A 121,896-nucleotide genomic window follows, 5' to 3' on the forward strand; every position below is an offset into this window, starting at 1 on the left:
CTGAAATTTGGCTGGGGAAGTATCACGGTCTGAAGATCTCTTTCTGGTCAGTTCTGTTTTCCATGGCCCACACTCATATTTCCTTCTATAGGTGTCAGAGCTGTGTTGTGGTTTGTAGATTTTTCTTGTCTGATCCAGCTTCTGCCCTTTTTACTTTTTACAAGTGTCTCTTTCCCCAAATAAATCTCTTGCACTCATATCTCTACCTTCTGCATCCTCAGGGTTCTGACTGACATAATTTGTACTATCCATGTTTTCTTCATTTCCAGAAAAAAAAATTATTGTTTGCTCTTTCTGTCTCCTAACACCATAATAGAAAACTCAATTTTTCCTTATTCTTCAAAACCTCAGTATTCCTTGATCCCTTCATTTCAAGGAGCAAGAGGTCAGGATTCACTTGCTTTCTCTGTATCTCAAGTTGCATAAAGTGTAGCCCAACTTCTTGCCTTGGGTTTTGATGTGAAATAATTGGTAATAGAGCTTTGGTGAGGTACCACATTGAAAAAAGGTGGTTGCTCAAGAAGCAGGTGTCTTCAATCAGTAAAGATAGCCCAGCTGGACTATTATCCACTCTGAGAGCACAGAATTTCACAATTAGAGAGACCTAAGAAAATTTTTTTGGTAGCAGTTTTTACTTTCTTTGGGGCTCAGAGCCCATAACAAAAGAGATGGACTCTCTTGAGTCAAGCTGCAATTCAGTCATGTTCAGAGCACTATTTGGATCCCAGATTAGACATGCTACCTTCTAGCTGAGCCAATCTCTTGTTCTCAAGAGGAGATGACACAGAGGCCTAGCAGGATGTGCTAACTGGTGCCAGGTCTTCCAACTCCAGGTTCAGTACACAGGAGTAGCATAGGGAGGGTGCCAGCCTGATCTAGTTGGCCAAGCAGGGTTTTTAAAAAAGGAAAAAGATATCATTGGTGGGTACAGATATCATTGCTGGACTCCCTTTGTTTACTTGTTACCCCAAGGATGAGGTTTATACTCTCTCCCCCACTTTAACATGAACCTAACCAGCTGTGGAACCTTGAGAATATCACACATCCTCTCTCGTTTCAGTAACCTCATTTTTAAAATCCGTAGGGGATTGAGCAGGTGCCCAGTGATAAGCTATCCTTTTCAGTTGGTCCCCTAGATCTGCACGTTCCACAGATCTGCAGGTTCAACCAACTGTGGGAAGGAAATATTTTATTAAATTGTGCATAAACACGTACAGCCTTTTTCTTCTTGTCATTGCCTAAACAATACAATGTATCAACTACTGACACAGCACTTACAATGTACTAGGTATTATAAGCCATCTAGAGGTGATTTAAAGAATACGAAAATGTGCACTTTGGTGCTGTGCAAATACTACTCCATTTTACTGGAGACAGTCGAACAGGTGCAGATGTTCATATCTGGATTCATTCCCCTGTGAGCACTGAGGGACAGTGGCACCAAGCGTGCTGTGAAGCACTTCGTTCATTAGCTCCATTTTATGGATGAAGAAACTGGGCCAAAAAGCATTCAGAATCTCGCCCAACGGGGTGCAAATCATAGCTTCCACTAGAATGGAGCACTGGTTAACTGCACCGCACTTGCTCTGAAACTCTGTCTCTTCATCTTTACAGAAAATTCCAGCTTTACTATTCTATTATTCTGTGATTCAAGCTTGATACTTCAGTGGGAATTGAGTGCCCTGTGTGTTCCTGGAAGACCTATAATTGCCCACTGAACTGCACTCTTTCTGGTCTTGGCCCAGTGTGGTATAATGATACTTGTCCCTGTTTAACAGGGAAGAGTATGAGGATTAGTGAGGTGATGATTGGTAAGTGTTTTGAATCTGTTTAATAAAAGTCTGGTCCTGTGGGCTTCCATAAGGGAACAGGATGATTTTTAATAGGAGTGAAAAACTGATGAGCACTCAATAGCAAGAAACATTTTGTTTTTAGATGGCAGTCTCTTAAACCAGGAGCTGTCATTTTGTTTAATGATTTCCAACCTGAATAAGCAGTGTAACAAGTGAGACTCAAAATCATTCAACCAAAAGGCAAACATTTTTGTAACCAGGAGATAGGGAAGCTTTACAGCCTTTAAACAATATAATCTGAGAGAACCCCCTGCCATCTTTCCAACCAACAGTATGAAATACGTGGGTTTTAATCATTAGACTGTGATAGTTGGAACAGCTAGCTGATAGGAAGCTTAAATCTAGTTTATTCCTGGGGGGGGAGAATAAGCTTAGAACCATGTGGTGTTTATTTTATTTATATGTTTTTTAATCAACTGCAAGGGATTAGGGATTCAAACACTATAAACATCACAGTCAAGTAACACACTCTCTTAAAAATAGTGTGCTAAACCCACTGGAGGATGCAGACAGGACCCATCGAGGAGAAGGCGAGTGCAGGGGCCTGGCTCCCAGCAGTCCTACCAGTCCTTGCTCCAAGGAACCCACAACACATGCTTTGGGCTCAATCCCTGGGGCGTTCATGGTTTCACATGCTTTGAAACTGCACGCCCCAGTTTCCATTGGATCTCTCCTGGTTTCCCTCCCAATGGCTTTGGACTGTTTCTCAGAACCTTATCCTTCATTTTTCATGACTTATTGTTAAAGTCTGCCTCTCCTACCTTACCATCAGCTCCATGTAATAGACTTAGTCCCTAACGGCAGAGTCAAAGCATTCAAGAAATATCTGTGGATTTGTGTAGTATTGTGAGAGATGTGGAAGAACCGGTGAGAATAAAAACGATTTTAACAACATTTAAAATTTTCTTTCTGATCTCTTCCTAAAAATGTAAGTCATGCAGTTAGAAACCTGTCTGGGGAGTTAGCAGGGGCTCTGAACACATCCCCAGCCCTCTTTGTTAACACTGCCCTCTTTGGCTTGGAGGAATCCTTTGATACAACTGGTAAGTATGTAAAGTTTGTTTTCCCAAGTTCATAGGAATCCAGTATAGTGACAAAACAGTGGGTTTTACAGTCAGAAAGGTCACAGTTCAAATTCAAGTTTTACTGTATGCCATGTAGTTTTAAAATATCGTGGCACATGGCCTATAATCCCAATACTCTGAGAGGCTGAGGCAGGAGAATCACAAGTTGGAGGCCAACCTAGGCAACTTAACAAAACTCTGTCTCAAAATAAATAAATAAAAAACCAAGAAGGACTAGGGCGGCTGGGCAGGGTGGCGCATGCCTGTAATCCCAACACTTGTGTGCTTGAGGCAAAGGATTGCTATGAGTTTGAGGCCAGCCTGAACCACATGGCAAGACTCTGTCTCAAAAACAAAACAATACAAAACAAAACACTAAACACAAAACCCAAAACGTACTAGGGATGTAGCTCAGCAGGAAGGTTCTGGGTTCAATTTCCATTACCACAAACACAAAGATGTGCGCAGTTCAGGCCTCTCACTTCACGAGCATGATTGAGGACCAGTTCAACTCCTGCCTCTCTGGACCCACCTTTCATTTGCATTTAGGCCATGCTTCTCACGGGCTGCTCCCAGCAAGCATTGAGCACAGTCAGGGATCAGGAGACTGGAACAGACTATTCCTAAGAGATGTGGGATTCTTCTAGTAGGCCACTTTGGCTATATGATGCCTGGCTAAGACTTCCCTAGAGCTGGCCTGCAACTTGAGGCTCTTCCTTCGCAATCCTGCTTCCTTCCCTTTCTTCCCTATTAGAATCAGAGTGGCATTTAACATCACATGATGTCATCATTTGGAGGTGGGCCCTGTGTTCTCTCACTTTGTCCCTCTGAGCACTTTAGGGGACATGTCTCCCGTACATCTATTGCACATCTTAGAGTCATTTTCTATGTTTCTGAGACACTACCCTTGACACTCACAATTTAAATGAGAAGAGGCAATTTGTAGAAGTTTCAGTCCTTCGTCGTCTGGCTCTGAGGCAGGGTGACATGGTACAGGGGCCTGCCAGAGCAGAAACAGCTCATGGTATGGCCTCAGGGAAGCAGAGACAGAAGGAAGGAACCTGGCAGAGAGAGAATCTCAGGCCACGTCCCCAGGGACCCACCTCTTCTGACCAGACCACACCTCTTAAGAGCAAGTCAGCTCCAAGCAGCCATGATCCAATCATTTTCCAAAAGCCTCACCTTCCAGCACAGGAGGCCTCGGGTAGACATCTGGATCTAACACCTTCTTGTCCTCTGCTTCAGGTAGGACCTGATGCATGAACACAGCTGGTCACCCAACCACTGTGTGACTCTGTGTGACTCAGTTTCCTCCATGTGAAATGGAGCTAAAGTAGCCTACCTTTAGGACTCAGTGAGGATCAGTGTAAATCACTTCAGAAAAGTGTCTGGTCTTCTGTTGTCCACAGATCACTGTTATTTTCCAGCTTTATTTTTTTAACCTCCACATTGCCCACTTCTATCCTTCCCAGTGACACTCTTTTTGGAAATATCTTGTAGCTCTTCTCTCGAGCCCCAAGGTATCAGGTAGCTTGTGACACCCCCCCCCCTCCGCACACACTTGCATTTAGTACACTAATGACAGAGGCCTCTGAGCAATAACATAATGTATTGTAATGATGGAACCAGCTAAGGGAATCAGGAAATCGTAGCCTCTCTTGTCATCCTTCTAACTCCCTTTCTGCTCCTTTCCCTCTAGTGATGGGAGGAATACCCTTCAGTTATACCACAATATTACCTGAATAATTTAAAATTCTTTGAACAACTTTTTTTCAGATCTGAATAAACATTGGTATTTTTGTTCTTTGTTTGATTATTCTATGAAGATTTTATTATTAGAAGACTCAGTCCTTATTGCTGGCTGCTTGCCTAATGGTTGCTGGGTCGCTACCCACTCCTTTCACTTCTTCTTGGTATGGATTATATCCCCTGCATTTCCTTGTTAAATGTCAGCACCCACTTTTCCCTGGAGTGCCTGCTCCATGGTGCACTGTTTGCATGGGTCAAAGCAACCACCTCTCAGAGCGTGTCCTGCACAAACTTGGCATGCTTGGTGAGGCAGCAGCAGACGGGAACCAGCTCCTCATGTTCTTGGTCACCTTGTAGCATTGCCATGGCCACAGTGGTGGAGGGGCAGATGGTCATTGTTTTGACTTAACTATGGTGGGCAAAAGGATCTAGAAGGAGAGAGCCAATACTTGTTGTAGTGTCAAAAAGGAGATACCTAACATTTTCTGGTTGTTGATTATTCTTTGCTCATCAATATTATTTTCAAATAGTGGTTCCTTTGTGGGATTCTTCAAAGTCACTTTGCTGAGACTTGCTTTCATTAAAACTGAATATTAGAATCTGTAAGCACACTTTAGGCAGAAGAAGAAAGCAAATGCCCCTTAGCTGAGGAGCTCCTGTTTTGAAGGTAACTTGACTATTGTTCTTTTTTGTTTTTGAGACAGGGTCTCTCTATATAGTCCAGACTGGTTTCGAACTCATTGTGTCGCCCAGGCTGGCCTCAGACTCACGGCAATCCTCCTGCCTCAGCCTCCCAAGTGCACCACCGTGCCCGGCCTTGAGTATTGCTCTTGTCTTGTGCCTGTCTGTCCTACAAATGGAGGAGGGGCAACAGCAATCCATATGTCATACCAGTTGAGATTCTTTAGATCAAATTAAATACAATAGAACTTACCATCTTTTCTTTCCCCACTCCAGTGGGTCATCTTGACCAACTCTGCGGGTATGCTCCCCCTACTTTGGAGGCCTTTTCCTGCATCCCACCCCATTCATTTACCTACCTTTCAAGAGTGTCCTTGCCCTGCACCCAACCACTCATACCTGCCCAACTTCCCAAGGATACTCTGCTGCATTTAGCCCAGTCTCCCCTCCTCTAGCTCTTGCTGCTTTGTTCTCAGTCCTGGCCTGTATCCTCTTGCCCTGTTTTCATCCTTTTTTTTTTTTTGGTGCTTTTTTTTTTTTTTTTGAGACAAGGTCTTCCTATTAGCTTAGGTTGGTCTTGAAACTGCTATATAACCCAGATTGGCCTGAAACTCATCATCTTCCTGCCTCCACCTCCCAAATGCTGGGATTACAAGCATGCACCACCACATCTGGCTTTTGTCTGTGTTTTATTCATCTTTCCTTTCTCAAGGGCCTCCTTCAAGCTGTTTCAACCCAGAAGGTTCTCACCCTGCTCCAAACCCTTGAACACATCTAGGCTTCACCACACATTTTTAAAAAGTCACTGACTAGTTATTTGTCTCTATAGCTGAGCTCTCATAGCTGCCCACAGGCCAGGGCTACTAGAGCACATAAAGGACAGAAAGCTAATTGGAAACGACATGGGTTTTATTAGGTGACATCAGGACTTATGTCTGAAAAACAGCCCGTGGGCCTAGGGAACATCCTGGACTCAGCACAGGCAGTGCTTTTTGCTCTCCCCCTACCTGCCCCCTCTGGTGACAGGCGAGGGTGAGGAAACACTAATTGGTCTACAGCACAAAGGCAGTAAGGAAGTCAGGGAGAAATGACTCTGCTTCTAGCTGAGAGGACAGAACTGTGCCAGGCTCGGGCTGGGTAGCTCATGTGCTTCGTACATTTCAGTTTCTTTTCTGACTTTCTAGGCTGAGCTGACACATTCATAATAAGAACTTTTTTTAAAAAACCCATGGTTATTTTGTTTAATTACATCTCCCAGAGCATGGAAGTAACCCACTTAAAAAGTTTATTAAGATATTTTTCACATAGCATATTCTTCACATATTTAGATAGTGATTTTTAGAATAGTCCCAGAATTGTCACCCTGACCCTGTGATGGTCAGTTTCATATGTTAACATGTTTAGGCTATAGTCCCCTTTTATTCAATTAAACACTAGTCTGTCTGTTGCTGTGAAGGTATTGCATAGATGTGCTGGGAAAAAAAGTCCATATCTGGGTGACTTTACACATGGGAGATTACCCTGAATCCTCTGGGAGAGCTTGATTCAATCAGGTGAAAGAATTTGAGAGCAGACCTGGTATTTTCCAGAAGAAGAAATTCTTTAGACTGCAGCTTTAGCTCATGTCTGGGAGTTCTAGCCTGTGCTTTCTGACGGCCTGCCCTGTGGATGTCATGTTTCCCTCACCCGCCCCACAATTGCATAAGACAGTTCTTGGAAATAAATCTCTTTATAGCTTCTGTTGCCCATATTTATTTTCCTGAGCCCTGACTTTTAAAAAATGCTTTTAAAAAATAGAAAAGCAGGTGCAGAGATGCAAGCCTGTAATTGCAGCTATTTGGGAGGTGGAGGCAGGAGAGTAGCATGGTGGAGGCCAGCCTGGGCAGCTTAGCAAGGCCCTATCTCAAAAACTTCTAAAAATGTTAAGGCTGGGGATCATAGAGCAGCCCCTGGGATCAATCTCAGGAGCACCATGTCCCTATCTCTATCTGTATAGCTAATCTATATCTATCTTATCTGTCACAAAGTTCCATTTTCTGCAGGAACCTGATTTTGTTTCTTATGATCTCTTGCAATCTTCTCTTCCTTTGCTATGTAGTCTTAGGGTATTTTTACTTCCTTCTTTCTTCCAAAGACTGTCCTGGATTTAATTCTGACTGTAGGCAGGTGCAATCAAAGACATTTTCACCACCACTAAAACAATTTATTGGGAGTATATCTGCAATTTTTTCCTATTGTAACTTCCACCAGGAAGGAAATTGCACAGGTATGGGGATCTTTGTTTTGCTTACCATATCAAGAGCCCCAAACTGTACCTGACACATAGTAGTAAATGATATTAAGAGGTGGAACCTTTAAGAGATTATTAGAACCTGAGAGCTCTGCCCTCATGAATGAATTAATGCCATTGTCTCAGAAGTGGGTTATAAAGGGCAGATTAGACCTCCCTTTTTATTTCTTACCCTTTTGCCTTCTGCCATGTGATGACACAAAAAGAGGATGCTCACCACATGCTATTTTGGACTTAGTCTCCAGAACTGTGAGAAATAAATTTTTGTTCATTATGAATTACCCAGTCTATGGTATTCTTTTACAGTAGCACAAAACAGAGTTAAACAGTATTCAGTAAATATCTACTTAATGAGTGGATGCCCACACTGATGCCATAAACTACTTGAAAGGGCAAGTTACATCCACCATAATAGCCTAATGTTAAAACATAGAAGATTTTACTGGTAGATTACAAAAATGGCTATAAATCCGTCTTTTCTCCTAAACGTTGGAATCTACTGCTCCATTCCTTAAATTTGTGCATGATTATGTGAGTAGCTTTGGATGACAGGACATGAGTCAGTGTGACACTAGCAGAGACTTAAAAATGCTGGACTATGGAAGCTTAGGTTTGGACCTCAAAAACCACTATGTGGACAAGCCTGAGGTAGCCTACTAGGGGGTGAAAATCAACATAGAAGACACGAAGGCATCCCGCCCAACACTACCTACATGTAAATGAAGCCATCCTAGATCATGCAACCACCTCCATCCTGCAACATGAACACAGACATGTGGGCCAGCCCAGACTAGATCTGCTCAGTCAATCCATCAAATCATTAACAACAAGAAGTTTTCAATTTCAAGACATGAAATTGAGATCATTTGTTACATAGCAATGTATGACAGATACAATATTCAATAAATCCCCAAGCTTGAATGAAGAAAGATGTGCTATCTCAGTCCTCAGTTATTGTGAGTCTGCTATACGCCAGGGGCTCTTAATTCCAAGAGTATGGAGATGGGAAGATGTGGTTCTGCAAGCTGCCTTAGACATGATATCATAAGCATAAGCAGCAGCAACAACAACAACAAAAAACCAGATAAACTGCATCTCATCAAAATTATCCACGTTAAGCCTGGGGTAAAGTTCAGTGGGAGAGTATTTGCCTACCTTGCACGACACCCTAGTTCAATCCTCAGTACCACAAACAAACAAACAAACAAAACTTTTGTGCTTCACAGAGTACCATCAAGAATATGAAAAATGGTGGTATAGGGGCTGAGTGTCTAGCTTAGCAGCACAGTGCCTGCCAAGAGCGCAGTCATGAGTTCAATTCTTAGTAGCAAAAAAAAAAGAGTAAAAGATGGCAGTGCACACTTATAATCCTAGCGCCACCCTAGGGTGGGGCAGGAGGATCATAAATTTAAGCCCAGCCTGGGCAATTTATCAATTTATTGTGACACTGTCTCAAAAACAAAAAAAAATATGAAAAAAAGCTAGGGATAGTGTAGTTCCCAGTACCACACACACACACACACACACACACACACAGATAAGCACGTGTGTAAAGAATACAAAAGACAACTCTCAGAATGGGAGAAATTATGTATAAATCACATAAAAGATTTATATCCAGAATATACATATATAGAGATATATAGATATATAACTATATTCTTATGATTCAGCAATAAAAAATAAATAACCCAACTACAAAATGGGCATAGGATCTGCATAAATATATCTCCAAAGAAGACATAGAAATGACCAATAAACACATAAAAATGCCTGGTGTCATTAGTTATCAAGACAGTGCAAATCAAGACAGCAAGAGGGCTCAAGTGCTGTAGTTAGCAGTGTTGTATACTGGGAATTTGACAAATGAATACATTTTAGGTTCTCTTACCACATATATACAATAAATGTAACTATGATATAGTGGATATGTTAATTCAGTGGACCGCAATAATCATTTAACTAAGGGCTGGGGATTTAGCTCAGCGGCTTAACTGCCTATCTGGCAAGCGTGAAGTCATGACTTCAATCCCTGGTACCAAAAAAATCATTTAACTATGTATATGTATATGTATATGTATATGTATATGTATATGTATATGTATATCAAAACATGCACACCATAACTATAGGCCATAAACATTACCATGTATAAAAAAAAGAAAACCCACAATGAGCTATTACTCTGCACCTTCTAAGATAGCTATAATAAAAAGACAGTAACAAGTATTGGTGAGGATATGAGGAAACTAGAACCCTCATACACTGCACGGGTGTAGATGTAAAATGATGTAACTGCTTTGGAAAACAATCTGGCCGTTCCTCAAAAGACTGAATATTGCTACTATATGATCCAGCAATTCCATTCCTAGATGCAAGTGAACACCAAAGAGAAATGCATACACACATACACATAAAAACTTGTACATGAATGTTTATACAGATTTATAATGGCCAAAATGAAAATAACTCAAATGTTTTTCAACTGAAAAATGTATAAGCAAAATGTAGAATATACACAAAGTGGGTTATTTGGCACTAAAAAGGAATAAAGTACTGATACATGCACGTTGCAGATGACTTTGAACACATTATGCTAGGAGAAGGACTCCAAACACACACAAAACAAATATTATATGTTTCCATTTGGAGGAAATGTGCAGAATAGGCAACTGTGTACATCAGGAAGTAGATTAGTGGTTGCCAGGGCCTGAAGGGTTGGATTATTGGGAATGACTACTAATAGGCACAGGGTTTTACTTTGGAATGATGAAAATGTTCTAAAGTTGGAGTGTGGTATTGGTTGTACAACTCTGTGAGTATACTATAAACATTGAACTTTAAGTGGGTAAATTATATGGTATGTAAATTGTATCTCAATAAAGCTGTTTTTAACGAAGTTCGGTCTCTTGGTCAAGGACAAACAATGATTAGTAAAATAGCTGAGGCCCCATCTGCATACTCTTTTCCTGTGTATTTCACTTTCTATCTCAAATATACCTAATGTATTTATTTTGAAAAACTATGCATAGGAAAATATATATGAAGATGCAATATAGAAAACATATAGCAATGTTTCATAGTCTACTTTTTTTTTGTTGGTCCTTTTGAGACAGGATCTCCCCATGTAGTTCAGGCTGACCTTGAACTCACTTTGTATCCCAGGCTAGTCTTGAACTTGTAATGATCCTCCTGTCTCAGCCTCCCGAGTTCTAGGATTATAGGCATGCACCACCATGCCTGGCCATAATCTGTTTTTTAAATTTTAACATAGATTGCGAACAATATTCCATGCATGGTACACTCTTTAGCAACACAACATTTTAACAGCTACCTTGTAGCTGGCCTCATGCTCCTAACAGAGGCTGGTGAGGAGACATACCTAAGCATTCATGAACAAGGGTCAGGTGCTCTCAACTGTTGGATCCCAAATTTTGCAACACACAGAAATCTCTGGAGACATGGAGATGTAATGATGCCTGGGGCCAACCTCCAGAGATTCTGCTTGAACTGGCCAGGCATGTGGCATGGACATGATTCCCACATGCAGTCAAGGCTGAGAACCATTGCTTTCAACTCAGATTCCCTTTGGTTTGTGTGAGTATGCTATTCAGTGTCAACTGAGGTGAGGATTAAGTGCCATGTCTCATTGACTCCATAATTTGGGAAACTCATGCCAACTCTCCACCCCTCGGCCTTCCTTGAAGGACTTGTGCAACACTATTGTGACAACATCTCATTCTTACCATAGATTGAGCAGACAATCGCCAGGTGGTTGTGGATTGGTTAGCCTGAATGGGAATTAAGATGTCACTCCTTAGGTATATTTGATGTACTTTCCTTCCTCTACGGCAGAGGATATGTCTTGACAAAATCGTTTGCTTATCAGAAGAAATGACAGTTTGAGATATGTGAATTAAGTAAGAGGGATTTGAAAAGCCATCATGTCTGACCTATCTGCATTGCTCACTGGTTATTTCCTGCAGAGGACACAAGCCTCTGGAAGGACACTTGTAGGCAGGGAAGGCTCTCCTGGATAGGAGCCCAGACAACATACTTGAAAGCTGACTAAAGAAAGTGTCTTTTATAAGGTACCTTCAAGAAGGAAAATGAAATACCCTGTTTATGAGCCCAAGTTAACAGACTGACCAGAAATGGGACACTTAAAGTAGAAAAGGAGGAGAACAGAGTTTGAACAAAGCAAGAAGAGAGAGGAGTCTGGGGTGTCCAAAACACTTTCAGGATGTCCCAGGTGTGAGGCTAACATACGACAGAGAGAACGACCTGTTAGCAAGAAAAACAGAACCTCTAAGGCACAGAGACACAGGATAAGGTAATAAAGAATGAAGGCAGAGGCACTGTAAGAAATGCCTCCTGATTCCCAGGAAAATGTCACGCTCTCCCAGTGTCACTCTCCTAGACATTCAAATGAGAATGCTAAGGCATGGGCTGAAGCTCCCAGGAGTGGAGCCTGGCCAGGAGGCCTGCTCCAACAGAGCTTGGCGCTGGCAACACAGTTCCCCACATGATTTCAAAGCAGTGGTGGGTTCTGTCTTATATTTATACAACCAACAGAAAGAACCTATTTTAGAGAAAACAGGCAAAGAAGGGAGCTGAGGGTAGCAATTTGTAGCCTGCTCTGTAATTTACTCTGGTTTTCTCTGCTGACAGAGAAAATAGCCCCCGTGTTAACAGACAGCGAGGACAAGAGAAGGAAAGATCAAGCAGTTTGGGCCCTGGTCCCAGAATTCTCAATGTTTTAGGTGGGGAGGAAAAACTTTAGACATTTTTTCCCCATTTTAACATCATAAGAAGAAACTGGTTATTTGTGAAGAAGACAGATGCACAGGTTAAGACATAAGCGAATGAATGGATAGATGGCCGGTTGGATGGATAGATGGATGGATAAGTGAACAGTACAATAACAGGGTGAGAAGAATTTATAGCATTGCTAAGAGCATGGATATTGAAGCCAGGCTATTATCTGGGATTGAGTTGCAGATTCCACTGACTAGTAAGGACCTTGGGCAGGTTATCCAACCTACCTATGTTTCAGTGCCTTCATCTGTAAAATGGGTTAATAGAAATAGGTATGTCTCATGAGATATGCCTCATGGAGCCTGGCAAAAAGTAAGCCAACAAAATTTAGCGTTTTATTTTATTGTGGTATGATTGTTAGTATGACCTCCCAGGGTATTAGACGGGAATAGATTAGAATTTTCTACTCTAACCTGAGATTATTGGAGATAATCACCTCCCAGGCCAGCTGAGGTAGTGCCCTGGGATGAATCTTAACTGAAGAATTGAACTTGTGAAGCGAGGAGAAAGACACTATTGCCCTACTAGGTAGAGGAGAGAGGCCCATGAGTAGGGTCCACATAAGGGATGTTTTAAAGTGATTTGCATTTTTAAATCACAGTTTAGTCCATATTTGAAAAACTAGACAATATATTTGAAATCACATTGGTTACATACTTGAAACACGTGGAAGCCACAGTTTTTTTCAGTGCACAGAAAATGAGCAAAGTACAAGGATATTCAAGACCATGATGTCTCCATGTCTCCCCAGGGTTCTAGAGACCACAGTTTGAAAATTGTATCTGTTTTTCTATTGCTATAATAAAATACCTGAGGTTGGACATGTTATAAAGAAAAAGTAGTTACTTAACTCACAGTTTTGGCAGTCTAAGACCTTCCACTCAGCTCTAGTGAGCACTCCCTTAGCTACATCAGTGGATGACAGATATAAGTGGTGGCATATGCATGTAATTCTGACATGAGGGAGGAGGAGCATGAGTTTGGGGCCAGGCTGAGCTGCATAGTAAGACACTGTCTCAAAATAAAACAAACAAGCAAACAAATGAACAAACAATATTATTGCAATAATAAAAAACAACATATAGAATCATGGTGGGAGCACATGTAACAGGGAGTGATCATATGGTAAGTGAAAGCCAGAGACAGATTCAGGGACCAGAGTTGTTCCTTTGTAGCAAACTAATTCTCCATCAGATGAGCATTAATTATTTACAAGAACAGCACATGCAATGACTTAACCACCTGTGCCAGGCTCCACCTCTTTATTTCAGTTTTTAAGATTTATTTTTATTAGTATGTTTGCACGGCCAAAAGCTTATACATTCCTGGTGTGGAGTTGGTACATGTACATAACATGTTAGTTCCTTTTTTATCTTAACCCTCCCTTCCTTTCTCCCTCTATCTCTTGATCCCCTTTCCATTTGAGAAACATTTATCCCCTTACTTCCTATTATCTTTTATTTTTCTCTTTATTTATACTTTGGGTTTCTCATATAAGAGAAACCATGTGATATTTAAGCTTGGGTGTCTGATGTATTTCACTTAACATTGTGGTCTCAAGGTGTATCCATTTTCCTACAAATGAGTCAAGTTTATCCTTCTTTTTGGAAGTGCTCACTGTGTGTAAATACCACATTTTCTTTATCCACTCATCTGTCAATGGACATATGGACGGCTTCCAAGATTCAGCTATTGTGAATTGTACTGTGATAAACAGAGGTATCCACATCTTAAAGGTTCCATTACCTCAACGCCACTACTTTGGGAACCAGACTTCCAACACATTAAATTTTGGGGGCAAGTCCCATCCAAACCACAGCAAAATCATTGCTGATTCCTGCCGTCTCCTGGACCTAGACTGGGCTTCCCTTCAACAGCAGTGCCTAGATGGAAATTACTGAATGTGTGAAGGTTGGAACAAATAAAAATGCTTATTCAGCATCCATCTCAACTTCTTTTCGGCATGCCTTTACATGGGCACACTGAAAATAGAAAAACTATATTTTAACCTGTTTATTTAAGTGGGGAAAGAGGCACAGTGGGAAGCGTCTCTTTCCTAGGTGCAGGTTACATCAGGATCATGGTGACTCTGAAGCCAGTGGTTCCGGCGGTGGCTCTCTGACCTTGGATTACATCTCAGGGCAGTAATGCTGGAAAGCTGAGGGGGTACCTCGCCGCTTTGCTCACAGGACTCCTTCCTGAGGATGCAGTTTGCTGTCAGAAAAGCTGTGCTAGCACATGTGTGATGTCTGCTGTATTCTGGACCCAGATCCTTCAGGCTTTCATTTGACAACTCTATTCAGTGCAGGGGCTGACCCCACTTTCCCTGTCTCCTTTCCCCCTGCCTGAGGGCTTTCATTAGAGTCATCTGAATCACTAAACTGAATCACAGAACCGGTTACCTTCTTGCCAAAGGCTCTGGACTTCTTATACAAATTCAGCAGAATCTCCATGCTCCTATAAATCTGAAAACTTCTCTGCCTTTAAGTTTTTTGTTTATTTAACTGAAAGGAAACATATCTGTCCAGGCGTCTTGCCAAAAGTGGTGCCATTTGGGGGACTCTATAGGGGAGGGGAGAATGGTGGAGGTTTAGGCATGCTGGTTTTAACAGGCCAAATGATTCAAGTAAACTAACTAAAATGCAGAAGCAGCGATTTCCAGGTAATTTATAAAAAAGCAAGTTGAGGCAGGAATTAGGAGATGCCACCCAAAGTAGAAAGAACACGTCTTTGGGATCCTGATCAAATGCTTAGAGAAGAGAGACACAGACTGCACTGAAGCACTGACCTAGACGGTCAGATTGGGTAGGGTAAAGGAGGAGGAGTTTGCTCCAGTCCTACACAGAGTCCCCAGGTGCAGTGTGTGGGCTGTGTCCTGCACAGAAACCTGTAAAAGGCACCCCGTAGGAGCCGAAATCCAGCCCATATCCTCCTTGCACGCTGGAGGCCCCAGCGCTGGGCTACATGCTCCTGGAGGCAGCAGTGCCTTTTAAAATCCTTACTAAGGCCTTGTAAGAACAGCCTTAGTAACTGGACAAAAAGGAGAGAGTCTCAGTGAGCTTGTGTCAGAGCCTTCTGACAGCCAGAAGGGTGTGCCCTCCTCACCCTCCAAGCCATGAAGGATGCAGATGAGTGTGCCGCTGCTGGCCTAGCCCTCTTGCAGCTCTGCATGAGACAGCAGTTTGACCTTTTATTACAAAACCACACAGAACAGGCAAGATGGTATTGGTTCTGTTACTGTTTCCTCTGCAGAGTATTCCCATGCCATAAACTGCACCTAACAACCATGCTATCATTCTTTGGACTTTGAAAATTGCTTAGGGAAGAATAATTCCTCTCAAGACAGGATGTGGAGAGAGAAGAGGTGGAGAAAAGGAAAAGGAGACTAAGTCCTCTAGGAACACAAACCACCCGTTTCCCATCCGGAGCAACTAACTGCAGTCGGTCTTCTGTTCCTTGTCCAGAGAATGTGATCAGCAAATATAAAGTGGGAATGTGGCTGTTTACAGAAGTGCTTTGAAGGTACCAGGCCCTGGTGTTGTAATAGCAGCCTGGGCCTTGTTTACTACTGTCCTGGGCCACATCCACTAAGAGCAGATAACAGGTCAGACCAGAAAAAGCCTGTGGGCACTGAGCCCTCGTCTTGCTGTTAGCCAAGCACAGCCTTCAGGAAGAGGGGTGCAGAGAAGAAGCCTATATTGGCAATGGCCTGGGCACAGTCCCTGTGGGTCCAAGGGTAATAACAAAGAGCTCGTGCTCAAGGGAAGCCAGTAGGTAGGAAGTCGGCTTTAAGGAATTTCAGTCATACGTGTAAATCATCAAAACCACTTAAAGAAAGCACGAAAGCACGCTAAAACACCAAGCGCAAGCCTGTCCCCTCATCTGTAATAGATGCTTCAGTGCCCTGCTCACAGCCCTCTGAAGGTACCATTTTCATGCGTACTGGCCCAACCTCCAACAGCCAGCAGCTGCTACTCTTGGCCTTGAGACCCCCTAGACACCAGAGCACCCCTCAGATAATTCACATGTACATTCTCCCTTGTCACCCAGAGTTTCCCAGCACAATTAAGCTGGGCCTGCGCACACTGCTAACTTGACTGCCGACACACTCTTACGGGGCTTCCTTACCTTCTCTTCTTTGTCTGATTCTCCTACGGCCCTATGGGTATTTCCTACAATCTCCCAAATAAACTACTTGCCCTGGAATCCTTTTATTCCTTTTTCTTCTTTCTTTCTTTTTCTTTCTTTCTTTCTTTCTCTTTCTCTTTCTCTTTCTTTCTTTCTTTCTCTTTCTCTTTCTTTCTTTCTTTCTGTCTGTCTGTCTGGCTGGCTGGCTGTCTGTCTTTTTGAGACAGGGTCTCACTATGCAGTTCAGGTTGGCCTTGAACTGCTTTCATAGCCCAGGTTGGCCTCAAACTCACAGCAGTCCCCTGCCTCAGCCTCCTGAGTGCTGGGAACCCTGAAATCCTTATGTCAGCACCTACTTCTTGGGTAACATAGACTAAGTCATCTTCCAAACTTCAACCATTGAATTAAAATTTTCTGTCTTCCCTCAACAGGTTTAACTTTCTTTTATATTTTGAAAGTTAACACATACTCTAGGAGGCTGAGGCATAGATCACAAGTTTGAGCCCAGCGTAGGCAAGTACCAAGACCCTGTCTCAAAATTTAAAAATAAAATCAGATTAGGGCTGGGAGTGTAGCTCAGTGTGAAGGCCCAGGGTACGATTCCCAGTACTATGCAAACAAAAAGTCAACACAAAGTTGGCTGGTTCTTCCATTCAAATAATGAACTTGTTACAAAACATTATCCAGGTTTTAAAAACTCTAATTTTGAGGCATTTGTAGGAAAATGGATTCACCTTCAGATCCATAATGTTAACTGATATAAATCAGACACACAAGCTTAATTATTGCATAATTTCTCTTACATCAGAAACCTATGGTAGAAGTACATTAAAGAGCAAAATAAAAGATGGATGATGGAAAACATGGAGATAGGAAGCTAATAGGAAGGGGACCAAGGGATGGAGGAAGGCAGGAGAAAGAAAAAGAATTAAGATGTATTAGATATACACACCAGTTTCCCATGATGAATGTGATCATTATGTACTGCAAACATGCATTTATTAATAAAAATTAAAAATTTAAAAAACAAAAAACCCTTTTATGATTCTAACAAACTGTCCTAATTCTTTGGTAAGCTAGAATTCATTGTATTAGATGTTTGTTCTGGCATTTGAATCATAACCAGATCTTGGCAGGCTTTCGCTTAATCAGTGTATTTTCTGACAAGTTCCATCAGAAGGGCCCAGCTTAGATTAGGGAAATTTAGAATTTGAACTTGTTTGTGCATCCTTTTATAAAAAACATGCACATAGGAATTTTTGTGTACTATTTTCTTAAGATGAAATATACTCACCTTAATATTTTATTGTTAAATCTCATTTGAATGAGATGTCACAAATAACAGCCTCTATGCTATTTTCTACAAGTGTCATTTAGCCTATTACCAAGGGCCTAATACAAAGCTATCTGACGTATAACACTGATGGAGTACAGCCTACAGGGAATTTGTTTTGCTTCTGGATAGCACCTCAGGACTTGGAATAATATTTCTTTTTCTGTCATTAATTTGTTGAGGGATGCTAGATAAATTCCTCTCACTCTTTAGTTATTCCAGCATATTGAACAGTAAATTAATATTTGAAGTTCTGTGAAGTAAAGAAAGAAGGGGACTATATTCCTTTCTTAGAAATAAAATATTAATTTATTTTCAGTATAAAAACAATGAACAATTTAGAAAAATTCAGAAAAGTAGAAGGGAAGAAAAATTTAGCACTTCAATTTATTTTCTTTCAGTAATCTTAATAGGTACAAGGTTTGTTTTCATTATTATTATGACCTAAGCACATTTTATTGTATCTCTTGCTGGACATCATTATCTTAATAGCAATATAAAATGATAATTAGTGGACACACCATAATTTATTTAGGTCCCTATGCTCAAATACTTTCCAGTACCTTTTATTATTCTAACAGCACCTAAAAGATTGGATTTGTGTTCTAGTATGTTTCTCTCATTTTTCCCAACAATTGTTTATCCTTATGCATGATGTATAAATCCCACATTTTGTACATAATGGGTTTGTATCCCTTTTCCATATACTGTATACTGAGTGCTTGCCCTGTGCGGAGTACCTTGAGGGAGTTAAAGATGAATAAGACACAGCGGCTCCGAAGGAAGCTTGGAATCTTTTTTTTTTTTTTTTTGAAATAGGGTCTTGCTACACAGTTCAGGTTGGCTTTGACTTCGCTTTGTAGCCGAGGCTGGCCCTGAACTTGCTACAATCCTCCTGCCTCAGCCTCCTGAGTTCTGGGATTACAGGCATGCACCACCACACGTGGCACAGAAGCTCAGAATCTGAAAGAGGATTGCAGGTCTGTAATCTGTAACCCACAAAAAACAGCAACCCAGTAAGAGAGCTATGAGGGGTGCTATGAAGGCACAGAGGAGCAGGGTTCTAACTGTAGCTAGAGAGGAGTTTTGGAAATATGAAAATGAACTTTTCAGACATATAGCACAGACAGAGGGAATAAAGCAAGGTGATGTGACAGCAGCAGGAAAAAGACCACAGGAGAAAGCAATATGACAAAGAAGGCTTCTCTGGAGAAATGCTGTTTGAGCAGAGACTTGACTGACAAGGAGTTTCCAGCCATTCAAGGACATAATGAAAAAGGGCTCAGGCAGAGGAACAGCAGGCACCATGGAGACTGGACAGATCTCAGCTTCTTGGAGGAAGGGTATGATGGGATAACATGAGTGGACAGGAGAGTAATGGAGTTCACACCAGGTACAGGGAAGAAAGTAAAGGGGCCAAATGAAAGGATTTCAGGGCAGGTTGGGGCATGCCACCAATGTGTAAAGCTGCGTGACTACTTAGCAGCAATAGCAGTGGAGAAGGCAGATGGTGGGATATTGCAGAGCAAGTGTTCCAAAAAGACGATGGGGCAAAGGAGCCCTAAGAACATCAGCATGTGATGGTGTGCTCTCATTTCCCTAGAGTATGTAACCAGGAGTGAAAATCCTAGCTCATGTACTACCTATCTGCTTAACATTTTCAAGAGCTGACAATCTTCCGAACAGCAACACCTTCACATTCCTCTCAGGTAGCACGTGAGAGTTCCAATTTCTCCGCATTCTGGCTGGTACTTGTTGTTTGTCTGTCTTTTGATTATAGTCATTCTAGTGGATGAGAAGTGGTAGCTCACTGTGGGTTTTTGGTGTTTGTTTTGTATTTTGAGACAGGGTCTTGCTGCATAGTTCAGTCTGGCCTTGAACTCACTATGTAGCTCAAGCTGGCTTTGATTTCCTGGCAATTCTCCTACCTCAGCCTTCAGAGTGCTGGGGTTACAAACAAGTCCCACTATGCCCATATTTCACAGTGGTTTTGATATGGATTTCTTTGATGGCTAATGGTGCTGAGCATTTTTTCATGTGCTTAGTGGTCATTTGTTTATCTTCTTTTAAGACGTGCATTCATATTCTTTGCTTATCTTAATTGGGTTATTTATCTTTTTATTATTGACTTGTAGGAGTTCTTTATAGATTCTGAATACAAGTCCTTTATCAGATAAATGATCTGCAATATTTTCTCTCAATCTGTGGGTTACCTTCATTTTCTTGATGGTGTCCTTTGAGACCCTGTTTCAAAATAAAAAATAAAAGCCTGAGATTGTAGTTGGTGCAAAGGTCATGGGTTCAATCATCAGTACTGGGGATGAGGATGAGAAGGAAAAGAAAAAAGCTCTTGGAACTTTGCCCCACAGTCTAGTCTGCATAAGAAGAGTAGAAGGTGAAATGTTTGGAAAGAGATGAGTGTGACAAACAGAATAAACCCCAGCATCAAAGGGTCTTAATTTACAGGGTACATGTAACAGAAACAGTACAGGCTGATACTATACAACAGCAAAGGGCTGGAAAGAGTGAAACACTGGCGTTTAAGAAAGCAGGGTCTCCAGCTATTCCACTTCTGGGCATATTCTTAGAAGAACTGAAAGCATCATACTGCAGTAATATATGTGCACCTATGTTTATAGCAGCACAATTTGTAATCGCCAGATCTTGGAAACAACCTAAGTGTCCATCAACTGAGGAATGGATCAAAAAGATGTGGTATTTTTATACAATGGAGTACTACTCAGCTATAAAGAAGGATCACATTGAGATATTTATAAGTAAATGGACACAACTTGAGACCATGCTCATAAGTAAAATAAATCAAACTCACATGTGTAAATACCATATTGTCTCCCTAGTGTAAGAAACTGAAAGAGTAAATAAGATACAAAATCTTCAATAAATATTATGAAAGGATAAGAAACTGCTCAAAGAGGAAAAAGTAACTCAGACAGGAAAAGGAGAAAAGAAGGAAGAGAAATGAAATAAGATATAAATTTGTATATATACACTTATATTACTAAGATGATCGTACTAATTCTATTAACTTTTGGAACAAAACAGATAACATCGGTAGGATTAGATCAACTTTGCATGACTATATCTGATAATTTGAATAAACTTATGATGATAACTATGCAAAATAACAAAAATTGTTATGTTCCTACCACTTTGTTTTGAAAGCCTACATTGTTATTGTTTTGGGCTCTTAGATGTAGTTATTTATTTGTTGTTTTGTTTTTCCCTCTAATACTGAAAGTACATGTATAGGCTTATATATACCTAGAACTTCACCTAAAGTATTTACAAGAATTGATTTTAGTATGTGTGATGGTATGAAGAACTACACTGAAGAAAATGAGACACCATGGTAGCCACTGATCATTTCCTATCATTTTGATTCAAAATCCAATAATGCTTTTATTCTTAGTTTTGATTGGTTTTAGTCTGTTTTCAATTATTTGATTCCAATATATATAAGGATATGGACAGCTACTTTGCAGAAAACAAGAGACATTATAGTAGCCATTATTGATTTCCTAGTGGCTGGTCTTGAAAGCCCTTAAGGCTTTCATTCTTGTGTTTTGATTGCTTTTATATTATTCTTTGTGTATTAAATTACTGGGCTTGAAGGTAGAGACAGCTATTTTGAAGAAAACAAGAGACATTATGGCAGCCACTGTTGATTTCCTGCTGTCTTTTTCTGAAATCTTGTGTTATTTGCATTGTTTTACTCTACTTTGTTCTGTTTTGTTTTGTTTTGGCTTCCTTTGTTTTATTTTATTTTCTTAAAAAAAGAAAGCAGGGTTTAAGTTGCTAAATTGCCCAGGCTGGGCTCCAACTTTTGATCCTCCTGCCTCAGCTTCCCAGAGTGTTGGGATTACAGGTGTGGGCCACAGTGTCCTGTTTCCAACAGCTTTGAGTGATGCTGATGTTCATCGTGGAGGTGAAATGAAGGTGATGATTAAAGAGGAAACAAGAGATTGGTGGTATAAGATAGAGTGTTAAGACTTATCAAGTTAAAAACTTTTCTGGTTCAAGGGACACCATCAAGAAAATGAAAAGACAATCTATGGATTGGGAGAAAATATTTCAGATCATTTATCTGACAAGGGACTTGTATTAAAGAATGTATTAAAAACTCTACAAGTCAATGATGAAAAGATAAATAATTCAATTAAGATAGGCAAAGAACCTGAACACACATCTTAAAAGAAGATAAACAAATGACTGATAAACACATGAAAAGACGCTCAGCATCATTAGCCATCAAAGAAATCTGTAGCAAAACAACAATGAAAGACTGGGGATTTAGCTCAGTAGTATAAGTGCCTGCTTGGCAAGCATGAGGTCATGAGTTCGATCCCCAGTACCAAAACAAACAAAAAACCACACACACACACACACACACACACACACACACACACACACACAGAGAGAGAGAGAGAGAGAGAGAGAGAGAGAGAGAGAGAGAGAGAGAGAAATCTGGGCATAGCGGGACTTGTCTGTATCCCCAGCCCTCTAGAGGCCGAGGTAGGAGAATTGCCAGGAAATCAAAGCCTGCTTGGACTGCATAGTGAGTTCAAGGCCAGACTGAACTATGTAGCAAAACCCTGTCTCAAAAAACAAGACAAAACAAACAAAACAAACCCCATAAACAACAAAACAAAACAAAAAACCCATAGTGAGATACCACTTCTCATACTCTAGAATCGCTACAATCAAAAGACAGACAAACAACAAGTACCAGCCAGAATGTGGAGAAATTGGAACTCTCATGTGCTACCTGAGAGGAATGTGAAGGTGTTGCTGTTTGAAAGATTGTCAGCTCTTGAAAATGTTAAGCAGATAGGTAGTATATGAGCCAGGATTTTCACTCCTGGTTATACACCCTAGGGAAATGAGAGCACACCATCACACACTGATGTTCGTAGCAGCATTACTCAGTAGTCAAAGATGGAAAAAGCTCAGATGATGAATGGATAAGCAAAACGTGGTTGCCACAACTTAGTTGAAAATATGCTAATGAATGAAGACCATCACAAAAGGTGACATGTGATGTGATTCTGTTTACGTGAAATGTCTATAATGGTCAAATCTAGAGAGAGAGAGGCAGAAATTAGACTAGTGGGCACTAAAGGCAAATTAGGGGTTGAGGTACTCAAGAGTGACAGCATTTTTCTAATGAAATAGAGTAGAATAGAGATTAGAGTGAAAGTATTCACAAAAGCTTTGCTGTAAACATATGATATATATTCATATTATGTAATGATTTCACTGTGAGTTTCAATAAAAAAATTAAGAGACACTTCTCTACCATACCCTCTGGGGCAAACATTTGAAACTATAATTTTTTAGGGGCTGGGGATTTAGCTCAGTGGCATAAGCACCTGTCCAGCAAGCGCAAGGTTGCGAGTTTGATCCCCAAGACCACAAAAAAAAAGAAACTATAATTTTTTTGGAAGCATCAATCATTTTATTGGATTGACAACCACATATTGTGAATACAAAACTTTTTGATAGTTTGCAGTAATAGCATTTAAAAATTTTATTTCATTTGACAAATAATAATTGGGGCTATTTATGTGATACAATGTGATATTTTGATTTATGTACAGTATATATTATACAAAGATTCAATCAAGCTAATTAATACAGCTCCTACTGCATAACATTTTTAGTCATTTGAGTCCAAATAAAGCATTAACTTAATTTCTCAAGTATAAATTAAACATTAATTGCATTGGATTTCTTGAGTACAAATAAATATTAATTTTTTGTGGTACTGGGGATTAAACCCAGAGCCTTCACACTGAGCTACATCACTAGCCCTTATTTATTTATCTATTTTAGTTTGAGATAGTCTTGCTAAATTACCTAAACTGGGCTTGAACTTTCAGTCTTTCTGCTCAGTCTTCCAGAGTGCTGGGATCACAGGCATATGCCACCACACTTGGCTTTATTTCTTAACAAATTAAACAATAGTCACAATCTGTATTAAATGTTTTCTTAGCCTGTAGAATGTATCAAGAATTATGATTATTTCTAACCATTGAAGAATAAGAAACCCAGGAAGCTAATTTTAATTATGACTACATAATTTACTAAAAACTCATGTCTTTATTTCCTTTTACTGTTAGTTTCTTCAAAACAGCTTAATTCTAAGATTCCTTACATCGCATCAGATGTGTTTAACAGTTCCTTCATTTGGCAGGTGTGAGAGATGGGAAGCATAGGTGCTTTGGAGCCAGTTAGGTCTGCAAGAAATCCTGGCTCTGTCATCCACTAGCTGTTTGACATTTGACAAATTGTCATGTTGGAGGTCTCAGTTTCCTGGTCTTAGAACAGAGGAGATAATATTAAGTGGAATCTCATAGAGTTGCCATTTGTAGGTGTCAAAAATTGTCAAATATTGGCAATTTAATGTGGCTCAACCTATAATTACCCCATAGGTGATTGTAAGGTTCAAACAAGATAATATTTAATACCTTGCATACTGCTTGTTTGTATCTCTTTCGGGGAAGGTGAAATATATTAGCACCAATGTTTAATTACCTCTTTTAAACTGTCAGCACGTACACTGGTCCACTGCACACTGTATAACTACTTATTTTATGTCTTGCCTTGTTCCAAAATAGATGTAAGGAGACTGCTTTGCACATAGTTGGCGCTAAATAAATATTTGAATGCTAGTGAATAGTTTGGTTTAGCTTCATCTCCTTGGTCATTTATGAGCCATAATTTAGTACCTCGATTAGACTTTGATCAAACATTAGGGAGCCCAATTTGGACTCCTCTTTTCCAAGAATTTGTAACAGTGTCTTCTTTTGTACTTTGAAAACAGGTTTTTCTTTCCTACAAGCCAGCCTATGCAGCAATATCTGCTAAATACAGAACAATAGGCTCTCTGCAAGTGCGTGGGTAGGTGAGAGTGAAGCTGATTTGTAACGTTTGCCAATTTCCATGGTTCTGAATTCTCCTATTGCTGCTGATTTCAGGCTACCAACTTGACCTTATCAAATGCAGAGATGGGAAGAAATGCGTGAAGTCTGCTCTTTTGAGCAAGTACCAGCTGGCCCCTGAGCCCCCACTGGCCCCAACACATATGAAACCCCCCACTTGAGAACAGTGCTATATAGACTGGAACTGAGAGATTTTGTAGGACATTTGATTTGTATTTATGTTGCTAATAAAGAATTTTTACAAATACTGAACTTTTTTTTTTGAAAAATACAACTAAGCACAATAAGTGCAGAATTGGAACAAAACACTAATCACAATATTTATTGCTGTCCTAGATCTGTATGACACATTCTTCTCATTAAATTGCTTTTCTTGATGAGACAACCTGCAAGGTTTTGCCCTCCTTTTTTCCTTTTGTCAACCTATTATTTTAATCACTAAAATACTAAGAAAATATTTTCAAGAAAAAAGTACTGTGTTATTTCGTTTATTGACCCCATGATCTTACCGAGTCTGATGTTGGCAAACTCTCTTTTTCAGTGGGCTTGTAAAATCAAAGGTCAAAATTTTAAAAAACTGCACAGGAGTGTGAATCACAAATAAGACTCTTGAAAACAAAAACACCAAAAGAAGGCTCACTGAGGATAGGGATTCTTTTGGATATGGATTATTGATAATGAAATGTTTTAAGATTTAAAAAAAAATCTTCAAATATATTTTTAACTCTAAATCAAAGGTTCTAAACAGTATGTAGAAGGCATTTGAGAGATCCACGGCAGCATCTTTTTTCATTTTCACACTGATTAAAAGGTATTATTAATATTTAAAGGGAAGGGCCCAGTAATTCTAGAATGGGATATTGTTCCATGCACTGAATGACCTTCAAATGTTCTGCCGAATTTCATGCAGCTGAAAAGAAGTACCCAGCCTTCCACAATGTAGGTACTGCACAAACTGAAGAATGTTTACATTTGGTTTAGTTCAGAATTTTCCAAGTGATTTTGACTACATTGGGATTGGAGTTGCTGCTAACGCACACCTGTGTCAGTCTTCAGCTGTCACTCGCAGTGGTGCTATAAGCATCTAACTACTTTATATGTCTTCTAGTGTTGCCATGCCTGAGGGTTTGCATTTTGAGATGTATGTGATTTCATTATACATTATCTTCCTTTTATTTCTCCTCTCTATCATGGTGTTATGTTGGATTTTTACAATTATGTGTAGAGCATAATCTGTGAATTTAATTTCAAGCTAGCACAGGGGGGCTACTAAATGTGTGCTATAAAAGGGATCATTAGTCCTGAGACTGCTGATCTAAATAACTAATCCTTCCCAAACAACAATACCTTTCCTGTTTCCCAGGCACCTAGTGCATCTGCCTACCCACTGACATCAGATTGGTGTTATCATATCCTCCAGATTGTAAGATGTGAAAAAGATTGTCCAATTTGTATAGTACCTAGTGACTCTGCCCTTGCTACTACCATTTGTGGTCTAAAATAACAATTTTATCCATTTTCTTGATCACAATGCTTACAGCTTTGTCATTTGTTCTTTGGAACATTTGGTGCCCTCCTAGAGAAGCACATAATCAAAAGTCCAGTGAATCAAAACTTTAAGGTGGTTTTAAATAAAGTGAACCCAAATTTCCTTGAGTTTAGAAATTTTTCTGAGGAATCTGGAAGCAAGTATTAACAAATGTATCTATTTAGTCTTGTGCCATATACACTGCCAATAAACACCCTGGTAGGAAAATAAGCAGTTAGTGTCATGCACACAGTAACAAAACTAAATATATACTTTGTGATGGATTCAAATATGAACCTAAGATCAAGTTGTCAACACAGTGGAAGAGAAAAAATACATCATAAATGAATTAGCCTGTAATAAATATGCAAGGCTGGACTTCCGGGAGAACATGGCAAACAGATAACAGCAGCTACGGAGGCTCTCTGAGATATACAGCTTAGAATCCAGGAATGGTGTAGAGTGAGGAATCCTAAGCAAGGGGAGATATACCCTGTTGACCCAAGAACAAACTGGGCTGAGAGAAACCAACTGGGAATGCAATCCCAGTGCTATAACAGGAACAGATAAAGTTTCAGCATGGAAGCTGGAACCCGTGCCACTGGAAGCCATGATTTGGGTTTCCTGCCACCGCTGCTGCATCTGAATTGGGAAAGCAGGGAGAGAGACGCGCAAAAGCTCTGAGAGTGAGAATCGGCAAACGGAGTTGAGAGTGGGACAGGCAGGGAGCTCTGCATCGACCTGCGGTGAGTGAGGGAAACGAGGACTCTTCCATGGACTAGGAGGCTCCAACAGAGGACATTCTGGGACCAGGCAGACTAGCCAGAACAGGATGCTGCAGTGACTTTAGTTGCATATTCCCCTCTCAAGCAGGATTGGTGGGGAGTGCCTGGCCTGGGTGATGCCTGCGAACTAAGACCCAGTAGGCTAGCCCAAACCAGGTCCCAATGCCTGGTTGTGCACCCTACCAGTGAAGCCTTCAGTAGGTTGCCTGACCTGGAAGGATGGGCACAGCAGAGGCTGCCCAGGTCTGTGTCTCCCTAGTACACTGCAGTAGGCGGAAACACCTAGCTGGCTGATTCAAACAAACTGTATCCAACAAGGAAAAAAAAAAACTGGGCCTCCTATTTTCACTAGTAAGGAAGAAACAAAAAATATGGGAAGAGGGAGCAACAAGAAAGGGTCCTCAGCCCCCAATCCTGAGAACAGTGACCCAGGAAAGGTAAATACAAAGGAGAATGAGGACAGAAAACATGCACTATCAGGCACAGCACCAATAGACATAAAGTGATATCTCCAGAGCCTCATAGATGAGTTCAAAAGTGAAGTATTTAATGAAATAAAGCAAGATATAAGTAGAATAGTTAGAGAAATGCTAAGCACCGCCCAAGAAAAAACAGATGGTGGAATGGAAGAACAGAAAAAAAGGGGAGAATTGTTTGATGGAGAAAATAGAGAAAACATAGAATACGTGAAGCAGATTCAAAGAGATTACCAGGAAACTAAAAACTCTATTGAAAGCTGGCATAACAGCTTGAAAGAAACTAAGGATAGATTATCTAAACTGGAGGACAGATTTGTAAAGTGGGAGCATGAAATGAAAAACTTCTTAAAAATAACAAAGAAACAAACAGCAATAATACAAAGGCTAGAAGATGATAAGAGGATCTATAACTTAAGAATTAAGAACATAAAAGAAGAGGTAGGGACACAAACAAATGAACTACAAAAGCTATTTGCAGAAATAATACAGGAGAATTCCCCTAATTTAGCAAAAGGTAAAGACACTCAGATATATGAGGCATACAGGACCCCAGCCACCTACAACCCAAACAGAGCTACACCCAGGCATATAATAATCAAAATTCCAGAAATCCAATATAAGAACAGAATATTAAAAGCCGTCAGAGACAAGAAACAGATCACTTACAAGGGAACACCCATCAGAATTACAGCAGACTTCTCGGCACAAACCATCAAGTCATGAAGAGCATGGGGGGAAATAATTCAAGCTTTGAAAGACAATAACCTCCAGCCAAGATTGATATATCCTGCACAACTGTCCCTAGAAATTGATGAAAAAACAAGGTGCTTCCAGGATAAAGAGGAACTAGGGGAATTTGCAACCACCAGTTCAACTCTACAGAGAATATACTGCAGGATATTCTAAAAAAGAAAAATACCAAGATTCCAGAAACAGTGGCAGAGAGGCCACAATGAATGGAGCAGAAAGCGAAATGAAGAAGACAAACTGACAACAAGCGACAGAAAAAGAGCTCAACAGAAATGAGGCAGAGAAGGTTAGATGGTAGGAACAGCTATTTTGGAGAAAACAAGACATCATAATAGCTAGTGCTGATTTAATATCTCTTGTTTTGAAGTCCCCATCAAGCTTTTGTTCTTCTGTCTCCATAGGTCTTAACATGTTGTATCTTATTGGATTTTATTATGTGATAATATAAACAAAAACTTTTATACACAAGGAGATTATACAGAAACCATTGTTCATTTTCTGTTAGTTGATTCTAAATACCCTGTAATAATGTCATTTCCTTGAACGGTTTTACATTGTTTTGATACGTTTGATGCTACAGTATATGAAGTTATACTCAAAGATTTTGAGGAAAGACACAGTATGGTAACTACTTTTATGTCGGGATTATCTTGTGGTGAAACACTATTTTGCTTAGATGGTTATGTTTTGACCTGCGCTGTTTTGTTGTTATGCCCTCTTTTATCGCAATCTCCATTTTTATTATTTACTTTTTTATTTTTATCCTTTTAATTAAGGGAAAAATAAATAAAAAATAGCAGGATATATTATAGTAACCCACTTTGATTTCCTATTAACTTGATTTGAAACCCTGTATTGCTCTCACCATCTTGTTTTGACTGATTTTCCTCTATTTTGTTTTGCTTGATGGTACCAAGTTTGAAAATACAGTCAACAGCTGTGAAGATAATAAGATTCATTATGACACCCATTTTGGTTGACTATTATCTTCTTTGGAAGACCTGTAATGTCTCCAGTGTTTTGCTTTTATTGGTTTTGTTCTTTACTGTTTTGTTCAATTTTATTATAACTGATGATATAGGCAATTCTTTTTAAGATAGCAAGAGGCATTATGGTAACCATTGTTGATCACCTTGTATTATGTTTTTACATTATATATTATGTCCATCCTTTTGATTTGACTGAATCTGTTCTGTTATGTCACATTTGGTTTTACTCTCTTCAAAAACAAGTAATAAGAACTGTGGGAGTAATAAAACCCAAAATGTGTAATTGTCATTGTACAAAAGAGAGGAAAAGAAAGTGCTCTAAATGATATAACTGCATGTATATTTAAGTGTATAAGATAGATAACGATATTCCTGAGTTTTGTTGGATCATTGAACAGAACTGTTTGCAGTCTCACTGTTTGAATGTCCACTTTATATGCTTTAATTTTGTAACTTGAACAAATATTTCTAGAATGACAATATGTAATCTATTAATTAGTGATTTCTTACTGTTTATTTTTTCTGAAATTCTGTAAAACTTGTACCCTTTTTCTGCTTTTTTTTCTTTTTCTCCTTAAATAAAATAAAAAAATAAATATGCAAGGCTGACCTTTGGTAGGATCCAAAGAAGCTGGTGTTTGTTTCCAATACTTTCATCTCCTTTCTTTGCATCACAATGTGGTGGAGAAAGGGAAAGGGAAATAGACGTGAAGGTCCCTAGCAGGTGGGCTGAACCTGCTTTTGCTGTCAATTCTCAAGAGAACTCATTCACTCTGAGAGGCCAGCACTAATTCCTTCTATGGTCAGTGCTGCCAATGACCTAAAGACCTTCCTTTAGGCCCCACCTCTTAAAGGTCCTGCCATTTCAACACTGCCACACCAAGGACCAGATGAACATATCATCAGTACCTTCCTTAGGGGACATACTCAAATCATATCCAAACTCAGCAACTAGGAATCAATCTTATTTTACAATTCACAAGAAATTAAAGGACTTTTCTTGGATGTCTCACTAGCAGCTCGGAGTTTAAATTAAATTCCGTCACATTCACTGTGGGTAATGGAAGATGCCTAGGACAATGGTGTGTGGGCTACATGCAGGCAGGAAAAGGGACTTCTGAAAGGCTTTTCAGTGACTTGCCCTGTTGTCAGTTTTCCTCCTGAAGAAATAATCCATGATGTGTGTAGAGAGGAGTTATGATTAAAGGTATAGCATTAGTACTGGTGGAGGGAAATAACATTTCTAAACACTGCCCCCATCCCATTCATCAAAGCAAAAGTGCCTAAGATTCATTCAAGGTCAATGAGAAGCAGTTGATCTGGCAGAGTCAGCCTTGTCACACAATTTCTGATTCCCTTTAAAGCTCTGTGATTAACTCTAATTCTGAGTCAATAGAAGGCACACTCAGATCAGGTCAAGGAAAAGTCTGAAGCTCATTGCTTAAAATACATTTTTAATTGGAAGTACATAATGCATATTAATTTAAAAAATGATTCTAAATTGAGGTTTTATGAGGCTTGTTTCAATGTTTTATTTTAAAACCAGAATATTTGTGTATAGTTAAAGGTAAATGTTCTTTAAGCAATTTGTTCCTATAGGTAAACTATACATTCTATCATCTTTTTTTACACCATTGTTTAACAAGTTTTGCTTTCATAAAAGGGTTTCAAGTAGACTTTGGTCTAGCTCAAGTCAAATTATCACAAAACCTTTAGCTAATGGAGATTAAATTTATTGTATGGAAGCTGCATGTATAAGTTATAAGTGGCTGAATATGCAGATTCTTGGTCAGTACTTTTTATGGTCTTATGAACAGCTCTGCCCTGTATGTCCTTGTACAATTCACTCAGTTGGGCAGGCTTCTGTTTCCTCATCCACAAAAAGAGAGGGTACATGGGCAGATCTCTAAATTCCTTCCAAGTCTTAAAATGTCATAACTAGATTACAACATAGCTGTGTCCATCTCTTAGATCTCACAGGGTTAGAGCACTAAGAACTAGTTATAGTTTTCCTTGAAAATGATATTTTAGATATTTTGACAAAGGTAAGAAAAGTGCAGGGGAATGTTTTCAATTTGTCCTTGTTCCATTGGAAATCTTCTGTAGATAAAATATTCAGTTTTGGGCAAAACCCAGACTATCCATAAAATGATAGCTTCTAAATTGGGAGTTGGTTACTGTAAGGAGAGTAGATGCCATGAAGTAAAACCACAAGTCTTTCCTTCCACAAGTATCTAGTTTGTGCCTGTTGGGAACAAAAGATTCTTTTCCAGTTAGTACATTGTATGCTGCCAAAAGCGATGTCTTCTGTTTGATTCCCATAGCTGTTAGATGTGTGGGTAATGGCAGCTGTAATGTGAGAAGAAACTGTTCTAAGGGCCAAGTGTTTCCACTCACCACAATTCTGTGGTAGACATGCATGGTGGTCCCTAAGTAGCATGTTGAGGATCAGGGTACTGCAGTCTTCATACCAACTAAATAATGTGTTTAGAATACAAATTATTTGCATTAGGAACTCCTTTTTCCAAAAATAGTTGTGTATTCTCAGAACATTGTCCTACAAATTATAAATACATCTAAAAATGTTCAACTACAACTTCCTGTTAAAAATTCTTTAGCCCGAGACAACTTGTGAAACTGGCCAGTTTCTTGAGGAAGCTTTGGCCAGGAAAGGAGTCATAAGAGTTGGAAAAGAAGACAGGGAGATCATTTCAGCTGCTTAGTTTGGCCTTGTTCCCTTCTTATAGCTCTGCCTTCCTGGCTTACTGTTGCTATAACAAAATTCCTGAGCCCTAGTAACTTACTAAAGAATAAAAATTTAATTAGTTTGCACTTCTGAAAGCTTAGAAGTCTGAGCGCATGGTATCGGCATCTGCTCAGCATCTAGTGTGCTGTGTCATAACATGGTGGCAAAGGCAAAGTGGCATGTGTGCTTAGAGAAAAGACAAAACATGAGGGGTAGACTTGCTTGATAATAATTTACTGTATATGTAAGTAAGCTGATTCCTCAAGAGTGAAAATTCATTCCCATGAGAATTAACCCATAGTGTCAATAATCCCTTTAGAGGCAGAGTCTCCATCCTCTGACATCTCTTAAAAGTCCCCACCCCCTCTCGGCACTGTTACATTGGGAACCAAATATGTACACGAGTGTTGGAGGGAACAACATCCAAGCTATAGCATTTTCTCCTCAAGGAGACATGAACCTGGAAGGATATTTCAAGTATACCCAAGGACTGTGTGTATGTGGGCACTATGGGATATATATTCACGCTCAAGGAAAGGCTAATGGAAACTAACTTACAGGATAATCTAAGAGAGAGTTTAATGTAGTCAGTACCATGAAATATATGACATGTTTGGTAGCTAAATTCAGAATGTATTCCAGAAAACTGTAAAAAGTATAACTTCTTGGGTCCAGGAAGCGTGGTAGGCTGGAAAATGTCTTTCCCTCATCTCAGTTCATTTTGTACTGTGTAAGAAAACATCTTGGATGAGACAATTTGTGAACAATGGAAATTTATTTCTTACAGTTCTGAAGGCTAGGAAGGCCAAGACCAAGGTGTGGGTGACTGGTGTCTGCTTTGGGCCTTCTTGCTGCCTCTCTGCCAGGTGGAAGGAGAAGAGCAAAAGTGAGGTGAACACTGTGTGCCTGTGTGGCAGAAGTGAGCAGATCCAGTTCTCTTTCTATAGTGACATTAATCCATGTATGAGGATGGAATGCTCATGTCCTCAAAACCTCCCCAAAGGCCATGCCTTCCAATTGTGTTGCACTGAGGATTAATTCCACAGGTACATTCAGACCATAGCAGCCTCCCCCTCAGACTTTCACCTCCTAATACCCCAAACTTGTGCATGTTTAACATGACAGAAGGGATTTTGAAAGTATGATTAAAGTTCTTGGTATGATTAAGGATCTTGATATGATTAAAGATTTGAGATGGGAAGATTATCCTGGGTAATCTGGATAGGCCCAATGTAATCACAAAGGTTCTTATAAGAGGCAGGCAGGAAGATGAGTTGAGACACGGGACACTGGAAGCAGAGGTTGGAACAATGCAGGGCCATGACAAACACAGGTGGCCCCCAAAAGCCAGAAAAAGGTGAAGAAATGAGTTTTCCCCTAGAGCTTCCAGAGGGAGTACAGCCCTGCCTACTCGAGTTTATTAAAGTTTTTAAAAAATAAAAAAATAATAATTGTTTATATTTAAGGTATACAATGTATTGTTCTCACATGCACCATGGAGTGATTAAATCAGTATAATTAGCATATTCATTAACTGAAATATTTTTCATTTATTTGTGGCAACATCTAAAATCCTCTTTTAGCTGTTTTGAAATATGTAAGACATTATTATTATATCCACTGTACTGAGCATAACACCAGATCTTATCCCTCCTGAAACTTTATACCTCCTGACTAATGTCTCCCCTTTTCCCCTGTCTACTCTCAAAAGTGCTCCTCCAGTTTAGATCTTCTGACCTCTGGAACTGTACTATAATAGACCTATGTTACCTTAATCCATTAAGTTTGTGGTAATTTGTTATGGCAGCAACAGGAAACAAATACAGAAGGACTTAACAGAGTGTTTTTAATGCAACAAGCATGGCTTGATGAGAGCACAGAGGAAAATAACTGGTGGGAGTACCCAGGCAGCCATTTTTCTGCTATCAGCTGGAAACGATGCCCGAAACCTAGACCTCAGTGGTGGACAAACAGGCGTGGCCTTTTCCAGTATGGCAGCCACGAGAGGAAGACTGACATTAAACCAAAAATTGCTATTATCCTCAAGTATACAATGTGCTATAGCAGAGGACTGCACGGGGCTACAAGAGTGTTCACAGGAGACCTACTGGGATGGTGAGGGAAGGTTTTACTGATGGTGTGATGTTTAAGGTCTACCCTAAGCATGAGCAGAGATTGCAGGTCAGTAGGAATGGAGAGAGTGTTTCAGACAGAAGGGAAAAGCACAGCCAAACGCTGTAGGCAGGAAAAATGCTGCATTTTAAGGAATTCAAATAAATTCAGTATTACTGGAGCAGACAAAGAGCTAGAGTTGTGCAGAGGAGAGGTAGAGGTACATAGGTGGTAGCCTAGTTAGGAGGTTACATGCCATTGAAGAAGAGCAGAGTAGCCATGTTTACGTTACTTAGGCTGCAGTGAAGGAAAGGAAGAGATAGGGGTAAGAAGAGATGCAGCGAGACCTGTTAAAATGACTTTGTAATAGCCAGGTGAGAAATAATGGTAATAAACCATCCCACATTGTACTGAGGATTGAACTCAGCACTATTGCACTGAACTATATCCTCAGCCCAGCCCTTTTTAAAAATTGTTTGAAACAAGATCTCACTAAGCCACCAAGTTGTCCAGGCTGGATTTTAACTCATGATTTTCCTGCCTCAACTTGCCAAAGTATGTGACTTACAGGCATGGGCCATCATACCTGGCTCCTGGCTTTAATTTTCAACTTGGTCAGCAGAAGCACTATTTTCTAAGGAAGAGAACAAAGTTACAAGAGAAGAGATTTGGTGGGAACACAACAGCACAATTTTGGACATGTATAGCTTGAGGGGATCACTAAGACAATCATGTGGAAATGGCCAGAAAGCATCTGGATGCACAAAAGCAAGAGATTTAAATTTGGGAGCCAGGATTGAAATGGTAAAATGGAGCCAGGGTATACTGTGGATCACTTCAAAGGAGCGACAAATAAGAAAAGGCACCTGCCATGAAGACAAGGCATGGCACCTGCTCAGCAAGCACAAGGCCCCGAGTTCCAATCCTGGTACCAAAAAGAAAAAAGAAACAAAGAAAGAAAAGACCAGAAAAAAGAAAAAGAAAAGGGCTATGGACAGAGCTCCTAGGAAGAAGCAGAAAGCAACGCTGAACAGTGGCCAGAGGCAAGAGGAGAAATGAGGCTGTGGAGTCACTGAACTCAAAGGAAGAGCTTGGCAACATGGAGCACTTGCATGACTACGAAAAAGCAACAGGACTAAAAGCATCACTTGGACATGAGGGTCATTGGTGACTCATCAGGAACTCGGTACTGTATGTTGGGGGATGGGGCAGAACTCAGGAATCATCATCTCTGTTTTTGGCAGACCCTACTAAGAGCAAGGTCCTTGGGAAAAGTTGCATGGTTGGGGAGGGGCTGAAAAATATATACTACCACTATCAATAACACCCCCCCATACCCACCCCCTACACACATTCTGCCCTACATGTAGGTGGTAGATAATGACCCTTGGCTCTCTGGGCCGTAACCACATGTCATAATCTGTCTGAGCTGCTACAATGGGAATACCACGGACTAGGTGGCTTATAAACAACACAAATTTATTTCTCACAATCTGGAGGCTAGAAGTTCAAGATCAACAAACCAAAAAAATCTGGCATTTGCTGAGGGTCCACTTTCTCATAAATGTCACCTTCTTGCTGTTATATGATGAAAGAGTTAGCTTTTGGGGGTCTCTTTTATTGGAGCACTTAAACTCAATCATGAGAATCGCCTTCCAAAGGTCCTTGCCATCACAGCAAGGGTGAGGATTTCAACATGTGACCTGGTGGGGGGGGGTGAGGACACAAACATTCAGACCATAGCATCCTATTTCCTTGCACACCTATCACCCTTGGCCGGAATCATTCCATCACTCACTCTTATTAGCTCTCTAGTCCTTGCTTGTTGCAATCTCCAGCCAGGTCTCGGTTAGTCAGGTCTTGCAATGTGAACTCTCTGTCTCTCTTTATTTTCTTACTTTCAGTCTCCTAGAGTTGTTGGAAGAGGTTTTGTATCTCCGGGGAGTCTGAGTTTCTAAAAATTTCTTCACAGTTGCCTCTAATCCAGTGACTGTGCAGTGGTTTGTCACTGAGAACATGGCCAGTTCTGTGAACAGACAGAGGATAACAGGACATTAGTTAGGCTGGTGAGTTCATGGAGAAATATAAGAGATGGCTACAGGAGAGTCTCCTACTTAGGAGAACCAACATTATTAGAAAAGGTAAGAGTTGCCCTGTGTTGAAGAGTTAAATAAGGGAAAGAGAATATTTTTCTATTTTTTATTTACTATCAATTCTAATTCAACCATGACTAATATTCAGATGGAGTTCCTTGACCACGACTATATGGTACTCGCAGGAGTCCAGATTTCTCCATCCTGTGAAGCAACACAGCATAAGAACAGGAATACGTAACCCATGGGTGACGGTGCCAAGTAAAACTTACCTAAGACCAGAGTGACTTTCTTGCTGAAGCCAGAGTGACAAGAGGATTTCTGAGAAGAAAAGGAAATGCAGTGAAAGAATGAAGCTATTCGGAGGGAAAGCAATTAAAGGATTAAACAACGAGTTGCAGAGGAGAAATGGGATACAGCCCTGATTAATACAACAAGCTAGCTTTGTAAGGTGGTGAAAAAAACAAGTGGAGTGATTAGACAGTAATATCCGACTCGGTTTTGAATAGGGTTTTGAACACAAACATAGCTTTTATTTGTAAATTGTAGGGTAGTTATTTATCCTCTTTTCACTATTTCCTTTGTCCTTTAGACTGGGAAATTATTCTCTCAAGCAAAATGAAATGATTTACTTTTTGTTCCCTGGGAAAGAACTCTTCCCTCAGGATCTCCTGAATAACTCAGTACTTGAAGAACAAAAGCTGTAGGCGACAATATTGGCATTGATAAATAATTAATTGTACTTGATGCTCCTCTCATAGACTCATGATCTTCTTTTGGAGATCAGCTAAAATCCAGCTGTCTCACTTTGTACTTGAGCCACAGACTAGAGAAAGATGAAACAATTTTACCAAACCCTAAAGTCAGTGAGTGGCAGATCTAGGCCTACAACTTAAAAGTCAAGTGCCTGTGCACCCTGTGCTCTCATGCTTGATATACTGAAACAACAGTAGTCACCCTATAATTGAAACCTGCCTGAGAACACAAGAGCAGCCTCCAGTCCCCACCACGAATCTATAAAAAGATTTTTTACTACAATATTGTATTTTCCAGAGGAGAAAAACAAAACTCAGGAAGGTTAGATAACTCATCTATGACCACACAGTCAGTAACTTTGCAGGGTATGTAGGGATTATTAATTTCCTGATCCTACACACTAGTAGGGACAGAGGATGATCTGCCAGGGGATACAAGGAATGCCCAAAGATCCTCCCTCAGCTGCTAACTAATGGGAGTGGGGGTACAAATATCCCAGATCCCTTGCTTCATGTAGTACAACTCAAGTATGTGTGTTTGTGCTTTTTTTAAGGAGTTCTCTGGTAGGATGAAGTTCCAGCTACCTGTGCTAACCTGTATGATTACAAGTCCTTAACTGGCCTGCTCCCCTGCTGGGAGGTGTGTTTTGGCATCAACTTCCAAATAAACAAATCATGCATATTCTCTGTGTTAGTCAGCTTTCTATTACTGTAACAAAATAGCTGAGGTAATCAACTTAAAAGGAGGAAAGAGGCTGAGGATGTTGCTCAGTGGTAGAGCATCTGCCTAGAATGTGCAAGGCCCAGGGTTCAATGCTCAGTACCAAATAATAATAATAATAATAATAATAATAATAATAATAATAATATCAATAATAACAAGAGGTTTGTTTTGGGAGGAGATGCTGAGAGACTGAATCCAAGGCCTTGTGCATATGCGAAACAGACCTTCTACCACCATACCACGTCTTTACAGGCCAGTAAAGGTTTGTTTGGCTCATAATTTTGGAGGTTTCAGTCCATGGTTGGCTGGTCTTTGCTTCTGGGCTTGTGGTGAGTGGCACATCATGACAGGAGCACATTGTAGAAGAAACCTCACTTGATGGCTGGATGCAAAAAGCGGAAAAGAAGATCTCAGAGTCAGTAATCCCCTCTGCATGGCTTCCATCAATCACCTAAAACCTCCCACTAGGTCCCTAGCCTTCCAGCAGTGCCACAGGCTGGGGGTTGAGACTTTTATGCACAATCCCCTGCATAACACTTACTCAAACCATAGTAATCTGCTTTGTGAAAAGATAAAACTAATCTCTACCTCAGATCCTAATGGTGACACCTTCAGCTTGGCATATGGAATGTTGGGAGCTGTTGAAGCTGGAGATTGATTACATATGTGGGGCTAAAGCAAGGCCAGCCCAGAAAAAAACAGAGAGTGGAAAACAAGCTATGTAAACAAGTTGTTCCAGCATCAAGAAGGCAAGGGGCTCAGGTCAGCCAGGCAAACAAGTTGCTAGGCAGTGAGGTTGAAATTGATATTCTTCTTTGGAGGGTATAAATAAATATGCTACAGTGGTGGTGCAGTTCCTTTCCTCCCATCAAGAGGGTAAGGACTCCACCTGACCCCAGCTTTGTGTCTTCTTTTGTTTTTCTCATCCTCTTCTGGACCTTAACCCCAAGAATCTCAGGAGCTGCTTGGGTCGGGGCAATGAAACTTTAGAAATATCAATGGGAGAGCCAATTTTAAGTGTTTACAATAGGAGCTCATCTTGATGCTTCCACGAGTAAGTCAATATCATACATCGCCTAGATATTAGCTAGGACATCCTCATGCCCTGAGGGATTGAAGTGAAAGTGTCTCATCCTGCCATTTACCTCTTTACCCTTCCTCATTCTCCACTCCCATCTTGCAACCTGTCACAGTTGTCATACTATGTCTTTTTTGATTCCTCTGCTTCCTGGCTCTTTATTTTCCAAGGCTGCTGGTGAAACCTTTTTTCTTTTCTTTCTTTTTTTTTTTTAAGGCAGGTTCTCGTTGTGTAGTGCAGGTTGGTCTTGAACTCACTTATGTAGCACAGGTTGGCCCTCAAATTCACAGAAATTCTCTTGTTTCAGCCTCCTGAGTGCTGGGACTGCAGATGTGCGCCACCATGCCTGCCCTTTGAAACCTTAAAATCATGATGCCTCTGGTTTTTCTCTACGTCTCCTGTCTCTCTTTCATGATTTAAGGGGTTCAAATTTCTTTCCTGCATAGGTCCAACACCAAACGGGCCTATCTAAATCTATCAAGATGCTCTTTATGAAGAAATAAATTGAATTACTAACTAGCAAGATTTTCTTCCTGTCATATTTAAAACAATAGACAAAAATAGAAATCTTTCTTGAATAGGAGAAGTCCGTATCTTCAATAGTACTCACTCAAAAGCCTTTAAATTGTGGTTAGAGCAAAAGGAAAGTGGTGCTACATCACTCATCACTGGGCATGTGTTTATTAACATCAAGGAATCGTGATCCTAGGGAGGTATAGTGATTGTTTTTCAATGAAGCTCATCTGTAGACATCTAAGGTGAGCCTCAAATATGAGCCATAGATATAATTTCACATTGTCTAGAAGCCATACCAAAATGATAAATGAAATCTATTTGAATATTTTATTAAAGCAATATAACTAAAAGGTTCTCATGTCAACATGTAGTCAATATAAAAATTACTGAGCTCGTTTACATTCTTTTGCATCCTAAGTCTTTGAAATCAGTGAATTTTACATGTATATATAACCCATCTCATTTTGGACCAGCTATATTTCAAGGACCCTAGCCCCATCCATGCACTCTACAGAACAGTGTAGTTCTACAACTTCTAATGAGGCTGAATCTCCTTAGATTTTGAAATCCAACCTATTCTATTCTTGCTGTTACTCTTACTCCTATTCTATTCTATTCTATAGTGCATTTCAAACTGAGAGGTACTCAGTCCCAGTTCTATTCCTTTCATAGCACTGATTTATAATTGTTTTATGCATTAGAGGATACAAGGGACAGAGTATACAAGAACAGGAGCCCCCAAATTCCCTGTGGGGAAAGATTATTCTTTTTTTCCTCGAAGTTTCAAACTTTGAGAGAATTAGGGTAAATAAAGGGCTGGGCAAGGTGAGAGTTGGGGCTGATAATCAGACTCAGTGTCCCGGGGAAGAGGCCCTGCTGGAAGCCACATAACCTTCTCTGATGGAGATCACAGAGACTTGGATACAGATCCATGTGGAGTTTAATGCCAGTGCTAATGATGGTCAAGATTGTGAGTAGAAGTGACACCTTGGCAGACAGGTTGGATGGATTAAGGTTTTTCTGGACTTGCTGATGTAGGAAACACCAAGTTTTTCAGAATATAGGTAGCACCTTAGATGTCAGAGTTTACTGAAAATAAAGGCTCGTGTTCAGTTAATTATAAGGGACTAAAATATTAATAGAAACTGATAGGATCAAGTTTTGTATAAAAGCAAAAGAGTGGTAGATTCTGACAAGTCTTTATATAATTAACCTTCATCTTTGGGAGTTAAGAATAACTGAATGAGGCCATTCATGTTACTTGTCTTTCTTTTGTACTTTAGAACATGTTCCCATCCAGTGACTCCAGGATTTCCCCAAGATCAAATCTAACCTTGATATCACTCAAAACATTCCTTAGTGGTTGTGCTATTGGCATTTTGCTCTATTTCCTTTCACTTTTTTAATGAAAAAGTTTTTGAGATCTCTTCATAGCTGAGTTCAAATTTAGTACATAATTTGGTGTCTTGCTTTTCTCCCACTTACAATTTTGACATTTTCTAAGTTCTCGTATAGACTTCATACAATGAACCTTAAATGACAGCACAAAGTTCCATTGAGTGTACCTGCCATTATTTATTTAACCATTCTCTCTTGGTGTTTTCCTTGTGAATATTATAGAGTATGATCTTGTTCCATAACATTTGGGCAGAAGAAGCATTGTATTACTTTATTTTTAAAATCAAATTAAATCTGGATTTGAATTTCCATGTGCAGAGCTGGTAAGATGCCCAGCATCAAGCATTACTGGGGGACTTGTTTACAAGTATCTATAGCAGGGTATCTAGAGAATGGTTGGTGTGAAAGTACGATACTTTTGATGTTAAGTAATATAAACCTATTCAAGCTGGCCTACCCTATAGAGGGATGCACTGGTCTAGAAGTTCATTGAAGGGTTCAGGACTGGTTTGGTTTGTAGTCTGACAACACTACTGGGGACTCAATTTCTTCTTTCCTTTCTTCAAAGTCAGTATCATACTGGTCACAAGATGGTTATTGATGTCACATACTATCTTTACACACTTAAAGGTGGGCAGAGGAGAGACTGAGAGGCACTTGCAGAAACTTTCTCAGCAATACTATTATTCTTTAGTCAGAGTAATTTTAGTCTGTTTTGTTTTGTTTAATTTCAACATACATGAAGGTATGGACAGCTATTTTGAAGAGAATGAGAGGCATTATGGCAGCCATTGTTGACTTCCCTATTGTCTGGTCTTGAAGAGGTAAAATGCCTTCATCATCCTGCTCTGATCATGTTCTATTCTATTTTGTTTTGTATGAATATATGTGAAGATATGGACAACTATTTGGACGAAAACAAGGGACAATATGATAGTGAGGATCTGCGGTTGTCTTGCTTTGAAATCTGTGCCTCTTACATTGCTTTTAATGATCTGTTTTGTTCTGTTTTATTCTGTTTAATTTTATTCTCTTTAAAAATAAAAAATAAAGAATAAAAAAGAAACTAACAGAAGGTTTCTCAGAATAGAAAGTATGTTTTTTTCACAAAAGCCCCCAGGAAATGTCTCCTCCTTTCCTGTTGGCTAAATTGAATCATGTGCCTATTCTTGAACCAAAGACTATGGCGATTTATTAGAATTAAGCTCAGTTTTTAGGCTGATCCATATATTTCATTACTACAACCAGAGTGAGCATTTCCCACCTTCAAAGCACAAATAATCTCCATAGACAAGTGAACAAAAGTAGTAGTTACCAGTGAATTTTATAGAGATTATACAAATGTTTCCAGTATCTTCCAACTTGTTTTCAATCCTTGAAACCAGAATACTATGCCATACAAAAATAGGTTAAAAAAATACTACAAATCACAAGCACCCAAAGCTACTCCTTTCTGTAAGAGCAGCAAAAACAAAATACAAGTTTCACTGGCCAATAATTATCCTTTCCCATCCACAGACTTAATATCTTTTCGGATCTCTTTTGAGGAAGAGAAAGACTACTAAGGCTGAGATTTTTTTCTAGTTGTAAGTGAAGGGATAAGGAAAAATGGATAAAAGGGTTGGATCTAGATTCTAGATCATCAATAGCAAATCTCTTAGAACTTTCAATGATACAAACAGCCTGCTGTAGCACACTTGCCAAAGGTTTACCACCGCTGCCCCAGATACTTGGAAGAAAAGAGCTATTGCTTCAAATCATGTGCATTTGATTAAAGATATAAATTTACTAAGTAGCTCTCATTCTGCTTGTTTATTCATCTTCACAATCTCACTTGCCAGTTTTAAAATCAAAATGTGGGCTGGCAAATCTTGGAAGGATAAATAAACTGTACATCAACACAATGGGATATTATTTAGCCCTAAAAAGAAGTAAGTTATCAAGCTACAAAAAGACATGGAGGACACTTTAATGCAGCCAATTCAAAAAGGTAATGCACTGTGCAACCCCAACCATATAACATTCTGAAGAAGGTGAAACTACAGAAACAGTAAAAAGATCAGTGCTTGTTAGGAATTATGCGGGAGGGGGGGGATGAATAGTCAGAGTGGCAAGGACTTTTAGGGGAGTGAAAATACTCCCTAAGTAACTACAAGGGTGGATATATGTCTCTGTACATTTGTCAAATTTCAGACCACACAGCACCAAGATTGGACTCTAATGTGAACTATGGACTTTGAGTTATATTGTATCAATATAGGTTCACTAACTATAATAAATGTATTACTCTGGTGGAGGTTGCTGAAGGTGGGGTAGGTGGTGTGTGAAAGGGTACATGGGAACTCCCCATACTTTCCACTCAATTTTGCTGTGAACCTAAAACGCTTTTTAAAATAAGGTCTTTTGAAAAAAGGCAGGAAAGAACACAGAATTGAGAGTCAAGATTCATAAATTTGAATCCATAGTGTTACTTACAAGCTGTACAAGCTTAAATTATTTTAACCTGTAAATTTATTCACTTACCTTTCAAATGAGGTTAAAACTCATCCATCATATTTATTGTGAAGAGATAACATAGGTATTTTTACAAAGTACATAACAGGTTCTCAAAAAGTACTGGTTGACAGCAGAGATGAGGAGCAAACAACAGGATCTTGTGGCCCAGTGAAGTGATGGTGGATGGTGGATCTTTTTATAAGATCTTGCAACAAGTGATTGTTGGGGAGATTACCAGGGATTGTTTTCTCTTATGCTACTTTAAATTTTAGGTTTAATTAAACAAGTTGCTCCAAAGTCCATACTTTACTTAGAATTCCTTGGTTTTAAGCTAATATTCTCTTCTGTTCCAGAATCTGATTCAAGATAATATATTACACTTAGTTGTCATATCTCCTGAGGCTCTTGTTAGCTGTGACAGTTTCTTGGACTCCCCTTGCTTTCAATGACCTTGATAGTTTTGAGAAGTAGTGATCAGAAATAATTTGTGGGGCCCCAGTTGTTTTATAGCCTAATCTCTGAGGTGAGATCTTACCACTTTGGCCATATGCTATTTGTTAGAAGTGAGTACTAAGTGTAGCCCACACTCAAAGGGAGGCGAATCAAGCTCCATTACTTGAGAGAAGTATCAAAAAATTTGTGGCCGTGTATTAAAGCCCTCAAAGCTTGTTAAATCAGTGTGTTAAAATAGATTCCTGGGTGCCACTCCCAGAGTATCTAATTCACTAGGGCTACAGTGGGGACCAAGAGTTTGTGTTTCTAATAAGTACCCACATAATTCTGCTCTTGCTGTGGCCCGGGGATTTCACTTTGGGAGCCACTAGGAATGGGGCCTGCACAAGATCTGGTGTGTATAAGAAATGGAAAAAATTTTAAGATGTATTTATTTCCAGAGACCATTTCTTAGTCTAGAGGTATATGTCAGTGGAGTGTTGCTGTGGTTGTTTTGTTTTGTTTTGTTTTTTGAGACAGGGTCTTACTCTGTAGTTCAGGTCGATCTTGAACTCACTATGTGGCCCAGGCTGGCCTACAAGTCTCTGCAATCCTTCTGCCTCAGGCTCCTGAGTGCTGGGATTATAGGTGTACGCCACCATGCTTAGCATTGGTCAGTAGAGTTCTTTAAAAAAAAAAAAAAAGATCGTTTAAGTATAACCACCACTGAAATCAACCCACTGCTGTGGCTTCTGGACTTTGTCAACTATCATAAAACTATTACATAAAATATCTGTGCTGCTGTACAAAAGAGATAAAATAATACCTTTTGTTTATATTAGACGTGATTTCTTTTACCTGCCTGTCACAAATGCCAGGGATAAAAATAAGCTGTCTCCATCTGATATTAAAATAACTGGGATACAGAAAGTCTAGGTGACTCGTCTAAAGTTGCACAGTTAACTGTAGAACCAGGCTTGAGATGGGTCATTTATGTCCTGGATCAAAGCATTTTCCATTATACCAGGCTTTTTCAGACTCTAGGCCTTTGCCAGCTTTTGGAGATGCATAAGTAAAATTAGGCACATGAAAGTTCAAATAATCAAATCAGTGGAATAAGTTTAAAGTAGCAGTTTGTACAGCAGAAACTGAAGGTGCAAACAAATGATTTACAAGCTCAGAAAGATCAGCAGAACTATGTTGCAAAACCCTTCTTCTCTACCAAAATTTCCTGCCCACTAACTGTCATAATGTCTACCAATTACACATCTGCAGGTAGAACCTGAGAAAGTCGCTAGAGGACCCAGAGGCAGTGGTTTTCTTTTTGTGCACCCATGCACATCAAGTGTAGTGCTTAGCTCTGCTGGTAAAGCTGCCGGTTAGAAAGGTTGTCGGTATATCTCTCTTAGGTTTTGATTAAAATACAAAAGGCGGGATCGTTTACATACCACCATCAGGATGATCAAATTGTACTTGAAAATCTGGAAATATGGGAAGACTACTAGATAGCTTTAAGTATATATGTTACTTTTCTTTAAGTGCTGAAAGTAGAGATACAACTATTTAAAATTTTTTATTTTAAAGAGAATAAAACAAAGCAAAACATAAGAGAATAAAGAAATTCAGAACAGAACAATGCAAGCAACACAGGACTTCTCAACAAGACAACAAGACAAAGTGGCCACCATAATGTCTCTTGTTTTCTTCAAAATAGTTAACCATATCTTCACACATGATACCATCAAACACAACAAAATAGTATAAAACCAATCAAAAGAATGAAAGCATTACAGGACTTCAAAACCAGATAATAGGAAATGAACAATGCTTACTATATAACATCTCATTTTCTTCAAAAAGTTGTCCATACTATCACACATAATGAAATTAAATAAAACACAACAGACTAGAACCAGAGATGCAACTATTTTAGGGAAGCAAAGAAATGAGTAAATACCCAAGAAAGGCATGAAAAGGAAACAGCTATATATTAATAATTTCATTCAAAAGACATAAAACATGGGTAAACTAGTCCAATGAGAAGAAAGGAGTGCTTTCCAATAACATTTTTACCTTCCCTTAAAGAACATTCTATATTTCTTTAGAGTTTGTATTTAGACATACCCAAACATTACGTCAAGATTTGGTGGAAATGGTTACAGCAAGCAGAATTTCATGCATTTATGTTAGGTAATAATGATTTATTTTGTTTTGAGCCAGGGTCTTGCTATGTAGTTCAGGCTGGCTTTCAACTCACTAAGTAGCCCGAGCTGGTCTCGAACATGTGGCAATCCTGTTGCATCAGCTTCCTAAGTGCTGGGATTACAGGTGTGAGTCACCATGCCCAACGGTAATAATGATTTCATAGTGATCTGTGAGAAATTTGCTGCTATATAAAGAATAGTCAAAACAGGCGTAAGCATAGACCTGTGTTGAAGTGGGACAGAGTCTTATGTTGGTGTGGGAGTATCAAAGAGTGCGAGCGTCCTTACATTTGATCCTTTGCACATGATAGTGCTTGGGGCATGAAACGTTGATGAAATGAAATTAATCATTACTGTCCAATAGCATTGAGGGTGGTGGACAGGGGTCTTGAAACAAAGTGTTAGTTACCACTAACACCCGTACAGTGGTAATGATGGTGTGTGGGGCGGGTTGGGCTGAAACAGAATCAATGCTTTGATTTAATGACTAATCTTGCCCAACGGTTGGCCACAGTGGGAAAGAGGGGTGGAGCATCATGAAACAGTGACCTAACAATCATGTCCTGTAGTGTTCTGGGGGGGGGGGAGGGTTGAATGGGAGGGGGCGGGGCGTATAAACAATCAGTGACAACAATTCATACTGCCCAATAGCAGGGCATGTAACAACCCGATATAATAAATATGACAAGCAGCACATGAAAATCAAACTGGCAGGCATGCAAGGAGCACTCTAAATTGCAATAGTCAGCTGATGGAGGGAAGGCTTCACAGAAGTGGCGCCTTGGGCTAGGAAATATTTTGAGCTTCTTGTAGGATCCTGTCTCATCGTGGGCTCCTTGCTTCTTTCAGGTCTCCTAGTACCTCATCTACCTCTCAGCCCCGGAGTTCCTTGCCGTGGGCGAGGCCAGGACCTGGGGCACTATCTGAGCCAGACTGGGTCTTAAGAGCCAGGTAGAGGATCCGAGTCTCAACAGACTTAGGAAACCCCGGGCAGCTTGCAAATTTCTCACAGATCACTAAGATCGGCAGCGACAGCCAATCAACGGCACGCGCGTCTGGCCGCGTGCCCCCCACGCCCCTAGTACCCTTTGTGCGCTGTGTACGTGCGGCGGCTGGCCACGCCCTCCTGGGCGGAGACTAAAGAAGCAGTGGGAGCCCGGCGTAGGCGGTGAGCTGCTGCTGCCGCGCCGCCTCCTGTGGCGGCCCCGAGGCCGAGAGAGGCCGAGGTACGCCGCGGCTAACGTGCCAGATCGGTGAGACCCAGTTGCTGGGGCCCTTGTGGCCTTCAGGACGTCTTGTCTAGTCGGTGCGCTACTCCCGCGAGGATGCGGCTGTCCCTGTGGCTGCTAAAGCAGGCGGTGCCGAAGCAAATTGAGCGCTACTCGCGCTTCTCGCCGTCGCCACTCTCCATCAAACAGTTCCTGGACTTTGGTGAGTGCGGGGCCGTGGGCCCCCATGGCCCCAGGATGTAAGGCGCGACTCGCCGTCGGGTCTCCACAGCTTCGGGGCAGAGGCCAGGGGGATCGCTGGCGGGGCCAGGAGGTGGCAGGGAGCTCTTTTCCTGGCTCGGATTTCGGGGTGCGGAGGAACAGGGCCTGACACCCTCGCAGCCAGCTGAGGGCTAACCCAGATACACAGAAACTGCGTCCCAGAGTCACCATGCCGGGCGGGACTTCCCTAGCCAGCCATCATGAGCTTCAAATCTACTTGATGCAAAACTTCAGAATGAAATGTGGGAGGCTTGTGAATGCTTTTATTTTTAGGGTTTTTTTTTTTTTTTTTTCGATTGGGTAAGAACTGTTTAGAAACATCTTGGGGTTGAGTAAATTATGCAATGGCATTGTGTTCTTTTTCTATTCGAAGGTGTTGCTGTGTAGCCGGACTGGCAGGACTCAACTGTATTCATCTTAATGCTTTACCGTATAGCAATTAGAGGCCTGGACTGCAAACGCCTTAGATGCTGGAGAAGAGCGCCTGTGTGGGCTCGTAGCGTCAGAGCAGGGTCTAGGATAACTTTGGTCTCTGCCAGCCTCTTGTTTTGTTCCTTTCCCTTGGCTTCCCATCTGCTTTCCCCGCCGGGAAGGCTGGTAGGTAGCTTGCAGCAGCTCAGCTGGCCCACAAGACCTAGGCTACCTACCTGCCTTAGTTTGGCCTGGCTGAGACAGGAATAGATTCCACCACTTTCTCTAACTAGATCGTGTTTCCCCAGAGGGGGCTGCGGTAGAATGCAGTTGTGAAACACCTGAAAGTGAAACACAAGTGTGCACTCAGGTATCAGAATGAACTCGGCATCTTTGCAGAAAAATAAAATGGGGCAGCAAAGATTTGCTAAGCTCTTTAGGGAAAAGAATGGGGCCTTTGTTCTTTTAATAAATTTTATGTGAATTGCAAGAGATGGTGTCAAGCATAAAAATTATGATGTAGAGTAGGTAGAACATTTCAGGAAGACCCAAAATGCAAAACTTGATGCTGTCCATACTTTAAAAAAAAAAAAGGGTAGGAAGACAGTTAAAGATGAGACCAAATTAAAATTGCAGAAACCAGTTTGCCAGAGACTGATAAAAGTTAAACTTCAGTGAGAGACTGATCTTCACATCTTAACATCCCTCCCTGGTGTAGAATTTTAGAAGTTTGAGGCCTTACTTCAGAGTTTAGGACAAAAATGCCGCTGTTGCTATAAAAAGGCTTGTTTTCCATTTTAATTTATGGTTTATAGCAGTGATGGTGAACCTTTCAGAGCTTGCAATGATAACAAATAGCCAACTGCTGCACACATGCCATAGGTTCACTCCCCTCCCTGGTTTAGAGATTTCAAAGGTATCAACCAATTGAGACAGGTTACTTCAGAAAAGGATGAAAGCGATCTAGAGCTGAACTCAAGTTCTTCCCATTCTCAAAGTTTAGGGAAGCTTTAATAGTGTGGCTGCACGTTTAGTTAATTCATTTTAGTGAGCTAGGGATTTAGCTCAGTTGCATAAGCGGCTGCCTGGCAAGTGCGAGGTTGTGAGTTCAATCCCTGGTACTACAAAAGCAAACAAACAAAAAACCAAATTCATTTCTATTGCAGTAGCATCTACTCGTGTTAATAGTTGGCTTGGTTAGGATGTTGAGTATGAAAACCAAATGGGTGATAGTGTCATCATGGAAAATCTATGGGGCCTGTATCTGGAAGGAATGTTTTCATTCTGAGGCTGCCACTAACTCATATGGTCTTGGCTAAGTGACCAAAGCTTACTGTGCAGTTCCTTCTCAGTAATAAAATGTTGTATCAGATAATCCTAAACTTAGTTTCAAAACCATGTGATTGTAATTTCAAAGGAAAAGGGATGAGCTTTTTAAAAGAACATTATCAAATTTTTTGACAGACCTTTCTCAAAGCCTTCTGACTTACTTTGGGGTGGGGTAGAGGGCTTGACTAATCCAGGATCATGAGAGAAGCACAATAATTTAAGTGTTTTCCTTGTAAGGATGCACATAGACGAGCTGTCCATAATTATAGTGGAATTTGCTCAAAACTACAAGCCTTGTCTGCAACAGCCTGAAACAATTCAGGTAGCAATGAGCCTATCTTTAATGACATGAAAACTAAAAGAAACGAGTTGTCCCATGAAGGCCACTGCTGCTTCTACTTTTCTCTTAGTTCTCTCTAGATAGAAGTTCTGTTTTAGCAAGTGATGGGAAATTTGAGCTTTCAGAATGGAAGGAGGGATTTTTTAACGTGAGGAGGGAGAGGAGCAAAGAGGCTGTGTGCCCAGTGTGATGGGAGAAAATTTCAGAGGGCCAACTCACATACTTAGGGGAGTAAATGAAGCCAGCTACTGGGGCTTGTTGGGAAACCTGAAGTATGGATGACTCCAGAAAGGACACCTAACTGGCATCAGTTCAGTGTGTGTCTTTAAAGACCTTTATTGTAAACTATTAAACTAGCTGTTGGATGGACCATGTTGGCCTCTGGGATGCCTGTTTATGAGCCTTACACCTTTCTATCTGAGTACTTTACAAATAAATGGGACTTCAGTTTTGGCCTAAGTAATCACAAAGGGACCAGAGAAAGAATGGGCACAGAATTTTTGCCTACAGTATTTGTTATAATCATGTCAACAAATAAATTATAGTTTCTGTGGTCACTGAAATAACTTTTGTATGCTAATATATCTCACATTAGAAAATGAGAAGATTATTTCTTGTGCTTAGGAGTGAACACTGAAACTGGGCATTACGTCAGAAGCATTTTATTATTTAATTTTGTATTGCTGACTTTCAAGATTTATATGCTACTGATCTTTTTTGAGGCATAAAAATTACAAATAAAGTGAAAGGCCACCTTTAATCAGCAACCCTAATTCCAGTGTCAGATAATTTTTTTGTTTTTCTACGCTAACATCTATTTATTTGTTTTTGGTTTTGGTTTTTTGAGATGGTCTCGCTATGTAGCTCAGGCTGTCTTTAAACTCACTACATATCCCAGCCTGGCCCTGAACTCATAGCGATTCTCTTGAGTCAGCCTTCCAAGTGCTGGGATTACTGGAGTTTTCTACTATACCCAGCTAGTAATGATTGTGTTTTAAAGCAGGGATTGGCCACCTCAGGACTCTTGAAGTTCTAGGCCATCTGATTGTTGTGAGGGACTGTCTGGTGCATTCTGGAAGATCTAGCTGCATCCCTGGCCTGCAACAGGTGCTGGTAGTATACTGCCATCCTAAATTTCCACAACCAAAAATGTTTCCCAGGTACTGCTAAATGTCCTTTGGGGAAGCAAAATACTTCCTGGGGTTTTCTGTTTGAAAGCATTTGAAACTAGTGATTTTTAGGCTAGATCCTCATGCCCCGTATTTCTGATGTCAGTTGTCTGATTGGGGTGCAGGGGATGGATAATTGGATCACCGGATCATTCTAAAGCTTCATCAGGGTTAAACATTACTGACTAGATAGATGCCCTTCTGTCTGTTGTCTCCCTTTATTTGTGTGCAGTATTTCTCTAAGTTCCTTAAAATAATAAACATTTCTTGAACTCTTTCTTTTTTTGGACATATGGCTACCACTCAGCAAGTATAGCAAGAATAACAAATCTTGTAAATGGATTATTAGTTTATAAAGGCAATACTGTAGTACATTTCCAAAGGTGGAATTTTTTTTTTTTTTTGAGATAGGGCCTCTGTGTAGTTCAGGCTGACCTTAAACTCACTGTGTGGCCATACTGGTCTTAGACTCACAGTGATCCTTCTGCTTCAGCCTCTTGAGGGCTGGGACTGTAGGCATGCACCACCATGCCCAACAGGTGGAATGTTTTAAAATGGAATTTTCGTTTTGACCTGAGATTATTGTCACATGATTCCAAAGTCAAAAAGATAAACAAGATTAACTACCCTCTCCTTTTTTTTTTTGCGTAAATGGTGGCTTATACCTTTGTTTGTATCTTGTTTTTAAAATTTAATGCGAGAGCTTTCCCTATCTGCACCTACACAATTTCCTGTTTCTTTTTTTATGACTTTTAAGAATTTGATTATGTGGGTGTAGTATAATTAGGCAACTCTGTTGATGTCTAGTAGGTTATTTCCAGGCTTTGGTATTACAACCAGTGCTGCAGTGAATTATTGTGTGCCCTGTAATTTCATGCATATCTGAATGCATACGTAGGACAGATTCCTAAACACGGAGTTGCTACATCAGCAGGAATGTGCATTTAAATTTTGATAAACATTGTCAAATTGCTTTCCATAGAGGTTGTCTGTTTACCCTCTCACTAAAAGTGTCTGAGAGTGTCTATTTTCCTACACTTTCACCAAATTTTTGTCAAACTTTTTAGATATCTAGATATAATTTTTATCTCATGGGTAAATTTATTTTAGCTTTTTATTTTGGAAAGTTGTATGCATATATAGAAGTAGAGAGAATAGTTTGATGAACTCCTGGGCATATTAATATGCATATTCTGTGTTTGTCTCTAGATGTTGTGTGTATGTGGAAGCTGTTAGGTTTTCTTATCAAAGGAATGCTTGTTTCAGAAAGATAATTTTTTGTTTTTCTATGCTAACATCAATTTATTCTTTAAATTACTGTGTGTGGTCTTTAAAATTTGGTAGAATACCATATGTAACCTACTAAACCTAGTGTGTGTTGGGGAATGCTGCTCTTTGACAACTTAAAGTTTTCTGTATCTTCTAGAGGCTGATAGATTTTTCTAGAAAATTGTCCTACTCATTGAGGTTTTAAAGTCAATTTGAAAGAGTAACATCCTAACAGTCTTAAATTTCCCTGTGAAATAGCAAGAATAACAAATCTTCTAAATAGATTATTTCCCCCTTCCTTTAATTTTGTATTGTTCTCACCATCCTTTTCTTGATTTTGTTAACCAGTGTTTTATTTGACTGGATTTATTTTTTATTTGTATGACTCGTTTTCTACTTCATTAACGTCTACTCTAACTTTACCAATTCCCTCTGATCTCTGGTTTGTTTTGTTCTTTCTTCCTTCCTTTTTAAAAATTGCATAGTTTCTTTTCTGTTGTTTATTTTAGTACTTAGGGCCACAGTTATTCCTTTGATCACTACTTCAGCAGCTTATGTGATTGATCCATTTTCTCCCAGTGCCTCCAAATCTTGAAAGATTTTTTATTATTCTGTAAACTAAGGTTGATTAAGAGTTTAAAATTTTCCGGTGTAAGAGCATTCTGCATAGTAATTATGTTTAGTTTTCTTGCATTGTTATCAGAGAATGTACTCTGAATTATTCCTAATTTATTGATTTACCTTGAATACCAGTATGTAGTCATTTCCTGTGAATGTTTCAAATGAATGCAGCAAAAAGAAGGTTGTGCTTTCTCCTCAGGTTATAGAGTTTGTTATATCAGACCTACCATATTAATTGTGTTATTTAGGTTTCATAATCCTTTACTTTTTTGGTTTGTTATGGGTCAAAAATGAGAGAAGTTAAGTCTCCCAATAACACGACTCTTTCACTATCTACCTCTTACAGATTTTGTTTTATGACTGTTAATGTTTTAGGTTGGATGCTTATTAACTGCTGTGTCTTATTGGTGAGATGTGACCTTTAGCGTTAGAGAATGATGCACTTTTACTGTTCCATGCTTTTTGGTTTAGATTAATCTTATTTGATGTTGAGATAGTTTCTTATTTTCTTGTTTATATTTCCTAATATGATTTTGCTACCCTTTTCAGTTGTTTTGTTTTGCTTTGTTTATTGAGACGAGGTCTTGCCGTGTAGTGGTCTTGAACTCACTGTGTAGTCTAGGCTGGCCTCAAACTCATGGCAATCCACCTGCTTCAGCCTCCTGACTGCTAGAATTACAGGCATGTGCCACCATGCCTGGCTTGTTTTCAGTCTTCTTGATTTGCTTGGATTTAAATATTTCTCTAACCTAGTGCAAAGCTGGGTTTTGTTTTGTGAATCATTTTTTTCTTTCATCTGATAAGTTTAACCTATGTACACTTATTGATAAGGCAGATCTGTTATCGGCAATGATAAGCATCTATAGTTTTCTTTTGCTTTTAGTTTTAACTACCTCATCTTTCTACCACATTACATATCTTTGCTTTGTTTTACCACATTTTTTAAACGAATAACTAGGTTTGGATTTTTGCTCTAGTGGTCATCTTTACAACTATTGGTTCATTTCTCTAGACCTTCTCTGTCCTGTGTGGACACTGTCTCCCATCCACATGAACCTCTGGAGTACTTGAAAGGTAGGTAGGATGGCTGAATTTGATTAAATTTAAAACTGAGACTTGATTCTGTTAACTTTTAAATACCTTTAGAACAACTTGAATATGTGTTACCTGTAAATTTTATGAAGTCAAATTACTATAGGGCAATTCTTTCTGATAGAAATTTAGCTTCTGAACTGAGGCATGCTGTAAGTATAAAGTACACATTTGATTTCAAATATTTAAGATAAAAATTATAGACTCTCCTCTTTCTCTATAGATAGATAGGTAGGCAGACAGATAGGTAGATAGGATACAATGTTGATTTTTTTGTTTTGTTTTTGTGATGCTGAGGACCAAACACAGCATAGACCAGGGCCTTGTATATGCTAGGTAAGTGCTCTACCACTGAGCTACATCATATTTTCAACAATTTTATATTGATTGCATATTGAAATGATATTTCATGATATTGAAATGATATGTTGGGGTAAATAAAATATTAGTTATTTTATGTTTATTTTTATGTTAATGTGGCTGTTAGGAAATTTTAAATTATATATGAGAATCACATATTTCTATTAGACAGCATGGCATCAGATATTATATCTTTTTTTTTATTAGTACCAGGGATCAAACTCACGACTGCCTGCTTGCAAGGCAGGCACTTGTGCCGCTGAGCTAAATCCCCAGCCCTCAGATATTATATCTTAATTCTTTATTAGGAGCAATAGAAGTATCACATTTTTAATGTTCAGAATAAATATTTATAGTGTCAACTTGCTTTTTTTCTTTTTCTTTTTCTTTTCTTTTCCTTTTTTTTCCTGTGGTGCTGAATATTTAATCCAGGTCCTCACACATACTAGACAAAGTTTGTACCACTGAGCTACATCCCCAGCTTTCTTTTCTTTCTTAATATAACTTTTTTTTCTTTTTTGTGACGGTCTCACTGTGCCGTTCAGGCTGCCCTTGAGCTCACTTTGTAGCGCAGGGTGTTCTCGAACTCACAGTGATCCTCCTGCCTCAGCCTCCCAAGTGCTGGGATTACAAGTGTGTGCTAACATGTCCAGCTTTACTATTACTTTTGTGTGTCTTGTTCCAATTTTTTTGTAAGTCTCTCAGAATTTGGGGGCCGGTTTTTTTGTCTTTGAATGGTGGTTAATGTTATTTTGGACCCTTGTGATATCTGCACAAATTTGAGTTCTTTCTTTCCCTTAAGTAGTTACTATGAGTTAAAAGTTCCCTTAGCAATATAAGAAAAGGAGAACTTGACTATTATGTTAAAGATAGAATCTTCTGCATATTGGATGAGTTGTAGGAAATGATTCACATTTTCTTTTGGACTTGCTTTTCATCTTCCAGTCTCATTCTGTCCACTTCTGGTTCTCACATTAACCACTTTCAGCCTCTCCCTGTAGACATAGTTCCCATGTTTTCCATCATTACTTTTGCACAGCTTCTCTTGTAGTAAAGGTATTTGTTCCTGTTTCCTTTTATTTCACCTGAAATCTTCTCTTTCCCGGTGGCAGGCACTCACCTTGTGATCTCTCTTACCTTTCTCAGCTCAGTTTGCTCTGCGTGGAGTGTGTGTTCCATAAATGGCAGTTGCTCTATATAGAGGTCATTAAATGTTATGCCACTTTAGTCAGTTACATAAGCTTAAGCTTTCAGAATGTCCCCACATTTCAGTATAGTATCTCCCAAATAAAACCACCAGAATGCAGATTGTTTTACTTTTCTGCTGTCTTTTCATGGAACCGTATGCTTTTATTTCTACCCTGATCACACTGGCTCCATGAGGCTCAGAGCTTTTAGCTATTGGAAGACAGCAGCCAGTTCCCCTGTCCTTACCATTCTTAAGCTTTAAGGACCCAGTCCCTTCTATTCTCCTTTCAAAAGTATTTTAAGATTCTGATTCCCACTGAGAAGTTGACTTTGCTTCCAAATGATTACTCTTAATAGTCTCAGTTTTTAAAGCCTGATTCCTGTTAGGGGAAAACACTGATTTTGTCCCTAGAGCAGATGAAAAGATTTTTATTTTTTTAAGATTGTGTTAGGAAAAAGGAAAAAAAAGATCTCATTCTTTTTCTGAGTATGTTTATTTTATACCTTTACACATAAGCATGTCAGACCCTTTCTGTAAGCAGTAAAGTTTTTCTGCCATGAAGGGTTGCCAAGAATCAGGCCAGTCCATTTGGAGACAGAAGACAACTAATCAGAATTAAAGGGGAATCTGATTAGTTTCATTTGGGGTAAAGATATTTAACTTGACCTTTTGCATCTTGTTCAGCATTTTTTTTTGTCTTTTTCATTTTTATCGGTACTGGAGATCGAACTCACAACCGCCTGCTTGCAAGGCAGGTGCTTATGCCGCTGAGCTAAATCCCCAGCCCCCTTGTTCAGCATTTTTAAAAAAAGAACTAGTGTTTTGGACCTTTGAGATCTGATAGGAAGTGGATTTCCACCGAGCCTGATTTATCAAGCTCTGGGGCATCTTCAAGGCATCTAAAGGCATAGCTCTGGCTTCGTTGCTTTTGTGGCTCGTGAGTATGTTTTATGTGCTTTTGCAGGGGAGACATACTGCACTTAGCGACCTATTGATGTCTGGGTGGTTTCCTCCCTTGTGCTTTTGGGAAATTGATCAAACTGTTGACAAGATTTGGAAGACCCTGGTTATGTTACTGGATGAAATGAGAACATATTACCTTTCCTTTTCCTTTTTCTTTTTCTCCCAATATTGGGGATTGAACCCAGGGCCTTTGCATTGAGCTACATCCCCAGGCCATTTTAAAATTCTGAGACAGAGTTTCACTGTGTTGCTAAATTGCTGAGGCTGTGCTTGAACTTGTGATCTTCCAGCCTCAGCCTCCCAAGAATTCTGAGATTCTTTTTTCTTTACATTGTATCATCATTTAATTATTTTATGATACTTTTTATTTCAGAGTTGAGCAAATCCTTGTATTTTAGGAGAACCTGATTTAAGCTAGAATTCCTGACCAGTTTTCTTTCTAAATTGAAACATTTTTAAGAGTATCTTTAGGTTCATTACAAATTTTTACAGAGTACAGAATGTTCCTATGTACTGCCATCCCTGAGAAGAATGCAATCTGAATTACCTTGAACTTTCTATACCAGTGTGAGATATTGACAAACAGTGTTAAAATTGATGAACTGATATTGACTCATCATTATCACTTAAAGTCTGTAGTTTACATTGGGGTGCATTCTTTGTGTTTTCCACACTGTAGTTATTGACAACACTGGCTTTTGTCAATAAAGTTTTACTGGAACACATACCCCTATTTGTTATGTGTTGTCTGTGTCTTTGGTCCCTCCACAACAGCAGATTTGAGTTAAGACACTATCGCCTACAAAGCCAAAAATGTTTACTTTCTGGTCCATTTCAGAAAGCTTGTTATTGTGAAATCTAAGATAATTCAGTTACCTATTTAAAGAACTGAGCAATGGTTGCTCTTAATTTCCATTTGAGTGGTAAAGCTATTTCTCTGATATGCCTATTTGGAGTGTGACTTTGGGGTGCTAAGGTGTTTCCAGATAACCTTGTAGTTTAACTATAAGGTGCCTGCTTTTGAGTAGCATTACCACGTGAATGGCTTTGAGAGATTTTATAGCCTTAATTTATAAGGCTGTCAGCAGAGTACAAGTGTACCAGTTTCTCCACAGCTCTGCCAAAACGAGGTTTTATGATTTTAATTGTATAAAGTTAAAATAGGAACTAAATGTATTTTTCCCTGATTAGGTTTATGGTCTGCATTTGTGTTGTATGTTACATGCCCTTGACCATTTAGTAACTGAGCTTTCATTTGCATAAGTTTTTTGTGTATATTGATAAATTAATCAATGAACACACTGACTAGCACATTATCAAAAATATGCTGAGGGGACTGTTGGGTACCTGGTATTCCTAGGCTTTTCATGTTTTTTATATAAACCGGATTCCCAATTAGCATTGAAGTATCTCCACTTAGCCAGTTTGCTTTTATGGCAGGAAAGCTAGGTTACCTCCATATTTCCCTTTCTGGCAGAATTTGGTTTCATTATGACTCACAGTAGTTGTTTTTCCTATTTCTCAGCTAGAACCCCACTCCTGGTCATTGTCGCATTTAACTGTGATTGTAGCTTCTGCCACAGTGAATGGCACAAAATTATCATGAATAATTATATTTACATAGGTCAGTATCATATTCTCTCCAGTTGAATACTTTGGGTTCTCAGTCACATATTATTTCCCTAGGGGTCATCCTGGTAGTTGTGTTTCATTTTCTTTCTTAGAATTGATCCAGGATTCTACTTGAACATTTGAGTTGTACCAGTGTTACCTTCTCTTTTACTAGTGCATGAAGGTCAATATAAAATTCTCTCACTGTTGGGAATAACTTATCAACTCTAATATTAAAGTTAAAGATTTCTCCATGTGTTGTTACCCAGAAAACAACAGGTCTTTTTAAAATCTGTAACATATATATCTCTCCCTAACAACTGTTATCTTTTCATGGACCAAAGTATGCTTGGGCTTCTATTCAAACTTTTTTGGGATCTGTTCTAGTATAGTTCAATGCTTCCTTAAGGTTGGTAGCAGATATTTCTTAGTATTTGACTGTAGAGTTTATATAAATTGGGTTAATTTTTTCCCCTGGTTTTGCACTTGAACAGAAAACAGGTTGGTTATTGATACATTACTGTTACTGTACTTGTCATGTAATGTTCTCAAATGAACATTTTGGTTTTAACAAGCCCTTCTGGGAGGAACCGCCGTCCTCGGTGAGTCTCTGTTTCTCTAGAAACTGCACTTCCTGGGAGTGGTACTGCTTCTTTGGTTAGTGCTCTTTATACATTCTTTACAAATGATAGATGTCATCTCTGGCCTGGGTACTCAGGCTTCCTGCTGTTTTAACCTGAGTTTAGCTTCAGAGAAGCTGTTCCAGAAGAAAATTAAAATGAACTCTATTTAGCAACTGAAAAAGATCCAATAAATTCAACTGGAATTTACTTACCAACACTTAAGTATGCTATTTAGTTTTCATAACACTCAGATCCATTTTATAAATTAGGAAACTCCGTTTCTGAGGAGGTAAAAATCATACACAGAGTTGAGTAGATAGTAAAGCCAGGTTTCTGGTCAGGAGTGGTAGGGCACACATTGGGGAGGAGACGGGAGGATTGTTGCAAGTTCCAGGCCAGCCTGGGCTACTAAGTGAGTTTAAAGCCAGCTGAAACTAGGTAGTGAGATATTCTCATTTTCTCTCTCTCTCTCTCTCTCTCTCTCTCTCTCTCTCTCTCAAGAAAACAAAACAGAACAACAGGTTTCTGTCACCTCAACCCCTTGCCACCCCTTTATAGCTGAGACAGTATGGATTTGGTATGGTGCAGGAACAAGACAAAGTGAAAGAAAGAACCAACAAGGGCCTTATCACTCTTATAGGACAAGTGTCACCACATCCTGAAGGACTACAGCCACTTTCTTCATGAATTTATTCACTTTTTATCTTCTCCATTTAGGATAATCTGAAAAAGAAAGGGAAAAAGAGATTCTTACATAGACCCTAGGAGGTCATTGTGGCTGGTTTCCTAAAACTCAAATGTGAAAATAAAGAGTAAAAATACATAAGTAAATAAATAAATAGAAAAATTGTGGATGCTTTATAGCCTTTGATTTGTTTTCTCTCACTGAGTTGGATGCTGTTCTGTAGTTCTCAGTCTTGGCTCCTGGGGAGAATCATCTGGGGAGCTCCTGGGAACTGTACTGCCTAGCCCTGACATAAGGCACTGCCATCTCTGGGGTGGGGGATACCCTGGTATGAGCCAGAGTGTTGAATCAAAGGTTTTCCCCCAGCTTAAGAGCTGCCACCCACTTGAGGGAATTCAGTCTGTGAGATGCTAAAAGATAATACTTAATTCATTATGTCGTCCATCAGCATCAGTCGTATATTCTGGATTTGGAATGAAATGGAAACTGAGAAACATTGGAAAATTACTAAGGTTACTGCCCGTAAGAAACTCAAAGAGAAGCTAGGACAAATACATAAATTGATATAGAGTACACAAAATGTGTGAATTCTGTGATTTTACAGTATCTTTTCTGCTGTTCCTAGCTCTCAATGGTTTTTGAAATATGAGTAGTTGCTGGGAATGTGTAACATGTTAACCCAACTGTCCTTTATGCAGAGTGGTGTTGGAGGCTCTCTGGATTGAGCATACCCAGAGAAGAACAAATGGAAAAGTGCATTCTACTTTTCTTGATTTCTACATTCATTCCTTGACTTTGGATTTCTACTACTCCTCCCCAGAGTTGTGTCAGAATTTACACTGGTGAGCAAGGTTGGGGTAGGATAAACTGTGAAGTGTGTGGCACAAACCCAAATCTTATCCTTTTAAATTCATTCAGTGGGAGTTTGAGCTTAAAAACAATCTGTAACCTCCTCAGTTTTACATATGAGAAAGTAATGAAGGCTGTGATGCCCCAACTATCAGCTAAGTTGACATAACATCTTTGCCACCTCTTCCAAAGGAACCAGAAATTATTTTTTCCAGAAGTAAGTTTACATTTGTGTACCACTGTCTGACAGACAGTAATATTAGGCAGATTTAGCTGTAATTTTCACATCATCCATATGAAGTATATAGTTATATTTTTTGGAAAAAAGCTAAAGCATACTTAGATGATTTAAGTCTCTTACCTAAGCAACCTTAAGGGCAAAACCATAAGGTACAGTTATACTGAGCTTTTAAGCCTGTGCTCTTAGTTCAGCATAATATATCATTGTATCCAAGGCAATTCTTTATAGCAAATGTTGTCTCTATTAGTAATTTACTTTTAAATTTGTTCTGTTAATCAGGAAATGACGTAATCTAAAGCTTGTCTAGCTTTATCTTTTCAGAACTATAACATTGGTTTACTTACATTGAAACAATTCCAAAGACCATTCCTTTTAGTCTGCCTTCTTGTCTCTTTGATTTGTTTTCTCTCACTGAGTTGGATGCTGTCTCTGGGAATATGTGAAGCAGCACACACAGACTGATAGGAGCAGTGTGAAAGTAGGAAAATAGCTTCAGTACAATAGAAAGACAGCATTTAATCATAGGATTGTTGCATTAATGAGACTAAGAATTGCAGCACAGAGCATGGCACATGGTAGATGCTTAGCAGATATTGGTTATAAATTTATTATGTTAGTGACACAGCATTTCCCGGATGAATTGGCTTCCTGCTAACCTTCAGTGTGAATTTTCCTCAATTTTCTTGGCTGAAGGTCTCAGCTGTACAAGCCAATCATTTTCCAAGAAACTGCACTTTCACTGCATTTGTGCTGCAAGCATGACTAGCTTTGGATGTCCTTCATTCACTGAGATGATTGACTAAACATTTGGCCTCACTAAACTTCAAAGATGGTACATCGGGGGCTTTACTTAACTATTTTTGCTTCCATGACAACAAGGCATCCTGTAACTCACCACTTTACCTTTAGATATAACTCCTTAATCTTTTAGAATTAGATTGATGTGAGTGCGGGTGGCTTTGACTATGGAGCAATTGTTATTCATGTGCTCCAGCTGGCCACAGCGCTATGCAATCAGTTCTACACATATCCATGCCTCTTCTTTCTACTCTGTGTCCTGATACACCATATTGACCATTACTGTCACTGTATTATCACCTTCCTGCCTCTCTTTAGGTTCTTTTTCACTTAACTTTAAGGGTGTGAATACCCTTAACCAAATATATAGAATGAAGTTGATCTATAAGAGCCATTTGTTATTATCAGAAGATGTTATCTTAAACCCCTGAATCGTGTTTGTTGTGGCAAGTTTATACTTGAGATTACTGGGTGTTTTAATTTTCTTTCTTTTTTTTGGTCTTCTTGAGACAAGGTCTTGCTATGCAGTTCAGGTTGGCCTTGAGCTCACTTTGTAGCCCAGATTGCTCTTGAACTTGCAACAATCCTCCTGCCTAAGTCTCCTGAGTGTTGGGATTACGGGCATGCAGCACCATGCCTGGCTCAGTGCTTTAATTTTCAGTTGCAATCAGAAAATATTTATTGTACACATATAATGTTCCAGGTATTATGCTAACAGATCTTGAATTTCCTGAGGAATTCTGGGGCCCACAAGACATGGAACTCAGTGGCTAGGGCAGTGGCATAGTGGTTGCCTAAATAGAGGACACGACTTCTGGGCCTATGTGAAATGCATTCGCAACTTGCCTTGGTTTTATCTGGTATACAGAAAGGCAGTTTTCTCACTAGTCTGCTTTTGGAGCAAACAAATGGTGTTTTTTTCCCCTTGCAGTACTGGAGGCTAAACCCAGGTCTTCGCACTGAGCTATATCCACAACGCTTTTTTCATTATTTATTTTGACAAGATTTCACAGATTGCCTGTTGTAGGTTCAAACTTGCAGTCTTCCTGCCTCTGCCTCCCAGAACACTGGAATTATCCCAGCTACAGACAGCATTTCTAAAGAGAGATGATCAAGGGCCCAGTGAAGGCTATTTATTTTCCCTCAAGCCTGGTGGTAGGGGCACACACATGTAATCCCAGCACTCAGGAGGCTGGGATCACCTCCTGAGGCAGGAGGATCACTGTGAGTTCAAGGCCAGCCTGAATTACATAGTGAAGCTCTGACTCGAAAACAAAAACAAAATGACTATTTTTCCTCAGCACAGACATAAATAAGGGTATTCTTTTTTTTTGTATTTTTCTTTTTTATTGGTACTGGGGATCGAACTCACGACTGTCTGCTTGCAAGGCAGGCCCTTATGCCGCTGAGCTAAATCCCCAGCCCCAATAAGGGTATTCTTTAGAGGATTGCATAACTCTTGCCTACTTTAAGAACCCTGTCATGACTGCGTTGGGTCTCCATTCCTATCAGAAGAACAAAAACTGTTAGATGAAGGGTACCATAGGTGTCAGACCCCGACAGGAAGCTCTTCATTTAGTGTGTTTTACAGGAGATTTTTACACTTTCTTAGAATAGAATGGCTGTAGTAGGTCTTTTTCTTTTTTTAGAATAGAATAGCCATAGTTATAGGAAAAAAATGTTTAGACTTCTTTTCTTTAAAACCATTCTTCTAATAACTGCATGCTTCCTTATGTAAATATGCACTGTTGTAATTTATTTTATTATTCTCTTATTGTTGTATGTTTAGGTTGTTTTCAATGCCTCATCTCAACCCTTTTTTCAGGAAAATCCAGACCTTAAGAAAGGCTGCAAGAATAATACAGTGAACACCTATGTCTAGCTTCTACGTTTACCATTTAGTTTGCCATTTTTGGTTTCTCTCTCTTCTCCACCCATCCCTTTCCTTTCCCTTCCTTCATTTCTTACATACAAGCTTTTTTGCTGAACCTTTTCAGAGTAAGTTGCACACACATGTCTGTTTACCCCTGCATACTCCTGTATATATCCTAAGCATAGGAGAAATCTCCTAATAACTATGAAACAGAATTTACTCTTGATGTGTAATAAAATCAGATATTCATCCAGGTACAGTTGCATGTGCCAGTAGTCTCAGCTACTCAGGAGGCTGAAGCAGGAGGATTGCTTGAACCCAACAGTTTGAGGCCAGCTTGGGCAACATGATGAGACCTCATTTCAAAATGTTTTGAGTATTTTTATTTCCCTAATGGCTGCTGGCTCCTGTATCGGACAGCTCAGGCCTGGAACACATTGATAAGGCCCTTTTACTAAGAAGGCTGCTGATCAAGGTGCAGCAGAGTCCAGGAGAGACACCCATCTCATCTGCTTAGGCTAGTACAGTCCAGCTGAAGTGGGCCAGCTGTGTGACTGCTGAGGCTGGTTCACCAAAGGCCACACAGTGTCCACCTTTTACTGAATCCAGGTAAGGAGGCAAGTAGTCCAAAGCTGCCGTGCTACAAGGAAGTCCTTGGAGCAGCCACCTAAAGGTACTTGGGTAGACAGTCCTAGCTGTCAAGTAGTCTGGCCCATGCATCAGACTCATGAGTGAGGGAGTTTGGGGGGTGTTTCTAGCCCTAATGCCTGCTCACCCCCAAACTGAGTTTTCCCAACTGAGGCCCAGACAAGCTGACCCTTTTGTGTCTATCTACATTCCTAACTCATAGCACGATAAAACAGACATTCCCTGAAAGAAGTAAAGTATGGATATGTTATTGGGACATTCAACTTGATAGGGAATTTGATGTCTCTGAATGTCCCAGTCTTTGGCTATGAAGTTTTTGGCTCACTACCCTTAATAATAACCAGAACATGATCTGATCTATAATGGAGACAGTACCAAATTAGGCAGAATTCAAATCTGCTACCTATTTTTGGCCTCTTTCTTTAAATTTTTAATTGATGTGTAGTAATTATATATTTTTATGGGGTCCAGTGTGAAGTTTCGATAAATGCGTATGTGTTATAATGCTCAAATCAAGGCAACTAGTATTTCGATCACCTCAAATAGTTATCACTTCTGTGTGGTAAGAGCATTGAAAATCCCCTCTCCCAACTGTTTTGAAATACACACTAGAACAGCCAGCACCAGTTCCTCCATTATTTATTTGTTTGTTTGTTTGTTTAGTGCTAAAGGTTGAACCCAGGAAGTCACACATAGTAGGCAAGCATTCTACCATTGAGCTGTATCCTCAGCCCAGATTGTTCCACCTAACTGCAACTCTTTAGCTATCAACTGACCTCTTACCACCCCTTCCTTCTGTTCCCCTCTCTGGTGTCTATAACCACTGCTCTATTCTCTCTTCTATGAAGTCAACATTTTTAGATTCTACATACAAGTGAGCTCATACATTATTTGCCTTCCTGTGTCTGGCTTATTTCATTTAACCTAATGTCTTCCAGTTTCACCTACACTGTCAGTGACAGGATTTCTTTGTTTTTATGCCCAAAGAATATCTCATCATGTATACCATATTATTTTTTATCCATTCAATAGTTGATAGGTACTGACACTGTTTCCATTTCTTGACTATTGTAAATAGTGCTCCAGTAAACATAAGTGTGTAGAAGATTTTCAGTTATCTTTCTTTGGTATTGCTGGATCATATAGTAGTTCTACTTTTAATTTTTTTCATGGTACTAGGGATTGGATTGAGAGGTTTGCACATATGAGGCAAGCACTCTTCCATGGAGCTATACCCTCACACCTTGCTTTATTTTGAGAATGGCATCTTGTTAAATTGTCCACGCTGGTTTTGAATTTGCAATCCTCCTACCTCACCCTCTCAAGTAGCTGGGATTGTACATATTTGCTGCCCACTTAGCCTGCTTTTAATTTTTGAGGAACATCCAGCCTATTTTCAGTAAAGTCTGTGATTACTTCTTAAATTCAGGAGTAAGTTTTCCTAAACAAAGGAAATGGTTAAACTTCTCAGGAAGTAGAATACTGAGCATGCAGTAAAATAATCATTATGAGTTTGAATATTTTTTTGAAGTGATTCTTTTGAAGGACATTGATAATCATTTGATAGCTTTCCATTCACATTTCAAATTGTTCCCTTTGAAGGACTATTAAGTTAATCATTGTTTAGTCATGGTAAATCCAATAATTACTTAAGTTTCTAAAATTTAATGTTTTCAAAAGTTTGAAATCTTATACATAACTATTTTCTCAATTTTACCCATTTTAATGTGGCTCATGGAAAAGCACATTGCAAACTTAGTTGACAGTGTCAGCAAAAAGGAGCATTATCAAAATGAGCTGGGTCGTTCTATTGGTTTTTGGCATCTTCCTAGTAATTTTTCCATTTATTGCTCTCCTCTTCCACTCTTTCCCCTACTGCCACTCTCAAATTAGTTCCCACCAAGTGTTAAAACTGAGAGTTGTGGACAAAGATAGCCTTCAAGTAATTTAGAGAGAGGAAACTACATTGTAGGGGGCATTTTCTCTGTTGATGAAAGAGAACATAACAGCCCTCTGCTTTAATTATAGATACTTACTATTGGGTGACTTCATTGACTGAAGAAATAATTTTTTCTACCTCCTGTAAATTAATCAAGAAGGGGATTAAAGACTTATCAGAAATAGCTGGTTCTATGGAAACTAGGTATAAAAATCCTGTTCCATGAACTCTTGCTCTCAGGTGGCTAGCCAAATTCTGCTGCCCACCTCCTGGGTCATGATGGGGAGAGCTTCCTGCATTAAACCAAAAATCATTTGTATTTTGTGTCTACACATCCTATATCGTAATAAATATAGAGCTGTATGGAACTTTCCTAGACAAGGCAAATTAGTAGAACTTGTCCCCCATTTCCCACTGAAAGGGCAAAGTATAAAAAAAACAGGTGGGGTTGTAGCTGAGTGGTAAAGTAAATGCTTTGCTTTCAAGAGGCTCTGAGTTCAGTCCCCAGCAATAAAAACAAACATAAAACAGAAGAGAACTAAGGGATCATCAAGCTCGGAAGGAAACCTGAATACCCATGAACATATTTAAGTTAATGATACTTACATTCACTAAGTCAGAATTTTCCAAACCCCCTCAGTGGTTCCTTCTTTGTCACCTTCAGAACTGACTCTCAGGACAATTTTAATTGGTAAACTTTAAGAAGAGGAAGTATGTAGAGAAATACAAAATAAAACTAGAAAATCAAAATTAAGAAATGTGGAGAAGCCAAGGAAATGAGGGAAAAATGAAGTCAAATAATTGGAAAGAATGACTGGAAAATAGTCAGTATGCCAGAAGACTTAAAACCTTTTTGATTGGACATTCATTTTAAATCTAACAGGGCTTTTGGGAATAGGTTTATTACCAAAAATGAGGTTGTTAGAACCCTTTGATTTAAACTAAGTATTCAGCATTAATACCTGGGATTAAATACCTTCAATATATATGAAGAAAGCCACAGAAAGGTTACAAAAATTAGGCATTTCATATTTATTTTTAGGCTCATTAATTAACTAACCAAAAAAGACTTATCCTCCTGTTTAAGCTGACGTATAATTAAGATATCTAAGTACAAAGAATTTGTCCATAAAACCAAATTAGAATCTAGGAGGTAAAACCAGAGGTTTTTCAGCTACTCTTTTTTTTTTTTAAAAAAATACAAATTTCTGAAAGCATTATCTATTCTTCCAAGAAAGTATTGAGAAGCTACCATAGGTGAGGCACTATAATAGGTGTTTGGGGGGATATAAAGGCAGATAGCATTTAAAGTTTATTTCTGCCCGTTTATAACAGGCCGATAACCCAAGGACACTAGAGTAAATCCCGCTCATTTCTAAACCAGTTTCCTGAAATTGCTTTTCTAAGCCTAGTTAGTGGTTGTGTTTTCCAGAGAGTGCAGAGTTCAACATTATCAACATTAAGGACTTTTATTTTCAAACAATGAATAGCAGGGACACTGAGCACACTTTCATCTCTTCTCAATCATGTGGGATCTTCAGATGAGCCTAGGGGGCTGCACCAACCCATGATGCGGTCATGCTCTGAGAGCTATTCAAGAATCAGACTTTTGGATCTTTTATCCATGGTCTGACTATTCTGCTTGATCATGTCTTGCATCACTAGTGACTGCTGATTTAATAAGCCCCATTTAGCAATGAATGTATTAATCAATGTTCAGTGTTCACATTTTAACCCTCACCAAACCTCTGTGAGGATGGTGCTGTTCTGTCTTTTCAGCGGGTCCAGTGAGATTTAGAGGTGTAAACAAACTTGTCTGAGCACAGGAAGCTTGTGAATGCTTAAGATTCAAACCCATGTCTAACTACAGCACCTGACACTGTCATTACTGTGCTGTGAGACCAGTCCATTGGTTGATATCTGAAGCTTAAAACATCCTAAAAATTGAATTTCTTTTTCATACATTTGGTGCCCAAACTCATTTGTGGCAGAACTTTGACCTGAACTGATTTGAGATAATAGTCTTTATGTTACTTAGTATAAATGTTTATATATTTAACTGCACCAATATTGTATTGTATCTGTGTAATATTTCATATTATGGGCTGGGATATAGCACAGCAGCATAAGCACCTGCCTGGCAAGTGCGAGGTTGTGAGTTTGATCCCTGGTACCAAAAAGAATCTTTTTTGTATTATGAAAACATGGTATATACTCCTTTTTACCTTCCTAAAGTATGCAAACCTTTTAATTCTGAAACCATCTAACCCATGGTTTTCAGAGAAGAGATACTGACTTACCAGCTTGTTCTTAATGCTCTCAGCCTTTGTCTTTGTGCTTCTCATCTGTTGCTCTGAATCAGCTGTGGGCTGGAAAATTCAAGCCTGTAAATTTTCAATACCTGAAGGGACTCATGCAATTTTTTAGCATCATGAGTTCATATCGATAGTCCCAGTTCCAATTCTACACTACAGAGTTCTTATACTTCTCTATTGCAGAACTTTCTTCTGTTTCAGAAGAAGTCATTTGGGATCCTTAATAAAGATGGTGAGGTAAACTTTAAATATATATGAGTACTGCAGTGGAGTTTTGCAGTAGGGGAGAGAAGTCAGGCTGAACTTTGCATGTGGCAGGGACAAGGTAAGATTTGTAACTAAGGAGCAGAGTGCGGGGGTCACTGGGTGGGCAGTTACAAAGAGAAGTCAAGGCTGGGGTGATTCCTGCTAGAACAATTCAACTAGATTCTTACTGAAGGCAGGTCAGGGTGATCAGATTGCCAGGGCAGGGGGCAAGGAATTTGATCAGATATCAAGGGTGATCCAGTACCAAGAATAAGGAATATTCGCAAGATTCTTGGAAAAACTGACCTAAGCAAGCAAACACAGAGTCCAAGGTCAGGGCCTACTCAAACATAGGACTTAGAGGCACTTGACTCAAATTTAGTCAAAGAAAGGACTCTGTCATTCCATTCCTTTCTATTTAACCTGGATGCAAAACTTTTCTCTTGGCATGTAACAATCTAGATTTATATTTAACTTAAATAAATAGGTCCTTCTTTATATAATGATACTCACTATGACAAATATCAGCATTTTAGTCTGTTTAAAACTAAAAATATTTATATAGAACTTTAAAGAATAATATAACTTGACTTAACCAAAATTATATATAGAGAGTAAATATTGGATGGTCATTTTTGGGGCATTACACCCCTTCCTTCCTTACTTGGAATGGGTATCTGAGGATTAAAGTACTCATCATAGTCAAAGTGATGAGGAAAAGTGAAAGAATTATGAATTAAAGATTAATCTACTGAAAGTCATCACTGTACTCCCTTAAAATGAAGGAAATGAAGGATGGATTAAGACTAATGTTTTATTCTAAGTTTTTTAAAAGTGGAGAAATGGTTCAGGGTTAGTGGGAAAAAGATTCTGCAGATGACTTCGAAAGTGGGGTTGTGTATTTCAAGTCTTATTTGGTGGAGCAAGAAAAGGAAGAAACTGATTGAATTGTTAGAAAGTTGGGCTTCTGAATCTCTCATTTTCTGCCTTTATTATATAGGGAAGAATGAAAGTTTGGAGGAGAAAAGTGTTGGATGAATTTTATTGATGCTGCCCATCCCAGAACAACTTCCAAGGAGCTTGGGGCTTCAGGAGGGCCTAGCCAGTACAAGGGGGTATCACAGAGACCAGAAGGACTAGTGTTTATCCACCACTTGCTCCATGTCTTGCTTTGAACATGTTAACACATTTAATCAGTTTGAGCCCCACAAAACAGATTAAGGTGGCTGAGATTCAGAGGAGTGAAGAAGCTTGCCAAAGATTTCACGAACCCAAATTAGAGAAATTGTGGCTGAAGGCTATTTCTGTCTCCAAAGTTCATCTCTTTTTATCATGTCCTCCACCCTCTAGCCATTATCCGTTTTTCAGAGAGTTGAGGGAGAGATGCAAGACCAGTCATAGAACTATTCTGGTCACGTGACAACAGGACAAGAGGCCTAGGTTTCTTTCTTCAGTTCTCTTTCTTGTTGTGTCCTTTCTCTTGTGTCCTGTTGGCGTAAATTTTATGCACAACCAGCTCAGAGCAATCCCTAGAAGAACCTCTGACCTTTTATTTTTGAGATAAACAAAAACATAAAAATTGAGCATCATGTGGTATTTTGATGCACATATATGTTGTCTAATATATGAATCAGGGCACATGTCATCATCTTCTCATCATTTCTTTATGGTGAAAACATTCAAAGTCCTTTCACCTTTTTCAAAAAAGCTGATATGGTACAAATGTGCCCCGGTGGTGTAGTGGTTAGGATTCTGTGCTCTCAAATATGTAGCGCATTGCCGTTACATTCAGCAAGGAAAACAATTACATGGAGGACACATGATTTATATTATTATTTTATGATAGTCATCCAGAGTCAAATTCCAAGAAAGTGCCGGAAATCTTTCCACACACTAATAATCTAGAAAATCCAGGTGAAGGCCTGGATCCCATGGCAATAACCTGCATGAGTCCAGCTGAAAACCTAGAGCCCATGACAGTGGCTCCCCATGAGTCCAACTGGAAACTTAGAGCCTACAACAATGACTCATGTAAGTCTGTTTCATGGATCTGTGCTGGGAAGGTCCAAAGGTTAGCTGTGGAAGCTAGAAAGTCTATGCCAGCGAGGTGAAGGATCTGTGCCAGTAGTTGAGTGTTCTGCACTGGAGCTAAGAAGGGATGCTTAAAGTAAGAACCAGGGCTCCCTCAAAAAGTACCACAGCCGTCCTTAGCAATGATGAGGGCCTGAGCTCTTCTAACAATGAGAATAGCCAAGTTCGTATCAGGAAGCCAGCATGACAAGCTTCTCTTGGAGACTGAAAAGCATACATCTTCCCCTCTGGGGCCAGGAAATGATGCTCAAAGTACGGACCAAAGCTCCCCTAAAGTGAAGTGCAACCATTCACAGCAACAACAAAGTCCCAAGCTCCTCTGATGATAACAGCAAAGTTCGTATCTGGGAAGCCAGTGTGACAGGCTCCTCTGGAAGAACCAGCAGCTCTAGGAGAACCAACAGCTCCAAACAACAACAATTAGGAAAACCCACAATGCTTCTTTTTCCTTTCCAGGTCTCCTTTTTATGCTGGCAACAGTCCTCAGATGAGCCATCCACGCTCAGCACCATGCTGATTCAGTTCATCTAGTATTACCATTTGACCACTGGTTATTGATCCACTACAGTTGCCATTGGCTGTGGTCACTCTTCCATGCAGTAGCACAGAAGAACTACTTTCTCCTATCCAAATGTAACTTAGAGCCCATTGATCCACCTCACCCTGTTGCCTCCTCCTCCTGCTGTCTCCCATCTGTGGTAGTCACCATTTTACTCTCAACTTCTGTGAGATCACTTTTTTTTTAAAGATTTTATGTGTGAGTGAAATCATATAGGGCTTTCTTTTTGTGCCTGATATGTTTCACTTTCTCATCAGCACTGTCGTCCCCTTACAGATATGCCACAATAGATCACTCCACCTGTTAAGGTATCATGGGCTGGTTTCTTTGGAATCAGTGAACCCTGCAGCTCAGTCAGAGTCCCTCATCTGAAGCCACACAGCCTCCCAACTCTGTGGCTATGTCCCACAGTGGCAGAGTTATGGTTTCTGAAGAAATAGAGTTGAAGAAAATCTTAAGAAACACACAGTAGGCGAATGTTTGTGGAATGAATGGATCGGCTGCCTCCCGGAGCTCCCTGAAAACAGCAGTGAATTTATATGGGCTACTACTTTTGTACTTGGCAGTTTTCCTACAGTGTTTATTTGAAAACAAATTCAGATTGTCTCCCAGGTCACTGTTATACTGCCACTGGTAACACCAGGAGTATATTTGTGTTAAGCAAAAAATGCTTTCAAGATTGCCTCTTGGGATAAATGCTCTTTTTCTTTTATAATTAAGTTATATTCTGAAACTTGCTATTAGAGAGGATAAAAATTTAACTAGAGACCACAGGATTATTTAATTTCCTCTTCCCAACCAGTTAATAGCTGTGTTACCATGAAAGCACTTTTATTTCTCTACTTGTTAGATTTGAAAATCATGGAACATTTTTCATCTCTTAATAGGGAGAGATAATGCATGTGAGAAAACGTCATACATGTTTCTACGAAAGGAGCTGCCCGTGCGACTGGCTAACACAATGAGAGAAGTCAATCTTCTGCCTGATAATTTACTGAACCGACCTTCGGTGGGGTTGGTTCAGAGTTGGTAAGTAAAGTGGCTTGAACTGACTCTTCCCACAATGCTCTGAACATTTGGCCTTGGAACCATTCTCCACACAAGTGCACACACATGCTACCCGCCTGGGAATGAGTCACTGGGGACAGCTGGGTTTTCCATGCCATTAACAGGTTTTTTTAAAAGCTTACTTTAAAAAATATTTCTAAATCATAATAGACACTGTGTTGACTTCAGATTTTATGTTTGTGGTTGTAGAGATGATTATCAAGTGTCAGCCTTACTCCTTTTGTTTTCCTTTTAAAGAAGGTCCTTAAAGATAGTATCTTTCATAGAAAACAAGCAAGTCATTTGAAGGGGAACCTCAGATTAGAAAAATATCAGCTCCTTGCTGTGCTTCACCTATCTTACAAAAAGTGAAACACCTTAACAGAGTCTGACTTAAAGGTAAACCCATTGTAGCAGGTGCAGGTAATTGAGGAAGTTGAATTTTTGATGAAATACTCCACTAGGTAAGCAGCGGAAGATCAGTAAACACTAGGATGTATGAGCAGGTGAAGTATTTTTAGAAAGGTATTTGCATATATTTGAGAACCAGTTGCACATTTTCTCCATATTATAGTAGCAAAGTTGAAGTCCTTGGAGAAATCTGGACCAGTTGAGGAGGCCAGACCCAGTGCTGCAGGAACACAACGGAGGGGCAAAAGGTGCTGGTTGTGGTCTTGCACTGGCCCTTGGGGGGTGGGTATAATTGACTGTATGCATCACAGGGGCAGCATCTTGGGAGCAGGGCACACTGTGGACAAATATAAGGAAGATAGGGGCTGGGGATTTAGCTCAGCGGCATAAGTGCCTGCCTTGCAAGCAGGCAGTTGTGAGTTCGATCCCCGGTACCGATAAAAAGGAAAAAGACATATATATATATATATATATATATATATATATATATATATGGAAGATAAAATTGCTAATCAGCTTGCATTAAAAGGATTTGTGGAGGCCAAGTTACTGAAAGAGTGTGGATGACCCTTCCTCAATAATGTCGCAGTTTCTCAGGGACAATGGATCATCTGAGAAGCACTACATTAGATAGTCTTAGAGGTGCAATATCCAGTGTCTCTCCTAGAAAAGTAGCAAAGACTCTGTGCCTGCATTCTGAGGTCCCTACACCTTACAGGGCAGGAAAGGTCCGAGAGACAGTGGCATCATAGTCAGCTACATTTTGCTCTGAATTCCTAGCTTGTTTGACAAGAGGCAACAAGTACTTGTTTGCTTGAAACACCTTTTTCTTTTAGATTTTAAAGCTTTCTTCCATAAACTGGCCTTTTCTCATTTGTTCTTTTTAAATTAGTGCATATTAACTATACAGACTGTTGGGTTTCACTGTGGCTTTGATATACATGCATATAGCCTACTTGATTGTATCCATCCTCCCATTCGTCTCCTTTCCCCTCCCCATTACCCCATCTCCTTACTCTGCATGAGACTTCTTTATTGCTTCAGGGCCATTAGACATTTTCCAGCAGAAACTATAAATGACTGCTAAGTACCACTGTGGTAAGGATTCTAGATGGGCATGATCAAGTCTCCTGACCTGGTGATGGCAATTTCTGTTGTTCCTGTAGTAGCTACTTCAGGAGCTTCAAAATAAATTGCTGGCTCTGCAGTGTTTTCCAACACCATCCACTAGTCTTCTGATTTTCTAGACACCAACTGGGCATTTAGCAGCTTAATTCAATCCTGATACTACTACCTGAAGTTAGCACAGGCCTATAGCTTAAGGCCCCAGTCTCTCAAGACCGACTCCCATTCAGGTGGCAACCACCAAGTCCTGAGCCATCTATGCTTTTGGCTGAATGTGTAAACTGAGTTTCCACAATCCTCTGGTCAGGCTTCATAATTTTCTAGAACTCAGGAAAGTACTTTGCTTGTCTATAGGTTTATGGTAAAAGATGCAACTCAGGAATAGCCAAATGGCAGAAGTGCATAGGGTATGGGTGATGTGTGTAGTTTTGTTCCCTCTCCCAATGCGGCACCTTCTATGACCTAGAAGCTTTCAGAATCACCTTATTTTAAGGTTTTTGTAAAGCATAATCTCCAGACTCCTCTCTCCCAGATGTTGAAAATGGGGTTGAAAGTTGCAGCCCTCTAATCACTTTGTCTCTCTGGTGACCAGCCCCATCCTGAGCCTATCTAGGGGCCCATCCTAGATCACCTCAGTCATAGGGTATTTTTCTTGCTGTCTTGATTTTCAGGCTGGACTCTCAGAGTGGTTTTGGGCTTCTCTCCATTTTTGCCTTTGTTCTTTATACGACTGGCCCTTTTGGGGAGGAGAGGAGGCCTTGCTTGCATATGGCAGTACAGAGGGCATTTCTGGGACTGGCCGACTTGACCTCTCAGGGTATTTTGACCTGACGACTTTAACAGTACCTAGCCCAGAAACTTTTTCTTGAGACAGGGTCTTGTTGTGTAGTTCAGGCAGGACTTGAACTCACTATGTAGCCGAGGCCAGCCTCAAACTTGTGACAATCCTCCTGTCTCAGCCTCCCGAGTGCTGGGAGTATGGGCATATGCCTCCATGCCCAGAAGTGCCTAGAAACTTTTAAAAAAACTATACCAGAGTATGACTGTATGAAATGCATTGTCCCAAAGCTCTTATGAGTCGATGAATCAAGTCATTGCTGTTTAGGGATTTCTGTGTGTAATGGTCATTTTAAGTCACGTAAATGTCCTCATTCTCTGTAATAGGATTAGTGGTGATTAGTTGTTGGAAATGGTTAGAATAAAGGCATAATTCTTTCAGAATATGCTAAGCTCCAAAATGGAAACCACACACTTCTAATTGGAATATCTGAGGCTGCACTGGATCTAGCGGAGTCCGACTGGATGTAGTTGATACTCTGTGTTCTCCAGATCTTAATGTTGTAAGCATTTTTTTCTTGTACAGGTTTTTATTGAGATGTAGAGAAATTCTTAATCCAGAAGCTGTTTGAGGACCTAAAATACCTTCCTCCATTTTGTATCAATGAAATTAATTTCAGTCTGAGACAGCACCTTCTTTATTGTTTTCAGTGTCATTTGTGTGCTTCTTGAAATTTATATGTACATATTTTGATAGTCAAACCATAAACTTGGAATATCAGTTAAGATATATTTGTAGAGCACCTCCCCTCCCTGGTAAGTGGTGGTGATCTGGCCGACTGCAGCCCTTCCAGGGGGAGAGCTAGCAGTGTCTCCTGAGATCCACGCCATGTTGGAACTTAGGACTCTGGGAAGCCAAGCAAGTACCTTCCCTCCCTGGTAAGCGGTGGTTGGTCTGGCCGACTGCAGCCCTTCCAGGGGGAGAACCAGCAGCAGGCAGCAGCTCCTGAGGTCCGCGCCATGTTGGAACTGAGGATGCTGTGAAAACAAATGACCATCCTACCTCCCTGCTAAGCAATAGTGAACCTACTGCTACATGGCCTAGAGTCAAATATCCCACTTCCCCTATCCTCCTCCTCCTCCCCCCCTCCCGCCCATTAGCGAATGGGAACCAGAAATCTGAGCATCTCTTGGGAGGTTGACCATAGCAAATAAGGGGGATTTCCTTCTATCATTTCTTTGAAGGCAAATATTTTTATTACTGTTTTGCTCTTTTCTGATTAATGATACTGCTGTATTCAATATTCTGTTTTGATAAGTTCTATTGTGTTCTATATTTCATCTCATTTTGATATATGTTATTGAAAGAACAACTATTATAAAGATAACAAAATATACTGTGATACCTATTACTGTTATCCCGGTAACCTGCTGTGAAGTTCTGTACCAATTTCACTGTACGATCTTAGTTGGCTTTATTTTGACTTGTTCTGTTGTATACTTTCAAAATAAAATTTTAAAAAAAGATATATTTGTAATGGCAGCAGAGGCAGCTAAACCTGGCTTTTGCAACTACAAGGTTCAGCTGTAGGGATGAGCTTTTGGTGTTGGTTTGAATCAAAGATTCATGAGGTTATCAAAGCCCTGCTTTTGATGGTGTTGGCTTCATTTTCTGGCTTAATTACCTCTTGGTGGCAGAACAGCTGCAGCAGTTCTGTACATCACATCTGCACAGAATACTGTGCAAAAGCAGAGCAAGGAGATTTCTTTTCCAGAGGCCTCCAGCAAGTCTCTCCTTTAACTAGCCTGGATTGAGGTATATGCCAATCCCTGAGCCAATCCCTGTTTCAGAGAAATAGTGATAGGCTTAGACCTGGACTAATTAATAATTTATGACAAGAGAAAAACAGGGCTGTCATGTGCCATGGAGGCAACAGCTCCTCCTGAAGCACTGACTTACGTGTTGGGATGAGATGAAATCTGAGGGAAAATTTGGCATACTCATGGGAAGAGGAGAAAGAGAAATGGATGCTGGGTAGGCAACTAACAGTAACTCTTATTTTTTAGGTATATGCAAAGTTTTCTTGAACTTTTAGAATATGAAAATAAGAATGCTGAGGACCCAAAAGTCTTGGATAAGTAAGTATGCGACCACTTACCTAAACATAAAAATAACTAGGGGAAAAAAACGGTTTTGGTAAATGAAACTCATATCATTAAGGAAATATAATTTGGACAAAAGCATTGCTTTCCTTAGCAAATGAGTCAACATTGCAGTTTTAAATTTTTTGAGTTAAGAATTTAACATAGCACACAAGAAATCATGCTACTTGAAATTGCTGTTTCATGACCGAGTTCTTAATACATTTAGTCAAGGTGAACTGGGTACTAACTCTTAACATTGTAGTAAATGTTCCATCTAGTGGTAGGTTTAAGAATGCAGTGGCCTCCACGTATGCAGGAGTTATCTATTCAGTCTTTTGCAATTTAAAAATTTTTTTCAATGTGATATTACACTTGAGCACAGAAAAACTGTAATGCTTTTATTTTGGTGAAGCATAAAAGAATGTGCTTTTAATATAACAACCTGAATTCTGTTGCTGCCATTATGCACAAAGACTGCTAAGTTCTCAAGCTGATGGAAAGTATTTGTTTTTCATTTTTAACTTAGCTAAGAAGCACTAACCCTAGCTGTGTGGGTTTTTTCTCTAAGAAAAATTGTTGCATTCACATTAATTTCTTCCCATTTCATATAGAGATGAGCCAATACACATAGCAGGCCTGTTATGCTAAGAAATTTCTGAGTGTAAACCTAATCCATATAGCTAAGGAACAGACACCAGGCAGATAGGTTTTCCTTAAAAAGATCTAGGAAACAGCGCATTGTACAGGCAACCTTGGGTAGTATTTAACCCAGACCTCTGAATTCACAGATAAGGAAACTGAATTCCGAGTTGTGAAATGACCTGCCTAAGATTGTGACCATTCTGAACAGTTGGAGGACATAGCAGACCCAGTTCCTTTTCCCTGGACGTTGGGTTCTTTACCACATACTGTACCGGCATAACTCCTGGTTTGACTCACGAGTACTTAGCCAAGTTCATAAATTAAGATGCAAAGGGGAAAAGGTCCTGATCTGCTTTATACTTTGCTAAGTGTTTTGTCTAACAAGTCTGTGAAGTGTAGAAGGAGCAAGCATTCAATTAGAGCCCCAAATGCAGTAGTTTCCTTGATACAAACCAGTGCTGTTGTTAACAGTGTCAATATCAAATGAATTGAATGTAGAAGCTTTGTTTTCTCAAAAGTTATTAGGTGGTGACATTTTGTTTGGCTGAAATCCTCCAAATGAGGGCTGGCCTCCCTAACTTTAAATTTGAGGATATAGATTTGTAGAAGTACATGATACTAAGTTTCTACACATTTTTCTGGAATCCTGTCTTGATTTCTGGAGCAGATTATCCTTGGATGTAATTTATGAACATAATCCTGCTTTATAAGTAGCCAGCCTGAATCCAGTGTGTGCTAGGTCTTCGTGATCGTGGCTGTTAGTCGGGAAGTTCCGTAACACCCAATTTACCAGCCTGCTTAGGAGCTGTGGGAGTTGAAAAACCTGCTGCTCTTGGTGGGGTGGAGAATGTAGGGTTAGTGAGTTTCATGGTGGTGGCCTCTTCTGTTTAGTGAGAGGTTATATGACATTGCCAGTCAGGGACTCATCTTAGTGAAGTGAAAGTAGCGGAGAGGACAAGTGTGATCACAGTGGTAGAGTTCAGAAGGGCCTGGGAGACTGGGAAAGTTTTGTGGAACTGAACCACTAAGGAAAGCGTCCTCCCTTCAGATAAATTAAGAGACTTCTCTACTACAGTGGGTCGTTTTAATTCAGGGCTGTTTAACTTATATAAATGTTGTAGAGTATCACATAATTGCAAATTGTCCATTGTAAAATTTCTTCTGAATAATTGTACCCTTCTAATTTGAGTCAGTTATTCATCTTTGCTGTCATTCTATGTATATATGTGTTACAAAAATAGTTCATCATTGAGAAACATAAGACTATTCAGACAAGTAAAAATGAAACGTATCCCCAATTTTTACTAGCAAGGGACAGCTGCTGTTAACATTTTCCTTCTGTCTCTGCTTTTTCCTAAGCATGCATATATTTATATATACAAAGATTTTTATAAAAATAAGTTTGTGTCTACATCATAGAGTTACACTATTATTATTAGTTTCATAATGTATCACAAAGTGACAGGGATACATTCAAATGCTTTGATGGATCATTTCTTCCTTTCTCCTCCCCACCACCCCTCCCCTTCTCTTCCCTCCCCCACCTTCCCCTCCCCTCCTCAGCCCTCCCCTCCCCTTCTCCTCCTCTCCTCTCTCCTTGCCTCCCCTTCCCTCTCCTTTCCCAATTTCTTTCCCCTTTTCCATTCTCTTTCCTTTTCCATTTCCTTTCCACAGTACTAGAGATCGAACCCAGGGCCTTCATACTGAGCTACAGCCCCAGGACTTTTTATTTTTTATTTTGGCAGAGTCTCCCTAAGACTGTGAGATTCCCAGGGTGGCTTCAAACTGTGAATCCACCTTTCTCAGCCTCCCAGAGTGCTGGGATTACAGGCATGCACCACTATTCCTGGTCTTCATTTTTGTGTGATGGTGAACCTTTCAGAGATGAGTACCCAAACTGGAACCCAAAACCCACTTATAGCAAAGTGCCAGTACTGCAATTAAACCTGAATGCTGAGATCTTAGTTTAGAAAAAAACATTTTATATACTAACATCTTTTTAATATGTAATCTATTAACTAGTGATTTCTTACCGTTTATTTTTTTTGAACTTCTGTATTATTTATACCCTTTTTCTGTTTTGTTTTTTTCTCTTTAAATAAAATTAAAAAAAAAAGAAAAATAAATAATATGTGTACCATTGATTCACCACTACTGTCATAGAGTGTATTTGCACAAACTAAGATGGTTGTGGTGGTCTTGAGCTGTATAACTTTATGACACTACCAGTGTATATGGTATCTGTCTTTGACAGAAACACTGATGTAGTCTGTTGTTAGATTTTAGAATGGTTTATAGTTTCCTTCCTACTACAAAGAGTGCGCTAGACCACAGGTTTTTAAAAAAAACTGTTCACTTTGGTTATTTTGCTAGAATCAATCCTGGAAGTGGAATTATTTTATTTAAGCTTTAATATATGTTGTTAAATTGCCCTTAGAAATGTGTCGGTTAAGCTTCCTTACTCTACTGACACTGGTTATTCTCTGGTAAATACAAACTTTTGTAAAAAAAAAAAAACTTACCTTTTTTGTGAGGATAAAGTTATTGGCATTTGTGTTTTTGCTCTTTGGTAAATTTTTCATTGATACCTTTTATCTAGTGTTGTGATAGGGTGCTTTTCTTAAGTGTAATAACTTTTGTGAAGTACATTCCCAGTTTCGCTGTTTTTTATTAATAGTATATGTTCATATAGAATTACTGAAATTTTACATGGTCATGCCATTTGTTTCTTCACATCATTTGTTTCGGCCTTCCTAGTTAAACTAAGAACAGTCTTCCTTACGCCAGTTATATGCTTACTCACTTGATTTTCTTTTATCATTCTGTGATTTCAGCCTTCTACTTTTTAAATCCACTTTTTTTTTTTACCTTAAGGCTTGCAATTGGGATGTGACTTTAAATGTTAGCCTGCTGTCACAATTAATTTGATTATTTTCCTACTGATTTGCAGTGTCACTTACTCAGTATGCTAAATTTTTGCATTCATGCCCATCCTTGAGCTGAACTTTTTTTGGTTCCGTTGGTTGATTTATCTTTCTATTCTTAGTTATGTTTTTAAATATATTTTTCCTATGTATCTTTACAATACTGCCAAAATGCTTGAATAAGTTTTTTTATTTGCTTTATGAAACTGGGTCTCCCTATTCCCAAGCTGGTTTTGAACTCCTGGGGTCAAATGATCCTCCCACCTCCTGAGTAGCTGGGGCTATAGGCATGTGCCACCAAATAAATTGATTTTAATTGCCTTTCTTTTATCTACATTTCATCATTAATTTTTTTTGTCTTTTCACTATACAGTTCAGGCCAGCATTGAACTTACTTTGTAGTCCAGGCTGACCTCAAACTCACAGTGATCCTCCTGCCTCAGCCTCCTGAGTACTGGAATCACAGACATGTGCCACCATACCTGGCTGTCTTTACATTTTATTGCTATAAGAAATTGACTTCAAAAAGTTCCTTAAAAAGTTTGACATTCTTCATTTACTCATGAGAGCTGTTGCTTTAAGGCTCCATTAATAAATTCTTGGAGGGGTTTTTTGGCGGGGGGAATTGTCCTCATGTTATCAGAACAAATACTGATAAATATATCAGTATTAGATACTTCAGTTCTTTATTCAGTAAGCATTTATAAAACCTACATTATATGTAATCACTTACTCAAAAAGTCAGTGGATTCCTACAAAGTGTTTGAGCACTTTCTCTTTACTAGAACTTTTTACTTTATGCATGTTTAAAAGAAGAATTTCTGTAGAAAGTTTTAAGCAAAAATTTAGGTAATACTTTAGTTTTTTAGGGATACTTCTTTTTAGCACATAATGAAAATCTACAAAAATGTGAGCAGGTAACCAGCCTGGGAACGGAGCTGGGAAGTGTGAGCGTCAGCCCATGAGGCACAAAGACTGATCATGTTTTGTTTCCTTCCCATGCAGCTTTCTGCAAGTTCTGATTAAAGTTAGAAATAGACACAACGATGTGGTTCCTACAATGGCACAAGGAGTGATTGAATACAAGGAGAAGTTTGGATTTGATCCCTTAATTAGCAGTAACATTCAGTATTTTCTGGATCGATTTTACACCAATCGAATCTCCTTTCGCATGCTTATTAACCAGCATAGTAAGTTGGGTTTTGTTGTTCCAGTTTTGAAAAGGTAACCAGAATGATTTCCTGCAAGTTTTCCTCTTGCTGTCCTGTTGCTTTCCTGTTAATTCACTGAGCTATACTTTTTTGCTACAGAAATTTTATTTCTGTGTTAATTTTTGTATCCTACTACATTGCTAAATTTGATTATTAACTCTACTTTGTTGGTGGAGATACAAACTAGTACAACCACTGTGGAAATCTATATGGAGATTCCTCAGAAAACTAAAGCTAGAAATTCTGTTTGACCCAGATATTCCTCTTGTAGGTAGTTTCCCGAAAGAGTGAAAGACCTTATAACACAGTGATATATGCATGTTTATACAGCACAATTCATAATAGCTGAATGTTAGACACAAATTATATGTCTATTAGCAGATGAATGGATAAAGAAAATATAGTGTTTACACACAATGGAGTACAGCTGGGTGTTCATCTCTGAATATCTTCATGTGCTCTACTCTTTACCCAGGATATAGGACATTTTCCTTTTTAGTTTTGAAAACATCAATACTGGAAATACAGCAATGGTAGGTTGACACTTATTTGGTAGGTTAAGCACTTATTTCAGTGATCAGTGAAATTAACTAAATGAGATTATCAGTTTATAATCCCTCACTGAGAGAATTTTAGTCTGTTCTCTAACATGATAAGCACATATTTTAAAAACCTAGTTTCATCACAGAAAAGTTTTTGGCTCATGTTCAGTGTCATCTCTTTGATCTCATAATTCTTAAGCAAGAGCATTCACCACATCTGTAGCCTAATTCTTCACCCTTATTGAATCAGTGGACAAAGCACTTTGATTTTCCTAATTTATTTGGTTAAGCTAATGTTAAGCATGGCTTTATTTTAAATGCATGTTTTAAGAACAAATATATGGCAGTTTACATTAAAAATAAGGTACATATGATTTGACTAGATTATAACTGCAATTTCTTTCTAAGTACGCACATGTTTTTAGATCATCAGTCAAAGTTATATAGCTCTAGTTTTCTTCCTCTTAATCATTAGAACTTTAAGTGCTGGCTTATGGCCCATACTTAGGATTTTTCGTAACTTAAACTCTCCTATTTTATTTAGCCATTTTTTATATAGCCCAAGTTATTCCCAATTTTTTGCTTGATTCAAAAAGTAAGTACATATGCCTATTGTCTCAGCACTTGGGAGGCTGAGGCAGGAGGATCGCTGTGAGTTTGGGGCCAACCTGGGCTACATGAGTGAGTTCCAGGCCAGCCTACACTACTCAGCAAGACCTTGTTTCAAAAACAAAAAACAAAAAACAGTAGAGCAGGGTTTAGGGTGTAGCTCAGTGACAGAACACTTGTCTAGCATGTGTGAGGCTCTGGGTTTGATCCCCAGCACCACCAAAAAATAAACTGTGTATTCTGAATATTTAACGAATATCAGAACAAATGTCTGGAGCAGTCCTGAGAAAGTGAGTAGACTTAGCTAAGGATCAAAGCAAGTTTCTCCATCTGTCACAATGGCTGGAGGAGAAAAGTGTAGGTTCCCGCACATGTCACTGCTGGCTATGATGACAGACTTTAAAGCACAGCCTTCCTCCTTCTTTGGCTGGTAGAGTTGCCCATTTTCCCTGCTTGACCACCCCAGCCTTCTATATTTTAATCCTGTCTTTTCCCTTTTGTGTTTAGCACTTCTGTTTGGTGGTGACATTAATCCTGCGCATCCAAAACATATAGGAAGTATTGATCCAACTTGTAACGTGGCTGATGTGGTGAAAGGTAAGGGGTCCAGTGCAGTGATTGACTGCAGCTCAAATGGCATCCTGGTTTCCTGGAGGCAGCTTGGCTGTAGGGTTATGTTGTCTGCTGATACATCAGGCCACAGGAGGCCCAGCCATTTCTTCTAAACTTGAAATGTACTTTCTAGACAGTTCAGGTAAAGATGTGTAATTTGTAATGCTCCAAATGTGAGTTCTATTTTGTTGATCAGGGCTATGCTTGTAGCTGTATCTCAAACAGGAAACATTTAAGTAAGATCGTAAGTTTTGCATTTTTTTTTTTGTCTTTTTGAGACAGAGTTTTACTATGCAGTTCAGGCTGGCTATGAACTCAACTTTGTAGCCCTGGCTGGCTTTGAACTCTCAGCAGTCCTGCCTCAGCCTCCTGAGTGCTGGGATTATAGGTGTGTGCCACCACATCTGGCAGACTCTAAATTATGATTACTACTGTTACCTGAAAGTTTCCTCAGTTTAAAGTTGGGTTCAATTGACATATTTATCAAAGTTAAGCATCTGTCTGTTGTGCAGTCATGGTACTAGACTCTGTGTGGCATGTGAGCTTAGATAGGCACTACCTGTAGCCTCAGCACAGAACTGGGCCCTGTAGTCAGAAATCCCTGGTGCCCAGATATTTTGAATTTGAACAGCAATTTCCTCATTATTTGTTCAGGATAAATGCTGTCTCTGGAAAGCGTGCCTGCGTGGGAGTGATCCAATAGGTTTCTGCGCCTTTTTGATCTTTTTTTTTTTTTAAGTGTTACGATATCTCCGCTTCAGATTCCCAACCAGTCCCTTTCTCCTGAGTCTCCTACTGTGCTCTTCATCTCTCTTCTAAACACTGCCCTTGCAAGTTTTTACAACCACAAGTCTTCCGTGGTCTCCATCTCTGTCTCTGTTCAGTAACCATAGCTCAGGGAAACCTGTGCAATTGTTTTAACTTGGGCATTCCTAAATCCAGGGATGAGGATGCAGGCCTGTTGGTTTTAGCTGACCCTGATTTCCAAGCTGCTTCTGTTTAATCAGAAAATGTGTATTCATACTATTTCAGTTACAAGGTCAATAGACCCACCTTATATTTTGCATCTGTGCCTTTTCTCTTGAATTGTAATCTGTTTAACATTAGGCTTTGTGTCTTCAACTTGTGTAACTCACACAGAACCTAGTATAGTGCCTATACAGATGTTCTATAAATATTCCTTAGTTTGATAAATTTTAAACCTTTTGACAATTTACTTTTCTTTTTCTGGATTTTTTTGGACTGATTGTTTGTTTTGTTTTTTTGAGGCAGAGTCTTACTACATAGTTCAGGCTAACCTTGAACTCAGTATATGTAGCCCAAGTTGGTCTTGAACTCATAGTGATCCTCTTGCCTCGGCCTCCTGAGAGCTGGAATTACGGGCATGCAACTGCCATATCTAGCACTAATTTACTTTAAAAACAATTTTACGTAGACATAGTTCTCATAGTTCACCACTTTTCTCTATAGTTCACCACTTTAAAATGCACGTACAATTCAGTCTTATTCACAGAATTGTGCAGTCACCGCCACAATCCAATTTTAGAACATTTTCTTCTCCCCCAAAAGAATTCCTGTACCTATTAGCAATCACTCCCTACTACCCCTCTCCCTAGCCTTAGGCAACCACTAATCTGCCTTTGTAAATACTCCTCTATTCTAGACATTTCATATAAATACAAGTACAGTGCACAGTCTTTAGTGACTCACGTCTTTCACTTAGTGTGTTGTTTGCAAGTGCCATCTGTTTTGTAGCACTTGTCAGCACTACATTCCTTCTTCATAATGGAAAACATTCCATGTGTGTAAACATGTCATTTATTCATCAGTTGATGGACATGAGGGTTCGCTAGGTGACTTTGAACATTTTATGTAATGTCTTGGGCTTCATTTTCTTTCTGTAAAATGGTACTTTCAGGATTTTTATAAGAATTAAAAATTTGAATTCTAGATATTTGATATTAAGGAATAGTTTTGTTCAGTGTGACATTGATGTGATTTTGTTTTTTTAGAGGAGTTCTAGCTTTGAGAGACTATTTTAAATATTTACACATAATATGAAATGATATGTGGGATTTGCTTCAAAATTATACAGAGAGAAGAGAATGAAAAAAAATTGGGCATATGTTGAAAATTGTTGAGGCTGCAGGTCAGCACATGGGGGTTCATTCTACTGTTCTCTGTACTTTGATGTACGTTTGGAATTCTTCATAGTCAAGTTTTGAAAACACTCATTTTTATCATCTTGTTTTTTCACATAGACTTTCATTAACTTTGCGGGAGTCTTTAACTAAAAACCACTAGAATTTGTTAAGTAACTAGGAGTTTTGTGGAACTGTTACTACTTCTATTTGAACAAAAATTAAGCAATGCTGAAGTAAGTCAGAGGCCCTTATAAGAGTTCAAAGAGAAGTTTGCTGTGACTTAACCCCTAAGGTCTGCATTACTCTATTCTATTTAGACATACAATTACCTGGTCTTGTTGTGATTTGCTTTTATGTTGCTCTCTCTAACCTGAGTGTAGATTTCTAAAGATCTAGAATTACTTTGGTACACTTTTATACCACTACACTTAGTGGCAGAAGTTTGGTACCAAAACTAGCTGAAGAATATGCAGAATAATTCAGTATGTATTTGCAAAAAAAACCTGGAATATTTTGTCTACAGTCTACCTCTTTGACTCCTTGTATTACTCAGCTTTCCATTGCCATGACGAAATACCCAAGATAAACACATTAAAAGTGGAAAAGTTTATTTTGGCCCACAGTTTGAGAGGTTTAACTCCATCATTGCTTGGAGGCCCTATCTCTTTGGGGCTGTGATGAGGCAGAATCATGATGAGGAGTTTGGAGCAGAGCAAAGCTGCTCACCTCATGGCAGCTGGGAATCAAAGAGAGGAGGGGCTGGGGTCCCAAAATCCCCTTCAGGGACATACCTCCAGTCACCTAACTTCCTTCCACTGGTCCTACCTCCTGAAGGTCCTACCACCTTCCCATAGCATCACAGACTGGGGACCACGCCTTGGACACACGGTCTTTAAGGGGCACTTAAGATCCCAACCACAGCATCCCTGTTTTTCTTGGTCTCTTTTATTCACAATTTGACCATGAGACCAAATCCTTTATCCTCCCTCTTCTTATATTCTCTCACAACTTTATCTTCTCTCTTCCCTCCCCCCTTTAAACTTTATATCCAGTAGTGTAATGTGAGTAAAATTTACTGGCTCCTCTCATATAATTATCCCCACCTCGTTTGGCATAACTAAGGCCTAGATTCCTAGTGAAGCTCTGTCTAATGACAGAACCCTAACCCTAACCCTAATGACAGTCACTCCTCATCACCCTCTGCAGCTCAGAATTCCACTTCCTCCCCCACATGCAGGTGCATGTGCATATCCTGTCCCACACTCCTGGGTTACTCATGGGAGAAGGAGGAGGCACTGATATGCACCCAGTTCCTCAGTGCAACTCTTACAGATATTTTTCATTTCAGCTGGGGGTGGAGCACACACCTTGTAATCCCAGCACCCAGGAGGCTGAGGCAGGAGGATCACCACAGGTTCAAGGCCAGCCTGTGCTATGTAGTGAGTTAAAGGCCAACCTGAACTACATAATTAGTCCCTGTGTACAAACATCTGTGTGTGTGTTTCATTTCTTGCCTTAAGGAAAAAAAGTCAGCAAGTGGTATAAAAAAGTGCATAAATACTGTAAAGCAACATCCATGTATTTGTCACCATTCCTTCCCTTCTTAAATCATGCATGCTGATACAGCACACTGCAGTTTTTGGCTTGGTGTGTTTTCTAAAATGCTTTTATACTTCTGCTTCCATTGGTGAGATGTATGATTGCTAAAGGTCACTTATTTGTGCCAAAACTGTTGGTTTTAAATGATAGTACCTGTTGTATCTACATAATTTATTTAAATATCATGTAAACTGAAAAAAAGGGACTTTTTCCATTAATGCCATGTTGAATGACTTAGGAAGACTCAATAAAGGAAAGTCTCTTAAAATGTAATAGGATTGGGCCAGAGATTTAGCTCAGTGGCACAAGCACCTGCCTGTCAAGTGTGAGGTCATGAGTTTGATCCCCAGTATCCTCCCAACCCCCCCAAAAAAGTAATGGAAGTAATGTGAACAAGAAAATTATTAGATGACAGGCTGGCAAAGAGTACAAATCTTAGAAGGAATCCATACTGTTTATTTCACAAGTGTCTGTAAATTTATAATACTTTGAAGAAACAGGAATTGAAATTCCTATTTATTGGTATGCTAGTGTTTATCCAAAAAAGATGACCCCTCTGTCTCAAAAAAGTTTTTTTAAAGGGCTGGGGATGTAGCTCAGAGAAAAGGGCTTGGAATCCTTGTCCTCTAATATGCTTGTGCACATACGCACCTGCACACACAGATATTTTCATATTTTCAGTACTGTGAAGTAAACACACAATGAATAGAGTGAATCACTAAGTACAAACATAAATATGATATTTTATGATATGGGTCTAAATGCCAGAAAAATCAACTGAAATAATTGAAATTATAGTACTTATGTCTGAAGAGACGGAAATTGAGAGAGTAGGACAGAAAGCTGATTCTGTTTCTAAGAAGCTTTGCAGATTCATTTGATCTTTAAAATAAGTGTTTCTGTAGTTCAATGAAAATAAAATCTGAATGGTAAAAACAAACAAACACAAAAGGTGATCTTGGAACCCCAGACTAATCCATATTAAAAGAAAAGACTTTGGACTTATATAGCCAGGTTAAAAGAACAATAAATTATTTAAATATGCATTTTAAGGTAATGTTTATGATTTTCCACTTTAGTTAATATTTTGGTTAGTCATTCAGCTCTTGTTTCCATTTGGGAAAGTTAAGAGGACTAACAGCATATAACTGCAATAATGAAACTGCTCACTGAAGAATATTTAGGAAATGTGGAAAAGGAGATAATATAAATTACTTGCTTTCATGTCCCAGTGAAAACATCACTTGATACACTTGAACTCATGCCTAATTTACAGGTTGTTGTGCAACTGTAAATACTGTACTGTGAATAATATTTGTCTCTGAAATTCATAGAATTTGTATATTTCCCCATCTCTCGCACTAACGGCCATCACACACCACCTTCCTGGGTATGTTCAGTACCCAACAGTAGTAGCCTCCATCCTGTTCTCTATGTCAGTGTTGTTGAAGTCCTTCCTACATCTGAACTGTGATACTCAAAATCTGTATATTGCAACGGGATTTCAGCCAAATAGCCATAGCTGTTATTCCTTAGTGGAGAACTGGCCTTTAATCATGTTGGTACCAGGACACAATGGGGTAGGCAATCTAGAAGGAAACCTGAAGGCCTTTTTCTCCCTTTAGACTAAAGCAAATTTGGACAGTCAATTCTTTGCTTCAATTATCTGAGTGTCAGTTCATAAGCAGCATTCTTTCTAGCTCTAAATAAGACTGAAAGAGAACAAGACTGAGAGAACAACACCAAGAGGCCTAAAAAATCTTGAGTGTCTCTTAGCTGAAAGGCACTGGAATCTGGGCCCCCAAGCACTCAGAAACAACATCAGCCTCACTGGCTCTTCTCCCCAAGACCCCCAAGTGTGCCAAGGAAAGTGAGAAACTGATACTGGCTTCCTTTTACTCTTTGGAAAGTCTTACCACTGTCTTCCCCATTTTAGATTAGTTGGTGTTTTTGCACTGGCTTTTTACCTTCTCCCATAATTCTCTAAGATTGCTCCATCTTCCAACTCTCTCTATATTTTTTCCTTTTAAGATTAATGTGGGAGTAAAGGTTCTGGCTTTTAACGACAGCTCTACCCATGATTTTCTCATCTGCGAAGACTCGACTAAACAGGTGTCCAGCCCAGATGACCCTGTATGCATGTGTGCGGTCCTGTGTGTATGTGGGTTTTATATTCTTCAGAGCCTTAGTGAAGCAAAACTTATCCCATACTTGGATCTCTTGAAACAGACTACAGAAGACTTTCATGTGGAAGAGTAGAGACAATGTTTTTATTTTTGACTAGAGAGTTGTATAAATGTGTAAGAGTGTGGGTGCATCCTGCATAACACTAATTGTGCAGATCCCTGAAGCATGCCTCCTTGCTGCTTATTTAGCACATTAATATCTACCTTTACACATCTGCAAATTATAGACTCAGGGCAGTAAATGCTAGAATTAGTGTTAAAAAGCAGGACCTATTATCCTTTGGGAGGTGCCTTCCATTGTGACCCTTTTCCCTGCTTTCTTTATAAGAAACCAGAAAATCAAGTGGAAAATGTGTGGTAAGCTCATTTTGAAGGTACAAACTTAGATAATACAGAAGTCAGCTCTCACAGTGATGTTAACTTGCCTGTGTTGTTCCTATATGCTATTACTGCATAGCGTGATGGCATACAAATGGTCTCCTGAGAGTGTGGCTTTATTCTGTTTCAGAAATAGTGTCTTCTGCTTGCGTTTTACACTCTAGATTGCGAGTAGCAGAGACTCATGCTAGTTTAAGAACTAGATTTATTAAAAGAATCTAATAGGTCCCATAGTAATCCAAGAACGAGAAGCTCTTTATAGTGGTAGCTAGAAACGTTGGAAATTGTCTTTGCAACTGAAGTTGCCCAGGAATAGCCTCTCCACCTTTCTTTGCCTTCTACATTTACCTTTGTTTTTGTCTGGTCTTTGGATGACTCAGACACAGCCTGTTCAGGGCAGTGTTGGCATTCTAAGCTTTACTAGGTCATGATAACTCTAGCTGTGCCCTTTGGGCTCTGTGCTGCCTGGTCATTCTAAGTCTCACCATCCTAAATTCCCAAAAGATGAACTTACTGGTTCAGTGTTTTGTTTTGTTTTGCCTGTGACTGAGTTTTCAGGTTCGTTCACCCTAGCGATTGGTTGCCCTTTTCCTTTAGTCAGGGAGGATCTACTGCTTAAGAAAACCACTTACACCTAAGATTCATGTTTTTGTCAATCCTCTTAGGGGCCTTGGTATCTCCAAGGTCCCTGACTGTTTTCACACCGTCTAGATTGCGCTCTTATAAAACATTTGTAGACAGATGATTGAATGTATTTGAGGAAGGAAAGATGGTGGTAGATATACTAGAATTGCTTTAAAACTTCAAAGGATTTCTAAAAAGTAAGTGTTTTCAACTCTGCAAGTTTCTTAAGGAGTGTGTGGGTCCGTGGGGCCTTTGTGAGCTTCCCCCGTGGTGTAATGTGGCCAGAGTAAAATGGTACAGAAGGTGAAGGCATAGGCCTATCAACTTCATTTTCAGGCGCTTGTGAAATAGATCCCAGATTCAAGTTTGGCTCTGTGTGCATATGAACATGCAGGTGGAGGGCTGAATCTTTGGTTTTGATGACTATAGGAGCCTTTATTACATATGTAGTAAAAATTCACTCTGAAATGAGCACCTAGGTTGGACCATGCTAAAAGGAGATAGCGTTGCTCTGCCACCAGGTGTCTCCAACGAGAACTGATCACTGGAGTGATGGAATTATTGAGAAGGTAATCTTTTTTTAGGTGTGCTTTGTTGGGAAATATAGTTCTAAAATACTTGCTTGTTGTTTTGATTACCCTTATGTAAGTACTGAATGACGATGGTGTGGGGTTATTTTCATTAAAAACTAAAAATTAAAAACAGTGCGTCTGTGACTTTGTAATGCTGTGGCTGTTTATGGTTGTCTTGTTCTGACAGTGGCTACTTACTTACACTTGAGCTTCATGTGTTTCTCAGTTCTGTTAAGGCCCTTGGCATCCCCATTTTAACTGTTTTCAGCACTCAAATTTAGTCTAGTTTGCCCTCTTATAAGATATTTGTAAGCAGATGATTGAATGTGTTTGGGGTAGGGGCTTAATCTTGATAACGGAGTTCTAAGATGACTAATAAAATAATTTCTATAATACATTTTTTCCTGTGTGCTAGGTTGGGTCTGTTGGGCAAGTGATATGAATGTGTGAATCTTTACTCTACCCTATCCTTTATTTATTTGGGGTTTTTGCACTGGGAATGGAACCCACTTTCACACCGAGCCATATCCCTAGCCCGCTCTTGAGACATGGACTCGCTAAGTTGCCCAGGCCAGGCTTAAACTTGCAGTCCCCTTGCCTCAGCCTTCTAGAGGGCAGTGATTGCAAATATGTGCCAGGGTACCAGACCTTTACCCTACTCTTTTATGTGCAGCCTTTTTCATTTTGAATCTTGTGTGTTTGCAGTTCAAGCATTTTAGCCTGGGGAAATATGTATGTACCATGTCCACAGTTTTGTTAATTATTCTATGGTCAACATCTTACTACTGTTGCAGACAGATTCCTAAAACAATGACTATCACTTATGTGCAATTCCAATAATAATTTCCTAATATTGTATTTTAAAGATCAGTGGTAAATACTGGCTCAGATATATTACAGATAAAAATAATTTGACAATTACTTTGTTTTTTGGTGCTGGGAATCAAACTCACAACCTCACGCTTGCCAGGCAGGTGCTGTGCCACAGAGCTATATCCCCGGCCATGGTAATTAGGTTTTAAAATTGTTATTTCTATTAGAAAATAAAAAATTGATTTTAGAAAATATAAATACATATAATCCCAGTGCTCTGGGAGGCACAGGCAGAAGTGCCAAGTTCAGGCCAAGCCTAGGCAACTTAGTGACTTAAGAAGACCTAATCTCAAAATAAAACATTAAAAAGTGAGCTAGAGACAGCTTAGTGCAAAGGCTTTGAATTTCATCCCTGATACCACAAAAAATGACAAAATTTAAATACAACTCGAATATAAAAAGATATTTAGGGGCTGGGGATTTATCTCAGCGGCATAAGCGCCTGCCTTGTAAGTGTGTGGTCATGAGTTCAATCCCCAGTACCTATAAAAAAGAAAAAGACAAAAAAAAAGATATTTATAAGGTAATACTTAGATTGTGGTTGTTATGTTAGTGGTTTTTAAAAGCTTATTCATTTTTATATACTTAAATAGAAGTACCACATATGTATGTGTGTATGTGTGTGTGTGTGTGTGTGTGTATATATATATATATATTTATTATTATTATATATTATCAAACACTCGCAGTACCTTGTGATCATTCATGTCCAAGGAGAAACAGTGTCAGAATTAACTTTCCAGGCAAGTGGTCCCCAAATCTAGCTTCTCTTTAGAATTAGCTGGTGACTTCTTAAAGTGTAGATTCCCAGGCCTTAACACAGAACTACTGCCTAGAATCTTCAGGGATTCATTTCATAGTCTTCACTTTTTTTTAACTAGGTAGTAAACTCTACACAACCACGTTTGGGAACTACTTGAGGCCTATAGTTCCAGTTCCTAATTTAACAACAACAGCAACAGCAGAAAAAGCAAAACACATACAAAGTAAAGCAAAACAAAACATTTCCATCAGCATGATTGACTGCATGTTGAGAACTTTATGATGGTCAGAGAATTGTTCTATTTGACACATGTTTACTAAATGTGTATGTGATATGCTATGAGAATTTGTAAAGATTTTTATCAATTTTGATTTTGCCATGAATGCCACCAAACTTCTTTTAGCTAACTGTTGTGTATGAATCTACGTTGTGATGTCTTGAGTTTTTGAAAGATTTATCATTTGATTCTTAATTATAACATTAATACACTGTTCATTGTGATGCTTAAAAAATTCTTATTCACATGTGGTTTTAGAAGCCATCCTGAGTCTTTGAATTTGAACGTGGCTGCTTCTATCTAGGCTCTGCTGTCTTCCACACGTTAGATTTGTGCAGCACATTTCCCATGCTATCAAGTTAATACCAGGAATTAACATGGGTTTAGTTTCTTCTGTTTTGTAGTGAAAGGAGTCTCGGAAGTTGGCTTTGTGCTATCATGTCACTAGGTGGAGATGTAGCATTGTTTGGTAGTACAGTCAGAGCAAAAAGAGTCTTGATTTCCATTTACACAAGTGCTTTACAGATACACGATGCGGTTTACTATATCTTAGAAAAAACTTGCAAATTTAGTATGATTTGAAATTTCAACTTTCTTTTCTAAGGATTGAAATTCAGTCCAACTTTAATGTCTATTTTCACACCGATCAATTCATTTTTGAATCTATTTTTCTTTCCTGCCATTTCCTTTTTGTTATCCCTCACAATTTCATCTCATCAGTTAGTCTAATGTCTCTACCTTTGATTCTTTGTGATGATTTAATTATAAATTTTAATAAAGTCGTAAGAATTTTTTCTCCAAAGTGAAATAATGCACAAAATTCTAATTTGGTAGCAGTATTAGATAAATAAACTGAACAGCCTGAGCATATCCTAATTTTATTTTTGTAATATTTTAGATTAATAATGTCAATTTTTAGCATATTTAAATTTTGTTTGGCTTATTTTCCTTTCTTCCTTTCCTTTCTTTATTCTTTCTCTGGCCTCTTGAATATTAAACAAACAGCTTTTCTGTGCACAGTATTGATGTAGGAATAGAAAAACAGAGTACAGGCTTGTCTCTAAAGAGCCTATACATGGGGACATTGAACATGCATCCATGAAGGATTTTATTGTAATATAAAATAGCATAGTAATTTATAGTAATTTGATTGCCTGATCTTTAGAAATTATAAGATAAAACTACAAAACAAAATCAAACTTGCTTTGGCAAACAGCCTGACATTTCATCAGACTCTACAAGTGTAGAATTACTGTATGATCCAGCAGTTTCCTACTCCTCGGTATATACCCAAGTGAAATGAACACATGTTTACACAAAAACCTTGACATGGATATTCATAGTGGCATTGTTCATAATAACCAAAAGTGGAGACAACCCGTGTGTCTTATTAACTGGTAAATAGATAAAGAAATATAGTTTATGGATATGATGGACTATTAGCAATAAAACAGTGAAGTACTCATTCATGCTACAACGTGTATGACCCTGGAAAATGTTAAGTGAAAGAAGCTGGTTACAAAAACTATGTTATGTGGTTCTATTTACCAGTATACAAAATGTCTAGAATACCAAATTTATTGGAGGCAAAATAGCTCCATGGAGCTTAGGGCTGGGTAGAGGAGAATGACTTTCAATGGGTATGGAGCTTCTTTTTGTAGTAATAAAATATTGTATACTTGATTGTGGTGATGGGCACACAACTTGGCAAATACACTAAGTACCGCTAGGTTGCATTACATACTACAAAGGAGTGGACTTTATGGTACTGGAATTATATTTCAATGAAATTTTTAAAAGGAAGTTACCACAAGGTTTAAAATTTATCTAACCAAGTAATATTTATTAATCATCTACATAGGCACTATACCAAGTTCTGTGCATGTTATAAAACAAGTGTAAGGCACAAATCCTGGCCTCAGAGTCTTTTGTTATTGTTGATTTTTAAAGATATTTACAGCTCAAGACAAAAAAGGCAACATGTCATGAGACACTTTCTGAATTTGCTCCCCGTCTTTTGAATTTCCTGAAATTCCCCCTTTCAGCTATTTCTCTAATAACTGATTTCTTACCCTTTTTTTCCTTTGAAAAGCAAACTGTTTTCCCTCAGGGAATATCAACCCCAACTTGTTACTGTCAATGAACTTAACGGACATTTAAAAGTGATAGTGGTGTTTCCATTAACTTAAATTGTGCAATTCATGGAAACTCATTCATTCAGTAAATACTTATTGATGTTTCATATAAGTAACCAGTGCATGGTAAGACTGTTGGTATTATTATTTTTTAATTACAACAAATATCTTTTCGCTATAATTTAGTCAGATTACATGGTGTTTGGAAGTATAGTCTTGAGTTGATAGATTTTCATGAAGAATATCTTTTAGGAATGTTTAAAAGTTAAACAAACATGTACTTGGTATAGAACTAACCATGTTATTAGTTTAGTATTTTTGACATTGTTGTGGCTATTCAAACTTTAAGGAAAGAGAAATTTTGTTTTAGTCCATTCTAATTTATTAAAGCCAAGAAAGTTATTTTTAAAAAGTAGTAGTTTTAACTCTAAATCTATCGGTTTAAAAGTTTGTCTTTATCATATTTGTGTGTTCGTATATATGTACGTGAGCACCCCACTCACAGATATTTGTGCCTATGTGATTAGTACAGCTGCTAAATTTTTCTCTTACTTTGCAGATGCATATGAAACAGCCAAGATGCTCTGTGAACAGTATTACATGATAGCTCCGGATCTGGAAATTGAAGAATTTAATGGTAAAAGAAAAATAATTTTAAGTTTAAGTACAAAGAAAATGGCTAAAAAAAAGAAAACCTGATGATGCCTGAGATCTATTTTAGTAAGATCCTAAAATTGTGCTGCTTTTTCATCTTTTGTATTTTTTAAAACCTTTCTCTATACCTTTGGTCAGTTAGAAATATTGTGAAAACTTTAACATATTAGAGTGCATATGATGTTTTTAATACTCATTTATTTTTGGAAATAGATTAGCCACCTTTAAGTGCACTGCTATCTTTTCTTTTAAATGGATTTTTCTCCTGAGCCTCCAGTTCGTTTTTGGCTTTTTTTCATTCTTATAGAATTATCTGAAAATAAAGTTCCTTGTGCCTATGTAGAATCCTACTGATATTTATTAAAATGCTGCTTCAACTAATGGTATATGGAGCAATGGCTGTACAACATAGAGGATTTATTATTTCTTGAGTTTTGAGCATAAAAACTAGACCATTTTTCTACTGACTTTTGTTTATTTATTTGGCTTTTTATTGAGACATGGTCTCCTTTATACTTCAACCTGGCTTTGAACTCATAATGTAGTCCAGGCTGGCCCCAACTCACAGCAATCCTCTTGCCTCAGTCTCCCAAGTGATGGGATTACAGGTGTGTGCCACCACACCTGGCTTCTTCATTGACTTTTTAAATGTACCCTTAAATGGGAAATTTATTTCCACTTGTATGTTGTTTAGAAAGTTAACAAATGTCTATTAAGTCATTTATCCACCATTTATCAAGCAATAGACCCAGGATACAGGAAGAGTCATGGATGAAAACATTTGACATAGTTTTAAAAGGAAGGACAAAATCTAAACTATAATATTTCCAAATAAAAGTGCAAGTAGTTGAACAAGCCTTTAGATGGCTCCTAGAGAATGTTATTTGAACTAAAAAAATAAATCCCAAACTATAACAGGTCTTTTCATTTTTCTTAAGATTTGGAGTGAGAAGGTTGAATTCAGAGGCTGCTCATACAAGTAATCATGCCTCCTGGTACAAGATAAACTAAGCACCGAGCTTGTTTCTTGGCTGCTTTAAAATGATAATAATAAAGAAATCCAAAGAAAAATAGCAAAGAAAACTAGGGAGTTTATCTGAGGACCACTGTCATAGTCCCATTGGGATACTATAATAAAAATACCTAGGACTGAATGAGTTAAACAGAAGACATTTGTGGGTCTGGAGGTCCAAGATCATGGTGTCAGCAGATTTGGTGTTTGGTAAGGACCCATTTCCTGGTTTTCCTTGCTGTGTCCCTACATATCAGAAGGGCACAGGGAGCTCTGTGGGGTCTCTTTATAAGAGCACTCATCTCATTCATGAGGTCTCTACTCTCACGACCTAACCACTAACCAAAGGTCCTACCTCTTAATGCCATCACTTTGGGGTTTCAGTATATGAATTCGAGGGGACACTCATACCAGCTCCTGAAAGAGGGTAACCAGATGCAAATATGCTGAGTGATGGGACAGAGCAAAAGAAACCACAGAGGAGGAGACTGTAGCAGAGTTGGCAACCAGTTTGCTAAAGATTATTCTAGAAGGACCCTGGAGCAGAGCTAGGTGGTGCAAAGGTCTGCAATGGGAAGGCAGAGCCAATGGGGTAGGAGTGAGCTGAAAGGTGGTCTAAGGGAGAATGTGGAGGGATGTTGACTAGTTTGACTGTGGCCAGAGTCTTCCTGCTGACAACCAAATAAGATTACTCTTATTTAAAAACAACCTAGAAAGAACTGAGACTGTTCGTGTGAGTGATGTTACCCAAAAGTAAAACCTACTTCATTTGAGGAGTTGGGGGCCTATCAGAGGCCAGCTTCCTGTCAGCTTGTCCTAAAGCAGAAGTCTTTATCAGGTACAGAGCTCTAAGCCTTCCCGCTTAGGGGAGAGCCTGGGGGAAAAGAGCATCAGCACCTTGAATGATGAATCCAGTCCTTCACTCTTAAACAAAACATTAAAACTATGATATATCAGACCTTAGCAAATGCCAGTAGCATGAATGAACATAAGTGACATCAAACTTAGCAGCTGTGCTGTTGTTGCCAGAAGATCCCCGTTACCAAATTCTGAGAGACAGAGTTCAAATGCAGAATTCTTTGCCTACTGAAACTTCCAATCAACTGAATCATAGGTGTAAGGAATAAAGTATCTCTTATATATACCTTTCTGAGGTAGGTTGCCTGACTGACAGAGTGTATAGAATGGATATAAGAAATAGGGGAAAACATTCTATAACTTCAATCAAAACAATTCTATGATGATGGCTGTGCAGTGTGTTTGGAAAGCAATCATTTTTAATTTGAAAAGTCTTGGAGAATGGTTGGGCACAGTGGACACAACTGTAATCTCAGCTTGTCCAGAGGTTGATGCATCAGCAGGGAGATTGCTAGTTTGAGCCCAGCCTGGGCAACATAGTGAGACCCTGTCTCAAAATTTAAAAAAGAGTTTAAAGGGCTGGAATGTAGTGGGATGTTACTTTGTGGTGGAGCATTTGCTTAGTATGCCCTGTGCAAGCCCAAGTACTGAAAAAAAATCACAAAGAGTGGAAGATCTTGGTGTGCATGAGGAAAGCATGTTTCTTTCTAGTTGTCCAAGAGAAGAGGTAGTTAGAAACTCCAGGAAAATACAAAACTGTACAGGAACAACACAAACTACATATGAAGCAACCTAGGAAAAAGCAGAGTTTTGAACAATTAGGGGAATCTAGAAAGAATCCGTTTCATCATAAAAGCTTACAAGCACTTTCCTCCAAGCGATATCACTGGATTCGAAAGGGAATCCTTCTAGGTACACTATTGTGGTTGCTCTGCAGTGATCAACACTTACATAGTTAAAGTTTACTGACACTGTTGGTTTTCAGCTTTTCTTAAAAGGACATGTAAGTGGGGGCTGGGGATTTAGCTCAGCGGCATAAGCGCCTGCCTTGCAAGCAGGCAGTCCTGAGTTCGATCCCTGGTACCGATAAAAAAGAAGGAAATAAAAGGACATGTAAGTAACATATAGAATAGTTCATTAGAGTTACAGAACAGAATGTAAATATAAGCCAAAGGCATACAGCAGAAGTGATAAAGTAGCTACCTCTGGACATGAATGGAGGGATATTATACATCTTAAAAATAGCTGATCATTGTTGATTTTCCTATTGTCTGGTTTTGAAGGCCCATAATGCCTTCATTATTCTGTTTTGATCAGTTTTAAAACATTTTGTTTTGTATGAATTCATTGTGTGTGAAGATATAGACAACTATTTAGAAGAAAACAAGACATTATGGTAGCAAAAAAAGTGTGGGGGGGGGCTGGGGATTTAGCTCAGTGGCATAAGCACCTGCCTTGCAAGCAGGCGGTTATGAGTTTGATCCCCGGTACTGATTTTAAAAAAAGACTAGCTGATCATCAAAAGATCCAGGATCTAGAATCAAGAGCTCTTTGGAGCTGGGTATATAGGTCAGTGGTACAGCAGGGCTCTGGATTTGATCCCCTCCAAAACAGCTCTTGCACCAAGCATCTAGTTTCAGTGTCGCTTTCATTAGCGTGAGCAGGTCAGCCTTTCCAAAGCCTGTTTGTTCACCTGAAAATAATGCCACCTACCCTATGAGCCTTGAGGTATTATAATAAGAATTCAATTGGATAATGTGTGTGAAAGCTCTTTGTAAACTGCTAAGAACCAAATAAATGGCAACTCTAATTTATATTATTTTGAATCATTTTCTAGAGGAAGTAAGTTTAAATTATAGCATGAGTGAGTATGTATGTGCTCTACTTGAGAAAGTTCATGTAGCTTCAATCTCTTAAGTGATTTCAGGTCACGAAGGGGAAAGACTACATTTCTCAGCATCTCCTCTCTATGCCATGCTGTTCTTAGTGTTTGACATGGGGTTCAGTGTTACTCAGATTTTCCCCAGAAGATGCCTGATGCACGGAGAAAAGACTGTAGGTCTCCAGAGGTTTCACTGATGGCTGCTAGTAGCAAAAGTTTTGTGGACCTTAATTCCGCTCTAGCATATGTTAACCAAATTTAACAGCGCGGTGTGGTCCATTCACCAGCCCTTGTGCTCCAGTGGCTTCACATCCCCTCAGCTGACCACTGGAGTCAGTAGTGTGGATGTTCCCGGTTTGGAACTGGCCAAGTGATACTTTTATTGTCCTTATGAAATGCTCAGGATATTGGGACATAGATAGATTCCAATTTTGCCCAACTTAAGTTTCAAAGAGCTTGAGAGATCTGTCCAAGGTCACATAGCTAACTGGATTTTACCCCAGATTTGTTTTGATTCTGAAACATATGTTTTTGTTCATCCCTGCTTTGAGAGGTGGGAACCTAAATTAGCTTTTTTATAATGCTGCGATTTACGTATTTTGAAAATAGAATGCAAACATCATTCTTGACTCTCCTGTCATCTTGGTCCTTATTCATTGACAGTTTTGTCTCTGTTTTCAGCCAAAGCACCAGACAAACCTATTCAGGTAGTTTATGTGCCCTCACATCTGTTTCACATGCTATTTGAGTTGTTCAAGGTAAGTGGAATTTAAAAACATGGAAAGAAGTCTTCATTTTAAATTACTTTGATTCAGGGCATAATGGATTCATTAGATTAGCATAAGAAAAAGGTTTTGCATAACCATTTTAAAAATTCTATTTCTGATATCCTGTGGGTTTTATAATTTGTACACTGTGAGATGAAAAATTGCTGTGTACAGTATAGTTTTTGTGAATATTAGTACATATAGATTTTGAAACTTAATTGTACTTTAGCGACTTTACACAAAATCAATACTGATTTCCCTTAGGTTAGGAGATTAGAGATGCCCTTTAATTTTAAAACCTAGCAAAGGCTTTATGCATAGTAGCCAGACCAAAATAAAAAGCATATTTATGCACTTTTTGTGCTTCTGAACATTAAATATTTTGGGGCATTAATAGTTGTTCCAGTCCTGAGAGCTCCTGTAACCCTTTTACATGTCTGAATCACTCTAGGAAATCTGACAGAGGTAAAGGGAAAGACATGGATGAATAGGAGGACCAGAAAGAATACAAAATAAAACATGGGTGTCTGACTTTTGGCCTGCTTGGGCCACACGGAGTGAAGAAGAATTGTCTGTGCCACATATAAAATATATAATGTAGTTACTGCATATAAGTAACAAAACTTCCTTTATTCTTGAATATTTTATTGTAGCATTTTTAAATGAGAGCAACATAGGCATAAAACTTGTTCTGTGAAATTAGTGCATCAATGTCTGGGTCCATTGTTGCCTATACAGTCCATACTTAAGCACTGTGCATTCGAGTCATGAAAAATATCACTAAAAATAACATAATAGGGCCAGGAATTTATCTCAGCAGCATAAGTGCCAGCCTGGCAAGCACAAGGTCATAAGTTCGATCCCTGGTACTCCCCGCCCCCGAAAAAAACATAATAATGTTAGAAGTTTCCTGTCTTATGGGGCCTCATTGCCAACTGTCCATGGCCATATGTGGTCCATGGGCCATGAATTAGACATGCCTTCCTGTGGCCTAAATTACTGCTTTTGTTACCCAGTAACAAATAGCATTTACATCACTGTAGTACACAACACAAGGCATTTAAGCTAACATTCTTTCTCTTCCAATGTGTAAGACATTAAGTCGAGCACCTGAAAAATCAGTTATGCTGATTTGCTTCCAAAAATTAGAATGTTACTGATGTAACACTTTAAAGTGGAGATGGGCATTCAATTGTGAACTTTTCTCTTTAACAGCTGTGGCTTTTTCAGAATTTTTTAAATGATATTTCTTCTACTTTTTCAGCCAGATGATTAATTTTTATGGGAAACATGAATCTTTTCAGTTTTTCTGCCTTTAGAAGAAAGGTGCTCTATAAATGCAGACTGATAAATAGGATTTAAAGTGCACAAATCAGCCTCTGCAGCCTCATTACATGTGATAAAAACATCCTTCCTGGTTGAGTTGAATAATTTAAATACCCTAAAGCAGAAAAAGAAAAAAGGGAGGAAGAAAGGAAAGAAAAATAAATATTTAGCATGTTAGATAGGGCTAAAACTAGATGAAAAACAAAGTGTCAGGACATTTTTCCTTGATCTGAGCATACGTTTATACAAGAGAGAAAAATGCCATGTAAATCCAATTAATGTTTGTGCCACAGAAGAGTTGTAGGGTATAAGTAATCTTGTATTTGTTTCTTTTTTTATTTTTTAAAAAAGATTAAGGTGAAAGAGGATTGGAATTGGGAGACTAACCCAGTGGGAGAGTGCTTGCTTACCATGAAGCTCTGGGTTCAATCCCCAGCACCACATAAATAAATAAACTTGTTGTTTATGAGTCAGCAATATGCTTTAACAAAAGGTCTCATTATTTTAGAACTCAATGAGAGCAACAGTTGAATTATATGAAGATAGAAAAGAGGGCTGCCCTCCTGTTAAAACTCTTGTTACTTTGGGTAAAGAAGATTTGTCCATTAAGGTAACTGCTTTACTTGCATGTGTATTTTAATTATCAGTTGGGTTTTTTTTTTTTTTTTTTTTGTCTTTTTCCTTTTTATTGGTACCGGGGATCGAACTCACGACTGCCTGCTTGCAAGGCAGGTGCTTATGCCGCTGAGCTAAATCTCCAGCCCCTTTTAAATTTTTTTAATTATCAGTTGATTTAATAATATTAAGCCTCAAGAAATCAGAGGCAAGGTATGAAAACTGCCATTCATTGAGTGTCTTTTTTTTAAGATATTAACAATGGTTAATATATTGCATATTATCTTCAAAGTAGTTGGTCAAATTGCAAGATATAGGCATGAAAAAGAATCAAACAATGAAAGCGCTAACCATTTTTTATGAATCAACAGAGATTAGTAGTATAATTTTCTATCATCCATATATTATCTATATATAATCTTTTCTCCTCTTCCCTAGCCCAGTTGTCCCTTCCTTCCGAGCTGTCTCCTCCTCCCTCATTCTCACTATATCTATGGGGACATTTCCGTTTTTTACACCAGGGTGACAAAGAGTGTCATACTTGTTTTGTAAGTACAGCTGTGTGTCACAATACTTATCAACAGAGCTCATATCTGATGGCAGTCCCTTAAGATTATATCGCATAGTGACACTATAGCCAACTTAGTTTGGGTAAGCACAGTCTGTGATGTTAGCACAATGATGAAATCTTTTTTTGTCTTTTTCTTTTTTTTTTTTTAATTGGTACCAGGGATTGAACTCACGACTGCCAGCTTGCAAGGCAGGCGCTTACGCCACTGAGCTAAATCCCCAGCCACAGTGATGAAATTTAATGACACCTTTCTCAGAATGTGTCCCTGTCATTAAGTAACAGATGATGGGTCTGCTTTGGCCCTTGGCTTGAGTTACCTCAGTTCAACTTCATTGACTAAGACTCCATGCCTGGATCCTCCTGTACTATACTCTGCCTTCTTTGTTTTATATGTTCCCATATGAACCATATTTCAATGGGATTTCAAAGCCTTTCCTCATTTTGGAGTACTCTAGACTGTGCTTTATTTTTAATGACTTCATTGCTTCCTACTTTAAGTTATAGACGGGTATCTTTTTTTTTTTTTTGACATTTTGTGTACTACAGATAAGTGACCTAGGTGGTGGAGTTCCACTTCGCAAAATTGATCGTCTGTTCAACTACATGTATTCAACTGCTCCTAGACCTAGCCTGGAGCCTACAAGAGCTGCCCCTTTGGTAAGCATTTGGTCATTAACGGCGGGGGGGGGGGGACTCTCTCTACATGAGGGCCACGGAGCTGCCTGTCTTCCCTCTTCCCAGGGTGTCGGGCTTCAAAGAATGTTCGCTGTAGGGTTTGGAGGAGGGGGACCTTTTTTTTTTTTGCCTTCCCTACTTTCTTTGTAAGTCCATTGGAGTTAAATTGCTTCTCTAACTTGACTAAGAAATAGTCCGAGCTGAGTGCCTTACTCCCCAGTAAAGCAAAAAAGCCTTTCGCTTAGGTAAAGCTGCTACTGGAGCATTGTTACCACACAGCACCACCCTTGGGGAGGGTGGAAATTACCAGTGTGTGAGCAAAGGGACTGCACAGAATGTGCAGCTACCGCTTGGCCCTGGGCATTTTGGTACTGTGTACCAGAGACCCAAATCACCCGGATTCTCTGACTCTCCAACATCAAATTTGTTTATATAATTAAAATGTTCAGTTATGAAAACATTTAATTTTTTATATTAAATAATGTAAGCATAAAACATATAGGTGGTATGTGCATTTTCAGGGCCCTTTCTGTCACACTCTGAAAATAACCTTCAGCCCTATTAAGGCAGGGAGAAAAGCCTCTGGTTACCATGGTAGCATTTAGATCCTGGTAGGGCCACACTTTCTTCCCCTGCTGAGTGTTTCTAATTGACAAACAACAATTGAACCCTTTGTCATTAAACAAAGCAACATATCTATCAGTCTGCAGAATGGTTCAGGGTATAAATTAAGTTTCATTTTAAAGTCCTACCTGACTGATAAGCACATAAGATTATATTTTATTTGTATGAATAAAATCAAACACTTTACATCATTTATTTGAGATGGAGTTTGTTAACTCAGCATGCAGAATGCAAAGAGGAAGTCATTTATGTCAGATTCAGGAAAATTCCTGAGAGATCATTTTGGAAAGAGATTGCAGTGGCCAGGTTTGGGCACCTATTTCAATAAACCTCAAAAGAAAAAAAGGGCACTGCAAACAAATTGAGTGCCTTCTCCAGTTGTTTAAAAAGCATATGGATTATCTATTCTAGGTCTTAAAATGTATCTTGAGGTAGCAATTAGGTCATAGATTTTTTTATGGAACTAAAGAAATGAAATAAGCGACCTTAAAATATGAAGCAACTGCCCATCACAGAGAGGAGGAAATGAGGTTTCTGCCTTGCCCAAGCTAATTAATGAGAAGGCTGGCACCAGCTAGGTCTGTGTTCTTTCCAGTACACTCTGTGGGTGTTCCTTTGAAGAAATGCTTCTGTTGCTGTCCCTTCCTGTTAGTAAGCTGTGCTCAGCTTTAAAGTGGACCCATGGATATGAACTACTGGAAAACATCATTTCCTTACCTCACAACTTAGTTTTACCCCTCTGTGGCCTGACACTTGCATTTCTTTTTCATGACTATGCACCCAGTTAACTCCTATTGATCCTTAGACACTCTGGGTAACCTTTCCTGAACCCTACCAAATCCAACGTAGAGGCCCCTTCTCTGTTTCTCAGAACTCTGGGCTTTCCTGCTTCCCCACAGGGACTGCTGTGTTGTCCATTAGTCCCTGTTAGACTTGAGGGCAGGCTTGGGCCTTGGTTTGTCATAGGAGGCACATTCCTTGAGTCTCTTTCTGGAACACACTGATTTCTTTGCTGTGGTTACCTCAAGACTACTATGGATATCTCATTTACACTGTTGGCCATTCTTAACAAGTGCTAGAGCCCTTAAATGACGGGGTATGGTCAGTTACCCCCGCCCTTTCATTTAGGCCCAACGTTAAGGAAGATATCAAGAAGAGATGTTAGAAAATGGCAGAAATCTATGTTACTTGGTAAAATTGCTGCTCTTACTAGACGCAGTACCTTCTTCGCTTTATTTAGTTTCACTTGGTGTTAGGCTTTGTGCCAAGACTCCGCACTTACTATATCATTTAACCCTTATGGCCGCTCTGAGGTATATTTTCTATTACACATCGAATGAGAGAACAGCTCAGAGAGGTTAAGTAAACTGTTGAGTTGCACAAAAAGTGCTTTTCACGTTATATCTATGAGTCTAAAGCCCATGTCACCATGACTTTATGTGTGCTTTACCTCACTGCCCTTCTTCTCTAACTTTTCATAAATTTAATCAGAGGTATCAAGGCTTTCTGGGATAGTATCTCCCCCAACCCATCCATGACCACCTCAAAAATTACTGAATTCAGTCTGAGTTCTCCTTATGGTTCTCACCAATATCTGGCACTTTTTTTTAAATTTATTTAAATACTTGTCATTGACTATCACATTTTTGTGACATGGAGATACAAGAAGGTACTAGAGGCTTTTTTGTTATTGTTTATCTCTAAAAATATACTCAATATATCAACATATTATCGCATTTTCAGTATCATAGAAAGTGGCTTCTCACAAAATTGTTTTCAATGGTTCAGCCTTGATGCTGATGGATTTGAACTCTTTTGATAGACATTTTCACTTCATAGAGCAAGGAAATCCGATAATGGAAATCTGAAATGATGTAGTTTATTTTTGTCATCAGATCAAATTTTGCCTGATTTGGGATTTCCTTTTTAAAAGTGCTAAAAATTTACATTAAAATACTAAAAAAACTAGTCAAAATTGCAATATTTCTGTTATTATCCAAACATACAAAAAATGTTTTTACAAGAAGAAAATAGATTTTGCCGTATATAAGCACATTACTCATTGTAAAGGTTGAATTAGTAATTCGTTTGATTTAAACCTGAACCAAGAATTTATTTTAATCTTCTGAATGGTCTTCATATGAAACATTTGTGCCTGACTCATTGTCTTAATTTTCTTTCCTTGGTAGGCTGGATTTGGCTATGGCTTGCCAATTTCTCGTCTGTATGCTAGATATTTTCAGGGAGATCTAAAACTATATTCCATGGAAGGAGTAGGTTCTGATGCTGTCATTTATTTGAAGGTATTGCATTTTACTTCTGTTAATGAAAAAACATTTTTACTTTTTAAAAGCCATAAATTCTAATTAAGAATAGCACTGTGTCATCTCTTATATTCAGATCAGATTTAGTATTTCACATGAAAACTGTATTATGCCTCAGCCTTAATTTTATGCTCAGATATATAGCAAGATATGAAACAGATATAAAACCTAAAATGCTGATTTTTAAAATCGTAATTCTAAATTGTGATTTTTCAAAAGAATATGTTCATTGAAAAATCTAATGAACAAAGAGACAGATGTTCAATAATTGTAAGTCTTTTAGGCTTTGCTTTAAAAATTTGCAGGCTTTCCCAAATTCTAAGAATTCACTGATGATAATATGGTTATATAAAAGGTTGATGTAATAAAGTTCTCAGTAATGATTTTTCTCCTGTATTGCTCATGTTAGACTTTTATTTTTAAACCTAGAATATTTGGAGTGTTTCTGAGTAGGTAATATGGACATATAATACAACTTTAAAAGCAAAAGGAGGAAACTCAGTCTTTCACCGCTGGCCCTCAGCCACCGGTTCTCTTTCCCACAGGTAACCATGGGTCCCAGCTTCTGGTGGGACGTTATAGAATTAATTCTGCACATACAACCGTATGGGAAAGAAATTTAATTTTTTTCCCATATAAATGAAATGTCAGCATTTGTTCTTGTTTTTGTTTTTACTTTCCAATGTATCTTGCATATCGTTGGCTCATTCTTTTTAACCATGGCATAGTATACTACAAATGTGTTACCATAATTTAACCAGTTATTTGGAGTATTTGTCTTAGATGCCAATGCATGTAAATAACGTGTTTTTGTTGTTTGGGTGCTGGGAATTGAACTCAGGGCCTCATGCATGCTAAATAATGCTCTACCGCTGATCTGTATTGCCAGCCCTTAAATGCTGGATCTTTAATAATCACTTTATGGTCATATATATATGTATATATATATAAATCTGGCATGTATAAGACTTTATTTCTTCCTGAGCTTTTTGGTGAAGCAACAGTCCCATGAACAATAGTTCTTGGTCTAAGAGTATACAGTCAAAACGATCGAGTATCTCAAAGCAATGTTAGCTGAATTAAAATGTATTTTTTTATAATCATATGTACTTTACTACTGATTTTGAATGGGTGAATATTTTCATTCCTTTAAAAAAAACTTCAGTTTTTTCCTAGCTAGTCTAAGTAAATTGCTAAAATATAATTTTACTATAATTCCAGAAGTATGTGTGATGGTTTCTGATGTTAGTAGTAAATTTTGGATTAGTATTTCATGAGAGAAAAATGGCACCATGGGCCTTTGATGTATTTTTTTTCTCCCAATAGGCTCTTTCTAGCGAATCATTTGAGAGGCTGCCAGTTTTCAATAAATCTGCATGGCGCCATTACAAGACCACACCTGAAGCTGACGACTGGAGCAATCCTAGCAGTGAACCCAGAGATGCATCAAAATACAAAGCTAAGCAGTTACGTACCACTTTGATTTCCATTATAAAATATCTGATTTGTCCCCAGAATGTACCAACCAGACAACTGAGTGATACTTTCTGCCAGATGTTCTTTCCGGTTTTATCACTGGAAAAACAACATGATCTCTAAGAAAAAAAATTAGAGCAGACTCTTAACTCCCAGACAGAAGAATAGCAAGAATTGGGTAGCCAGGGTCTCTGTTTAAGTATAGTACCCTCTTCTGGGAATCCTTGCACTGAAGAGGTATTAACACTGAGCAGGGGTGTTGTTCTGCCATCAGTTTTATTTAAAAAAAAACAGTTAAGCTTGCAGTTTGTCATCATCCTTGGAGACTGACAAAAGGATGTTCAGAGAAATTCTGTAGGTTGAAACTGAAAAAATAAAGAAGTTAAAATTTTGGTCATGATAAATCAAGTATGGTATATCCATACAATGGAATAGTGTTTGGCCTTAAAAAGGAAGGAAATTCTGACACATGCTACCACGAGGATGAAACTTGAAGCCATTGTGCTAAATGAAGCAAGTCAGACCCCAAAGAACAAATGTTGCATGATTGTACTTATATGTGGTGCCAACTCATTGAATCAAAAAGTAGAAAAGTAGAAGCCTAGTCGCGAGTCTGGAGAAAGGGAATGCGTAGTAGTTTAGTGAACCCAGACTTTTAGTTTGGGATTATGAAAAAGTTCTGCATATAGATGGTGGCTATGGTTGCACAACTCAATGCCAGTCAACTGCATATTTACACTGGTTCAAATGGTAAGTTCTATTATGAGTAGTTTATCACAATAAAAAATTGAAAATGAAAGAAGTTACAGAAATACAATCCTCACTATTACATACTACTAAGGAAAATAATTCAATCTTTGGTTTCACATTTTTTTCTTCTGACTACCTGTAAATTTCAACTGTATAAGCAAGAGTAAGGGGTCCTGTTCATTTAATTTAACCTTTTATTAATAGAAATATGTGTGTAGGGGCTGGGAATTTAGCTCAGCGGCATAAGCGCCTGCCTTGCAAGCAGGCAGTTGTGAGTTCGATCCCTGGTACTGGTAAAAAGGGAAAAGACAAAAAAAAAAAAAAAGAAATATGTGTGTATTATAAAAAATTAGAAAACATAAATAGGTGAAAAAAGAAAGAAATCATCGTATTCCCACATTCCAGAGGTTGCCACTGTTACAGCTTTGTGTGTTCTTATAGGTAATATGCCATTTGGGCACATATGTGTGTGTGTCTGTGTGTGTGTGTATTTTTCCCCAAATGAGATCATACTAGTTATTTGTTTTGTAACCTGCTTCTGTTTCATTTGTCAATCTCTGCTTTCCTGTTTCAGTCAACTTTCACCTCATTAAAATTCTCCTGATTTGTCTAAACCAGGAACCATTCCAGGCTCACCTACCACAGCTGCATAGTCTTGAGACTAATCTAGAAAATTTTGTTGTTACTCAAAATCCATGTCAGTTGTCCTGCAAGATCCCCATGTTGGCTTGTTTGATTTCTCCTTTGAAATATCCCTTTGTTTTCCTGAAAATGGGCAGTTGGTCTGAAGACTCAGTGGAGTTTTTCTTATTCTTTAGCTGGAACAGTCCATGAGCACTGTTGCAGAATTACATGATGAGACCTGTTAGTGATGTTAAGATAGGCCATAATTTAGGTGATGGCTGTCTGATCCTTCCACACTCTAGTCATTTTTCCCTTTTTCACTAGAAAGTCGTTTTGTGGTGGTGTTTTTGTTTTTGTTTTTTGTGTGTGTGTGTGTGTGCTTTTCGTTTTTATAGGTACCAGGGATCGAACTCACGACTGCCTGCTTGCAAGGCAGGCGCTTATGCCACTGAGCTAAATCTCCAGCCCCTGTGGTGGTGTTTTTGTACCATGCAAATGGATACTAACCCACCAGCCATTCGCCCAACAGTTTCACCATAGTTGACCACTGTGCTTTAACAAAGATGCTCACTTTCAACACGTTTATTCAACACAGTACTGGAAATCCTAGCCAGATACTAGGCAAGCAAAAGAAAAGGCATCCAAATTAGAAAGAAGGGAGTCAAATTGTCACTCTGTCTATATTTCTATTAGTTTTTGTAAAAAAAAAGTTTTTTAATCATTCCCTTGACAATTATTAGCTGGCATTCCCCCTATTAAATAAAGGTCTTTCTCAACAATTAAGGCCTTTTAGGTACCTTGAAGTATAGTTTTCCCAGTAAGTTTAACTTTTCCCTTTTAAATTACAAAAAAATTTCCCTGTAAGTTACTGATTTTCAAGATAAAAAATCAGGTTAGTGTGATGGTGCATATCTATAATCCCAGCACTCAGGAGGCTGAGGCAGGAGGATCACAGAAGCTTGGAGGCTATCCTGGGCTACATAGTTAGTTCAAGACCAGTCTAAACGGTACAGTGAGCAGGGCATGGTGGTGCATGCCTGTAATCCAAGATCTCAGGAGGCTGAGGCAAGAGGATCACCATGAGTTTGAGGCCAGCCTGAGCTACATAAGTGAGTTCAAAACCAGGCTGCACTATATAGTAAGACCCTGTATCAGAAAAGGAAACAAACAGAAAACCGAATTACTTTAAATGATACCCGATGAGTTTCTGTTTTGTCCTTTCTGAGCACTATAGATTTAATACATTTTTGTTGCTTTGCTCTGTTACCCTCAGCACTTTTTTATTGAAGTATTTTGTTATCTATGTTTATTTTATTGAAATACTTATTTTGTGAAGTACACAGATCTTAAGTTTATAGCTTGATATATTTGATATCTGTATATCCAATACCCCCCAAAATTCTTTTCTAGTAAGACTCTCCTTCTTCCCTTGTCTCTGGGTCCACATGTAACCGTTTTCTAAATGTAGCACTAGAGGAATTCTTAAACATAAACCAAGAACACACAGTGTGCACTCTTTTGGTGTCTTGCCTTCTGGGCTATTGATCCACGTTACTGCATGTAGCGGTTATTGTCCTTTGTGCTGCTTGATTTGGTGCACCTCCAGCCAGTGGTAGCTACTTTGAGCTGGTTCCTCTGTGTTCCACTGTCAGAAGTTTATCTTTGAAAACCCCCCTGCTTCCTGGCCCAAGATGCTATCCTAAGCTCACCTTATATCTACGTTGTACACGTTCTAGAATCAGTTATTTCCCCCAAGGAATCCTATTTTTTTAATGGTTATTAGAATCCCTTAGCTGGGTGTTGGATGTGCTTATTACACCTTTCCTAAGCTCTTTTTCTGGACAGGGTGTGTGTGTGTGTGTGTGTGTGTAATGTTCATATTGGTCATTTTTATTAATTATTGCAGTATTTTTCCCTATTATTATTTTTTGGTACCAGGGATTGAACTCATAACCTTGCACTTGCCCAGCAGGTGCTTGTGCCACTGAGTTAAACCCCACCCCCCTAGTATTTGTATATTTTTTTGTTTTTGTTTTTATTTTTGGACTTAAGATTGAACCCGGGGCCTAAAGTATGCTATCCAAGGACTGTCCCACTAAGCCTCATCCCTAGTACTCCCTAATATATATGTATTTGTTGCCCTAACATACTTTTATTTTATGTTTCATTTTACCTGAAAACCTTGATTCTTAATATTTTAACACAATTCAACAGAAAGATGTTTGTATGCAAATATAGTTTATATAGCTTTATAATTTTATACTGTTATATCATTCATCTTTTCTGATGAATGATAGAAAGGGCAGTACTACACCGATTTTTTTTCCTATCAAAGTATCATGAGGAACCTCCATGCTACACATCTCAAATGATAAAATTTGCAACTTTAATTTTCTTCCTTTAGTCATATGATGTTAGAAATCCAGTTGTCCCTCCTGCCACCACAGTGAGGGATTTCCCCTTGGAGGAGTTGTGCTCTGACCAGTTGTATACTTGTGCCACTGTTTTTCTTTGTTCCTCTCAGATGCACACATTCACCATTCTCAGGCAAGTTTAAGCTAATCAGCATGAAACACCTGGGCCAGACTGGTTCCCCTTTATTCCACTTCAGTCTATTTGTAAGCCAGATCACATGTTAACAGGGCATCCAGAAATTCAAACTGGCAGTCTGATAGGTGGTTAATTTGGGTAATACAGAAGCCATCTTTATGAACAAAAAGGTCCATTTGGATTGTGAGGAGGTGGCTTTAATTGAATTTGTTCTCCAGGCAGTTTTAAAAGTCTAGTTTATCAGGTTGTAAATATGAATCTCCATTTCTAATGTATTACTAAACAAATAGATTTTGGCAGAAAACAATTTTTAAAACTCTAAAATGTTAAGCCAAACAATTGTTAAGCCATACAAATAAGATAATTGGTAGAGATCTGGTAAGTAGTAGGTATGAGAAGTTATATATTTACACACGAGGAAGTCTAAGAAAATTCTCTAGACTTTTTTATATAGTTATAAAACTATATGGTGATTCACAATATCATACACACTCTTTTAAAGTATACAGTTAAGTTGTTTTAGTATATTCACAGACTTTTACAACCATACGCACTAATTTCAGAATATTTTCATCACCCTAAGAAGAAATCTCATATCCTTTAGCATCACTCCCCATTTATAATCAGATTTTTAACTGAGTAAGGAATTATTTTAAAAAAGAAATAAGTAATTAAATAATAATTTTTCTTTTGCAGTAAATTTTCTGTAGAAAAATTGCTACAAGTTTTTGAATTATTGTGTAAGATAAGTTTTTGAATTAATTAAACGCTCTGATTAAGAATTGGTTAAATAGAGATCGCACCCAGAGATTCACTATGGATGTTCCACTATTTTCTCTACAGGGACAAGATTAAGACTAACAGAACTTTGTAAGGAGCTGAATGCTACAGTCCTGTGTTATGAGCATAGATCGTCTTCTACAAGTCAACGAGAGTGCACTTCTCCCCACGAACTCTGCATTAATTCTAGTGCTTGAGTGTATATTTTCTCCATATCATCTAGATCTTTCCATGAATTCTTTCCTGTAGTTATTCTGCCATAAGTTCTACTAAAGTAGTAACTCAAGTAATTTTTCATGTTATTTTGCTGTGTTGTGGTTGGCGTCTATCACAAAAGAGCACAGAGCCTCCTTGGAGCTCGCGTGCCCTCGCATCGTCTGTCTCATTATCACAGAGTCTGGTCTCCAGTCTTCCCTGGATTCTGAGTTCCTTTCCCATCCCAGATGTAGCAGTTACTGCTGCTACTTTCTGTGACCAAATAATATATGTGTCCCAAACTTCCAGCTAGGGTTGGGGAATTTGGAAGGAGAAGATAGCAGCTGAGCACATGTCGAGAATTTAGTCCCAGGGCCCTCTCTGCTGTGCATCCCTCCTCCACTCTGATTCGGTTTGCTTTACTCCATGTGGTCTGCACTCTCATTATATGAGGCGTGGTTCTTGCATATTAGGTCTTGCTCATTGATTATTGATACTATTTTGCAATTCATTTATATACTTCATTCCATCGATGAAAGCACTTCAAAAGTTGTCTTGGAATTTTTCACTCAATGTCTTAATTTTAAAGCACTTGTCAGCGAAAAACTGCTTTGTGGTCAGTATCAAGCTTGTGAAGAGTGGGAAACAGACCTTCTGCTTCTGTAGAAATTGCGCCAGTCTAGCACTACATTTTTGTCATGTTCCTTTGTGATCCCCTAAGGAATTGGAAGTTCCTGTGTCATGCACTTTACTAGTTGTAAAATAGACTACGAAGGGAAAAGTTCTTTCTAGTTTACTCAAGAAAAACTGTGGGCCTTCACCATTTTCATTTTCATTCATTCCACCCAGTTTTAGATTTGGGAGCTCAATCTGACTTTCACACTCCTGCATTTTTTGCTAGAATTGGAAGTAAGAATTAACAGGGGACTTGGGTGAGGAAAGAGGAGTGATGTTATGTTTACTCTGAGCAGTAGAAACTAGCTGAGAGTCCACAGTCAAAGTAGCATCTTACACAACTCCACAGGCTGTGCTTCTCTTCACTGTGATTTTTCATGTCGGTCTAGTTTTTCAGTAGCAAGTCCACTGATTTAGATGTTGCAAAGTAGTCGTCATCACTTAGTCCCATAACGGTGACAATGCAGTTGTCCCACCGCCGCCGCAGTGCGGGACATTATCACCAGAAGGAGTTAGGCTCTGACCAGGTGCACTTGGCTTGATTGCTGCTGTTTTTGTTAGTTTTCACTGAATATGGTTTTCTTTCATGTCATTATGTTACCCAAGCTCATGGTAGTTTCTTTCATCTTTAGAAGGATCTCATCTCTTCTACCCTTAGAAGGACCTCATCAGAGAACTCATACATAATCAGTCAAGTAAAAGATGTATTGATGTACTTATGAGAGATTGATGAGATGAACCATATATATGGTTGCTTGTTTGTGGTCCAGGTCAGTGTCTCAGGAATGGGGCTATTCTGTGTGATTATTCTCCTACGGTGTAAAAGATGTAAAAATAAGCTGAGTGTGGTGGTATCTGACTGTCATCTCACCTCCTTAGAAGAGTGAGTACTGCAGGTTCAAGGCCAGCCTGAGAAGTTTAGTAAGACTCTGTCTCAAAATAAAAGTTTGAATACAAAGGCCTGGGAGTACGGCACAGTGGTAGAGAGCTTGACTCTAGGTTCAATCCCCAGCAATGCAGAAAAGAAAAGCTTCCTTATAAACATCAGATAGTGTCCCTCTTTTATCAGGCCTCTATTTCCAACTGTCTTCCTTTACATTTTCAAGTGGGATCTGCCGTAAGGGATAGAGGCAGCCGGTTTGGGTCACGTTCCCTACTGCTTTGCTCCACTGTGCTTTACCGTTTAAGGATGCCTGTTGACTGCCAGACCCTCAAACAAGTACCATGTAAGGGTCAAATATGGAAAATGTGCTATAGGAAAATCCTATCACATTCCTCACAAGTATTTTTCAAAAGCAAAATTTTATTTCAGTGTTTCAATGACTCAGTATACTTTAGAACAGTGATGGTGAACCTTTTAGAGCTTTCAGCAACAACAAGCAGGCAGCTGTGGCATGTGTGCCATGGGTTCACCACCCCTGCTCTAGAGCTTACTCATAAAGCACCTGACCCCAGTGCAATCTGCTTCTGTCTCCTGTCTTTTTCCTTAAGAATTTTTTCTCAAGTCTTAGCCTTCATTTCACTGACAAGAACAGTTCAAGGGTCATCTTGCATTCTCAGTTTGTTAGCCCCTTACCCAAGTACTTGTTTCTCCTTTTTCTTGATTATATGTGAACCTCTGAGCTTAAGCATATCTCTCTAATTGTTTGCTGGGTTTGCCTGTCAGCCAGTGGTCAGATTTCTACATATAAAGTGTGATGTAAACAGACACTGGCCCCCTTTCAGCCAAATTCTTCCCCATTTCTCTGTAATGCCCTCTCATTTACATTATTTGGGGGACCATGTCTACTACTTGAAATAGTGCCTAGCAAATAACAGATACTTAATAAATACTGAGACAAAGACTGTCTTTTACCTTGAGTAGTGGGACAGCATCTAACTTTATAAGCTATCCTTGTCCTCAAATCAGTAATAAGTCAGATTGGGGCTTTGGAAGTACTAAATTTCTTCTAATAGTACTATGAGATGACTTTAAAATATAGAGAAATGACAGGAAATAGAGAAGGTTCCACAGGAGCTATCCACTCCCTTCTTTATCTCTGAATGTCTGATTTTTGGTTCCATGCATGATGCAGGAGTTAGTACATGGGTTCTTTCTGTCTAGTGACTTGGTTTTACAGCCTTGCTTATAGAGTCCAAAGAACTTTTATACTCAGCATCCCATGTGATTCTTACAATGCCACAGGGTAGATGGACCACAGAGGAACATCTATACTTTCATAAGAATCCCAAAGCAGTTAGATGGTTTGCCAAGGTGGCCTGATAAGTGACTAGAAGAACCAAAGGGAGTAGTTGGGTCTTCTTGTTCCTAGGTTATTGCTCTGAATAATACACCAGGCAATTAGAATTATTCCTTTTGAGAAATGTCTTGGGTGTATTAATCCTCAAGGGTAAGCTTTAAACCAAAAATTTTCTGCAATGCAAGGTAATTCCACTCAGGAGAGGTTTTCTTTTGTGTGTTTTCCATTTTGGCATCATTAATCAGAGGAGATAGTCAAATGGATCTGGCAGCTTTTACCTAAAAAAAAAAAAACAGGCAACTTGTAGCTGTAGGTAATTACTAGAGTTGTTTAGACTTAATTCTATGTTTGAGTGAGATCAGTGCTCACTGCCAGCCCTTTCATACAAAGACTCCACATTCAGGAGTTGATGCTTTTATGTTTTGGTGGATTGGATTATAGTGTTGGTTAGATTCCCTTTCATATTTACACGTGTCTTTCTGTTGCCATTACTTAGGATGTGTGTGTGTTGGCTGGCTATTGGATTCTTGGAGCACGACCTTTTTCCTCAGTTCTTTCAGGATCTTACTTTATTATTATCTGTATCTGGTGGTGATGAGAACTCTGAGTCCAATGGATTTTCCATCCCTTTTTTGTAGATAACCTGCTTGCTTGTCATGGATACGTGTGATTCTTCGTTTATTCTTGAAATTTATGATTTCAAGATAATCCTTTATCTCAGGATTGATGGTTGTCTGTTAACTTTTTCTGGTATAGAGGGAATAATTAGATACTGACATTTTAGGCCTTATCGCATTTTTGTATCTGTTCTGTTGTCTTTTTTAAGAATTTTTCATTCCATTGGATCTCCGTTATGTGTTCCTCACTTTTGTCTTCAAGTGGCTGTCATGCCCTTGTCTCCCTACGTGCTGTGTGATTTTTCACCAAGTCTCACGCTCCATCTCATTGACTCAGGTTTCCATACTGTTGAGGCTAGGCCCTATTGCTTATAATGTGACTTTCACTTGTTAGTTTTTTAAAAACTTTTTTCCTTTAGATCATTCTGTCATCCTCTTTGATTCCTTATTTCATTCATTTGAGGACCAAACCATTTGGTTGATGTTTTTTATAGTTTCTAAACCCAGTCATTTTCTGGAGGCTCTTTTGCTTTATCTTCAGACACTCCCCTGGAGCCCATGGTATGGCACTGTGGCTTTTATTAGTTTCCCTGTAGACAGCTTCTGGCTCAATTCTGAGATGTGTATATTGGAGAGCAGGAGCACTTATATAAATATGTATTTACTCTCCCATCTTTCCCAGTGGTCCAGGTGCTTAAACATTGACTTTGAAGATAGTGTCCTTCATAATGTATATGTTAGTAAACAGAAGGAACCAATATTGCCAGCAGGAAAGCACCATTAACAATTTAATCAATACAGGATTTTTGTTTACTGTTCTGTGTGGAAAGATAACTTAACTAGGGTTCCTGTTCTACCCATTAGAGATATCAGTACCTTCTGGTTTAAAACCAGGGAACATGTGACATTTTAATGAACTCAAGTTATTGGCTATTGACAGTGATTAATTAGTTAAATATTGGAAAATATTTCAAACTAATAATCAGAGTTGTCAAAGGAAGTTTAACAGTTGAGCGTCTTGTGAGCCCTGCTGAGAGCTTTACCGGGGTACAGGTTTCTTACCTGCTTTTTCAACCAACCCATTTTAAAATGTGGTGCATTAAGAAATAGAAAGATGTTAAGTCTTCATCAGGATTTGTTTTGTTACGTATGAAAATCCATTGCATGGTTTGTAGGTCTGGGGCCTACCATGGAAGCACGTGGATTTGTGTTTTTAAAGTGCCTTTAAGGTGGATCACAAGATGGGGGCTTTGTTTGGCCTGTCTGCGGGATTGAAGCCTCCTTGCATCAGTGGCCAGCACGTTCCACTGGACAAGCAGCAGCAAAGTCTTGTTGCCTTCATTGCTCCCGCATAACAGTCACAGAGCCAAGGCACAGCCTTGCTATATGCAACCAGCTCTGCTTGAGGTGAGGTCAGTCTTTGGCCCAGTCTGCCGATGTCAGGCAGAGAACAGAACACAGGCACCCTCGTGTGAAGGAGACTAACGAAGTGCAGGTGGCAGATAGAGGAGCCATGGAAAGGGAAGCAACGTGCAGTCTTCCCCGTAAATGACATCCAGTGTCTCCTGCATACTAGAAGCCGTGCTGCATGCAGCCGTGATGAAAGCAGGAGAAATCCCTGCTTCCTGAGCCCGCATTCTAGTAGGGAAGACAGATAAGAAACAACATCAGGTAGTTTTATACTTCCGTTGTAGTAGAGGAAATTGAATGGGGTGGCACCAAACCACCTAAGTGTTTCATAGACAGGTGTGTTCCTCAGAGGAGGAAGGGCCAGTGATTTTCAACTGCTTTTCTCCCCTGTATTGGTTGACCTGAATTTGGACTCGCTGATCAGCTCAGTGAGGGACCTTGTCAGGATCCCTGCACTGAGGCTTCAGGGAAACAGGGCCCATGTTAGTCAATTGTCTTGCTGACCAACAACCAGCAGGGTCAAATAAGAAGCAACTTTTCAAATCAAAGTTCATCGAATGACATGGGACATTCTTTCCTCACAACAGAAACACAATTACCACAAGTTCTGGATATGTCGTCTTGGGATCGAGAAATCGTTATTTAAAGAAAAGTTTAAAGCATCTGGATGATGCTGCTGGGGCCTAAATGACTGCTTTTCAGAAGAGACCCAATTTACCACTTCAACTCATTTTAGAGGTGGAGGAAAAGGATTGTCGGAGAAGGCCTCCCTCTCAGTTTGCAGGTCTGCGCCAGCTGTGTATGCCACTCAAAATGCAGGCAAAAAGCAATGCAAAATATTTTAGTCACAGACTTCTTGAGAAAGCTCTCTTTCCACTTTTCCGTCTATTTCCAAAGTAGAGGCGTGAATTCTCTCTATCCCCATGATACAGTTTAGGTGGCCAGGACACAGGCTGTCTCTTGGTGTGTACCACATGCGCCTGTATGCCACTCTGCTGGCAGTGGTCCCACTTTCCCTCAGAGGAAATATCAGTGCCTTGGTGGAGAGAGCCTTGGACTTCTCCACACTTGCCTGTTTGAGCAGTGGGAGGTTTAGCTGCCTGGAGGAGATGGGATATGTTTAATTATTCCCATAGGTAAGGCAATTTGTCACCCTTTAAGTTGACTTATTTGCATATGAACAAAAGTACCTTGGGGCATCATTACTGAAGGTCTCTGAACAACTGTTACAGTTATGCGCCTGTGTTAGAAGAAAGACCCCTCATATCTCATGCTAATGTTCTTTCACTGTTTTAATTAAATCCATGAGACACCCTGTGTGTCTCTACACAAAAGTTCCACCAAAGGTAGAGAATTGACCTCAGTCGCACAGCTTCCCAATTCTAAGTGATGATGTCAGTCTGTGACAGGTCTGTCTGTAGACCTCGGGACAAACGATACACGAAATAAAGCTTCGTGTTTGGAGTCCTATGGTCCAGTTTGGACTAGTGGGGATATTTTTATGGGGCTTTTCTTAATGGTAGAGAATTAAGATGGTAAACTTGTGGTAATGTTGGATCCAGAAGCTTACAATGAAGAGTACGAGCTTAACCTGAAAAAATATTTTTCTGTTCTATAAATCTCTCAGTGACATTTGGATTAATCAAGCATAATTAAATGTAGTTAGATTTTTGTCAGATTGTAGTTCAAAATAATATTCATCTATGGAGAGGGTAATATATTCTGTAGAAATTTTATTAAGCACTTTAGTTAAGCAAACACTAAGGAGAACAAAATCAGCCTCAGGAAGGTTAATTACTAAAAAAACACAAAGTATAGTAGATTATGTAAATCATTTTAATTTTGAATACCATGGCTTGAGCTTTAATTTACATAGAGAGGTATTTTGGATTTGTTTTTCACATTATATTTTCCAAAAGTAGAGAATTATACTTGCATTCTTTAAAAGTTCTAATCATACTAAGATTCCATTAAGTTTTCTTATCTTTTTCCTATTATAGTTTCCACAAGTGAAGAACTACAATTGCATTCTATTTTAGTATTTCACTGAACCTTGTGTAAATTGTAAAAAAGGTATTGTTATTTCTGTATCACTGATGGTTTTAAAAGAACTATTGGAGAGAATTTGCGTGAAATCACCCAGCCTGTGTGTGGCTTTGCAATAATGTTCATTTAAAGGAAAACATTTTTAGAAAGTTTAAATGTAAGATTTTAGGCTATGGTGATAAATCTTTTTTATTTTAGTAATTTCTTGAAAGGGAGGAGGAAAGAGATGAAATTGATTTTAAATGTATATACCTTTTTGTACTCAGAGAATTCACGTTCACTACCCTTGCCTGTCTCAGGGAATAGCCTTTGATAAGAATCCCATAGAAATTTTGAACTGTGCCACTGTATGTTCAGACTTGATAGTTCTTGTCTAAATTTCAGAGCTAGAATTTCAAAAGTATTGTCATTTTAGGAATGTGAGATTACCCAAGAAACCTGAACTTGCCCTTTTCATGAGAATTCACACCGAAATGTCCTTTGTCTAGGAGGAATCCCACTTTTCCCCAGAAGTTTGACTTTGATAATGTGCTTCTTGGCTGTTCAGTGAAGATTCTGTTTTCTACTGGAACTGACTCCTTTTGGGATAATAAACTTTCACTTAAAAGAACATCGCATTAAGTAATTCTAACTTCCATTAACCTAAAAGTAGCTTGTTAACTTAAGTACTCTGGATAACTTTTACAAATGGGCCCAAACTGCAGAAACGTGAAAGATCATGTCTGTATGAAAAAGTATTTGTCCTCTGATTAGCAGAGTGAGGAAATGTCTAACTCGGGCACATAGGACTGCTTTAACTGCTCTCCAATTCATCCTTGCCTTCCGTATTGATTGAAAATGGCATACATAGAAAGGGATGTATATGAATAACAATTGTTTAATGTTTAAAATATTCTTACTTGAGATTCTTTTTCAGAGAAAAAAGAATCTTAGCAGTCAGTGATAACTCTTGGTTCACATACGCTAGACATTTAACAAAGAAGTTATGAAAGTTAAGTCTGATTGTAAACCATGCTAAAGGACATTAAATCATGGCATCCCTTTCTCAAAAATTCCATTTTCCTTTTATCATTTGAACTGTTACAACTGTCAGAAATCTCAGTGTAAATTTTGAAAGACACTGTATATTTACAGTAAGAACTGGCTTATGCCTTTGTCTCTAAAAATGCTGACTTTAATGACTTTAATTAGAATTGAGGCTAAAGCCTGAACTATAGAGATGGGTGAAGACTTGAGGCTGTCTGCTATTGAAAAGGGACCAGGCTGATTCTTTTGAGGTTTCACAGGCCACTTGCCAAGTCCTCTCAGGAGACAAGATTTTTCTGGCACAGCTTGTAACTAACATAAAAATTAAATAGAAAGCTCAGCATGGTCCTGCATCTGCTACCTTTTTCCTGGACGCCTGTGTAACTGTTCCCAGGGAACATGCCACCTAAAGACTTTTAGTAGCTTGCTTTTTTCTTTGAAAAGCACGTATAAGAGCTGATAAATTATTCTAACCAATAAATTGTGCATATACTTAAAATATTTTTATACGAAACTAGAAGTATCTTGACTGTCAAGTGGACATTCATGGCAAGGCTAGCAAGTACAGAGCAACAAGGACTTTAAAAATTGCGAAGGCCTTTATTCGGTGTTGGAGGAATCAAGTTCCTTCATTTCTCGTCTGTTCATTGTCACAGTCTGCTTTTCTCTTCTGATGCTGCATAGTGCTAGAACTGAATGCTCCCCTTTGATTAGAAAGTCTGTTGTGTTTGAGTCAGATCTAGATAACATGCCACATTTTAGCTTAGCGTTCTGGCTAATCCTGTCCGGAGTTCCTTGGTATTCAGATCACTTGAGGGGGCACTTGCTCCTTAGGGGTTACACACAAATCGCTTGCTGCTGTAAATTCACACCCTCCCAGAAGTATCCAAGTGCTTAAACCCTACATATTTTCCAGATTTAGAATACAACTTGCAAATGCCTAAGACATGCTTGAACTGAATAAGGAAAGCCATTGTGGGATGAAATACACCTCTGTGAACATATCTGATGCTGCAATTAAATGAAAATTTCTTGCTTTGCCAGTGTTTCTAATTCCTTATCAAAGTGGTATCTAAACTTGGAATGATTGCTGATTTGGTAAGAGAAAAATACTAATTTACACATGAAATAAATGTTCTTTATAATATTTGTACCCATGAGTTCGAATCTGACCTGATTTGCTTTGTGCCTGTCTCAGCTTAGTTACAGAGATAAATGTACATGTGTATCCAGTTTTCTGGAGCAACCTTGTGGCATAAGAATAAGCCCAGCCCCCACCCCCAATTCTGTGCTGTGCTGTGGCTTTGCTGGTATGCACCATTATGACTTAAGAATTATTTTGGGTGGGGTCATTTGTCATTCCATGTTCTGTGGAGAAAAGTGTTTTGTGATTGTTGGAAAAACATGGCCAGATAAGTGTGTGGCACAGATAACATTCCCCCGTAAGTCGCAGAGCAATCTGTGGTGTCCATCATAGAAAACTAGTCCTGGAGCACATGAACAATTCTGTATCCCAATAATCAAAAAAAATAAACAGTAGTTGTGATTCACAGTGCATCATTGTGGTGTTTTCTGAGCTGTATTCTCATCTGTCCCACTTAAAGACTTTGGTATTTTCTCTCAATAATACATTATACTAGCAGCAAGCTTCTTTGCAAGTTGCTGGGAATGCAGAAAGATGCTTACATAAATTTTTGTGGTCAAAGAAAAATAGGTTATTTGGCCACACACACACAAACACACACACACACACACACACACCCGCCTTTGCAGTGGACACTTTTGCAGCAAAATAAAGGAGTTGATAAAAGTAAACTGTTACAGTGGTATTTTTCAAAATATAGTCCATGGATGGAGAAAGAGGACCAGACACCATATTGTTCATTTGAGGACATTTTGGGGAGTGAAAAAGAACACTACTAATAATTA

General features: G+C 38.9%; 1 protein-coding gene across 4 annotated transcripts; it reads left to right on the forward strand.

Moving 5' to 3' along the window:
• The first annotated feature begins 47,093 nt into the window (after positions 1-47,093).
• Pdk3 (pyruvate dehydrogenase kinase 3) lies at positions 47,094-121,522 on the forward strand. Of its 4 annotated transcripts, none has more exons than XM_063242978.1 (12): positions 47,096-47,394; positions 71,562-71,703; positions 76,102-76,173; positions 80,751-80,935; positions 82,615-82,704; positions 94,830-94,907; positions 99,358-99,434; positions 101,278-101,379; positions 102,502-102,612; positions 105,444-105,557; positions 106,905-107,042; positions 111,819-121,522. In XM_063242978.1, exons 1-12 carry the CDS (start codon positions 47,289-47,291, stop codon positions 111,831-111,833), a joined length of 1,230 nt encoding a protein of 409 aa, XP_063099048.1. In that variant the 5' UTR covers positions 47,096-47,288; the 3' UTR covers positions 111,834-121,522. The 4 variants fall into 4 exon arrangements, with proteins under 4 accessions (XP_063099049.1, XP_063099048.1, XP_063099047.1 ...); XM_063242977.1 differs by having other exon boundaries at positions 47,097-47,394; positions 106,905-107,044; positions 111,822-121,522; XM_063242980.1 differs by lacking the exon at positions 47,096-47,394 and adding an exon at positions 63,368-63,485 and having other exon boundaries at positions 106,905-107,044; positions 111,822-121,522.
• Positions 121,523-121,896: the final 374 nt, after the last annotated feature.

Source organism: Cavia porcellus, unplaced genomic scaffold (genome assembly GCF_034190915.1).
Source record: "Cavia porcellus strain 051 isolate PalLab524CR breed Dunkin Hartley unplaced genomic scaffold, mCavPor4.1 scaffold_33, whole genome shotgun sequence".
Classification (NCBI taxonomy): domain Eukaryota; kingdom Metazoa; phylum Chordata; class Mammalia; order Rodentia; family Caviidae; genus Cavia; species Cavia porcellus.

Bases quoted from the DNA above. Each gene is read 5' to 3' on its own strand.
- Pdk3 (XM_063242977.1), top strand. From the start codon at position 47,289: ATGCGGCTGTCCCTGTGGCTGCTAAAGCAGGCGGTGCCGAAGCAAATT. The intron at 99,435-101,277 runs GTAAGTGGAATT...TCATTATTTTAG, and splicing joins TGCTATTTGAGTTGTTCAAG to AACTCAATGAGAGCAACAGT. The intron at 102,613-105,443 runs GTAAGCATTTGG...TTTCCTTGGTAG, and splicing joins CTACAAGAGCTGCCCCTTTG to GCTGGATTTGGCTATGGCTT.